The sequence below is a fragment of the Balaenoptera acutorostrata genome, chromosome 2, assembly GCF_949987535.1.
Source record: "Balaenoptera acutorostrata chromosome 2, mBalAcu1.1, whole genome shotgun sequence".
NCBI lineage: Eukaryota > Metazoa > Chordata > Mammalia > Artiodactyla > Balaenopteridae > Balaenoptera > Balaenoptera acutorostrata.
This window is the reverse complement of record NC_080065.1, coordinates 146,396,819-146,540,544: the sequence shown is the minus strand read 5'-3', so window position 1 is coordinate 146,540,544 and position 143,726 is coordinate 146,396,819. Positions and strand designations below refer to the sequence as shown.

The window sequence follows — 143,726 nt, the reverse complement described above, 5'->3', positions numbered from 1 at the left end:
CAGAGACCTGCAGAGGATCTCAAACTACTCCCTGGAACATCTCAGCACATGCATCGAAATCCTGCTGGTGTAAGTTCCTCTCCTGATCCTTTGTGTTTCGGAAATACTGAAGTTCCACTGGCTCATAATCGCCATTTCAGGCGATTTCCTGGAGGCTTATGGTGGGCTGGTGGCTCACGGAAAGTGGGCCGTGGTGACTCCTGACAGAATTGGGATTTGGGGAGTTGGTCCTTCCTATTTTGAGTAGCTTTGGGTTTGCAATTTTTAGGTCAAGAGTGCAGCAGAAGAAGGGCTCTGTGCACATCTTTCTGAGTGTCTGAGCTCTTTGACCCAGTGTATCAGTCAGTCTTCTGGGTGATTATATTGAGACACTCTCATTATGAGCTGCTTTTCTCAGACATGGCCACAAAGCTGACTCTTAGCCAGCTACGCCCAGAGTGGCTTCACGTAAGAGGCCACAGCCTCCTTGCAAGGGTCCTGGGAATCTTGGGGAGGAAGTGTTTCAGAGAGGATGCTTTTAAAGGCGTCATAGAACACCCTGAAACTGATATCGGAAGCAAAAGAGCTCAGTAGTGACTGCAGGGAGGAGGACAGAGAGGACAGAAAGCCCTCGCCTGGCTGCACCTGGTCTCTCTTCCACCCAACGGCTGATGGCATCCCCTGGATGCTGGCCCCACTGACCACGGGGCCAGGCCCCTGAAGAGCCGCCTCTCAGCCTCCTGGTGCAGCTGCCTTTGTCCCATTCCTCTGGAATCAGTCCTGCTCCCTAACCCTTATTTTAGAATCTGTGCCTTTTAGAAGGTGCCCAAAGCCGGAGAACACGGTCTAGCCTGAGTGAGGATGGGCGCCCCTGGATACTGAGCCACCAGCCCTGCCTCTTCCGCAAGGCTGTCCCTCTGGGGTAGCTCCCTGCTCAGACCTGCTGCAGCCTCCACCTGTTCCTTTCTTACCGAAGCCTCTAATTGATTTGTTTTCCCAAAAAGATTTACTACGGGAAGCTTTTTTTTTTTTTTTTTGAGATGGCAAAAAACCTGTTCCATCCCCCTTTTCAGATGGAGACACTTAGGTCCCCGGGGACAACCTGCTTGAAATCTGCTAGCTTAGCCGAGGATGGAGCTGGCTGGAAGTGCCTTGAAGGCAGAGGTTGTGCTCACCTAAGCTCCGGGAGCTCTGCCCTCTCAGGGCAGGCGCTGTGCCCAGCGCGGGGATGCAGTGATGAGCAAAAGCAGATGGGTGCTCCCTCTCGAAGCTCGAACTCTGCACGAGGGACCAGGTAGTGAGCGGAAGTTATCACCTGCGGTGTTGACCGCCAAGGTGGGGCAGTGCAGAGGGGCTGCGGGGACAGCTAGGCTAGTCTTGAGGGGTCAGAAGAGGGTTTTTGTAGGAAGCAGATGCAAGCTGAGATCTGAGGCCTGAGGTTAGTCAGAGGACAGCTGAGGCAGTGCTTCAGGCAGTGAGCCCAGGCTGGGAGAGGCCCAGCAGTCACAGCACATGGGTCTCCTGGCATCCCCCTCAGCAAGGCAGGTGTCTGGTGCTGGAGCCTCTGACCTCCCAAGTCTCACCCAAGTGCTTTCCTTTCAGAGCTTACGACAACATCCTCAAGGATGCCGTCGCGGTCAAGAGCCAGGCCTTGGCGATGGTGCCCGGCACGCCCCCAGCCCCCACCCAGGTGCTGTTCCAGCCACCCGCCTACCCCGGCCTCGGCCAGCCGACAGCGATGGCCCTGGCCCAGTTCCAGACCCCTGTGCAGGACCTGTGCGTGGCCTATCGGGACTCGCTGCAGGCCCACCACTCGGGGACCCTGCTCTCAGGGGGCAGCGGCTCATCCCTCCATGCCCTGTACCCCACCCTCCAGCCCCTGGACGTGTGTCCCGTGCCGCTGCCCGCGTCCCTCAGCATGCACATGGCCATTGCAGCTGAGCCCAGACACTGCCTCGCCGCCACCTACGGGAGCAGCTACTTCAGCGGGAGCCATGCATTCCCTGCGGGCTGTTTCGACAGATAGGGCACCTTTAGCCACGCAGGGAGGCCTTGGAGATCTGGGCAGAGGAAGAGGGCGCTGACGAAGGGAGCTCAGCCCAGTGAGGCGCCTGGGAGGCTGTCCCCGCAGAGCCTCAGGACCCTTGAACGGAGAGGGTGCATGCTCTTTTTAAATAAAACCGACCCAGGGCAAAACAGGCAGTGACATACCTCACCCAAGAGCATTGCTCTGGAAAACGTCTTCCACGTGTGGCTGGGATGCAAGGGGACGGCTCGGTGGCCACCCCCTGGAGAGGGGCCCAGCAGGTCGAGAAAGACCTGGGAAGAGGCCAGGAGACTGGGGACTGGATGCAGACCAGCAGTTCACGAGCATGTCCAGGTTTTAGCATCAAAGACTCCTTTATTCTTTGCCGACGGCAGCTACACCACTGAAAAGGGGGCAGCCTCATGTGTCTCCAGACCCCCGGTAGATGCTCTCTGGGGTGCTTTTCTTCCCCTGGCTCCATCCACAGGGGCCTGTGTGTGTGTTCATGCCCGAGCGTCTGCCTTCCGAGGCACAGTGGGCAGCTGTCTTGTTGCTTTGTCGTGGAACCTAAAACCCTCTTCAGCCTTCTAGATATTTCACATGCTGCTGCTTCCCGAAGTGACCTAGCTTTCTGTTCAGTAAGATGTCTTGTTTACATGCTGTATCAGGGATTTTGTGATACTTGAAAAGTCCTTAGGAGAAAAATGATGGTGATCGCCACACTGCCTGTCCCACGCGAGGGCTGTAGGTTTTTAACCCGGCTTGGGGCAGACCTGTGGTAAACCACAGAGCTCCCTTTGCGAAAGCGTATGGTTGGGGAGAACCACTTTCCAGACCTCTTGGTTCCGGAAGATTCCACATCTTGGATGCTCTGCTCACCTGTAGAACTTCGATAACCACCCAGAGGAGAAAGGTTGTTGAAAAGTAGACAAAGATTTAAACCCAGCACCGCTCACCTCCTTCCACCGCATGCATCTCCTGCTTGAGGTTAAACCCAGCCTCGGCCTCAAGTTTGGCTCAGAGCAGAGGCTCATGATGTGGGATGTATGCCTGATGCCAACTGGCTTTGGGGATTTGAGGGCGTGCAGGGTCTGTTTCACGACTGACAGCCAGTGACAGGATGGATCAAAAGCCAGTATTTGGGTCTCTGCAGTGAGAGGGCTCTCAGGAAGACTCTTGGAAGCATGTGCAATATGTTTTTATTCTGACTCACGGCTTGTGCTCAGCGTGTTTTATTTTTTGGTTGGTTTAGGGTTAGAGGTCACATTATTCACCCCCTAGGACTGGGAGGTGCAGAGAACCACGAAAGCGGTTTTGGGTTTGTTTTTTTTTAAGAAGAACCCATCTTAGTTTTCTTGACTTGGTTGCCAGTCTAGGAGACTGGCAGGGGGACTGCCAGGGGTCGAATCTGAAGGCGGTTTTCAGAGCAGATGGGAGCCTCAGCATGGAAGCTGAGTAAAGAAGCGCCTGGACGCGGGCGGCGCGGGGCCGCTTTGTCACACTAGCATAGATAGGAAAGTGCACATTCATTTGTTGTTTTCTCTTTTTCTTTTGCCAACCTCCTTCTATTTATGTGCAACTGGTTTGGATTCCAAGTTACTGTGTTTGTCTTGTCTGGGGCTGGGTGCTTGGGAGGGTCCGTCCGTCCGTGCCGTCACCCCCCCAGTAGAACCTCACAGCCAGCCCAGCCCCTAAAAAAAGTGGTCCCGCAATAAACACATCACCTGCTCGTGGCCTCTCTCTGGGTTCTCTTCCTGGCCTTCTCTCAGCCAGCCCTTCCTCCCTCTCCCACATCAGCCTCTGGGGATGGGCACCCACACTGGTGCCAAGAGGTTGTGGGCTTGGGTGACAGCAAGACGGGCTCCTGCCCTCGGAGCTGGAGCTGGGCCTCCCTGGGACATGGGCTGGGCAGCAGGAGTGAGTGAGGCTTGACATCCCAGCTCTGAATCGGGTGGGGTTCTCCAGAAAAACAGAACCCATTATGGAGGTAGTGAGAGCGATTTACTTTAAGGAAATAGGCTAAACATCGCAAATGCCTGGATTAGGGTCAGGGTTACGGTTCCACTTCCTCATACCCTCTGGGTTCAAAGTCCATCTCTCCAAAGCCATCTATTCTGTCATCTGAATGCTCCTCTCTCTTAATCCCTTATATCAGTGATTCTCAGCAGGGCTCATTTGTGCCCTCCAGGGGACTTTTGGCAATGTCTGGACATATTTTTGGTCGTCACAATTGGGACGTGGTTGGCATTCAGTGGGTAGAAGCCAGGAATGTTGCTCAACATCCTACAATGCACAGGACAGCCCTCACACTAAAGGATGGACTGGTCCCAAACGACCGCCGTGCCGTGGTTGAAAAACCTCAGCCCACAAGGTCACCTTCCAAAGAGGTCTCTGGCATCCCCCAGGTCTCTTTCCTTACCCCTTTTGTTTTCATCATAGCTGTTAAATCATCTGGAATGATCTTGTTAGTTTGTTTACTGGGTTTGATGGCTGTGCCCTAAACCACCTGCAGCCAATAGAATATATAGCTGCCTGGTGATCGTGGCACTAATCACCCAGCTGACGTTTATTAAGCGTTTGCTGTTTATAAAGCACTCTGCTAAGGAATTTGCTCATATTATTTCCTATAATCATCCTAGTAACCCTACAAGGCAGCTGTACCTTACAGATCAGAAAACAGGGCCACAGAGAAGTTCTTTGCCTAAAGACAGTGTGGTGAAGGAAGGAGGCACAGTTCAAACCCAGGCAGCCTGGAGCTGCCCCGCCGCCCTGAGATGCCTCAGTCGAGTTTTGAATAAGTGCAAGGCTCCAGCTGGCCATCCTGCTCACCTGGTGAAGAAGACATGACAGAATAATGGATATGGGTTCGCAGAAGAGTGGCCAGGCATTCGTGCTGCTGATTGACGGGGTCGAGGGGGTTCTCAGTGTGCTCAGCAGCAGACAAGAGTATAGAAACATAGCTTTTGCACAGCTGCCACAGGCTAACGTGATTTACGGCTCCGTCTGCCTGCCCCCAACAGGCTCTGATGTGGGAGGGGTTCCCCCAGCCCCATCTGTGAAGGTGAAGACCTGGGACCAGGCTTGGGGCTTCCCCAGAGCATCCCCTGGGAGGGACCCCACCTCTGGGCTGCCTCTGGTCATCCCTGGCACCAAGTTCCTGGGAAAGAATCTTACCAACCTCATTAACCTCATTCTCTGTTCCTCAGGGAAGCCATTTGTGACGAATTTCAGCAGAAAGGCCATAGCGTTTGGCAGGCGTCTCAAATCCAAAGGCCCACCAGGACCAGGCAGGTAACATAGTGAGTGAATCAGCTGGATGACTGAGACAGCATGAGGTGATGGGGACTGATGAAGCCAGTGTGTCCCCTGTAGGGGGTGTGGCTTCTGTTCAGCTCTGGCTAATTACAGCCTTTCAGGGATGTAAGCCTTATGTTGCCACAACTTCAGATTTTCAGAGAAACTGGAAATCTGCACTTGCTAGGAAACCTAATTTTTCGTGATTTAAAAAAAAATTTTTTTTAATTGCAATGCAATAGAAAACCAATAAAACACACTGCAGGTTAAGGTGGTTCTTAGGCTGGAAGCTTACAGCTTCTAGCGTACGGACAAGAATGTTAGTCCGAGAGGTGGAAGGTGCGAGTCTGTCTGCTCTTAGCTAGATGACCTTGAGAAAAGCTTCTTCTCCACTCTGAACTTGTCTTCTCATTTGTAAGGTGAGAAAGCTGTCAGCCTGGGCTGCACTTCAGGTTTATGATAAGAAAGCATGGAATATGGGGCATCATTATTCAGCAGTGAGTTCTGTGACAAATATCGTAGATGAGTGGCCCTCTCCCTTTTGAGGAGGGGCCCAGATGAGCCCCAGAGCTTCACCGCCCCCCATCCCAGCTCTAGCTTTAAAGGAGAAAGAACTCAAGTGGTCAGCCATCTGCTGGCCCAGCTCAGACCAATGTTTCAGGCCCTGCCCTTACCAGAGCCACAGCAGGCAGTATATACTGGAGTCAGACCTTCTGCTACTCCCTAGCTGTGTGGACGAGGGCCGGTCAGTCCCCTGTTCTAGATCTCAGTTTTTTCATCTGCAAAATGGGAGGGTTGGGACTGGAATGGTCTCCAAGGTCACAGCTGGCTGGGGAGCACTTCAGAACAGTGACATCTCCCTGGTCTTCGTACCCAAAGTGTCCTGTTCCGCAGGTCTGCAGTGGGGCCTGGGCTATCCTTTTAATAGGACCCCCCAGGAGATGCACATGCACAGCCAGGTTTGGCCACATCTCTCTGCTCTAGAAGCTCTGACCTAGTGTGTTCCCAGTCACGCCCGTAGAACCTCCAAGAAGGGCCCTGTTTAGTGAGCACTTACTGTGTTCCACGCCCTGTACTTGACACTTTCCTCATGGTCTCTTATTTCCCCTGCTCTTCTTTTGTCCTCATGACAACATCATTATCACCATTTTCCAGAAGACGATACTGAGGTTCAGAGAGGCCCAAGGTCTCACCATGGGCAAGCAGTGTGGACTCAGTTTTGCACTTAGATATGCCGGACTGAGGAGCCTGGTGGCCTCCTCATTGCCCCCCCCCAGAGGAAACACACACCCACACCATGGCCCAATCACTTGGGATTTCACTGCTCACCCCCCTGCCCCACCCCCAGCATACAGACACCTCTTGGTATCCTTGGGGGCCACAGGTGTGTGGTGCAACGCCACCTAGTGGTAGTCTTTAAAGATGCTTTGAGAAGCCCCCATTTCACCAGATGAGCTTGGCAGGAGGGAAATGGTTGCTAGAGATGATTTCCAAGGGTCAGGGTGAAGGGCACCTGAACTGAGCAGGGAGTCGCTACCGCACCTTGAACGGCACAGCAAAATGGTGAAGCACCTCTAACTTTATGGAGGCCACTAGCGTGGATTTTTACCTTTTACCCTTGCAACTCCTCTGTCACCCGGGAAGGGAAGGTCTTATTAGCCTATTTTACACATGGACAAGACAAGATGCCAAGAAATACTGCAGCGTGCCCATGTGCCTTACAGGTGAGTGGAGGGGGCACTCCTAACGCTTTCATCACACTGGCTTGAGAATGACAGTGCTGATAACGGAGATGATGGTGGTCGCGGTCGCAGTGGCTAGTATTTAATTTGTAACATGACGACTCTATTAGGTAAGTGCAGTTGTTTTCCCCACTGACAAGGTAGGAAACTGAGGCTCAGAGAAATGGATGAACTTACCCCAAGGTGACACAGCTTCTAGGTGGTAGAAGAGGGATTTGAGCCCTGGCAATGTGACTCCAGAGTCGAAGCTCTTAACCACTGTCCCTTCTACTGGCTGAGGAAGCCTCTTTTCCAAGATGCCAGCAACATGGACACTTCACCCCATCTCATCTTACTCCACTTACCCCCATAAGCTGGAATGAGAAACTGTAGCCTCCATCAGCCAGTGATGCCCAGCCCTTCATTAATCTGCTGTGTGACCTTAGACAAATTTCTTCCCCTCTCTGAGCCTTGGTTTCTATATCTGTGGAATACAGAGTTTAAACTAGTTGAGCTCTGAGGTCCTTCTATTCCATGAATCTGTGACTCTGTAACACTGGCTGCAGTGTTTGAATTTGTCCTTGAATCGGTTACCAAAGTATAAACAATCTCTCTTCCCCCTCAGCTCTTTCTTTTCTACTCTTCTCCCTTCCTTCTCTCTCTCTCAGTTTTCAGCCTAATTATGGTTACCTCTCTGTTATTTAGAGACTTATTATCCAAGCTCATTATGAGTAATTATTCAGTCTGGAGGGGAAACAGCAACACTGCTAGTTTAATTTAATGCTTACCTAGTTCACTTAATTAGCAATAAGTCTTGGCAAAATGATGGAATTCACAGGGTCCTGGCTTGGTGGGTGGGTGCGGGAGGCTGAGTGCTGTCCTTGGAAAGCAACAAGTTTCAGGGCACAACGTGGGGGGAGGCGAGGACTGAGCTGCCAGTGAGTTGGGCTGTGCTGTCTGTCCAAGCTGAGGCTGGCCCCTGAGAGTGAAAGGCCGTAGATTACACAGGTTACAAGGACCTGAGGTCAGGTAGCACTCATTAAGCACCTGCTGTGTGCCAGACCCTTCACAAGGTGTCGGGCAAACCTTATTTCTAATACCCCATAGGTGGGACTTGTGTATTCAAGATAATTTAGATCATTCAACTCTCTTCGTAGTATATGTTTCTGGTATACAGTATTATAATTCAACTTTGCAGTATATTTGTATACTTAGTATATTTGTATATACTTTGCAGTATATTTGTATGTGCTGAAAAGTGATCACCACCGCAAGTTTAGGTACCATCCATGACCACCATACAGTTGACCCCCTTAACCATTTCACCCACCCCCTGCTAACCTCCTTCCCTTCTGGTAATCACTAATCTGTTCTCTGCATCTATGAGTTTGTTTTGTTTTATTTTGAAATCATTCGATATTTGTCTTTCTCCATCTGACTTATTTCACGTAACATAATACCTTCAAGGTCCATCTGTGTTGTCACAAATGGCAGGATTTCATTCTTTTTTTATGGGTGAATAGTATTCCAGTTGTGTGTGTGTGTGTGTGTGTGTGTGTGAGAGAGAGAGAGAGACATCTTCTTTATCCATTCATCCACTGATGGACACTTAGATAATTCAACTCTTATAGTGAGTGCATTCTTCTCTTTTCAAGGAGTCCTGCAGGATTTTTGATTAGGGAAGGAGAGAGTTTCCCATTTGATACTACTGGCTCTTGTAAGGTTCTTACCCTTTTCACTAAGGGGGGCCTCAGAGTCATGGCTTTGGCAGCAGAATCCAGCTAGAAGTCAACATTGTCCAGCTTTGACTTTTTTTAATAGTCTTAGTCTATTTATGGGAAATGATGTTGGCTTTCCATGTATAGAAGTGATATAAAGTTTCCATTGTAGTAAAAATAAGTGAGTTGCCATAGAGAAAAATATGGGGTAAAAAGAAGTCAGGGTGGGGACTTCCCTGGCTGTCCAGTGGTTAAGACTCCATGCTTCCACTGCAGGGGACACAGGTTTGATCTCTGGTCAGGAACTAAAGATTCTGCATGCTGCATGGCGTGGCCAAAAAAAGTAATAAAATAGAAGTTAGGGTGGTACCCAGATGGAGAACACTTCCAAGGAGAGAGGAGAATGAAAAAAAGCCCATCAGGATTAGAGATTATCTAGCCACGGGACAGGCAGACCTCCCTCCTCCTCTTCCATGCCCCGGACAGACGCCGTAATCAGGCAGGGATGTCTGCTCAGTCCAAACGCTGCCTCAGAATCCTTCCTGATGCAGGGCTTCAGGCACCTACCAGGGGATCAGAGTGACCCTTCTGACCACCTTTCCCAGCCCACCGCAGCTTCTCCAAGTTTCTCCCAGGCCCCCCTGTCTAAGCCCTACTCTGACAGCTCGCTTCCTGCCTGGCACTCCCATAAGCCTTTGCCATCTCATAGACTCCCATTTCTCCTCAGTCCCTCATTGGTTCTCCTGGCCCCCTCTTGTACCAGCAGGTAAACTGAGACCCAAAGGAACGACTCCACAGCAGATTAGCGGAGAGCCACGGCCATGCTGAAATACCTTCCCTGGCTAAGCCCTGGTGGGTGCATCCCAATGTCCGTGCAGCCTCGGGGCCCAGCAGCGGGGGGCCCTTCCCCGGAAATGCCAGTCCTGCCCGCCCCCTTCTGATACACCTTCCTGTGGCCCATCTGAGAGTCAGTGTGCCACCCCTCCGAGGTGATGTTTGTCTCTTGAAAGGATGGTCTCCACGCCGAGTGTGGGTGGCAGGCTGGGGCGAGGGGTCCCCAGAAGTGTGCCCGCCGTGCACGCTGAGCACCGCCTTTGCCCTCTCCCCGGGGCCAGGGGTCTTCCGTCCATACCCGTTTCCCTCTGCCATGACACAGGTCCCACAGAGATCTCAGGGCCAAGGTGTGGCCTGTGTAGCCATCGTCAGGGGTTTCCCACCCCCGCCAGCCAGAACTGCCCCAAGACGCCAGAGAACAAAGACAGAGGTTCTGGAACGAGCAGAATGTCTGTTGTTACATCAGCTTTATCGGTGGCTTTGCGGCCCCCGCGGAGCCCTGCCTACTAGCTCAGGCCAGCCTCTTGCTCACGCGCTCGTAGGACACACCTTCAACGGTGGAGACCTGGAAGAAGCAGCAGGAAGAGGGGGTGTCAGTGCAGGGGCCCCAAGATGACCATGGGGCCCAGAGAAGGTAGACCAGCCTCCAGTCCCAGCCCTGAGTGGGAGTGAGCCTGCTGCACTGCTTCTCTGGGCCTCAGTTTCCCAATTTGTTACAGGACTCATGGTGTGGACTCTGTGTGGCCAAAGTGCTAACAGATGTTGGCGTGATGTGGCTTTTCGTGGGACAGCCTTCCACCCGTCTGTCCCTTTCAGTTCACCCATGCCAGGCACATGCCCACGACACCGAGCTTGTCCCCATTGTACAGATGAGAAAGCTGAAGGTTAGAGAAATCAGTCACCCCTCTAAGGCTGAGCGGCCATGCTCACCCTCTGCACCATTTAGCATTTATGGGGCCCCTGTGCTCGGTGATGGGAAGGTACAGTCCCTGTCCTCAGGAAGTGTAAGCGTTCATGGAAGAGGCTGCAAGAGGATACTGTTCAGCCAAGGCCCACTGTGTGTGGTGCCCTGGGCTCAAGGCCAAGACACGCTGTGTTGGGATGTGTGCATAGCATCAGTTGGTCCAGATCCCCAGCAGAGGAAAGCAGCTTTCTTGTGAGGAGGGGCAGGTGGCAAATGGAGTTTGGTGGAAGCAGTTTTGTCAAAGGGCAGCAGTGTGAAGTGATGTGTGATTTGCATATGGGATGGATGGAAGATGAAGTGGAGGGGGAGGCCGGGGAGGAGGCTGGGGCACGGTCTAGAGGAGAGGTGATGAGAGGAGAGGTGATGAGAGGAGGGGTGCTGGTGGTGGGTGGAGACAGGAGGAGGGGTGCTCGCAAAAAGCACCCATGTTGGTGGAGAAGAAGGGAGGTATCCAGAATGATGCTGGGCCTCCAGAGATGGGAGATCTGCAACCAAGACGGCTTGTCTCTGGTGCCTAGTCTGTGTGCGTGTGCATTTGTGTGTGTGCATGCCTGCGCCTGCCTACGTGTGTGCGTGCGCGTGCGCGTGCACGTGCGTGTGTGTGTATAATGGCCCTGAACTCTGGGCTCTGCTCACACCATATAGGCTCCATGGTCAGGCGCCTCTAGGAGTTAGGAAGCGGGTTTGTTCCATTTGGGAGGATCAGTTCAGTTGGGCACAGATGTGCTCCATTCTCCTGCCCTGTGTTCTCCCTGCACTCCTCACAGGCTGGGGAGCTTTGCCTCTAGCTTTCATCAGATTCTCCAAGAGGTCAATTTCCATCCAGAAAAAAATGTATAGTCACTTATGTCACATATATATATATATATATATATATATATATATATATATATATATACACACACACACACACACACACATACACACATATATATGTATGTATGTATATATAGTGTGTGTATATATATACACACACACATACACATAGATATATTTTTAAAACACTGTACATGTATTTATTTTTAGATTTTTTTTTTTTAAACTAAAATGAAGGGGAGAAAGAAGACCCATTGGCCTGGGAAGAGCAGAGAGAGAATCTAGAAGCCAGCTGATGCGATCTGCCTCCACCACAAAATAGCTGCGTGGCCTTGGGCAAGTTACTTGTGTCTCTGAGACTCTACGGCTTCTCTGTAAAATGGGAGTAATGGGAGGGCACTGAGCCTCTTGGGCCACGTGCTCCTTTTCTCTAGACTGGGCTTGAGATGAGGAAGACAAGGAAACAAGGGAGAGATTGAGAGACAGAGAGAGAGGACAGGGGGAGTCAAATCCTGCTTCCCGCATCACTTCCCTTCTGGAGAGGCTTGGGGAGGACAGACCAGACCTCCCCCAGGGGACTCTAGCCCAGGACACAGGCTCACGAAGGGGGAATGACATGCAGAAATGCCTTCCTTTTCCTCTTGACCTCACACCGTTTCTTTCACCTGGGGAAAACTCTGGAGCCCCAGGGAGAAGAGATGGATGTGAGATGCGGGCCTTCCAGGGCAGCACCTCCAACCTGTGTTTACAGAGAATGGCGTGTGGGAGGGGTCAGTCCACAGTTGTGCCTGTCAGTGTTTCGGAAAATGTTTAATTAGTTGGCAACGTTTGCTGGACTGGAAATTTCACTTGGAAGTGCCAATTTCCAGCTTCTCTTGAAACACCAAAAGATCTAGCAGCAAGGGCCTGAAGTCCCTTGTGGAAGTGGAATGGAGTGATGGCTACCCTTGCAGGGCCCACCCAGACTCCCCACTTCATTCACACTCTGGGAAGGGTCCAGACGTGTGTCCCTGAGGTGGCCGAGTGTGGGCACTGGAGTCAGACTGCCCAGAGCCAAATCCCTACTCTGTCAAAAAAGCTCTGTGCCCTTCGGCCAATCACTTAGCCATCCCGTGTCTCAGTTTCCTCACCTGCAAAATGGGGATAAAAATCCTTACCTAACAGGGTGATTGTGAAGGTCAAATGAGGTCACGTGCACCTAGTGCTCAGCACAGAGCCTGGCCCATGGTTGGGCGGGGGGGTTGCCCATAAAACCAGCTGCCCAGAGGACCACCTCTTGGGGCCCGTGGCTGGGGGCAGAAAAGCATTCTCATCAATTTTGCCGGGAACGAGCGGGACACTCACCTCCACCAGCTTGCCATCCATGATCTCCGCAGTGTACTTGTAGTGGGGGAAGTTCACCACCACCTTCCCATCCTCCATCTGCACAGTGGCCTGGAAGAGAAGCAAACACAGCCAGAGTTGCAGAGCACCCCCCAAACACAGGCCAGCCCCTCAGGGATGAAGGGCCTGCTTGCAGCCTCAGCAATCCCGCTTCAGGAATTAATTTGCCCTATAGACATCTGATTACATATATCCAAAGATATAGATAACCTGTGCAAGTCACTGAACCTTTCTGTGCCTCGTTTTTGTTTGTTTGTTTATCTATTTATTTATTTATTTATGGCTGCGTTGGGTCTTCGTTGCTGCGCATGGGCTTTCTCTAGTTGTGGCGAGCGGGGGCTACTCTTCGTTGCAATGCGCGGGCTTCTCATTGCAGTCGCTTCTCTTGTTGCGGAACATGGGCTTTAGGTGCGCGGGCTTCAGTAGTTGTTGCACACGCGCTTAGTTGCTCCGCGGCATGTGGGACCGTCCCGGACCAGGGCTCAAACCCGTGTCCCCTGCATTGGTAGGCAGATTCTTAACCACTGCGCCACCAGGGAAGTCCCTGTGCCTCGGTTTTCTCACCTTTAAAATAGGGGTAGTAACTGAACCTACTTCCTGGAGTTATGGCGAGGATTAAATGATTTACTATGATATATATAAAGTGCTTAGAGCAGTGCCTGGCTTGGTGTTGAGCACCCCTTGTTAACTATGGAGTCAGTTATGATCATCATTATTAGAATGATGCTAATGTCATCCAAGGGTGTTGATTGCAGCATTGTTTGTAATAGTGAACAACCTAAATATCCAACCTGTATTATCCACTGGTAAATAACCTAAAAATCTATTAATGAGGGAGTGGTAAGTAAATGATAGCATTTCCATACTATAGGATACTGTACCACCATAAAAAAAGAAGAGGCAAGCCAATATGTGCTGACACAGAAAGACATCTGTGAGAAGTTGTTAAATTTTTAAAATACCCAAGTGGCAGAATGTGAATATTATGACTACGTATCCTCCACCTTGGCAGCCTGGAAGCCTGAAGGAGCAAAGTACTCTTTTGGCCAGGGTTGGGGGCTACAGAGGAGAATGGGTGGAAGACCTGGGGGACCAGTCTGGGTAGGAAGGGACAAACAACCACCTTTCAATTCTTTGCTACCCAAGACTGCAGTTTCAAACCCAGATGAGTCTGGTTCTAGGGCCTGGGCGATTAATCTCTAGGCCACACTGGAGGCAGCATAAAAATGTGGTTATGGAGGCTTCCCTGGTGGTGCAGCTCTTAAGAATCCACCTGCCAACACAGGGGACACGGGTTCGAGCCCTGGTTCAGGAAGATCCCGCATGGCACGGAGCAACTAAGCCTGTGTGCAACAACTACTGAGCCTGCGCTCTAGAGCCCGCGAGCCACAAGTGCTGAAGCCCATGGGCCACAACTACCGAAGCCCGCACGCCTAGAGCCCATGCTCCGCAACAAGAGAAGCCACCGCAATGAGAAGCCCGTGCACTGTAACGAAGAGTGGCCCCTTCTTGCCGCAACTAGAGAGAGCTCGCGTGCAGCAATGAAGACCCAATGCAGCCAAAAATAAATAAATAAAATAAATTAATTTTTAAAAAAAATGTGGTTATGCTCTCTGGAACCAGACTGCCTGGTTATGCAGGCCCGCCCCTGCTGTGGGATCCAGGCAGCTATTTAATCCTATGACTCAGCCCAACTCCCCCATCTGTAAAATGGGGCAGTAATTGTAGCGACCTCATGGGCTTACCTGCATTAAGATGTGTGGCAGATCCAGCAAGTATCTGGGATATATGTGTGAAGGATTCAGCAAATGTTAACAATTTTTACTATCATTGTAGTGTCCATTATTGGCGGTAGCATTAAAAACTAGGAGAGGCTAAATTGCCAAGTAACTCAAGCTCTTAAAGCTGGAGGCTAGACTCGAGAAGAAGCCTCAGCTTGGGGAACAGCCCCTGGGGACATGGTGGGGACCAAGAAGTCAGCTAGAGTCCTGGGGAAGTAGGGAGGGGTGGCTAGCTGTCTCTCACCTTGAACTTCTTGCCCATCACGGTCTCCATGTCGCACTCTTTGCCGATGGTGAAATTGTTGGTAATGGAGGGGCCCCCAGAGTAGTTCTGGGACCAGGTGAAGTTCTGCCCGTCCTGCTGCACCTCTGAGATGATCTTGAGGTTGCGACCCTTTTCAATCCTGTCGCTGGGGAGCCCTGGGCCAGGGGACAAGCAGAGTGGCCATGTAAGAGCTGCCTACGACTTGTGGCTTTGGGCACGAGCTTGCCTCCCCTACGGCAGGCTAGCCTGACAGTCGAGCACAAGCCCCATGTCGTGAGCCATGTGGCTTGGGCAAGTCACTATCTCTCTCAGCCTCAGTGTTTTCATCCGAAAAATGGGGATAATAAGGCCCATTTCACAGGGCTGTTGCAAGGATTAAATTACAGTGATTGTGTCTGGTAAAACTCCTGGCATATAGTTAAGAATAAATAATAGCTGCTCTTCTGATAGTAGTAGAACAGAAATTTGCCAACCTCACAAATTTCTAAAATGAATGAGACCTTCAAGACTGTCTTGAAATGCTCTTGTTTTACAGATAAAGATTCCCACATCTAGACTGTTGTAGGTGAAGCCAAGTCACTGTTCCTTCAGGGCCAGTCCCAGTAACTGACTCAGAAGGGCTCTTGCCTTCCCAAAGCCCCAGGGCACACGGATCCCGCTCTTGGGGCCCGTTTCCTACCAGGAGGTAGTAGGCCCTGGTCCCCTGGGGCTGTCCTCAAGCTAGACAACTGCACTGCCTCACACTTAGGTAGCACACCAAGATTTCTGCAGGATTGTCAAGTCCACTGTCTCTTTGGTTCCTCACAACCAGTGCTGCAAATTGAACAGTCGGAAGAGTGGGGTCTTTGATCTCCACCCACAGTGCCTAGCGCTGTAAGAGGCCCCTGTTTGCTCAGTGACTGAGTGAACGAGTGGCTTGTCAAACCTGATCTCTGTGCTCCCACCCCTTGGTCACCTCTCCCCAGGCAGGATGTGGTGACACCACTCATCATCTCATCCTCGGGCCCAGGGGGTCTAATGACATCTGCCCCTGATGCACAGTGTGACCTTGGGCAAGTCTTGCTGAGGTGCCCCATCAGTAACAGTGGTTGGCCATGCGTGTGGCACGCATTCAGTAAAGGTTTGAATGAATAAGCCCATCAACTGTCCACCTCACCCATTACTAGCTGTGTGACCTTGCACGAGTCCCTCAACTTCTCTGAGCCTCGTAGATTTTGGGTTCCCTGTGCAGAGCTGGCCGTGACAGCCCAGCCCCAGGAAGGTGCTCTCAGGAGCTCACTCACCCAGGCGCTTCATGAACTCGTCATAGTTCTTCTCACTCTCGATCTCATACTTGCCGGTGAAGGCCATGCTGCCGGCGAGCTGGAGGCTCAGGAACAGAAGGATGAGGAGGAAGGGCTGCGGTGCTCAGGGGTCTGGTGCCTCAGCTTATAAACCCTGCCAGATGCTGAGGCTCAGCCCCAAAGTCACCCCACTTCTCCTTCCCGCCCCTGAAGAGGAAGCACTTGCAATTTTATGGTGTAGGCAGGCAGCAGAAACCTGAGGTTATTCACCCTGGGGACTCGTTGGCTGGAATCCCATTGCCATGGGCAAGGCCAGGGCCAGCTCTGGCACAGGGTTTGAGGTGTCATCCACCTCTGCCCAGCCCTCCCTCCATCCATGCTCCCATCTTCCCTCATTTACTCAGTCACCCCTGCATTCATCGACCAAAGTGCCTGGGGCACCTCATTTTGGGGCCAGCACTGAGGAAACAGTGAGACATACCCCCTTCCCAAAAGAGCCTCCAGTCTGGTCCAGGGGCAAAACACACCTGCAGAGAACCCCTGTGCAAGCAGGATGGGATGTGTCCCGAGAGACATGCAGGTCTGGGGCCTGGGGCCTAGGGAAGGAGCGATGGTGTCCAGCTGGCTGGTGTAGCTTTGCATAGGAGATGGCATTTAATACAGGTCTTGAAGGAATTTGGATGTTTAGAGAAGTGGTAAGGTTGGAAGAGACTGAGTATGTAGGCAGATAACATTCTAAGTTGAGGGAACAGTGCGATGAAGGTGGGAAGGGCCACAGTGAAAGGAAACAATGAGTTGTCTGCAGCAAAGAGCACTTGAAGGAGAATAGGCACGAGATGGGTGCAGATGGTGCGAGCAAAGGGAAGCAGCTGCCCGAGGGCCCAGGGAGCCGATCAGAGGAGGCAGTGCCAGGTGCGCTGAAGACCTGCTATGTGCCAGGCGTGGGCTGGGAGCGTGGTGAATTTCACTCGATTCCAGCTTCACCACTGGGAGGGCTAGGAATTCAGCCCCCACTTCCTGTCCCTGTTCTGATTCTGGCACCACTTCACATTAAGGACTCCCATCTCCTCGGTGATAATTCCTGCCCTGCCTGTTTTGTGGGACTGCTCTCTGGATCAAACCGATTGGCCATGCAAGTATGAAGCACTTACAAAGGCCGTCACTCTTATTATTATTAATTAAGGAAAGTTTTGCATCTGTCTCCTTTTCCAGAGCGGGCTCTCCAAGAATCCCCATCATTGCTATCCAAAGTAGAATTCACCACAGTTGCTAACCCCCCAGACCTGGGACTGAGTGGTTTCTGAACTGATGAAACCAGCTTTGCCACATTTTGCCAGTCTGCAGTCTCCAGTCTTAGAATTCCTCACCCCAGCCAGGTGTCTCACTTTAAAAAAACAAAAAACCACACACCCACACTCCCCTCACCCACACCTCATCGTGGATTTTCTGATGCTGAATTATATATATTAAAATTTCATAATTCAGAGCAAGTGACAGTTCTGGCAGAGATGGCCCTTGATAACAGTCGGTAGCTATCCTTCTAGACTTTTAAATGCACACCTATACTTTCTTCCATAAATGAGATTATATTGTTCTGTCACTTCTTTTTTTATGTAATGATGTAAGTACACGTGTATATCATTACATAAAGGTATATTGTACATATTTTATGGTATGTATGTTTCATAATTTATGTAACTATTGCTGGGTCTTTAGGTTGTTCCCAGTCTTTTTCTATTATAAATAAATCTGAGATAAACATTCTCGTTCACACCTCTTGGTGTACATGTCAGATTATTTACTGAGATTATTTGCTAAGGATAAATTCCTAGACATGCAATTCCTGGAACCAAAAGGGCTTTGTATCTAAAGTTATATATAAACTTATATATAAGTTATATCTATGCCCTAATGCCTTTCTCGGAGGCTAGAACAGTTTACACTCCCACCTGGAGCATATGAGAATTTCCCCTCATTGATAATAATGATGAAATAACAATGACAATAATAGCTAACACTTATTGAATATTTATCATGCATTGGGCATGATGCTGAGTGCTCTATATGAATTATATCATTTAATCTTCCAAACAACTCTATGAAGTAGGTGCCATTATTGTCCCCATTTTGCCAAGGAGGAAACTTGAGGTTCAGAGAAGTTAAGTAACTTGCTCAAAGTCACAGAGCCCCTGTGTATAGTTCATATTTACTACCAAGGCAACTTTCATCATCATTTAAACAGATTTCCAAAAGTCCTCCATAATCCCATTACCCTAACACTATAACTATTTTTACTTTTTTAATTGTCTTCCTGCCTCTTTCATTCATCCCTCTCCTCTCTCATCCTTGCTTTCTTTCCCACAACTCTAATTATAGCAGGTATATAATAGCCATAGTCACTATATAATGCAATATTCCATTCTCTTTTTCTTTGCTCGGTATTAGTTTGTAAACACAGTCCCATGTTTCTATTAGGCTGCCATGTTTATTGTTAGATATGGCTGCGTAATGTTTGCTGTTGTACTTTTAGGGGGAGCCCAGGTTACCCCATTAAATGAGAGGCCACAGTGAGCTTCTTTATATGTAGAGAATTTTTTTAAAGTATTTCCTTGAGCTAAAGCCCCAGGATGGGATTACAAAGTTACGGGATCTGGCACATTCTTACAGCTCTTAATATGTTTTGCCATGTTGAGACTGAATTGGTTTAGCCCCAGATTGCCTGGGTGCTGAAGTTCTTGGAACTCAGAATTTAGAACATCTTTAGTTCTTTTCCCCCAAACATCCTGCTTCCCAACATCATGAATTGTGCCACCTTGAGATTCTCTTTCTTTCCTCTTTAAACAATCTTTATGGAGGAAAGGGTTTTTAATTTTCTGTTTATAAAAGCAACAGATGTTCATAGTAGATACTTTGGGAGGAACAAAGAACAAATAAACTAAAAGCTGCCTATAATCCCACCATGGGGTCTTGTTTTTCAGCTGTAAAATTAATACATACTCAATGTTTAAGAAGACAAAAGCTCAAAGCTGGGTAAAGTAAAGGTGAAAGCCCCACACCCCTACATCTCCTTTTCCAGAGCAGTTGCGCTTTAATTCAGTATATAACCTTCTGGACATTTCCCACATGCACACAAACTTATTTGTGCTTATCCTTTTTTTTTTTTTTTCTGTTCTTTTTAACAAAAATGAAATCCAAAGACACTGTTTTGTCTTGCTTTTTTCCCCACTTAGCAGTATATCATAGACATTAATGGATTTTATTTCTTCATGGAAACTGAAAACTATCCCATTAATTATTAAAAGGGACTTTCCAAATGGAGAAATCCACTAATAAAAAACATGTCATACCGGTCTGGGCATGGGGAAACAATAGAGCATTTGCCATCTCCCTGTAATTTCACAGAAGTATGGGATGTAGGTTCGATGTAAGATGGTTAAGGAGGCTAGGGAAGGCTAACCTCCCTTGGGAGGCTAGGGAGGCTTAGGGAAAGGGGTGTAGTCTCCCGAAATCCCCTGGGGTCTCTAGGCTCGGAGGAGGGGTGCCCTTTGCAGAATCTCACCTTTATGCCTTGGCCTGCCTAGAATGACTGCTCACTTTTCACCCGTCTTTCCAAATTTGAATTGTCTTTCCAACTCCACCTCCTCCCGGGAGTCTTCTCTGATTACTCCAGCCTGTAGATTGTCCTTTACAGGAATCCCCCAGGTGTATACCAGCTGCTTGTAATTGCTCAGGGGGAAACCTGGGCTTTTGAGTCACAGTATTAGCCCTGAGACTTCAGACACACAATCTTTATTCATTCAAAAAATACTGAGTACCTACTGTTCACTAGATTCTGGAACTACCAAGTTATCTGTCCTCAAATCTTGTGAGAGATCCAGCCTAGTAAACAGGCAATTGTAACACGGTGTGATAAGTGAGATAAAGTCTGTAACATTGGGGTATTGTGGGAAAACAGGGGCATCACCCTGATCACCTCTTAAGGGTCAGGGAAGGCGGATGTGAGAGAGACTGGCAAATAAGCCAAAGCCTTAATTTACTTATTATTAAATGGGGATAAAAATACCTGTCTTCCAGGATTTTAGTGAGGTTAAATCAGAGTATATAAATAAAGGGCTTAGCATAGGATCTAGTATTTTGTAGGTGCTCATTAAATGATACTGTTATTCCCACTCATTGGCAGTTTGTCCAGCCTATCTGCCTATTGTTTTGAATTATTCATGGTAGCATTAATTTAACTCTTCACAAAGTATGTCTTTTATCTCCCAATTAGATTTTTTTTTTTGGCCTCGCGACTTGTGCGTCTTAGTTCCCCAACCAGGGATTGAACCCATGCCCCCTGCAATGGAAATGCAGAGTCTTAACCACTGGGCCGCCAGGGAAGTCCCTCCCAATTAGATTATAATCCCTTTAAGGAAAGAGGCTGCATTTCATACTTCCTTATGGCTGTGCACCTAGTAGACACTGGGATACCTCTGATTTTGTTTTATTTGTTCAGATCAGTCTGGAATAGGCTGTGAGACTGTTTTTCAAATGTGTTCTTTATCATACACTGCAGAGGGTGCAGGAGGGGAGGGCTTGTGAAAAATGGAAACCTCTGGGCCCTGACCCACAGGAGTGCTGATTTGGTAGGCCTGGTGGGGCCCTGGAATCTGCATCTGACAAATTCCCTGCTGGTTGTGCTGCAGCTACCCTGAGAAGCTCCAGGCCAGGGGACGTGGGCAGGAGCTGGCAGATGGGCTCTCCAGACCCACAGTTAAGTCCCTTTCCCATCGACTTCCTTGTGCATGGTCAGAACCTTTTTCTCCTTAGTAGCTCATCCAAAGCCAGCGTCAAGGGCAGGATGGGAGTGGCAGGGGTGTGGGAAAGGACAGCCTTGGCACTGGGACACCTGACTCAGATGTGCTCCCTTTCACTGGAGTTTATGTGTGAATTTTACCCTCCAACCCTCCTCCCGTCCACACCCTCTCTCTCTCCCTCTTCAACTGGGGTTCACCTATGTGCTCAGATACTCATTGAGAACCTTCCAAGAGGGGTAAATGAACTCAAACTGCCTCCGTATCACAGTGAGGTTTTATGGGGCAGTTGAACCAATAGAGCAGCTATACCCCATGGAGATAAAGAATGGCCCCAAGGCTAATCCCCTTGGGCCACCCCAACTTCCCACCTGGACTCTGGCTCCTGCCTCAAATCAGCCACCATTATTCTGGGAGTAACTAGTGAAGAAAGTAGGAAATGCAGGTGCTTGAGTCCGTGGTTGGAAGAGGACCGCCCCACCTGACCGCCCCACCCCAGGACTTCCCAGAGCCGTGCGTGTAGTAAGTGATCCATCAGTGTTATACTGGGTTGGCCAAAAAGTTCATTGGGGTTTTTCCATAACACCTTATGGAAAAACCCCAACGAACTTTTTGGCCAACCCTACAGATTCCTTGATCAAACCCCCCTTCCTCTTCTTTCCTCAACCAAGAATCTGAAATGCTAATTGGGGCTGATCCTGGAGTATCAGTGGGACCTCTGATGGCAGTTTATTCCAGGATGATTTGCCTAGCTGTGCTCTCAAGGGTCAGAGACTAAGAAATTCAGCATTCCCTTGGAAAGTCCAGTTGGCACTTTGTTTATCCACAATTAGAAATTAGAATTAGAATTTTAAAATTGGAAGAGATAGAGACTCAGAGGTCAGGCTGCCTGGGTTTGAATCCTAGCTCTGCTACTTGCTGGCTGTGTATGCAAGGGCAAGTTAACTATCTTCCTGTGTCTCAGTTTTCCCATCTGCAAAGTGGAGATAATAATTGCTTCTAACTTAAAGGGTTGTTATGAGTATTAAACGAGTTAACTTTTGTAAAGCACTTTTTTCAGAGCCTGGCCGAGTATATAAGAGGATGTTAAGTAAATGTTGCTGGGGCAGGCTGGCTGTGCAGCTTCAGCCCCACTGTGTCTGGTCACCAGCTTTGCAGTGACAATTATCTCCATCATTGCAAAGCATCAGATGACCCCGAGTTCAGTCCTCAGTCTTGTCTTTTCTGTAAGCCCTCACTTCCGTGGTGATGTCATCCAGTCCGTGGCTTTAAATATCATCTGTATGCTGATGACTCCCAGATATTTTCCCCATCTCAGACCTCCCCTCTGGACTTACATGCAACTGCCCACCTAACAGCTGCACTTCATGTCTTATGCCATCTCAAAGTTTCACAGGTCCAAAACTCCTGTTCTTCCGCCCTCAACAAAGTCAGCTCCACCCATGGCCTTCTCCATCTCAGATAATGAGGAATCCTAGCAGCCAGCCTCTGCTGTGCACCTGCAGTATGCTAAATGCTTTACGTAAATTATCACCCAATTTTCCCAACCAGTCTATTGGTTAGGTCCTGATATTATTCCCACTGTGTAAATGAGTAAACCGGCTCAGAAATGTCACAGTTAGTTGACTGAGGAAGCAGTTTAGCTTCAGGTCTTGCACTCATGACCTCTAACTAAATGCAGCAAGTGGATTTGGATGCAGCCTCCAGAACCAGCCAGGCCCTTGGAGACCATTATTCCTCCTGCAGTACTTAGCAAGTGATCCCAAAGTGCCAGACACTGTGCTAAGTGCTCGACACATGGCATCTCATTCAATCCCTGCAACAAATTTCCAAGAAAGCTGTCATTATCCCTGTTTACCGAAAAGAAAGCCTAGGCTCAGAAAGGTTAGGTGACTTGTTCGAGGTCACACAGCTTGTTGATGCAGCTTGGATTTGAACTCAGTTTTCTCTGACCTGAAGTGGTACTTGCCACCACTATGGGTACCGCTGGTTCTCTGACGAAAAGCAGAATGCCAGTCTCTGGCTCTAATGTCAGAGTTATAACCCACATATTCATTCATTGAAAATACATTTACTGAGCAGCTGGCTGTGTTAGGGAAGGAAGATATGCAGCAGAATAGAAAACTGTCCCCATCCCCATTGAATGAATCTCCTAGCCTCACAGCTCATCCCCTTTCCCCCAGTTCATCCCCTACTCTTAGCCTCACTTCCTTTCCTATCCAGCCCATGGATGCTTCACTTCTTTTGCTAGGATCCTAAATGTCCTTTGGCCACCTTGACTTCCCAGCTCCCACCTTTGGACCAAAAAAAAAAAAAAAAAGTGTCTTTCCACCTCCCATCTCCAGGACTGCTGGCTACAACCAGAAGAAAAGGCATGGGGTCGGGGGGTGCACATCACCACAAATTCATGGTCCGCCCTCAGCCAGGTTTTGAACAGCTCAGTGGTACTCCCCTTCATCAGTGGGTAGTTCTCAACCCCATTCTCCATGCCAACTACCCTTATCAAGTCTTCTACATCACTCCCACTGCCCGCCTGCTCACCCCAGCCCCAGCCATCGCTTTAATGGCCATAGAGCAATCCACTGTATGGATATATCACAACTTCTTCAACCAGTCCCCTGTTATTGGATAGTTAGGTTAGGTAGGTAAAAGTGCACACATGACTAGGAAACAGCACCATGTGGAGAAAACAAAAACAAAAGCATTATTCAAGATCATATATTAACATGAACACAGTTGAACAATGCAAGGGATTAGGGGCACAGACCCTCTGTATAGTTGAAAATCCATGAAAAACTTTTAGTCCCCCCCTTGTATCTGTGGTTCCTCTGCATTTGCAGATCCAACCAACTGCAGATTGTGTAGTACCATAGTATTTACTGTTTTTAAAAATCTGCATATAAGTGGAGGCGGGCAGTTCAGTCCCCTGTTGTTCAAGGGTCAACTGTGGTATTATTTGAGGTGAGTAGGGTGGGGCTGAAGGTCTTCTGGAAGTTCATGGATTATAAACCAGCGGAGGACAGTGACCTCCGAGTCAGTGCCCAGAGAGGAGGTGGGAAGTCCTGTAGCCACTGGTGTGCAAGGCAGTCTTCTCACTGGGGACAGTCTTTGCCAGACATGGAAAACCCTTATTTCCTGCTTCTGCTCTGTGTCTCTGCCTGCTCCACTCCCTATGTCTGAGCTAACGGAATGTCTGACTGTTGTAGACAAAGCCCTTTGGGTTGCAAGTAAAGAATCCCACTTGATCCAGCGTAGGCCAAAAGGGGAGCTTACTAGGTTGCAGCATACATAATTGCTGCTATGTGACCTTCTTGACCTATAAAAACAACAATTTCATGTAATTCAACCTAATATTTTAAGGATGCAGGGGCAACTCGGAGAACCCAAGGGGAAATAGAAGTCTTCATGAGGAACTAGAGGAATCTCTCTCTCTCTCTCTCTCCCCCTCCCCCTCTCTTCATCTTCAGCTTCTCTCTTTTTCAACTTGATTCTCCACAGACGTCCTTTCTCTGCTGTCCATGTGCTCGCAGACCACAGGGCCTTCAGAACACGCAAGGGAAGCTGAGTCAGGAGAGAGATAATCTGATTGGTCTGTCATGAGTCAAGTGTCCGCCTCTGGTCCAATCAGCTGTGGGCAGGGAGGCAGAGCTCTTCATTGCAAGCAATGGAAACTGATTTGAGCAGAAAATAAATTTATTGTGAGGATATCAATTAGATCACAGAATTTTCAGGCTTGGAAAACAAGAAGGGACGAGAGTGGACAAACAGAACCATAGCCACAATCACATCACAGAAATGGTTTTGTGAGGATCCCGCTGCCAGTACCACCAAAAGCTGGCCTGGGCAGTTTGTAGCCCTTACCAACGGTGGCACTGCATACTGGCACTGCAGCCACCATTCCCCTGGGCACTGGACATGGCCCCCACCACCACCAGAACGGATGCCCTTTCCCCTGCTTCTTCGCATTGCAAGTTGCAGAGAAAATGTCTTTGTGAGAATGTCTGATCAGTGGAGCCCAAGTCACAGGCAGGCACTTCGTTGCCACGTGAAGGGGTGATGAGAAGATGAGTATTTGGCCTTCTCAGCCTCATACTGGAAGGTGGGGTCCATGCAGTGAGGAGTTCTCTAAACAGAGACAGGGTGCAGATGCTCTGCCCCACCAATGGGGTCCTGAGGTACCACCTCAGCAATCAGGAGCAACTGTTCTGAGTAGAGAGGGACAGTGTTTGAAGAGGGGATTGTGGGATGGCAGATGATGGAAAGGTGTCCACGACAGTGACTATCCCCAAAGATCATGTTCTGTGCCCTCCATGAAGCCTTTTTCTCCACGCATCTAGCCCACCCAAGTCTGGCTCTCTTTTGCTTAGAATCTGCATAGGAGGGTGTGGGATTCAATTGTTACCATTGCTTTTCTATCTGAGATGTAAGCAGCTGGAGGGCAGGAAACTGGCCTTATGTTTCTGTGTGACCTGTATGTCAGCTGAGCCAGGGCAGGCCTGTCTTTTTTTTTTTTTTTTAATATTTATTTATTTGGTCGCACCAGGTCTTAGTTGGGGCAGGTGGGCTCCTTAGTTGCGGCTCGTGGGCTCCTTAGTTGTGGCATGTGAACTCTTAGTTGCAGCATGCATGTGGGATCTAGTTCCCTGACCAGGGATCAAACCCGGGCCCCGTGCATTGGGACCGTGGAGTCTTATCCACTGCACCACCAGGTAAGTCCCGAGGCCTGTCTTAAGGGGCTTTACAGGTACTTGTTGGGTGACTTGGGGCTCTTTCAGATGTAAGTACAGACACTGATTCTTGGTGACAAGCAAAAAAGTGGGAGTGGATTTCTTGGAGGGTATAGGGTAGCTCATAGAGGGGATGGAAAAGCTAAACCACCAGACCTCCAGATAGCCCATAGCACTAGAGAGCAAGAAGGAAGGAAGAGACAGACCCCATGGGACACTGCCATCCAGTGAATCACCTTCAACCACCCTCCATCCTTATAGCCCTCCACCTGAGACTCCAGTTCCCAGCTCAACCAATTACTGGCTGTATCACTTGGACACGTGACTTAACCTGTTTGGAATTCCTGGTTGGCAGAATGGGGCTAACAATTAAACCTGCCTCCTAGAGACATGGGGGGACTGGATAACTCAGTACATGAAGGTACTTAGGAAGGGGCCTGGCACCTAGCAAATACTTAATAGATACTAGCTAATAAAAAAAAAAGTACCAGGAGGCAAAGTTCAATCGGCCTAGCTATGTTGCATGCAACTCCTGGGGGTGGGCGGAGCCTCTTGATTGACAGTCCCATGAAGACCCATGTGCAGCAGGGGGAGGGGTAGCTCTTCAAGGAACGTGGAAAGAACATGGAAGGGCTCATACAGAGGAAGGGGAAACGCATGCCGGGCGGGCGAGAACCCTAAGTCCTCTCTATAATTTCTCAACACCCCAGAACTGGGCATGCCACGAGATACCCCCGTATCTCCTGGTCTGATCCTTGCTGGGGCCATAGCCAGCAAGGGAGGTAGATCCAACAACACCCAAACAACCTCACCTCCAAACTTACAGCCAAAGCACCCCATGACTCTTAAAAATATTGCTTCAGGCCAAAGTCAAATGCCGAAAGGTCTTCATCCAGTTCCTGTGCAATTTTTCGTTGCCCCCTCTCCTGCCGCAGGCTAACTGTGATTAATTCCTGTGGCAGCCCTAGGAATCACTCCTAATGAATTTCTAATGAACTCATCTGGTGTTAATGCAGTGTGTAATTCCGCAGGACACTCATTATAATTTAGCCTTATTAAGTTATTGGGAACTACTATTGCTCTAAGCTCATAAGCAGGAGAAAAGTAATTATCCGGAGTAGGCAGTTAAATTATGAAAAGGATTGGACATTTCAGAGGAGGCCAGGAAGTGGCCACTCCTATTTTTTTCTCCTTGGGGTGTACTGCTCTACAGAGAGGAATGGGCTGTGTGGGTCCTTGAGCTAAGACACGAGTGCCCTTCCTGACTTGATATTCTGAAACGTCAGAGCTGTGCAGGCTGCAGCCTGCATGGTGGGATTTTAAGGACCATCCAAAGGTGGCCCTGCCCCGAAATGGTCTATTCCACTTGCCTCCTGCTTGGGTCTGACTTTCCATCATAGGGATGGATTCCTTTGTATCAGAGGCCCTGCTGCAGGTTGAAAGATGACCTGTGGCACACCTGAGAGTTCACAAGGCAGTCACAGGTAAGTTATCTCATCTGATCATCACAGCATTCCAATCATTGTCATTGTACCTGCTTGACAGATAAGAGACTGAGGTTCACAGAGGTGACACGACTTGCCCAAGGTCGCTGGGTGCCACAGGTGGGAACAGAACCCATGTCTCCCACCCCCAGGTGAGTCAGCTCTTCAGCTCTCCTCTCATTTACTGCCTGGCATGCTTTTGCTGCACGTGGCTCATACTGCCACCTAGATCAGACGTTCCTTGAGGTGGGCGCCGTTTCTATGATCCCCTTCGCCTATTTGACTGGCCTTGGTTCAGAGGATGGGCTGCAAGACTCCCTTGATAAGGGTAGGTCAGGGCTCCTGAAGACACCTGGAAGATTCCATCCTGCACAAGTTTTTTTTTCTTAAAGATAGTAGTCATCTTTTCTTTTTAAAATTTATTTATTTATTTTTGGCTGTGTTGGGTCTTCGTTTCTGTGCGAGGGCTTTCTCTAGTTGTGGCAAGCGGGGGCCCCTCTTCATCGCGGTGCGTGGGCCTCTCACTATCGCGGCCTCTCTTGTTGAGGAGCACAGGCTCCAGACGCGCAGGCTCAGTAGTTGTGGCTCACGGGCCTAGTTGCTCCGCGGCATGTGGGATCTTCCCAGACCAGGGCTCGAACCCGTGTCCCCTGCATTGGCAGGTGGATTCTCAACCACTGCACCACCAGGGAAGCCCAATCCTGCACAAGTTGATTTCATGTCTCCTTTCCCCACTTCTCCCTGAAATTTTCTCTTTTTTTTTTTTTTTTTTTAATTTATTTATTTTTGGCTGTGTTGGGTCTTCGTTGCTGTGCACAGGTCTTCCCTAGTTGGGGCGAGCGGGGGCTACTCTTCGTCGTGGTGCGCGGGCTTCTCACTGCAGTGGCCTCTCCCGCTGCAGAGCACCGGCTCCAGGCGCACAGGCTTCAGTAGTTGTGGCTCACAGGCTCCAGAGCGCAGGCTCAGCAGTTGTGGCACACGGGCCCAGCTGCTCCGTGGCATGGCATGTGGGATCCTCCCCAACCAGGGCTCGAACCCACATCCCCCGCGCCGGCAGGCAGATTCTCAACCACTGCACCACCAGGGAAGCCCCTGAAATTTTGTCTTTATTCTCACTTTCTTCCAACCAACTTCGTACTTTTGGCTAAAATTCAGATTAAAGACTTTTTGGGGCTTCCCTGGTGGCGCAGTGGTTGAGAATCTGCCTGCCGATGCAGGGGACACGGGTTCGAGCCCTGGTCTGGGAAGATCCCACATGCCACGGAGCAACTGGGCCCGTGAGCCACAATTACTGAGCCTGCGCGTCTGGAGCCTGTGCTCCGCAACAAGAGAGGCCACGATGGTGAGAGGCCCGCGTACTGCGATGAAGAGTGGTCCCCACTTGCCGCAACTAGAGAAAGCCCTCGCACAGAAACGAAGACTCAACACAGTCATAAATAAATAAATAAATATAAGCAGTCATTTACATTTAAAAAAAAAAAAAAGACTTTTTGGTTTGAAATCATTTTCTCCTGCTGATAAAAGTAACATATGCTTTTTGCATAAAATTCTAAAAAATGAAGAAAAGCCTAAAAAGCTATAAGGATCATCTGTAATCCCATCACTCAGATATAACTATTGTTTACAAGTTGGTGTATGTATCCTTCCAGACCTTATTATGATGCACACGTAAATATACATGCCAACCTTTTACCCAAAATGAGATTGTATCATATGTGCTATTTTAGAACTTGCATTTTATTAAACTTAGAAATAGGAAATTTCTGTAGAGACACAGATGTAGAGAACAAACGTAAGGGGGGAAAGCTGGGGTGGTGGTGGTGGTGGGATGAATTGGGAGATTGGGATTGACATATATACACTAATATGTATAAAATAGATAACTAATAAGAACCTGACGTATAAAAAATAAAATTCAAAAATTCAAAAACAAAGAAATAGGAAATTTCTGGAAGATGAATTTACATTATCAGATAATAAATAAAAACTAATTTAACAGAAATATCCTTGGTAGGACTTCCCTGGTGGTCCAGTGGTTAAGACACTGCGCTTCCACTGCAGGGGGCGAGGGTTCAATCCCTGGTCAGGGAAGTTCCACGTGCCGCATGGTGTGGCAAAAAAAAAAAAAAAAAATTCCTTGGTAACTCCTCTGGGTATGGGAAGATACAAGAAGGGGGATTGAGAGAATAAAGTCCAAATAACCTCGTATGCAAGACAGAAAGGAAATTTGCTTATTGCTACCTTATCTTCCAAAACATCATTTAGGGCCTTCCTGGTGGTCCAGTGGTTAGGACTCCACGCTTTCACTGCTGAGGGGCCCGGATTCGATCCCTGATCGGGGAACTAAGATCCCACAAGCCACATAGCGCAGCCCCAAAAAAAGAAACCAAACATCTTTTTTATCAGTCTGATGCAGGAGTTTGGCATGAGAAGACCAGTGGATGGAAGGTGAAGGCCTAAGTGCAGAGTCACTTGGCACTGGGGGTCAGGGTGAGTGGACAGGGCAGAGTGGACAGAGTGCAGAGATGAACCCAGGGGCCCGGCATGGCCCTTGCCCACCTCCCCAGCCTCATTTTCTGTCGCACGCTGACTCTCTGCTGCAGACTCATGGTCACTGGAATCTCCCACACTCACTATGCTGTTTTGCAGCCCCGTGCCTTTGCATACACTTGTCTCTCTACCTAGAGTGCCCACTGCCATAAACGGTGAAAATTCACTTTCATGCAATGTCCAGGTCAAGTGTTTGCCTATGAGGAAAGCCAGAAGAGGCCCTTGGAGGGCAAGCTAGCTTAGGCTTCCTCACAGCATAGGTTTTGTGTCAGTGTAGAAGGAGGTGCTGGGCAGGTGGGGGAGGTTTTCTTTCCCCTTTGAGGGTGGAAACAAGCTTCTCACAGCCTTCCTTGGTGCTGTGTTGAGTTCAGCCACCATGGCTACGGGGCTGTACATCCAGGTCACACTGGAATTGTCCTCCTGCCTCCTGGGCCGTGTTCTGGTCTGCAAGTCCCTCTTTCCTATCTCTATCCAGAACTTTCTGTCAGTCCCAGGTGAGGTGCTGTTGGCCTCTGCCAGTGGCTTCTCACTGCAGCCAAGGAGCCCCTCAGAGCTGTATGTTTGTTGCAGCTATTCAGACGTGGGCAGGAATAGGTAAATCCATGTTGATATTAACGTGACCAGTGTGTGTCTCTCTGCTTCTCTGTACAAAAATGCACATGGCCCAGGTGCGTTTATGTCTGCGGTACTGTACACAGGAATTGCATGCATGTGTAACAAAGTATGTGTAGGTCCCCCTGTATCTGTGTATGTAGAAGGATATATGCTTCCTTTGTGTTGGGGTGTGTATCACTGTGTATACATGTGGAGTATTATGTGCTTGTGTATACATGCAAAGCAGAGTGCACATGTGCTCAGCTGTGACTTTCTGAGTATGCCTCTGGATCTGTTTGTTCACAGGTATGTTGAGAGTGTTTATTTACTGAAGGGAGGGTAGATATTAGTTGGATGCCTTAGACTTAAGCAAAAACAAACAAACAACCTTCCCCAAACAATAAATAAGTTTTATCTCTCATGACTGGAATTCCAGAGGTGGGGAGGGAGGACTCTCAAGTTGACTGATTGCCTCGATCAATAATGTCTTTAAGGGCCTGTCCACATCTCCACTTTGCTTAATTCTGCATCCTCATGGTCACAAAACGACTGTAGCATTTCCATACCCCACACTCAGACATTAAGAATCCAGCGACTGATAAACGCATCTTTGCTTCTAGGGTGACTTTCCTTAGAATGAGGAAGTTTTCCCAGAAGCCCAGTCCTACCTCCCCCCGTGTCTCATTGGCTAGAACTAAACGTTGCCAAAGCTAAACCCATCTTGGGGGGATGAGACCACCAAGTTTGGTTTAGACTCATCAGGATCCCTCTCCTGGAACTGAGGATGGTCTCAGCCTTTCAAAGCACAAGGCTGCTTGGAGGAAGGGTAGTCAGCTGACAGAGTTCTGTCAGGAAGGAAGACAAGTGGGAATGGATGTTGGATAGACAGTCAATAGTGTCTAGTACAGGGGATCACCTGGTGTTCCTGTGGTTAGGACTCTGGGCTTTCACTGCTGAGGGTCTGGGTTCTATCCCTGGTCGGGGAATCCTGCAAGCTGCATGGCATGACCAAAAAAAAGAAAGTGCCTAGTACAAAGGTATGTGCATATATGCACACATGTCACACATGTTTCTGTACATGGGTTTGTATACATGAACATAAGTGAGTATGTAATATGTATGGGTGTTTCAATGACCTATTGTTGCATAACAAACTATTCCAAAACATAATGCCTTAAGACAACTATTTAAAGTTTTATTTATTATTTCCCATCATTCTGTGGGTCAGAAATGTGGGCAGGGTGTGGCTGGGTGGTCATTTGCACCAAATGGCATCATCGGCGGTCACTCACAAAGCTACATTCCACTAGTAGCTAGGCTGAGCTAGAAGGTCTAAGAAGGCTTCCCTCCCGTTTCTGACATGTTAGTGCACATCAGCATGGCTCCTCTCTCTCTTTATACGAATAGCTTGGGCTTCCTCACAGCATGGTAGTCTCAGAATGGTTGCACTTCTTTCGTGGCAGCTGACTTCCAACAAGGAGGAAGTAAAAGCTGCCAGTGCTCTTAAAGCCTGGATTCAGAAATCTCAGAATGTTGCTTCTTCCACAAGAAGCATTCAAGAGGAAGGGAGTAGAATTTACCTTCTGATAGGTAGGGCAGCATGCACATGCAGAGAAGAAAAGAATTAATGACAGCCATCTTTAGCAATAATCTACCACAGCAGGAGTATGTCTTGAACATGAGGGTGAGTGTATCTGAGTGTGTGCAGTTTTGTTTGTGAGTGTGTGTTTTAAGGATTGTGGGTTATGTGTAGGTGGCAGTGTGTATGTAAGTGTGCAGGTGTGTATGTGTCAGTTTACACATGCATGCCTGTTTATGTGCATATATGCACAGGCAGGTGGGTAAGTATGCGTGGAGAAAAGTGCACATACACACAAGGAACATGTGTACATGTGTGCAGGAATAAGCGTCCGCCTGAGCCAGGGGCCTGCGTATGTGTGCATACACAGAGGGAAAGTTGATGGGGTGGCTGCCGGAGCTGTGGCCTTCCTGAGGCTGCAAATCCTGGCCAAGGGTAACAAGCTAATCATTACTGGAATCTTGTCCTTGACTGGAAGGCCTTGGGTCCTGAGCCGGGCAGAAGACTCAGGTCTTATCATAAACTAAAACCACACTGCTGGCAGTGGAGGAGGAGACCTGCCACATTTTTTGATTCCGGAGAGCCTGCGGTTTTCTACTTGGGACACCACTGGTCTCCAACAGCCAATAGGAAAGCTTAGCTGCCATACTGCCTCCCTCCGTGATCCCCACCCCAGCCCCACCCATGGGGCTGTAAACCTCAGGACCGGACTTCAGAGAGACCAGGAAGCAGAGCTCAAGGCTGCTGGCGGGGTGAGGCCTCCTACCCCAGGTGGGCCCTGAGCCCTTGGCTTCTCTTTCACTCTCTACAGCGTATTTCCCAGTAAAGACAACATGGCGGGGGCAGGAAGCAGGGAGGGAAAGGCCTGACACTATGACTCCCCTGGGGAATTTCACTCCATCTCCACAGTGATCTCTGAAGCAAGGACTGTGTGGGTCTTTTTATAGATGAGGGAAAGGATGCTTGGAAAGGGAGAGAGACTTCCCCACAGTCACACCCCTTATAAAGAGCAGAGGTGGGATTTGAACTCCTATTGGCCTGATTCCAGAGTTCACACTCTGTCAAACAGGAACACAGATGCCCAAACATCTTAAAGGAGAGAAGTAACTCCTCAACCTGCACAACATGAAAGCACAGTTCAGGCTCAATGAGGAGCCAGGTATGCGGCTAGAATTATTTTTTTCACTGCCCACAGATCATCTCTCAACATTGATTAAAGCCATTCAGGGCTTACTCATTGCTATGAGGATAACGTTTAAAGCCAGTCTCCTTATTGCGGCTTACAAAGCCCCAGATGGTCTGGCCACTGGCCACTGCCCACCACCCTTGTCTTCTTTGCTTTGGCCACCCAGGCCTTCTTTTTATTCCTTAAATCTACTTACATATATGCCCCTCTCTTTTTAATTTTTTGGCTATGCCACGCAGCATGTGGGATCTTAGTTCCCCGACCAGGGATCGAACCTGTGCCCCCTGCTTTGGAAGCACGGAGTCTTAACCACCGGACCGCCAGGGAAGCCCCATATATATGCCCCTCTCTGCCTCAGGCCTTTGCACCTGCTTGGCCTGCTCTCAGCTTAAATGTCACTTCCTCTCCTAAGGAAAGGTTCACTTTGTTTAGGCGTGATGATGGTGTTGTGATTATATTTTTCTTTTTAAAGAGTCCTTTTAGAGATACATATTTACAGATGAAATAATAAGAGGCCTGGGATTTTCTTTCAAAATAATTGGGTGGGGGTGAAGTGAGGGAGTGGGTGTGGTGCAGAGGCAAAACAAGATTAGCCATGTTGTTCATTGTGGGAGCTGGGTGATGGGTGCATGGGGTTCATGATACTATATTCTCTATTTCTGTATGTGTTTGAATTCTTTCATAAGAGATTATAAGAGCTTGTTCAAGAATAAATGGGAAAAAAAAGTCACTTCCTCAGAAAAGCCTTTCCAGCCCAGAGGCTAGGTCAGGTCCCCTTTTCTGTGCTGCCATGTGACCTCTCCTTCACCACACTTATGCTAAGTGTAATGACATTGTTGGATAGTTGTGTGTTCACAGTACCTCTCTGCCCCACACACAGCAGAAAGTAGTTATGTCTGCTTAAATCCTGCTTCTGTCCCAGAGCTCATTTGGTGAATAAATCAATGACAAGTGAATGAATGAATGAGTTCAGAGACAGTTCACCATGTGAGCTGGTCTAGAAAAGGCAGCTTCCTAAAGAGAGGGAAGAGGAAGAGGAGAAAGGAGTGAAAAGGAGGGGGACAGAGAGGGAAGAAGCATGCCAGCTGGATTCTCTCCAACCCAAATATATTACATTATATCATATCCTATTATATTATGTTGTATTATATAATTTTTTCTTTGGTCACCATTTCCTTTCATTAAAGAGAGTTTTTTTTTTCTTATTTTTTATGGCTGCGTTGGGTCTTCGTTGCTGCGCGCGGGCTTTCTCTAGTTGCGGCGAGCGGGGGCTACTCTTCGTTGTGGTGCGCGGGCTTCTCATCGCGGTGGCTTCTCTTGTTGCGGAGCACGGGCTCTAGGTGCACGGGCTTCAGTAGTTGTGGCGCGCGGGCTCTAGAGCACAGGCTCAGTAGTTGTGGCGCACGCTTAGTTGCTATGCGGCATGTGGGATCTTCCCGGACCAGTGCTCAAACCCATGTCCCCTGTATTGGCAGGTGGACTCCCAACCACTGTGCCACCAGGGGAGTCCCTAAAGAGAGTTTTTAAATTAATTTTCAAAACAGGTAACATATTCACGTTTCAATATTCAAGAGTAACAAAGGGGGCTGCAAAGAAAATCTCCCTAGGGAATTCCCTGGTGGTCCAGTGGTTAGGACTCTGTGCTTTCACTGCCGAGGGCCCAGATTCAATCCCTGGTTGGGGAACTAAGATCCCACAAGCCACACAGCAAAGCCAAAAAAAAAAAAAAATCTCCCCTCACACCCAGGTCTCCTGCCACTCTGATCCCCCCTCACCCCAGGTAAGGTAAACAAAATGATCAGTTTTGTATGTGTCCTTCAGAGCAATCTGATGCATATATACACAAATATGTATACATTTTTATGTGTATATATATTCCCCCCTTTGTCATGCTGTGATTTTTTATTTAATACAGCTTAAAGAGTGTTCCATGTTGATACCAAAGACGTCCTCATTCTTTCTTACAGCTGCCTAGTGTTTCATTCTATGACTCCACCATATTTGACCAGTCACCTACTGAAGGGGCGTTTATGTTACTTCCAACAATTGTAATCACAAACAAAGCTGCAGTGGAAAATGTGCATTATTTTACTGTTGTCTGTAGGATTAAGTCTCCTGAAGTAGAACAGCTGGGACAGAGTATGTGCTAGATCCTGGCAGATCCGCCTCCCAACACGTTGGAGACCACCTCCCCCTCCTCCCACCCCTGGACTGGTTTGAAGGGGGCTCAGGTGTAGCCAGGCCAGGAGGAAGGGTGGAGCCATTCCCAAGAGAAGCCCATGGCAGGAAAACACAGATGAGGCACGTGGGGACAGTCCTGCGACATCAGCTGGTAACACAGACCTCTCCCCCAAGTAAGGGTGCAAGCAGAGGTGGCCTCTGCCCACCACAGCATGAAGAGCTGGGGCCTGAGAGTTGGAGGATTCTGGGCCCAGGTCTGCCACCTCAGCTTGACAGGTGGCCTTCAGCAGGCCACTTTCATAATGATAATGGCTCTCTCCAGGCACAGTGCTAAGCACGTTGCATGTGTCACCTCCCGCAGCCCTAAAAGGCTGGAACGTCTGCAGCCTGAGCTCAGAGAGGTTAGGGAACCCACTCAAGGTGGTCCAGCTCATAAGTGACAGAGTGCGGATATAAAGCCAGACTCAACGCTGTGTTTCACGGCCTTGGATTAACCCTCAGCGAGGTAAGGCAGCGAGACCCTGACTAAGCCTTTTCCAGCTCAGAAAGTCACGTGGCCTGTGACTACGCAGGGAGGGGCTCAATCAGAGAGGAGCTAACTGCAGGTGGGGGTGGAGATGTGGAGCCGCCTCCACAGAGAAGGCCGTGTCCAGCCCCACTTCTTGCAGGAAGACCGGAATGGGAGAGAGAGAGAGGGACAGGGAGAGAGGCCCCAGCAGGCGGACACGCAGCAGAGCCCAGCACCGCCCTGCCCGCCTCTGGCCGCCAGTGCACGGGGATGCGGTGACCTGGAACGCCCTCTGGTGGCGCGCTCCGCAGCCTGGCCTGGGAAGGCTGGGCCCAGGGGAGGAGGGGCCTCCTCTTTTCCACCACGATCGTCTCTGGGCCCAAGCGGGCCTGCGGCTTCTCCCGGAAGTGTCCTTCCGCGGAGGGAATCCAGCTTAATAATAGTAACAATGAGTCGCTCTCAAAAAGGGTCACAAAGAGACTGATAAAAGGAGGGAAAGGATTCTTGAAGCCATGGAGTCATCATTAGAGTCATGGAAAGATGTCCAAGTCCCCCAAGTGTCCTCCCCGCTGTGACCAGGGACATCCTTACATTTGCCTCTGTTGACGTCTTTGCACCTTTTCAGGGCTGTCCTGTTTGCGCCTGCTGCCCCACCGACGTGGGCTGAGCCATCCCTGACTGAGAGCCTCGCTGAGCGCAAGGCCACAAAGCCCGTGATGAGACGCGGAGCCATAGCAAGGACAGGGGCTCTTGAGGCTATCGAATTGTTCATGCGTTTGTCTATTCGATAAATATTTATGGAGCTCTACTATGTGCCGGCCACATGGGCCCTGGGGATGCAGAAATTAATGACAGGCAAGGAATCGAGATTCCAGGCGAGGCAGGCAAGAAAGAAGCAAGGTAAGACGTGTGATCAAAAGTGCCCTGAAGACTGCACAACAGGCGGAGGTGCCGGAGTTTGAACAGACTGTTTTCAGGCGGGGTGGGCAGGAAGGCCTGTCTGGGAAGGGACACCTTAATGCTGAGGACACAGGACTGGGGAGAGCAGGCAGGGGAAGCTTCAGGTAGAAGATGGGGGCTGGGGACCACATACACTTGAAGGTGTGCCAGGGGTTTGGATTTGATTCTGGGGGCCGAGGAAGTCACTGGAGCGCTTTGAGCCAGGGTGGCGTGATCTGAATTGCAATTTTAGTAGGTCATTCCATCTGCTTCTTGGAGCACAAACGATAGGAAGGGTGAGGGTGGAAGCAGGGAGGCAGGCGTGGGGAGACTCCAGGCCTCCGGATACAGAGGGATGGTTGCCGAACCAGGGCGGGGAGGGGTCAGTTTCTGCTGAACCTGAGAGGCCCGCTGGACAGGACCGGCCGGTGGGCTGTCTGGGCTGGGGAGGGGATGGCGGAGACCAGGCTGGTGCCTCCCCCTCCCCCTCCCCACCCCTTCCAGCCTGGGGATGGGGCCACTGAGTCATCTCCCTCAGGTCACTTAGAGGAGGGGCAAAGGACCCTAGACTCCATTGCCAGAGGCCCCCAGGGCTGTAGCTTGGTGTGTTCAGAGGCTTGGGACCTGGGGCCAGAGGGGCTTCCAGCCTCAAAGAGCTTTTTTCTCTTCCCTTCCATCTGCAGTCTCTCTCTTTCTCCTCCCAATCTCCCTCTCCCTCTCTCTTTCTCCCTCTCTCCTTTCCCTCTCCAGCTCTTGCATACACACACACACACACACACACACACGCGCGCGCGCGCAGTTTACTGCAGCCTTATGGGAAGGAAGCCTCCAGCAGAGACAAAGGGTCTCCAGGGACAGAGCCAGAGGAGCTGACTGGAGTTTTGCAAGGAGGGGAGGCAGCCTCTGCTGCCTTTCACATTCCACCTTCTGCTCCTGCTGCCTCCACGCCACCCTCTTGGCTCCTGCAGCATTTCCCCCAAGACCCAGGATTCTCAGCTGGAGGCAGTTTTGTCTCCTTGGGTCCTTTGGCAATATCTGGAAACATTTTTGGTTATCATAATTGAAGAGGGCCGGCCTCTAGTGGGTGGAGGCCAGGGATGCTGCTAAACATCCCTCGAGGCACAGGACGGCCCCCCACAACAAAAGAATGACCTGGCCCCAAATGTCAACAGTGCTGAGGTTGAGAGCCTGGAAGAGACTGTCCTCTTGATCGCAGTCACGCTCTCATCACACTGCCATTTACCAGGCGATCTCCCTGTGACTGCACGGCACCTGCGTTATCTCTTGCAGTCTCACTACACTGGAAGGTAGGAAGCCACTGAGGTTGGAGCTAAGGGAATGTGGCCATGAGTGGGGGACAGGGGAGAGACATGGGCTAGATGGCCCAGGGCCCTCTAGGTAAGGTTTGGGATTTTATTCCAAGTCAACTAGGAAGGCTTCCAAGGTTCCAATATGCGCTTTCAAAAGATCACAGTAGCCCCAAAGCAGCTCTTCTCCCTCCCCCAAATGATAGATTCAGGATATATTTTCGAGGATGAATCAAAACAACTTGCCAACATATTGGGCATGGGGGAAGGGACGGGAGGAGACCTAGAGGGCTCCTAGGTTTGGAGCCTATGCAACCAGTTACATGGAAACTGTTCTCAGTTGAAAGGGCCCAGTTTAGGGGTCAGGCCCAGATTTCAATCCTCAACCTCTTCAAGCCTCAGTTTTCTGTTCTGAAAAATGGGAGCAAATGACATGTGCACATAACGGGTATTAATTATAGCTTGTCCTTTGACCAAAGAGTTTACAGATATCTAGAAAAATAGTATTCTGTTTGAGGTCACATTGCTAGACTAAGCAACTCTAAGTTTTATCAGACAGAAAAACAAGGAAACAAAGAAAGGGGTTCTGGAGGCTGACCTAACACCCTGTTCAAATCTGGGCTCTGAGCCTCACCTTCTTACCGGTAAAGTAGGAATATGTCATCTTGTTACCCCCAAACTGGGTTCACCTCTCGGTAGGTGTTGAGCCAAAAGACACAACCAAGCCAAAGAAAGGAAGAAGGAAGGATTCATCACTTAAAACAAGTAAGGAGAACACTGGGGATTTTTCCCAAAGCAGTGTCTCCCCAACAGCAGAATTGGGGAAGTTTTAAGCTAAAGGCACATGCATATTTATGAAGGGGCCTGGGCAGTCCAAACTTTAGTTGATTGAAGTCTGGAGGGTCAACATCATCGTTCCCTCTTCCACCTGGGTGGGGGCCTTAGTTCCTGCAGAACGCAAAAACACAATCAGATTGTTATGTATACCCCTTGAGGAGGAAGTGGGACTGTTTTATCACGGAACTATTGTTTCTTGACTGCTTTTCCTTTGTTCTGCATTCCGTCACCTCCCTTAAGGTCACTGATTACTGAGACCTGTTCAAGGGCAAGCTTTGTGCCCCAGGCTTAGATCACAAAATGATTTAGGCCAAAAATGGCTTCTTTTATGTCAAGGAAGCCATGTCTGGTTCTCCTTATCCGGGACCCGTTACCCTATCTGCCTACAATTTCTATCTCCTGAGCCTGAGCTGATTGAATGAGATTTGCATGTTGAGCAGCTAACACAGTGCCTGTCACATAATTAGCACTCAGGAAATGAGGGGAGTGTGGGACCCAACAAGACACCATCCTGACCTCTAAGCCGCCATCTTCTGCTGGGGACACGTACCAGCTACAACATGGAGAATGACATCAATTATGTAGTAGCTTCATCTGTGGTCTGACATCATCCCCACAACCATGCTGAAGTTTGTCAGTGTTTTGCAGATGAGAAACAGCTCCAGAAAAGTGAAGGAATCAGCCCCAAAGCCCACATTACAAAGCTTGGGGTTACAAACTGATTTCGAGCAGCCTGCTAGGTTAGGAACACATTCTGTGTTTTTAAGTGAAAGAAAAAAATATTTAAAAAGAATAAAATTTTCTTGACACCTGAGAATTATAATAAATTCAAATCAGCTGCCATAAACAAAGACTTATGGGAACACAGCCCCGCTCATTAGTTTACCATCCTCCATGGCTGCTTTTGCTACAAGAGCAGAGTAGAATAGTTGTGACAGAGAACGCCTGGTCTAGAAAGCCTAAAATATTTATCATCTGGCCCTTCTTAGAAAAAGTATGCTGACCTCTGCTGGGAAGCACAGCTGCACTGCAACTGTTCTGCCCCCAAGGATGCAGAAAGGATAAATACCATCCGAGATAACCCAGGGTCCACCTGAAGGCTACGAGGAGGGAAAAGTTTCAAATCCGGAGAAGGTAGGTTATTGCAGGGACTGCCCCAACCTGGAGGGACCTTGGAGAAATTGAGTCCAGCGTCCTCTTTTATTTATTTTTTATAAATTTATTTTATTTATGTATTTTTGGCTGAGTTGGGTCTTCGTTGCTGCGCGCGGGCTTTCTCTAGTTGCAGTGAGCAGGGTCTACTCTTTCTTGCGGTGTGCGAGCTTCTCATTGCGGTGGCTTCTCTTGTTGTGGAGCACAGACTCTAGGTGCGCAAGCTTCAGTGGTTGTGGCATAGGGGCTCAGTAGTTGTGGCTCACGGGCTTAGTTGCTCCGCGGCACGTGGGATCTGGGACCAGGGCTCGACCCCGTGTGCCCCTGCATTGGCAGGCGGATTCTTAACCACTACGCCACCAGGGAAGTCCCAGCGTCCTCTTTTAACATGAGAAAAGCTTAGGCCCAGAGACTGGAGGCAGCCTGCCCAAGGCCACTCAGCACGTGGCCAACAGCCAGGTTGGGGGCTGCCTCCCTCGGGGAGGAGTGGGCCAGTGGGCCGGGGTGCGGGCGCCTCGGCCCCTGGGGCCTGTAAGGTTCAGTTGGGCCAGGACCGGGGCTGCAGCGGGGGTTGGCGGAGGCCCTTAGCTGGCGGGGAAGGGGAGGTGCCTGCGTCTAGGCCTCCGCGCTCCGCTCTCCGCTTGGTGCCGCACGCGGCTTCTGCCCCGACTCCGCCGCCGCCCAGTTCTAAGGCGAGTTCCACGCTCAGCCAGCTGGCTACCTGAGCCAGGAGATTCGTCCAGGCTTTTTTTCTTTCCTCCCCGATCTTGCAAAGCAGGGAAGACACACCCAGCTGCCTAGGGCTCTGAAAGCAGCAAATGATCTGCGCCTGGTTGGGGATCTCCTGGCTGATAAGGAATCGGGAGGAGCCGCCGCAGGGCAGCCGCGCGGCTGGAATCCGAGACCCGCCCCAGCCTGTTTTCCTCCGGGGTGAACTGGGAGGGCCGCCCCGGAGGAATTCAGAAGCTCCTTCCTCTGGCTTCCTGGAGAAATAATAGAAGTAATAGCGAACGTTTATTAAAGGTGTGGCTCAGAATAGGAGCTGTGAGAGTAACCGTTTGTGGAACTGTTAGATCCTTCCCCACCAGGAGCCCGAGCTTCCCTCGGCGTCTATCCTCCATCACCGAGACCCTGATTCCCACAAGCCCAGGCACAACTAATCTGACTCCCCTTCTGCGACCACCCTGCCATGGTGCTGTCAGGAGCCCACAGTCCTCATCAGAAAACTGCTGATTCTCAGCCTCTTCTCTGCACTTTCTCTTCCCCTTCCTGGCCTGAAACCTGCCCTCCCCCGCCCACCACCCCAGGACCCTGTTCCCTTACTGTCCCCTCAAGGGAAGCTGTTAATTTTCCTAGGTACTCCTGTAGATCAGGGTCTAGGGGGTAAGGTCACTCTCTTGCTTGCTCCTTGTGGAGCTTTGCAACCCATTTCTCCTCCCCTCTCCTTCCATATTGCTTCCTGTGGACTTATTACTGCCAGTCTAGACAGCCCACAACCCCTCTTGTTACTCTTTTCTACAAGCTTCTCACAGGCAGCTCTTACTGGTCAGACATCTCCTTTAATCCTGTTGTTACCCGAAAACTGGGTTCGCCTTTTGGTGGGTGTCAGAAAAAGATACAACCAAGCCAAAGATCGGGAAAAGGAAAGATTTATTACTCGCAGCAAGTAATAACACTGGGGATCTTTCCTAAAATAGTGTCTCCCCCAAACAGCAAACTTGGGGAAGTTTTAAGCTAAGGGTATATGCATATTCATGAAGGGGCCTGAGCAGAGGAGAATTCAGCATAGAATTGGGGCCACGACTGGTAAGAGTCCAAGCCTTAGTTGATTGAAGTCATGTGGGTCAACATCATCATTCCGTCCTTCACCTGGGTGCGGGCCTTAGTTCCTGCAGAACTCAAAGACTGTATTAAATTGTTACGTATATCCCTTGAGGAGGAACTAGGACACTTTTTTCACTGAACTACTGTTTCTTGTTTGCTTTTCCTTTGTTCCTGCATTCCCTCGCTTCCCTTAAGTTCACTGATTACTGAGACCTGTTCAAGGGCAAGCTTCACGTGGCCAGGCATAGATTACAAAATGGCTTAGGCCAAAAATGGCTTCTTTTATGTCAAGAAAGCCATGCCTGATTCTCTTTCTCCGGGTTCCCCCTACCCTATCTGCTTACATTGCTATGGTGACCTACAAGGCCCAATGATCTGGGCCCCATGACCTCTTGTCTTAGTCTGTTAGGGCTGCTGTAACCAAATACTACAGACTGACTACTGGCTTATAAACAACAGAAATTTATTTCTTATAGTTCTGGAGGCTGAAAGTCAGAGGTCAGGGTGCCACCATGGGGGACAAGGAACTCTCTGGAGCCTCCCTTATAAGGGCGCTAATCCCATGAGAGCCCTTCTGACCTAATCACCTCTCAAAGGCCCCACCTCCTAATGAAACCGTGGAACTCAGATTGGGACTTGAACCCATGGTCTTTTTTTTTTTTTTTTTAATATTTCTCCTGAATTTTTTTCTTTTTTTTTTTTTTTTAATTTTATTTATTTATTTATTTATTTATGGCTGTGTTGGGTCTTCGTTTCTGTGCGAGGGCCCTCTCCAGCCGCGGCAAGCGGGGGCCACTCTCTATCACGGCGCGCGGGCCTCTCACCATCCCAGTCTCTCCCGTTGCAGAGCACAGGCTCCAGACGCGCAGGCCCAGCAATTGTGGCTCACGGGCCCAGTTGCTCCGCGGCACGTGGGATCCTCCTAGACCAGGGCCCGAACCCGTGTCCCCTGCACTGGCAGGCAGACTCCCAACCACTGCGCCACCAGGGAGCCCGAACCCATGGTCTTTTAATCCCACAGTCTATTAATTGAGATCACACACCTGGCCTCAGGACTTAATGAAGCTCAGGTTCTTGATATCTCATCACAGAAAGAATTCAGTGAGGGACAGAGCGATAGATAAGAAGTGGATTTATTTAGGGAGAAATGCACTCCGCAGACAGAGTGTGGGCCATCTCAGAAGGCGAGAGAGGCCCCAGGGTATGGGGTTGTCAGTTTTTGTAGGGGTGAGTAATTTCATAGGCTAATGAGTGGGAGGATTATTCCAACTATCAATATTTTGGGGAAGGGATGGGGATTTCCAGGAATTGGGCCACCGCCCAATTTTTTACCATCTTTGGTCGGCCTTGGGACTGTCATGGTGCCTGTGGGTGTGTCATTTAGAGTGCTGATGTGTTACAGTGAGCCTGTAATGAAGCTCAGGGTCTACTGGAAGTTGACTCATCTGCCATCTTGGACTTAGTTGGTTCTAACCAGTTTTTGTCATGTCCTATGGCTATGTCATTCTTTTAAAGGTTGTGCCCTGCCCCCTTCCCTCCTGTTTCACTAATACCTTCACCTTGGGTGATTTTAACATATAAATTTGGGGAGAACACAAACGTTCAGACCATAGACCTTTTCTGACTCATCTCCTGCTACTCCAGTCAGCCACACTGGCCTTCCCTGTTCCCTCCACATGCTCACGCTCCCACCACAGGACCATTGCACTGGTGGTCCTTGCTTCCTGGGAAGCTCACTCCCTCACCTCCCATATTTGTTTCAGTCACCTCAGTGCCCACAGGAGGCACTTTTCCTCATTGTTTTAGTCTCCTTAGGAGCCTACGCTGTCAAAGAGGGAAGGAATTTGTATCTGTATTGCCTTGTGATCTATGCTCTGCACCTGGGACAGTGCCTAACACACAGGAAGCACTTCAGTAGTAGTTTCAGAATAAATGAAACCAGATTCTCCACAGCCTTTAGGGCCTTTGCCCTAGCAGTTCCATTCCTCCAGCTCTTTGCAGTTGAAAAGTCAAGGTGGGACTTCCCTGGTGGCGCAGTGGTTAAGAATCTGCCTGCCAGTACAGGGGACACGGGTTCGAGCCCTGGTCCGGGAAGATCCCACGTGCCGCGGAGCAACAAAGCCCGTGCGCCACAACTACTGAGCCTGTGCTCTAGAGCCTGTGAGCCACAACTACTGAGCGCACATGCTGCAACTGCTGAAGCCCGCGTGCCTAGAGCCCATGCTCCACAACAAGAGAAGCCACCGCAATGAGAAGCCTGTGCACCTCAATAAAGAGTAGCCCCTGCTCGCCTCAACTAGAGAAAGCCCACGTGCAGCAACGAAGATCCAATGCAGCCAAAAAATGAATAAATAAAAGAAAAGAAGAAGAAAAAGAAAAGTCAAGGTCCCTTCCCTGTGCTGCAGCCCCCAACGTCTCTCACATTTTCCTGATAACACTTATCATCACCTGATAAATTTAGTGTGTGTCTCCCCTACCTGGTAGTAAAGTTGACTGTCTCCTCTTCCTAGTAGGCATACAATAGGCTCTCAGTAAGTACTAACTAGATCAGAATTTCTCCAGTGCCACACTATTGACATTTTGGGTCGGAAAATTCTTTGTTGTGGGGATTATCTTGTGCATTTGGGGATATTTAGCAGCATCCCTGGCCTCCACCCACTCAATACCAATAGCACACCTCCCCCTCCCCACCAGTTATGACACCCAAAAATGTCTCCAGGTATTGACAACTGTTCACCAAGGGGCAAAATCACCCCTGTTTGAGAACCACTTAATTAGTTGAATGAATGGATGAATGAGTGAATGAATGAATGAATGCGCTCAATTTTGAGCTCTACCTTGAGCTCTTTTCTCTACTCCCTAGCTTAAAAAGTGCTTTCCTGCAGAAAGATCCCCAACTCCATTGAGAGAGAGCACAGAAAAGGCCTGGCTATTCCTTTCCTCCCAAAACAATGTCCCAAAGCCTTACACCCTGTTCTGGAGGCCGGAAGTCAGAGATCAGGGCGCCACCATGGCAGACAAGGATCTCTCTGGAACCTCCTTTATAAGGACTCTAATGTCCTCCAACCACCACCACCCCCCCACCATTCCCCCCAGTTTTATAGGTTTATAATTATTCAATACCTAGCGGTGTGTGTGTGTGTGTCTCTCCAGGGTAGGGGTGAGGATGGAAGATGGAACCATCCCCTCTCTTACCCAGTCATTTCCAGGTTAACATTGGCATTACTATACTTCTCCCCTACCCTCCAACCCAGCCCTGAATACTGAAGAAGGAGGAAAAATGTCCATGAATTTTAATTTTAATTTTTTCCCTTTCTTAAAAATTTAATTTCTATTTTATATTGAGTATAGTTGATTTACAATATTGTGTTAGTTTCAGGTGTACAGCAAAGTGATTCAGTTTTTTATATATATATATGTGTATATGTGTGTGTATATATATATATATATATATATATGTATACACACACACACACACACACACATCCATTCTTTTTCAGATTCTTTTCCCATACAGGTTATTACAGAATATTGAGTAGAGTTCCCTGTGCTATACAGTAGGTCCTTGTTGATTATCTATTTTATATATAATAGTGTGTATATGTTAATCCCAAACCCCTAATTTATCCTTCCCCTACCACCTTTTCCCTTTGGTAACCATAAGTTTGTTTTCAAAGTTGTGAGTCTGTTTTTGTTTTGTTAATAAGTTCATTTGTGTCATTTCTTCTTAGATTCCGCATATAAGTGATATCATACAATATTTCTCTTTCTCTGTTTGACTTATTTCACTCAGTATGACAATCTCTATGTCCATCCATGTTGTTACAAATGGCATTATTTCATTCTTTTTAATGGCTGAGTAATATTCCATTGTATGTATGTACCATGTCTTTTTTTTTTTCTTAATTAATTAATTAATTTTTGCCTGCATTGGGTCTTTGTTGCTGGGCGTGGGCTTTCTCTAGTTGCGGTGAGCGGGGGCTACTGTTCATTGTGGTGCGTGGGCTTCTCATTGTGGTGGCTCCTCTTGTGGAGCACAGGCTCTAGGTGTGTGGACTTCAGTAGTTGTGGCTTGTGGGCTCTGGAGTGCAGGCTCAGTAGTTGTGGCGTTTGGGCTTAGTTGCTCCGTGGCATGTGGGATCTTCCCAGACCAGGGCTCGAACCTGTGTCCCCTGCATTGGCAGGCAGATTCTCAACCACTGCGCCACCAGGGAAGCCCGATCATATGGGTTTTATTCTTCAATTTGTTAATGTGGTGTATCACACTAATTGATTTGCAGATATTGAAAAATCCTTGCATCCCTGGGATAAATCCCACCTGATCATGGTGTATGAATAAGGTCCATGAATTTTTAAATCAACTCTTTCTTCCCAAATAACTTCTAGCAGCCACAGCCCAAAGAATCATCCATTCATATATGTATTCAACTAACCTTTATGAAGCATCCCCATGTACCAGGGACTGTGTCAAATGCTTTATACATTAATTATATATTTTGTATCCTTTTAATCTTCACAACTCTATGAGATCATGTTTATTACCCATTGTACTGATGAGGAAAATTTTTTTTAATTTTTAAAAATTAATTAATTTATTTATTTTGGCTGTGCCGAGTCTTAGTTACGGCACATGGGATCTTTCATTGCGGCACGCAGACTTCTTAGTTGCAGCATGCGGACTTCTTAGTTGCGGCTTGTGGACTCTTAGTTGCGGCATGCATGTGGGATCTAGTTCCCTGACCAGAGATTGAACCCAGGCCCCCTGCATTGGGAGCAGGAGTCTTCCCCACTGGACCACCAGGGAAGTCCCCAGATGAGGAAATTGAGGCACAGGGTAAGAAGGTCTGGAGTCAGTTCTCTGCAAAATCTTAAGACCAGTAGGCGTGAAATCCAGGCCAGTAAGTCCAGGCACGCTCTAGACAGTCTTTTGGACGCCCTTAGGCATCTCATACTCAGCAGGTCTAAGGAACTTGTCTCTCATCCTCCCAACCCCCACCCTGATTCTCCTGTCATCCTAGTCAGTAACAGGCCACTTCCCTGCCTCTCACTCCTGGATCAAATCAATCACCCTAGTCCTCCTTATCTTTGGAAACTCCATCACCAAACCCACCTCCAGGCATCTACCCCCAGCCCATCACATCCTTCTTCCAGAGTCAGGCTTTCTAAATGCAAATCTTCATGATACATGTAATATCCTACAGTGGTTCCCCATTGTCTTGGGGGTAAAGTCCACACTCCAGCCACTTCTTGATTCTCCAGTTCCACCTGGCTCCTCCAGTAAAAGCTCGCACCCAGCTTTTACTGGAATTGGGGCTCTCTTATACCTCTGGGCCTCTGTGTGGGCTGCTTCTAGCTCCTCTCTGCATGGACAATGCTTAATTGGCCTACAAGACTCAGCTCGGCCTTCTCTGTCCCCTAGGACTAGGTGATGCCATGACACCCAATGCTCATCCCTACCCTGTTGGAATTGCTATCTGTCTTTCCTGCCCCCCAAGTAGAATGGTAGCTGCACAAGTGCTGGAATCCCACTGGTCTCGTAAGCAAGGGCCTGGCAGACACAGCAGGCACACAATGTTACATTTGTTGTCTGAGTGAATGAATAGATGAACAAGTATGTTGCAGGAAGGGGGACCCCTTCCAGGGCCTGAGAGTGGGCCTAACACTTGGAAATGAATTGTCCGAGGAGCTACACATGCTGACAAAGCAAGACGCTTTATTGGGAAGGGGGCCCGGGTGGAGAGCAACAGGGTAAGGAAACCCAGGAGAACTGCTCTGCCGTGTGGCTTGCAGTCTCAGGTTTTATGGTAATGGGGTTAGTTTCCGGCTTGTCTCTGGCCAGTCACTCTGACTCGGGGTTCTTCCTGGTGGTGCACGCATCACTCAGCCAAGATGGATTCCAGCGAGAAGGATTCTGGGAGGTTGGTAGGGCATATGGACTGGAGTCTCCTCTCTCCTTTTGACCTTTCCCAAATTTTTCTGGTTGGTGGTAGCTTGTTAGTTCCGCATTCCTTACCAGGACCGCCTGTTTAAGATAATTCATACAAGTGCTTACTATGGTGCCTGGCCAGGGCAGGCAGTTTCATTCAGTGGTTCCCCGAGTAAGTAGAAGGATCAGTCTGGATGCCAAGCAGAGAGGTAGGCACATTTACATGGTTGTTCTAGAGTAGGGGTCTTCACACTCGTGCAGTGGAGTGGCCCAGAGCCTTGGCGATGAAGTGAGATCGACGGGTTTGCACCCTGATTCTGACAGTATCTGTGTGTGTGACATTAGGTGGGCTCCTTGGCCTCACTGTGCCTTGGGTTTTCCACTTGTAAAATAGGACAATAGTATCATCTTCAAGTGCTTAAAATAAAAAGCATGATGGAGTGAAGGGCTCTGCAGACAATGTATCAAATGTTGGTTCTGTCTCTTTCTGCTGCTCGGCAAGATGGCATGATGATGAAGATGAGAATTTGGTGATCAGTCTGCCTGGGTCTGAATATTGGCTCTTCCACATATTAACTGTGTGATTTGGGGCAGTTACTCAACCACTCTGAGCCTCAGTTTTGAGGTAATAGTACCTGCCTCCCAGGATTGCTGTGAGAATAAGATAAATATGTAAAGCAGTTAGCTTGGTGCTCCAATAATGGTTGGCTGTATTTTTAGCCATAATTCCTGTAGCACGCTTGAGTCCTGTAATGTAGTGTGATGGCCAGGAATCCTGGGTTCTCCATGAGTGACTCAGAGACAAATTCTTCCTCTCTGTTGTTCAGTTTTCATATCTGTACAAAGGGTCAGCTCAGCTGGCTCCCTCCAGCTCTGAAATGCCATGCTTCTGAGTCTTGCCTGGTCTTCTTCAACCCTGACAGTACCTGGCACCCTCTCCAAGGAAAGTCTCCTTCTAAGGAAAGAGGAAAGACCCCTTCTCTGTCTCTCCAACTTTGCTCCCTTGGCCTTATCAAAGCTGGCTTACTCCATTACTCATCCCCTCTGGGGGTCTCTGTGCTTCCCGTTTCCAGTGGGTGCTAATGGGATAATTAGAAGCACTAATGGAACCTACAGGAACTCAGTGTTAGCCTGCTAATGGGTCGGCCCATCTGCCCTCCCTGTAACACAATGCCTTCACCCTGGTAAAAGGCACTCAGGGATTTTCTGTTGGCTCCAATCTGCTGGTTTCTAACATCTGGAAAGGCAGAAGGCTGGAGAGGGAAGGAGGGGGACAGGTAGAAGTGGGGACAGGGTGGGAGAGGCTCTGCACCAGCAGTCAGGACATCTGGGCTCCCATCTCGCTGACTTGCTGTGTGAGCTTGCACAAATCCATTCCCTTTTCTGGGCCTCAGTTTCCTCATTGGTAGCAAGGGGCAGGTTGGGCTCTAAAGACTTTGTTGGAGCTAACATTCTGGAATTGTCAACTCCCGTCACTTTTACAGCTGAGGTGTGAATGTCCTCTCAGCATCAGTCAACGTCCAAAACCTACGATGTGCTGGTCTGGGCCTGGCACAGAGTGAGGCATAGTCCCTACCCCGGGAGCTCCTGGGCTCTGGCCATCCTGCTGCAGTTTCTCTGTTCACCACGCGGGAGAGAGCAGGGAGGCCTCCGTGCTTACTGAGGACCCCCTGTGTGCTGGCCAGGCCGAGGGCATGGAGAAAATACAGGTAGCTGCAGATCTGTCAGTCCTTTTGGTTTTCTGATTATACTGTGTTGTCTTGCCTCCTGGCCTTTCCACAAGCCATCCCCTCTGCCTGGACTAGTCTTACCTCCCCTGCTCTTTGCCTGTCTAACTCAATTCATTTTTCAGGCCTTACCTCCATTCATCTGTTCACTCATTCATTCAACCCATACTTATAGAGTGCTTTTTTTTTTGGCCACGCCATGCGGCATGCAAGATCTTAGTTCCCTGACCAGGGATCAAACCCATGCCCCCTGCATTGGAGGTGTGGAGTCTTAACCATTGGACCAACAAGAAAGTCCCCCCATACTTATAGAGTACTTATCGTGTGCAGGGCTGTGCTGAGGATTTGGGATCCAGGAGTGAATAAGACACAAATCTGTTCCTATCCCCTTACAGATTCTTATAGGAGGAGATGGTCAATTCAACAGTTTCAGCAGGAAAAAAAAATTAAGTTGGGATGAACATAGAGGGGGATAGAAACAGGCCGAGATAGAAGTGGGCACTCCTAGAAGATGCAACCACATGTGCACAGCTCAGAGGCAGGAAAGAAAACGGCTTTTTTTTTTTTTTTTTTACTTTATATATTGTAATTTTTATTTTTGGCTGTGTTGGGTCTTTGTTGCTGCGTGCGGGCTTACTCTAGTTGCGGTGAGCGGGGGCTACTCTTCATTGTGGTGGCTTCTCTTGTTGTAGAGCACAGGCTCCAGGCCTGGGGGCTCAGTAGTTGTGGCTCGCAGGCTCTAGAGTGCAGGCTCAGTAGTTGTGGCGCACGGGCTTAGTTGCTCCACGGCATGTAGAATCTTCCCAGACCAGGACTCGAACCCGTGTCCCCTGCATTGGCAGGCGGATTCTTAACCACTGAGCCACCAGGGAAGTCCCAAAAGTGGCTTTTTAGAAGAGTAGAAAGATCAGTGTGGCTGGAGTATAGTGAGGGAGGAGGGCAGAGGGAGGCTGGAGGGCAGGGCTGGAGCACATCGGCCCAGAGGTCCTTCCTCGGGGAGCTGGGCCCCTCCCCCATGTCTGGGTGGGTGCTCCTCCTCTCCTTCCCTGTCATAGTACCTGTCACACTAAATCGTCATCGCCTGCTCATTTCTTTGATTCCCCGTCCAGACCACGAGTTCCTAAGGACAGAGACCACCTCTGGTTAAGTGCTGTGCCTGCTGTTCTTGACTGATGGCATAAAGCAAAATACGCTTTACGGAGCTGCCCCATCTCAGTAAACAGCACCACCATTCATCCAGCAGCTCAAATGAAAACCCCAAGAATCATCATGGACACCTTGTCCAGTTTCTCTCCTCCTGGGAATCTAGGAAAAGACCTGTCCCTGCTACCTCTCAGACCATCCTGCACCTGCCATGGCCACCTCCCTGGTCCAAGTCACCATGAGAACCTCTCAGCTGCTCCCTCTTCTATCCCCTCATCACACCACTCCCCTGCTTAAAATGTTGGCAACTAATTCTTTTTGTTTGTTTGTTTGTTTAATTTTTATTTTATTATTATTTTTTAATATTTATTTATTTGTTTATTTTTATTTACTTTGGCTGTGCCGGGTCTTAGTTGTGGCACGTGGGATCTTTGTTGCGGCATGTGGGCTACTTAGTTGTGGTATTTTCTTTTTTTTTTTTTTAAAGAAATTCACGTTCTTTTATTTATTTATTTATGACTGTGTTGAGTCTTCGTTTCTGTGCGAGGGCTTTCTCTAGTTGCGGCAAGTGGGGACCACTCTTCATCGCGGTGCGCGGGCCTCTCACCATCGTGGCCTCTCTTGTTGCGGAGCACAGGCTCCAGACGCGCAGGCTCAGTAATTGTGGCTCACGGGCCCAGTTGCTCCGTGGCATGTGGGATCTTCCCAGACCAGGGCTCGAACCCGTGTCCCCTGCATTGGCAGGCAGATTCTCAACCACTGCGCCACCAGGGAAGCCCGGTATTTTCTTTTTTTATATTGTGAAGACTGAAAAGCAAAACAGAAACAAAAGCATAGTCACTTCACTGTGCTTAAAAGAAAACCATCATCCTGACCGACATGTCCTTGCTGCTCTGGCGTTTTCTAGGTCTCCAAGCTCATCTCCTACATTCTCTTTTTTGCTCTTCTGGCCACGTGGGCCCCTCTCTCCTTTTTCTGATTCTTACATATTCCAAGCTTTGCTCCTGCCTCAGGAGCTTTACATGTGCTGTTCCCTCTGCCTAAAATGCTGTCTCCCCAGATTTTCACCTGTCCTCCTCGTCCCAACTCAACTCCAGTGTCACCTCCTTGGAGGGGCCTTCAGGCCATCCCCCCATCACCATCGTTACTTGCCATTCTCCATCCTATGCCCTGTTAGCTCTACCTGCTATTTCCTGTTTGTCTGTTCAGTTATTTGTTTATTGTTGGTCTTCCAGACTCTCTCCAAGGTGAACTGCATGGGAGCAGGGATCTTATATGCCTCGCTCAGAGCTGGAGCCCCAGAACCTGGCACGTGGTAGGCCCTCATTTATTTGCTGTTTATTGAAAACATTTCTTTTATTTATTTATTTATTTATTTATTTATTTATTTATTTATTTATTTATTTATGGCTGCATTGGATCTTCATTGCTGCAGGCGGGCTTTCTCTAGTTGCGGAGATCAGGGGCTACTCTTCGTTGTGGTGCGTGGGCTTCTCATTGTGGTGGCTTCTCTTGTTGTGGAGCACGGGCTCTAGGCGCACAGGCTTCAGTTGTTGTGGCACATAGGCTCAGTAGTTGTGGCTGGCGGGCTCTAGAGCGCAGGCTCAGTAGTTGTGGTGCATGGGCTTCGTTGCTCCGCGGCATGTGGGATCTTCCCCGACCAGGGCTCGGACCCATGTCCCCTGCATTGGCAGGCAGATTCTTAAGCATTGCGCCACGAGGGAAGCCCCAATTGAAAACATTTCTTGATCTCCTTTATATGCCAGGGTCTGTCCTAAGCACTTTTTCCGTATTATCTAACAATCTCACGGCGGCAACCCTGAGAGAGAAGCTGCAGCTTAGAGAGGTGAAGTGACGAGCCCAAGTTTGCGGAGCTAGGAGGCGATGGAGCCTGGATTCAAAGCACCCTGTGCCCCAAGACCACACTAGCAATTAGAATGAAGTGCTGATCCTCATAGCAAAGGCTCAGGCTGCATGAATGAATGAGTGTACAAATTATAAACACCTGGACTGAGAGGCATGGCTGAATGAGAACATTCCCAGCTTTAAGACGCTCACTGTCTTCATCGTCTTGGGTCTGTTTTTGGAGTGGAGAATAGAGCGCTCTCATTGCCTCAGGGACTGCAGTGTGCCAGGTACTGTACCCAGTGGCCCTTGTGGTGATCTGCTTTGTCCAGAGCTGCTGCCATGTCAACCTGGGTGGCGGCGGGGGGACCTCAGGGAGCACCCCGGTAGCCGGGGGCTCTCCCTGGGCGGCCGGGCTGTCTTGTGAGAGCCGCGTCTCTGGCTGGCTGCCCACCCGCCTGCCAGCCAGAGCTCCCTAGCTCATCAATCACTTCGCGGCGCTCTGCCAGGCTGGATCTCAGAGGAAGACAAGTCAGTTGAAAATGGAATGGGCTGCAAGCTCAGGAGGGAATCGAAGACACTGGGGAGTGGGGAGTGGGGAGGGAGAGGCCCAGGGAGACAGCTGAGGTCGGGATCGATCCCCCCTCCACTAAGAAGGGTCGATGGGGAAGAGGTGGGGGCAGAGTTCCTGTTGGAAAAACAGTGGGGTGAGCAGAAAAGGTGGAGAAAATGGCTGGTGTGGGCGGGCGGAGGTGCTTTCCCATTGCAATGGAAATTCAGTCTCCCCCGGTGCCCTGGCTGCCTTCCGCGGCCCTGGGGAGCAGACCGACAGCTCAGGGAAGGCGGGCAGCTTATGGCGGCTGCTTGGCCACAGGCTCAGCTGCCCTCCAGCACTGCTGTGGATCCCTGTGGCCTCGCTTCCCGGCACCCCCTGCCTCCCCTCCCCACGGCTAGAGAGGCTGGGGCGTCTCCGTCTGCACCACCCCTCTCCTTTCTCAGATCTGAGCCTCCTGGGATTGGAATTGCGCTGCCTCCCCGGAGAGGCTCTGCAGAAAGTCAGAATGTCTGTGCCAAAGACTCCTTGGAGATCTTCTAGTCGAGAGAGGCAAATCCGCAGGCTTTTGTTTTTGTTTTGCCTGTCAGTCTACACAATGAAAAAAACAAAAATAACGATACACACACACACGTATAACTAGGTGCCAACATTAAAGCAGAAATAAACTGCACGTAAAAATCTGATTTCTGGATTCTATTCAAAAAATCCAACAATTTGGCAACTCTGAGCTGGTTTTACCAGAGCTGAGCCCACCACGCCCACTTCACCCCTCTGTGTTACTGACCAGGCCCCTGTGGGCTGTGAGTTTCCACCCCTCACCTCTTCCCAACCCCTCACTGGAGAAGGTGAGGCCTGCAGTGGGTAAGAGTGAGAGCAGGGTCCTGGGAGGGACAGTTACCCTGGGACTGAGAGGCCTCCTGGTTTCTTATCCTAGGGCTGCTTTTTGTGAGGTGTGATCTTAGGCAGGTAACCAGAGAACCCCTCAGAGCTTCAGTTTTCTCATCTGTGAAATGGAGATAACTACAGTGAGCCTGTGAGGAATAAATGAGATACTGTACATTTAACATTTAGCACCACCCCTGTATGTTTACAAGGAAGATATTCTTAATTTTTTTTTAATTTATTTATTTAATTTATTTATTATTTTTGGCTGCGTTGGGTCTCCGTTGCTGCGCGCGGGCTTTCTCTAGTTGCGGCGAGTGGGGGCTACTCTTCATTGCGGTGTGCAGGCTTCTCACTGCAGTGGCTTCTCTTGTTGCGGAACATGGGCTCTAGGTGCGTGGGCTTCGGTAGTTGTGGCACGTGGGCTCAGTAGTTGTGGCACACGGGCTTAGTTGCTCCGTGGCACGTGGGATCTTCCAGGACCAAGGATCGAACCCGTGTCCCCTGCATTGGCAGGCGGATTCTTAACCACTGCACCACCAGGGAAGCCTGGTATTCTTAATTTTGAATAGGTAATGTGTGTGATGATATATATGGTCCAGTTAATATTCACATACAGAGAACTACGCCAAAACTCAGTGGCTTGAAACAACAATGTATTATTGTCTCTTGCAGTTCTGTTGCTGACTTGGTTCATCTGGGTGGGTCTCACCTGGGGTCTCTGGCATTGACGTGGTCACATGGCAGCTGAGTGTGCAGTCATTTGAGTGCTTGATGGGGGCTGAACTTCAAGACGGCTCGCTCACATGGCTGCATATGATGTTAGCCGGAGCTGGAGCCCAGGTGGCACTGTGGACCACAGTGCCTGTACAGGGCCTCTCCACGTGCCTTAGGCTTGTCCCAGCATGGTGGCCGGGGTCTGAGAGAAAGTGTCCCAGATCTAGCTGCCTGACCTTGTATGACCTAACCTTCAAAGTCATGTAGTATCACTTCCACCATTCTTCATCGGTCTAAGCAGATGCAGAGCCCCTCAGATGGAACAGGACAGGGCATAGATGCCACCTCTTAAAGAATTGCGGGGCCATGTATTAAAACCACCACAACATATGTGTGAACTGAAACATAAGTCTCACTTCTACCCCATTCTCCCAGGGCTGAATTACCCTCCCTAGCAGCAACCACTGCTAACCAATTCCCTGTGTGTCTTCCCAGAGAGAAAATACACACGTACACTGGGTGAGAGCTTTACATAGACAGATATCCCTACTGTCTACTCTGGTTATCCAAACACTATTCCAACTCAGGAACAAAACAGATTCAGATAGCCTCTTGGATGAACTGTTTACTAATGAACTCTTGCTATTTGCTATCGGAAATGAAAGACAGGAGTCAAATGTTCCAATGATGTAGCATCCCTTGCTTTGAACCCCTGCTATCTGAATTCAGAAACCAAATAGATTTGGATAGCAAGAGGTGCTTGCATAAGTACACATAAGAACATTTCTTCCCCGACCCCTGACTCCGCCCCAGCATATTAGACACACTGTTCTGACCCTTGCCTTTTTTACTTAACAGGCTGCCTGGAAGCTCAGCCTGTTTCAGCATATGTGGATGTTTCATTCCTTGTAGGTGCACAGAGCGTTCCATTGTTGAAGTACAACATTATTTGCTTAATCATATCACCTCCGATTGGCGATTTTTTCCTAGTCTTCTGTGAATCATAACCCACACTGCAGTGAATAGCCTTGTCCAGAAGTCTTTATGTGCTTGTGTAAGATTAGCTCTGTGATAAATCCCTAGAGGCAGAATTCTGGTCAAAGAGAAGGGTTCCCATGACCATCTCTACTCCATCCTGGCAGGACCTGCTCAACTCCACATCTCTTGTGCTCTGGCTTGGACCTTCTGCCCTTGCTCATGCTGTCACCTGTGGGATCCTGCCGGCTTCCAGGGCAGCAGGTGGCAGCTGCTTCCCAGCTACTCACCGAGGTTATATGGGGCCTGCAGGGGTGAGGGGAATGAGGGAACTCCGCAGGGACAGAGATGACGACCTTTGCAAAAGGACGGCTTGGGGAGCTGAGAGGCACCTCACCCCACGTATTTGCCTCCTGTTTTTCAGCAGCAGCTGCATCTGTTTCTCTCAGATCCCAAAGCAGTTGCTGGGGATATTCAGGTTGCTCTCATACCCTTTAAAGAGAAAAACAGTGCTTGCTTCTTGTTGCGGATCTGCACTCTGCTGCGTAGGGCCGTCTGTGGAAGCTTCCAGATGCGCAAAGGCCAAGAACAGGAGGCACCATCAGGAGCCCCAGTTGCCCCTTCCTCTGCTTTTCAGTGTCACAGGATGCCGGTAACTGTTGGGTTCTGCTCCTGTACCAGACACAACATTGAACCAGGAGTCAGAGACCTAAATTCTTGTCCTCACAATTCCCATTTATGGGTGCACTTGCCCTTATGTGCCCTGCATTCTGGTGAAAAGGCTGTATGGCACGGTGGGTATGCAGGTCATTTACTGTTTGCTCTCAGACCCATACCCTGCCCTTCCTCCGCTGGGCTCCCATCTAGGGGGCTGGACTATGTTTCCCAGGCTCTCCTGCCCACTGGCTTCCTTTTCAGTTTGGCCAATGGGAGGTGCCAACAGATTAGAGAGCAGGGGGTGGGGAGAAGTTGGGATGTATCCACCCCATCCCCTACCCCTGGCACCGCCACTCCTGCAGCCTCTGGCAGTGACTCCAGAGGATGGCCCCTTCCTCCAATGTCCTAGCTCCTACCAGGCAGCCAAGGCTCTCCTTGGGCTGCAGTGACACTGACTCCTCCCTTTGTCGCATCAGCCCTGAGGAAACAGTGATTTCCTACAGTTGTTAACCTCTAGGTTGCCCCATCTTTCCTTGGTTTTCATCTCTTTTAGCCCCTCTCTAACTAGTTGCCCCTATTAAATTCCTTCTCTTCAACCCTCTGGCATGGGTTTTGATCCTGCCTGGACCCCTACTGATGTGGACTCAGGTCAGAATGCCTGGATTCAAATCCCAGCTCTACCCCTTCCTAGTTTTGAGACTCTGGGCATGTTATTAACCTCTCTGAGCCTCAGTTTCTTCATCTATAAAGTGGGAATAATAATAGTACCTATCCCCTTGGCTTACTGTGGAGGTCAATTGGACTAATAGTTTGTAAAGTGGTTAGAAGAATGCCTGGAATATATCGAGCATACTGTCAATACTAGGCTTGTTATTAATTTTTTCTCATTTAGTCCTCACAACTTCTCTGAGCGACAGGGGCTTTTATTGTGCCAGTTTTATAGAAAAGAAAACAGAAGCCCAGAAAGATAAAGTGACTGAGACACACTTCTGTAGTGATGGGATGCAGACCAGGCCAGTGGGACTCCAGCTGATGGCCACTCTACCAGGCAGTCGATCCAAATCACATTCAGTGGGCAGCTGGGGACCTCAGCGGGGCTGCTGCAGCTCCCATGCTAACTGGTGGGCACTGGGTGTTTGGCCTGCCTGTCACCATATCCCTCACCCCCAGGCCATTCTTGCAAATGGGAAGCCAACGCAGCTAGTAGCCTGTTCCCCAGGCCAGAAGGTAAGGGCTGAGACTGTGTTCTGGGAGGGAAAGGGGTGATGGTGAAGGAGCTTAAGATATTTTCACCCACTTCATTGTAATGACAGTTCACTGAGCTCTTCCTATGGGAACAGATATTGTGGTCAGGGTTTCACATGCCAAATGGCTTTAAGAGTCTTGGAGCTGCATATAAAGGAAACCAAACTAGATTGGCTTAAGGAAAATGTGAATGAATATGTTCTTCAGACTGGGAAGTTCAGGAACAGATTTGGCTTCAAGCAAAGCATGGTGATGTCATCATCATCGTCATCATCATTATCGTCGTCATTGTTATCTTGGCTCTATTTCCTTGTAAGAAGTGACGTCACCCACAGGTAGATGCGCTCTCTCTCCAAACTCATATTCTTCCAGCTCAGTAACACCGGGGAAGAGAACTCCAGACTCTGGTTGGCCTGCTTGAATCTCAGGTCCACCCTAGGGACCAATCACTGTTGCCAAGAAGGGGATAGCATGACTGGCTGGACATAGTCCGCGCCCCATCCCTGTGGCCTGGAAGAGGCCAAGGCTCTGTGACCAACAGTCTTTTTTTTTTTTAATGTTTATTTATTTACTTATTTATCGTTGCGGCATGTGGAATCTTTAGTTGCGGCATGCGAACTCTTAGTTGCGGCATGTGGGATCTAGTTGCCCGACCAGGGATCGAACCCGTGCCCCCTGCAATGGAAGTGCGGAGTCTTAGTCACTGGACCGCCAGGGAAGTCCCCTGAAAGTCTTAACAAAACACATAGAGTGGTGTGGATCCCCGAAGAAAGGGATGCTAAGAGACAACAGAAAAAGAAAGAGTAAATGAATGAATGCATGACTGTGTCACCAGATAGGCATTACTTTATTGAATCTGTACTATTACTAGCTTTATTTTGCAGACAAGGAGACAGACACAGAGAGGTTGAGGAAGAAGGCCACGCTTCATGACACAGCTAGGACTGGGGCCCAGGATTGCCTGACTTCAAGAGTACCTACTTTTACCCATGATCTCTCCCATCCTTACAGACCCTGCAGAGCTCAAGGACACGCGTGGGAAAGGGAGGAATCGGGAGTGGGAGAGGAGATGGAAGGTGAGGCTCTGGGCCCTGCCTTCAGTCATTTCCAATAGGGAGGTCCAGGCTGTCTCTGTGGGCAGGGCTCTGTTGCACACCCTTGACCTGGGGCCCTGGCTGGGGCTCCTCCAGTTTGTTTTTTCCTCTGTGGCATGAGTCAGGCTTTGCCCTGGCCTCAGGTTCGGGTCTGAGCCATCTGTGCGATCGTATGCGCGCAGGAAGCACAGGCCCTGCTCCCTGATGGGAATCCTCTGCACCTCCCCCCACTCCGTCTCTACCCCAGTCACTCCCACTGACAGGCCGCAGCCTCTCCCATCCCCTGGAGTTTGTATCTCATGCTGCTCCTTCTGCCTGCCTGGAAAGCATTTCCTCTACCCCCTATCCGGCTGACTCCTTCTCATCCCGTGGAACTCATCTCAAGGGTCACTTCCTTCAGGAAGTTTCTATGACATGCCTGCCACTCTCCGCAGTCTAGCGGTCCCTTCTCTGTGTTTATTTCTAGCATAGCAGTCATCACATTCTGATGAAATTCTTCTTACTGGTTTGTTTTCCTCACCAAATTCTAAGATCTCTGAGGATAAGAACATCATTTCTGAACACAGTTGGTGCTCCATAAATATGTGTTCAATTAGCAAATGAGTGAATAAAGGGCACCACTGGGACCTGTGACATTCTCTTTTGCAGGTCTCGGCACTGACCAGGGCTGTCTAGGGTGTATGCTGGGCGTGGAGGCAGGGCAGGAATGCAGCCAGGATCCTTGAGGCTTCTTGGGCAAATTCCTCTAGTTTCAGTCAACCAGGGCAGGATTTCAGAGGCCTGGGTTATTGCTGGCTTCTCTATATCCTAAAAAAAAAGTGGGTAAAGTAGAATTTACTCCTTAAGCAAATTATAGAGTAAATCACAGATTTACTGTGTAATTACATAATATAATTATATAATCTCGTGTGGAATGTTGGAGTCCTGGAAGCTGATGTCAGAGGTAGATTTTTTTTTTTTTTTTTGCTTATATAACTGATGTAAGAGAGGAAAAACTTTTCTTCTGCCCTCTTAGGTTATGTAAATGGGGGCCTGTGGATTAAACCCACAACAGACAGATTAGTAAGAAAAAAAGATAGGTTTAATCACATAATATACAGAAGTTTACAGAAAAATGTGACGCAAGGAGGTGGTTAGAATTTGGGGTTTAGGGGCTTGCCTGGTGGCACAGTGGTTGAGAATCCACCTGCCAGTGCAGGGACACTGGTTTGAGCCCTGGTCTGGGAAGATCCCACATGCTACGGAGCAACTAAATCCATGCATCACAACTACTGAGCCCGCACGCCGCATCTACTGAAGCCCACGCACCTAGAGCCTGTGCTCCGCAACAAGAGAAGCCACCACAATGAGAAGCCCACGCACCGCAACGAAGAGTAGCCCCCGCTTGCCATAACTAGAGAAAGCCCGTGAGCAGCAACAAAGACCCAGTGCGACCAAAAAAAAAAAGAATTTGGGGTTTATATACCATCTTTTTTTTTTTAATTTATTTTGGCTGCACTGGGTCTTAGTTGCAGCATGCAGACTCTTAGTTGTGGCATGCGGACTCTTAGTGCAGCATGTGGACTCTAGTTGAGACATGCATGTGGGATCTAGTTCCCCAACCAGGGATCGAACCCAGAGCCCCTGCATTGGGAGTGTGGAGTCCTACCCACTGGACCACCAGGGAAGTCCCTATATACCATCTTAATAGGGGAAGAGGAGGAGGGAGAAGGGCAGTTACAGGAAAACAAATTACTATGAGGAAAGAGAAATGGGCCCTTAGGAGACTAGATGGGAGATATGATCACTTTATGACAGTGTCTGTTTAGGTGGGTAATTCTAGTCTCTAGTCAATCTTCCCTTGTTGCTCCCCAGGGAGGGATTTAGCACAATTGAGTTCTTTTGAGAAGCTATGCTTTTAAGCAGATAAAAAATATCAGGAACTCAAATGCCTTCTGCTCAAAGTAATTTTTATGCCACAGTGGCATATTCTTGACTGTTTCACTGAAAAGTCCAGGGATCCAGTACTTCATCAGTTAAAGCTGGATCCAGGGGCTTAAACCGTTTCATCAAGTCACAGGTCTCTATCTCTCTCTTATACACATCAATGCATCCATCTATCTGGTCCCCTCTCTCTCCATCTCTTTCTCTCCCTCTCTTTCCATGGGGTCTCCTTCTGTGATGGCGTCGTCCTCAAGGAAGCTCCTCCGGTGTCATGGCCAGATGGTCTCCAGCACCTCCAGATGTGCAGGAAGCTGATTGCTGACAATGTCTCTTTTCCCAAGAGTTCCAGCCAGATTCCTTAGGGTGGTCTCATGGGACCCAGCAGAGGTAGAAGTCGGCTGATCAGCCAGGCCAGGCCAGGCCTGGCACATATGCCCACCCTGGAGCCAGGCAGGTAGAGAGGCCAGGTTAGCCTCACCTGATCCACATGGACTGAGAGTGGAGGAGAGATTGTTTCTGGAAGGATACCTAGGGTGCCTCTGACAGAAGGAGCAAAGTGGATTCCAGGCGAGGGGAAAGCACAGATGTCCTCTATACAGAGAGACACCTAGAGTGTGAGAAAAGCTGAAGCGTAGTCATGGACTCACAGCCTCAGAAGGTTGAAAGGCCCCTAAAAAGTGAACTCCTGCAGCCCTTTCGTGACAGCTGCTTGCCGGGTGCCTCAGGGAGCAGCATCCCGTCCCTGGCTGATGCCGGAGCCCAGGGAGCCTGAGAGGTCAGGGGAAGGGTCCCCCTGGTGTTCCTCCTCCCTGCTTACTTCTGTTCTGCTGGAAGATTCTGGGTCACAGCTGCCCACCAGGGGCCTTGTTTATGCTTCTTCCCAGTGTGCTCTGGGCTCTGGCCATCTGCCAGGCTGGCGGTCAGCCATGCTAACCATGGGCTGTAAACTCCCTTCTTGACACAGAGGCCCAGTTGGAAAGATATCTGGGGCTCCTTGGGAGCTAGAAGCAAGCCAGGGAGCAGGCAGCAGTCCAGCCTGAGGCTGAGGCCCAGGCCCCGCCTCTGGCCTAGGATGCTGAGTGCCCCCTCCCCTCCCCCTCTCCATCAGCCCTGGGAGCCAGGGCACCGCCTCTCCAGCCACAGACCTGAGCCTCCTGTTCAGACCTGCTCAGACACTCCTGAGGCCTGGGGCCATTATGCTTCTCCCAAGTGAGAGCTGAAAACAATAGGAAAGGGTGGTTTACTAAACACAGTCTCCCAGCCTAGAAAGGCCAGGCCTTCCTCTCCTTCTCCTCCTCCCCCTCCCGCTCCCCTCTGCTGAACTAGCAGAGGTTCAGAGGCTCAGCAGAGGCCAAACCAGGTCTCAGAGAGATTCCTCTGCGGCTCCTGCCATCTTTCCTTCTTTCCTGTCCTCCTGATCTCTTCACTTCTCCCTGCACAGAATGTTCCAGCAGAAAGGGAGCTTTAAAAACACCGGCTCCAGAGATTGCAAACCGGTGGATCACAGTTCAGAACATGTATCTGGCCCTCCCACTGTTTAAGAAAAATTTGAGCCAACGTTCTAAAAATTGGGAGTTTCACATAAAAATTCATGTGTCTGGCTTCTTTAGAAAGTGGGTAAGGGACTTCCCTGGGGGCGCAGTGGTTAAGAATCTGCCTGCCAATGCAGGGGACACGGGTTCGAGCCCTGGTCCAGGAAGATCCCACATGCCATGGAGCAACTAAGCCCGTGAGCCACAACTACTGAGCCTGAGCTCTAGAGCCCGTGAGCCACAACTACTGAGCCCATGAGCCACAACTACTGAAGCCTGCGCACCTAGAGCCCTGCTCCGCAACAAGAGAAGCCACCACAATGAGAAGCGCGTGCACCACAACGAAGAGTAGCCCCCGCTCGCCGCAACTAGAGAAAGCCCGTGCGCAGCAACGAAGACCCAACACAGCCCAAAAAATAAATAAATAATGAAATTTATAAAAAAAAAAAGTAGGTAAGATTTGCTATCAGCAGGTCTGTGTGTCCACATTGGTGATGCTGAGTGTCAGACGCTCCTATAGACAAAGAGTCGGCATCCCACAGCTGCCCCTGCAGACGGGAAGTGGGCGACAGTCCCCTTTGGTCCCCTCCACTGAGACCAAGTGATCGTTGCCATTTTCTTCACCGCTGGCAGTTTTGTCTTTATTACTTTAGATAGTTTGCCTCCAGGGCTCCATCAGAAATAGAAAAAGAGAGTGGCCTTCTTCTTTGAAGAAGGTTCAGAAGAGAACCTTCTTCTTTGTAGAGGAAATGAATATTCCTAGATATTTCTATCATTAGCTTGACCTCAATGAGCTTTTGGGTTTGCAACCTCAATCTAATCAACCCCCCCTAGTTTTGCAGAAAGACTAACCTGGGCCCAGAAACATGCAGTCCAGCCTCTGACCAAGGGTGCACAGCAAGCCAGCAGAAGGGTATCCGCACCTGCACTTCTTGGATCAGGAGGGCTCTTTAGGCTCCTTCCATCCATACCTGCTCTCAGCAGGGACAAGGACATCCTTTGTGAAGCAGCATTACCCTCATCTCTACTTCTCTTGCTTCAAGAGGGGGACAAGCAACTAGATGAGAGGCCTGGGCTCCCTGCCTATCAGAAGCTTTCCAGGAAGCAGGGGTGGGATGGGATGGACCCAGAGCTGTCATCTGAAGAGCTGTCTGGGAGCTGGAAGCTCACTTGCTCTCCAAGGCTCCAGGCTCTGTGCAGCAGGCTCTGGGAGGCAACATCTTCTCACCAGAGGGGAGAAGTTTCTATTGAATCTTGCTGATTGAAGAATGAGCTGCCTGGGAGGTAGGACGTTCCCATTCTTGGAGATGGTAGAGCCAGGCTAAAGGACAATGATGGAGGGTGTTATGGGGAGATTAGAGGTAGAGGGTCTGGATTGAAATGAGGTTACTTTTTGGCGGTTTTCTGATACATATCAGACAGAGGCTTTGGGAAGCCCCTAAACTCACAGAGAGTTATGTGTCTGAAGAGAGTATTTATGGCTTTTTTTTTTTCAGATTCACAAAGGGTCACCTGAGCCTACAAACAGCCTACCAACAGGTTAGCAAGCAACTAGACAGGTCATTTACCAAGAGGCAGAACAGGGCAAAGTGCAGACACAAGATTGCCTGTGGCTTGCTTGGGTTCAGCTCCCTGCTCCACTTATTGACCATCAGGCACGCTGTTCCAGTGGCCACGTTCTTAACCTCTCTGTGCCTCTGTTAGACAAGAATAATAATGGTTCCTACTTTGTAGTCTTGCTTTTAAAGTTTACATGAACTTACAACAATAGCTGACATAGTATTAGCTGTTATTATTGCTAATACTCCTGTCACCTCTGAGATTCTACTGTGAACAGATTGATACATTTTGAATATGTACATAACTGCTAGGGCTTAGTATAGTCTGATATACTATACCAAGTATAGCGTATAAGATGCTATGATCCCTGGCGGTAAAAAAAATAGATGCTGTGATCCTTAGGCAGGACTCTTTAATGCTGGAATGTCAACCTGTGGTGGGGCGAGGAGGGAATGCCACATAGTTCCACTTAGAACTTTCTTATTTTTAATTTTTAAAAATTTTTATTTATCTTTATTTTTTTTGGTCATACCGTGCGGCTTGTGGAATCTTAGTTCCCTGACCAGGGATTGAACCAGGGCCCTCGGCAGTGAAAGCACGGAATCCTAACTACTGGACCGCCAGGGAATTCCCTAGAACTTTCTTAATATGGCCTTGAACCAGTTAAACTTCTTATGGTCTTAATTTCCACATCTATAAAATGGGAGTCATGACAGCTCCTACTTCCTAGTGTTGCTCTGGAGAATAAATAACATAATCGTTTTAGGCACTCAAACTATGTCTTGTACATATGAGAAAGCACTCAATAAACTGTATTCGTTACCATCATTCTGGATAGGGGATTCTTTCTGAAGATCCTAATATCACAAGGCATGGGTCTACTTGACTACACATACTAAGCCTCATTTGTCATCCTTGTAGTTTCCTGAGATTTATTTTTTACATATTCAGGCTCCCCTCTTAGACCCAAGGCCCTGGGGACAAGAGATGGCAGCCCCCACAGATAGAGGACAGAGCATGAACCGAGAGCAGTGAGTTCTAAGCTCTGCCACCAACTGGAGTCATGTCTCTACACGAGATCTCAACATTTCATCTGAATGAAAATATAGCTAAGAATGATTCTGCTGCTCCTCTGTGCTGAGTGCTGTTAAAAATGAGTAAAGAAGACAATTCAGGGACTTCCCTGGTGGTTCAGTGGCTAAGACTCTGCGCTCCCAATGCAGGGGGGCCCAGGTTCGATCCCTGGTCAAGGAACTAGACCTCGCATGCCGCGACTAAGAGTTTGAACGCCGCAACTAAAGATCCCACACGTGGCAATGAAGATCCCGCATGCTGCACCAAAGACTCAGTGCAGCCAAATAAATAAATAAATATTAAAAAAAAAAAAAAAGAGGACAGTTCAGGTGATGCAAACACTTTATTTAACAGTTCATGAAGCAGGCAGTCTCGGTTCCCAAGGTTCCAAAGAATTGCGAAATGGGACAGAAGGCAGGAAGCTTTTATAGGATAAAGAATAAGGAACAAGGAAGAGGAAATTAGCAAATGAATAAGGAACAAGGAAATAAGTGTAGAGCCCAGAGTTAGCTTGGCTTTTGGGGATTGGCTGCCTTGGTATACTGTGTTTCTGGTCAGGTGGAGCGTTTGCTGGGACATGAACGTTATCTAAGTTTTGGTTTGCTGACTTGGCACCCCAGGTGGCAGTGACTCCATCTTGGGACTAGAAATGTATTTCAGTAGCACAGTATGCTAACTGTTGGGTGACTGATCTCATTTAACCAGGGGATAACTTTTTAAAGTACCTTGTATTATTATCATCCCATTTCACAGATGAGGAAGCTGAAACCCAGAGAGGAAACAAACCTGACTCCAGATTGTTACTGAGCAAAGGGCTCACTGCCCTACATGCATAGAAGCCAATACTATAGCACCGGCATTTGAGAAAAGAAAGCTTTATTGCGAGGTTGGCCGGCAAGGAGACAGGAGGCACAGCTCAAATCTGTCTCCCCATCTGGGGTTCTGTCAAACTTTTATGAATTAGGGGAGGAGGGTTGGTATGTTGAAGCTCTGGCCAGGCAGGTTCTGATTGGAGGGCTCTGGAACTTGGCCATTTAGGGTAAAAGGTGTGGGAAAGGGGCTTCAGCACCAGATCTTCCTGGACAATGGATCCTTCCCTTCTGGGTTCTGTCATTCAAGTTCCGGTCATGTCCCAGGTCCTTTGGCTTCTTGAGGGGGTGGGGGGATGGGGGAAGGGGGCGAATTTGTTTGAGGTCAAAATTTTCTCCTCTGCACAGGCTTTGGCTGCATGACTTGCGGTTTTGTTCTGTCGTCTCTGAAAAACAGCTCAGTGTCTTGTTAGAACCAGAATAGGACCAGTGTGGGACGGGTTCTGCGGTGACAAGATCACACAGGAGGTAAGGGATGAACCTAGGTTTGGACCCAGAGCCTATGTATTTCACTACTATGATGTCCTGGTTCAATACAGTGATTTCTAAGAACCCAACTCTGCAACGTACTGCACAGCCAAGAGTCAGAATCCTAGAAAAGCCAGTCCCCACTCTGGGTTATCTAATTCCCCCCACTCAGCCTTACCCTCCTCACATCCATCTTCTTCCCACCTCTACCCTCAGAACCCCAGTGCTTCTCCCACGTTACCTGGACACTGGGTTCCAGCAAAGGAGGGACTGGTACCAGAGGCCTTCATTTTATTTACTCTCCTTGTCTAGGCCTTGGAGATATGAACTACTTCTGGTCCACACAGCTAAATGTATCTCTCTTAGGCTGATGACTTCTCAACAGTTACTGAAATAATTTACCTAAAGTGCCCATGTGTTGTATGGCAATTTGAAGAAACGAGGCTTGATCTAACCCCAGAGTAACTCTTGAGGGTCATTTATTCCACAAACGTTTACTAAATGCCATTAATTTGCTAGATCCAGCCCTAGCTGCTGAGCCAGAGTGGGTCAGAGTTACTTTTTGGTGGAGGAAAGGGAAAGAATAAAACCGATGAGTATACACATAAACAATTTCAGGTGAGGATAAATGTCAGGGAGACAATGACACCAGGCAAGGGATGGAGCGTGAAAAGATGTGGCTGGTACAGAGAGCGTTCTTGGGGGAGGTGCAGCCAAGCGTCCCTCCAGCCAGCTGCCGCGAGTTTAAACTTCTCCTTGACCTTCATTCCTCAGAAGATCTCCAAGAGACAGGTATTGTTATCTTTATTTTACTGAGGAGGAATGAGGCTTCCAGAAGTTAAAGAACTTGCCCGAAGTTGCAGAAGTTGCAGAGTTTGGAAGTGGCCAGCTGGGATTTGAACCATAGCCCTTGCTCTCCAAGTCTGTCGACTCCCTTGGCGTTGTGCTGGCTTCGCTGTGAAATGAGTGGGTTAGACTAAGGCTCCTGAAAGTCTTTCCCCTAAAATGGTATACATATAAAGAATGCTCCGGGGAGGTCTGGCGGCAGCTGACGCCTCTCAGGGCAGGTGCTCTGGCTATTTTCTCTCTACACAAGGAATAGAATACCAATTATGACACAAAAGCCGGGAAGGCCAGGCTAACTTGTTTTCTGTCTGCCCATTGGGTTTCAGAGAAAGCATATCATGGTTTAGCAGCTGCTGGGACAGGTCAGCAATCAAGATACCAAATGCAGATGTCCCCAGGCCCAGAAATTCCTGCCTGGGGAAGACAAAGTATGGGCCCTCAGGCCATTATGGGGAAGGGCTCACCCAGGCAGACCACCGCCCCCCTCCCCCCCCCCCCCGCCCCCAGCTCCTCCGTGCGGAGCCCCCTTCTAGAGCCTGATAGTCGTGGTGGTTTCAGGCTCATAGGAGCTGCAGCTTTGGCCTTTCAGAGCCTCCCCCTCCAACTCTGTAGCAAAGTCTCACGCCAGTATCATCTCAGCTGTGAACGGTCCCTGAGGCAGACCACACACAGGTAGCCAGCTTGCTTGCTTCCGCTCCCCTAGCTCTTGGTTCCTCTCTTTATTAGAACACTTCTAGGAAAAAAGTGATAATAATGAATATTTGTCCCTATGCTAAGAGGCCTTATAAAATGATCTCATTTAATCTTTTTGTCGTGGTGGTGGTAAAATGTATGTAGCATAAAATTGACCATCTTAACCATTTTTAAGCATGCAATTCAGTGGCATTAAGTACTCTCACATTGTTGTGCATGGTAACCACTGTTCTACTTTCTGTCTCTATGAATTTGCCTATTCTAAGCATCTCATAAAAGTAGAATCACAAAATATTTGTCCTTTTATGTCTGGCTTATTTCACTTAGCATGACATCTTCAAGGTTCATATTGTAGCATGTATGAAAATTTCATTTAGGCATGTATGAATAATATTCTATTGTGTGTATGGACCACATTTTGTTTATCCATTCATCCATTGATGGACATTTGGGTTGCTTCTACCTTTTTGCTATTGTGAATAGTGCTACTATGAACATGGGTGTACAAATACCTGTTTAGGTTCCTGCTTTCGGTTCTTTTGGGTATATACCCTATCGACTGAAAGAAAAATGCATAATGTAAAAGTTGTGAGTTAAGTTTTAAAAAATTTTTTTTTTAATTTAAAAATTAATTAATTTATTTATTTTTGGCGGCATTGGGTCTTCGTTGCTGCGTGCGGGCTTTCTCTAGTTGCAGTGAGCAGGGGCTACTCTTCATTTCGGTGCGCAGCCTTCTCATTTCAGTGGCTTTTCTTGTTGCGGGGCACGGGCTCTAGTCGCGCGAGCTTCAGTAGTTGTGACACGTGGGCTCAGTAGTTGTGGCTCGCAGACTCTAGAGCGCAGGCTCAGTAGTTGTGGTGTACAGGCTTAGTTGCTCCGCAGCATGTGGGATCTTCCCGGACCAGGGCTTGAACCCATGTCCCCTGCATTGGCAGGCGGATTCTTAACCACTGCACCAGTAGGGAAGCCCGTGAGTTAAGTTTTATTTGGGGACCTTACTGAGGACTCTAGCCTGGAATACAGCCTCTCAGATAGCTATGAGGAACTGCTCTGAAAAGGTAAGAGAGGAGCCAGAATATATGTGAACTTTTGCCAGGAAAATATGTAGTCAAGCATGAAAAAATTACTGCTAATCACAAAGAACAAAGAACAGACATCTCAAGTTAATGGTTTTAGTGCTTTTCTATGTATGGGGTAATTTGAACTTTTTCCTTAGATGTGCACTTTAACTATCTAGGAGCCAGTATATCCAAAGCACAGAATGTTTCCTGTTTTTTTCTCCATCCTGAATTCCCCTCAGGTGGGTGCCTGCAGTGGCCAATGGCTTGACTCTTGTAAAACTGGAATGGCAGGCAACATTTCTTCTTTACAACCCAGAAGTGGAATTGCTGGATTGTTCATTTAATCCTAATACTTAGTTAAGAAGGAGGGTTACCAGTATCATCTGCATTTTACAGATGAGAAAACCAAAGCTCAAAAGGATTAATTTGCCCAAGTCTGGGAAGTGAATTAAAAGATATGCCATCCCTGCCTTCTTGGAGCTTCAGTCTAGGGGGGAGAAGAAAGACATTAAGCAGTTAATTATGTTACTGAACTGAATTTGGGTCCACTCGCCTGCTATGCAGCAAAGCCAATGTACTGACACCAGGTTGTGGTATAGGAAAGTACTGCATATATTTGCAGTGTGCCAAGCAAGGAGTATGGTGGCTTGTGCTCAAAAGGCCTGAATTCTTCGATGGCTTTCAGAGAAGAGTTTTTACAGGTAACATTTGGGGTGAGGGTGGCAGAGGGCATGATTTTCTCCTGCTTGGTTGGTGGTGAGGTAACAGGGTGGTGTTTTGGAAGTCTTAATCACCTACCTCCTGGTTCCATCCAGTCTGGGGTCTGTGTGCTTATGCTCAGCATGAAGTCACCTTCCTCCACTTGAGTGGGCCGATCTTAAGTTCCATCAGAACAACTCAAAGATATGTGTCAGATTGTTATGTATATCCCTTGAGGGTGAACTAGGACTCTTATGCTGAACTATTGTTTCTTGACTGCTTTTCCTTTGTTTCTGCATTCCCTCCCTTCCGCTTCCCTAATTAGTAAAAGCTTGAATCTGCTCTTTGGAACTCAGGGAAGATCTAGGAGACTAAAGCCTTTTTTCTACAAACAAGAACAGGGCACAGAGGGCCTTTTGTACCCAGGAAGGCCCTGCAGGGTCCTGCTCAGTTTCAATTACACAAAATGTTATTCAATCACAGTTGTAACAAGTGCTAGGTCTTCTCCTGTTCTACCACAGCCCATCACCAAGCTCCACGGTCCACCTTCTTTTTATTTATTTATTTATTTATTTTTGGCTGTGTTGGGTCTTCCTTTCTGTGCGAGGGCTTTCTCTAGTTGCGGCGAGTGGGGGCCACTCTTCATCGCGGTGCGCGGGCCTCTCACTATCGCGGCCTCTCTTGTTGTGGGGCACAGGCTCCAGACGTGCAGGCTCAGTAGTTGTGGCTCACGGGCCCAGCTGCTCCGTGGCATGTGGGATCCTCCCAGACCAGGGCTCGAACCCGTGTCCCCTGCATTGGCAGGCAGATTCTCAACCACTGCGCCACCAGGGAAGCCCCTCCACCTTCTTTTCTGTGTCTCCATGGCCACCACCATCAACAGGCTCCCCAGAGGTGTCCCAGCTTCCATGCCCTCCAGTCCGTTTCTCACCAAGTAATTAGGTGAGAAACCTTGTTGAGTTCTATGGCTGGACTAATAATAAAATTGGAACAATACAGATTAACAGGAGAAAAAGAAACACATTTTATTCGTGTATGGGGAGGTTCCGTAGAAATGAAGTGGCCAAAGCAGGCAGCTTTTATACTTTTTAGACAAAGAAACAATACATTTGTGAGGAATTGACAGGACAAAGAAACTTAGGCTTTGGGTGCTCCATTAATGAGGAATCTAAACAGAGTTTGGGCTTGAAGTAGTAAATTAAAGACGTTAACAAGGTTTGTTTATATAGGATTCTCGGCCCAAATTCCTTATCTTTGGCGATACGTGTGTCCTTCTATCTCCAGATGCAAGGAGAGCACCTTTCACAGGAGAGAGAGATTTCCTGCTTTCAGGAAGACAAAAAGGAGGGCCAGAGTGTCCCTCTTGCATTGGCCATTTCTTAAGAAACTTTAATTCAAAATAATCAATATGCCATTGAGGCACCTTTTTCGGGTGGGCTACCCTGGGCCCCAGCAGGGGCCTTTCTAAAGTACAAATCTAATCCCGCCACTGAATCTGTTAAGATTCTTCAGTGGCTTCCTGCCGCCTTCTAAAGCAGCTTCTCAGTTCCCGCGTGCTGCTGCTCACCTTCCCTTCTCCGTGACAATGGGACTGAAGACTGGCACCTGCAGATGTCTAGTGCAGACCCTGACCAGGGTTTCTCCACCCTGATGCTAGTGACATTTGCGGGGGGATCGTTCTTTGTCGTGGGGGCTGTCCTGTGCTTTGTAGGATGCCGAGCAGCATCCCTGGTCTCTACCCACTGGGATGCCAGCAGCATCCCTTTCCCCAGTTGTGACAACCAAAAATATCTCCAGACATTGCCAAAGGTCCCCTGGGGGACAGTCGCTCTATAGCTGCTTCTCCGTCCTTTGTGGCTGCAGAAGCGTTTACCCACCTGGCAAACTCATACACATTCCACAGGTGTCCCTCCAGGATACTTCCATGAAGATGTACCTTGTGTTTCCCCCACTAGACCGTGAACATCTCCAGGACAAGATCCGAGTCTAATTCATCTTGGTACCCCCAGCACCCAGCTTAGTGCCTGGCTCTAGACCGAACCTGATAAACATTTGTTGGGTGAATGAATAAGTAAATGAAGTATGAACTGTACATCACTCCTGACAAATAATGACTTCCTTTTGCAGAAAACAATCCATCTCTGGGTCCCTAATAGCCCCAGGAGGGCTTGCACTTAGGTAGATATTTCTGTTAACATCCACATTTACATATCCCTTATCATAACTCACCATCACCAACCACTGACAGAAGGGTTGCTAATGGAAACAAAGGTGTTTGGGGGATGTCCTCTAACTTTTGAAGTTGAGGACAAAGGGGCAGCTTGGGTACTGGGTCCAGAGCAGTGCTGCCCAGTAGAACTTTTCTCCACGATGGAAATGTTCTAATAACGTGCGGTCATCAAATACAGTAGCCACCAGCCACATGTGGCTATTGAGTACTTGAAATGTGGCGAGTGCAAATGAGGAACTAAACTCTTACTTAACTTCGATTTATTTAAACCTAAATCTGAACAGGTCTAGAGCATCAATTTCAGAGTCAAGGGGCTTGGACTCTAGTCCTGCCTCTGATTTTAACTCATCTGTGTGGCCTTGAGCAAGTGGCTTTCTTTCTCTGAGCCTCAGTTTCTGACTCTATAAAATGAAGGGTTAAGATTAGGGGACTTCCCTGGCGGTCCAGTGGCTGAGACTTGGCGCTTCCACTGCAGGGTGCATGGTTTCCATCCCTGGTCAGAGAACTAAGATCCTGCATGCCTCACGGTGCAGCAAAAAAAAAAAAAAAAAAAAAAAAAAATTATGGTAGGGATGACACATATGTTTCCTCTAGCATGCCAGCCCTCATGGATTGCTGACGGCTACCTGGAGCACAGTCTGGAGGAGAATTCTGAAGCCCCATATTGCCTTGGAGAAGAAATGCAATGTCTGGGATTTCCCTGGTGGTCCAGTGGTTAAGAATCTGCCTTCCAGTGCAGGGGATGCAGGTTCCATCCCTGGTCGGGGAAACTGGGATCCCACATGCCGCAGGGCAACTAAGCCCATGCGCAGCATCTACTGAGCCCGAGCACGCTGGAGCCTGCGCCACAGCTAGAGAGAAGGCTGCGTGCCGCAACGAAAGATCACGCATGCTGCAACGAAGATCCCACGTGCCGCAACTAAGACCCGACGCAGCCAAGTAAATAAATAAGTGAAATGAAATGCGATGTCTGCATGAGCACACGTGATGGATCCTGAGACAAGTGTGTGCCTCCAGGACTGAGTCATTTATTCGCCCGTCTGCGAGGAGTGTTGTTGGGACCCGTCTCCAGGACTTGCCCTTGGCTGAAGAGCGCCGCCCCACCAATCAATGTGGGTCAACAATAGGAGGCAACGCTGCCCAGGTTGCCTGAGCTCCCGGTAGAATGCACTGGGGCCTTTGTTGCATGTACATCATAATTCAACTTCTCCAGTGCTCCATCCTGCTTCCTCCCCTCCCCACAGCTGTTGATTCTGAAAGCATCTTTAGTAAATTCTTCACGTGTAAATTTCTGTCTCACAGTCTACTTCCCAGAGAACCCAGCTCTTAGCACAGTGATGGGAGGTGGGCTAAGGTAAAGAGATTGGTGGTACTTGGGCCATGAACTTGCCACCTAGGGCCTAGAGAAATTATAAACCAAGTTTTCCCACAATGGCCCCAGGTACCTATACTAAATGACAATAAAACAATAGCCCAGCTACAGCCCTGCTTCTAGGAAACTATATTCCCACCTGCATCCAGCATCTGGTGCTGCTATTGTTAAGCAGAAGCCAAGTGTGAAAACCAGAGGGAAAGCCCATAGTTCACTAATCTCTGACGGTTCTTTCCAGCTTCTGCCTTGGACAGAAGACTGTGAGGCTGCTTTGAGCTCCCTGACGTGCTGGCAGGCCCCAGGGAGTGTTGGAAGGACAGAGAACTATCTGACATTGACAGAAGAGACAGCCAAGGGAGGAGGGGACTTCAGGCAGCACAGGTCAGGAGCGCCTTGTCAGGGCTTCTCTGCTGTGTGGGATGGAGAGGGGAGCATAGCAGGGCAGAAGACAAATCTCTTGGTGTACACATTTGCTGGATGTGTCTGTGTTCCGTGTGCAAGCAAAAGGTATATTACAAGCATTATCTAATTTAATTTGTACAACCCTGTGTGTGTTAGGGACACTGATCCTGTTTTACAGAGAAGGCTAAACTGAGGTTCAAAGAGAACTAACTCACCCAAGATTGCAAAACTAGTAGATGGCACCATTGAGATTCAGACCCAGGACTTTCTGATCCTAATGCCCATGTTCCTTTCCTACCACTCCCAGGCCCAACCTCTGTTGTGATTGCAAACTCAGAGGCTCAGATTCATCAGGATATTAGAAACAACCCAGTTCGGGCACATGGCTAGTGGGTGCTAAGCTATGTACTAACTCTGATCCACTGGTGGTATGGTAGCTGATTAGAACACTGTGTTGAGAAGGATTCTGAAGCTGAATCTCAAGAGTGGTGTGATCCATTAGTGACATCTGCATGGCAGGGGTATGTGTAGCATAATCCAGATCTGGTCTTATTCATCCCAGAGCTGGTCCAACCCTCTCAGTTTACAAAAGGAGAAACAAGGGCCCGAAAAAGTGATAAGACTTAAGTAAGGTACAGGTTTAGTCGGCGGCAGAGCCAGGACCAGAATTTGGGCCACCAGTTCTTCCCACTGTCTCCACGGGTCAGTCTGCTTTTTGTGCCTTCTGCCGCAGATCCTGGTGAAGGGGCAGCTCACTGTACTTAGGGTCAGAAATAACACTTCCGGTGGCATTCAAATGGGTGGTGAGCCCTCGGGGGTCAGGGGTCTCAGAGCCACCCAGCGCTGCCTGTATCACTGGACTGGGATTAGGGTCCTGACAGGGAAAGCCATGAGCTCACATAGAAACTCAAAGAACTGTTCTGCGCCAGAGTCTGGACCTCAGGGCTTGGAATTGTTGAGCAGAGGCCGCAGCCTGACCAACTGGCAGTTTCACCCTCTAGGACTCTCTCATTTGTCAACCAGGTTTATGTAAGAGCTGGGGAAATTCCCAGGGACTTCAACAAAACCAATGTGTTTAGTCCATGGCACTGATTTTGAGAAAATGTTTGCTTTATTTTCTGGTTTTCTCTGCGATTGCTGAATGATTTCTATTTCACTGTCCCAAGGGGAAGCAATTTTTGCTATCTCCCTCTCTCCCACCAGACACAGAAAGGGAAAGATGCTATGTAAACATTTCACAAATCAGATGGGCACCAAGTTGAACAAGGAAACAGATTAGTCAATCAGAAAAGGCATTGGTGGAAGCTGAGATTTGGCCATGGAATGAGTTCCTATCACAGGGCCTGCAGGAGCTCAGGGGATGTTTGCGGAAGGGAGGAAGGAAAGAAGGAAGGGAGGGACGGAGGGAGGGAGGAAGGAAGGAAGGGAGGAAGGAATAATTCAGTTAAAGGCCACCTCCTCAAAGAAGCCTTTCTTAGCAACCCTATTTAAAGTAGCTCACTTCCCTTTCAACCAGTCACTTCCTATCTTAAAACCCCCATTTAGTTTCTTTCTAATTAATCAGTTAACTAGCTAGTTAATTTATTTATTGAAATATAATTGACCTACAATACCATGTTAGTTCCAGGTACACAACCTAGTGATTCAGTATTTCTATACATTACAAAATGATCACCACCCATTTCATTTCTGTACAGCATGCATTGATATCTGAAATGATCTCTCTAAAATTTCTTTTTTTTTACTTTTTTTTTTTTTTGGCAGCACCATGCACCATGCGCGATCTTAGTTCCCGGATCAGGGATCAAACCCGTGCCCCCAGCACTGGGAGTGCAGAGTCTTAACCACTGGACCACCAGTGAAGTCCTGATCTCTCTAAAATTTCTTTGTCTATATTCTGTTTCCCTACATTAGAATATAAGCCTCGTAAATGCAGGGCCCTTGTCTGGTTTGTAAACCACTGTATCCTCAGTGCCCAGAATGGTGCCTGACACACGGTAGGTATTTAACAAATGTTTGTTGAATGACTGACTGAATGAGAAACTGAGTCCCTGACAAGCCATGTGATAACCCAGGCCTTATTTCTTTAACAGCTTTATTGAGGTATAAATCAAGTACGGCTCATTCATTTAAAGTGTACGGTTTAGTGCTTTTTAGTATATTCACAGAGCTGTGCAACCATCACCAAAATCAATCTTAGAATATTTTCATCATCTCAAAAAGAAGCCTCTTTTAGTAGTCACTACCCATTTCCCTTTGACTCCCCTCAGCCCTAGGCAACCACTAATCTACTTTCTGTCTCTATGGATTTGCCTATTCTGGATATTTCATATAAATGAAATCAAATGATATGTGGTCCTTCTGGGTCTGGCTTCTTACAGTTAGCATAATGTTCTCAAGGTTCATCCAGGTTATAGCATGTATCAGTACTTTCTTTCTATTGCCAAATAGTTTTCTGTTGTATGGATATTCCACACTTTATTCATTCATCAGTTCCTGGGCATTTGAGTTGTTTTTGCTTTTTGGCTATTATTAATAATGCTGCTATGAACTTTCACATACAAGTATTTGTGTGAGCATATGCTTCCATTTCACTTGACTACCTAGGATTGTAATTGCTGGGTCACGTGGTAACTCTGTGTTAGCCTTTTGAGGAACATCCGGATGCATCGCTTCAAAGCAGCTGCACGTTTTTTACGTTCCCATCAAGAGTATATTAGGGTCCCAATCTCTCCACATCCTGACCAAACCCTGCTGTTCTTCATCTTTTTAAAATTATAGCCATCCTAATGGGTGTGATTGGTAGCTCTTAATTTTAATTTACCTCACCTGATGGCTAATGAGATTACGCAGCTTTTCATGTGCTTACTGCTCGTTTGTATATCTTTGGAGTAATGTCTACTCAGTGTCTTTGCCCATTTTTAAATTGGGCTGTCTTTCTATTATTGAGATATAAGAATTCTTTATATGTTCTAGATAAAGCTCCCTTATCAGATATATGATTTGCAAAAATTTTCTACCATTCTGCGGGTTATGTTTTCACTTTCAACACAGGTTTTGAAATCAGAAAGATTGGGTTTAAATTCGAGTTCTCCTATCAGTGAGTTACTCAACTTCTCCCATCCTCAATTTCTTATCCATAAAATAGGCATGAAAATACGTACCTTGCAAGCATATTGTGAAGATAAAAAGAGATAAATAGTGCAAAGCAATTGGCATATGGCTGGACATCACACATGGTAACTACTAGCATGATTGTCATGTGAAATCAATGAATAAATCAGAAAAGCAACAATACATCAAACCCCCAAAAGCTTCTGGTGCAATGGTGCCCAAACTTGTTTTGGGGACACCTAGAAGGGTTTCTAGTACCCTAGGGAGATCCTGTGAATATCTGTAAAAGAGGTAATGTCAACTTATTTTACACCAAAACAAAACCTAACCCCGCATGTCCTAAAGGAGTCAGGGGTGGGGGCTATCTCTGTGTGTTGGAAATGAGTAACAAGGAGAGAGGTGATGATTAAAAATCAAGAAGGGACTTCCCTGGTGGCGCAGTGGTTAAGAATCCTCCTGCCAATGCAGGGAACACGGGTTCGAGCCCTAGTCCGGGAAGATCCCACATGCCACGGAGCAACTAAGCCCGAGCCTGCGCTCTAGAGCCCACGAGCCACAACTACTGAAGTCGGCACGCCTAGAGCCCGTGCTCCACAACAAGAGAAGCCACCGCAATGAGAAGCCCACACACAGCAACAAAGACCCAAGGCAGCCAAAAATAAATACATAAATTCATTAAAAAAAAAAAAAATCAAGCAAACGCACTTTCTCCTGGTGGTCACTGCTGAGTAAGCATCACTACAGTCTCCTCCCACTGCCATCCTATTTAGTCAGAGGCTCCCAAAGAGGGCCAACAGCTGTTAGGCTCTTCATTAGAGGCGTGAGCTTTGCAACAACAGAAGCTAAGGAGCCATCTTGAGCTGTGGGGAACGCTCGCTTGCGGACTGCAGGTGGGAGAGGTCCAAACACCAAGCGCTCCAGGGCTTTAGGTTTGTCCCCTACACCACTGTGGAGGAGGAAGATGCGGCCGTGGATGGAGGCACAGGGCATAGTCATGGAACCAAAGAGGACTGTGTCCAGAGAACATTCTCAATGAACAGATGCCCGCTTAGCAGTGAAAAAGGTTTTGTTGGCAGCATTAAAGAAGACACTGAAGAACATCACCCAAGAGGTTATTTTTTTAAATTTATTTATTTGTATTTTTGGCTAATAATTAAAATAAATTATTTTAATTGATTTATTTATTTTGGCATGTGAGATCTTTCCGGACCAGGGCCGGAACCCGTATCCCCTGCATTGGCAGGTGGATTCTTAACCTCTGCGCCATCAGGGAAGCCCTCTTTTTTTTAAAATTGAAGTATAGTTGATTTACAATTTTGTGTTAACTTCTGCTGTACAGCAGTGATTTTGGTATATGTTTATATACATTCTTTTTTTATATTCTTTTCCATTATGGTTTATCATAGGATATTGAATATTGTTCCCTGTGCTATATAGTAGGACCTTGTTGTCCATCCATTCTATATGTAATAGTTTGCATCTACTAACCCCAAACTCCCACTCCATCCCTCCTCCAGCCCCCTCCCCCTTGGCAACCATAAGTCTGTTCTCTATGTCTGTGAGACTGTTTATGTTTCATAAATAGATTCATTTGTGTCATAGTTTAGATTCCGCATATAAGTGATATCATATGGTATTTGTCTTTCTCTTTCTGACTTACTTCACTTAGTATGATACTCTCTATTTGCATCCATGTTGCTGCAAATAGCATTATTTTGTTCTTTTTTATGTATTCCATTGTATATATATACCACATCTTCTTTATCCATTCTTCTGTCAATGACATTTATGTTGTTTCCATGTCTTGGCTATTGTGAATAGTGCTGCTATGAACACAGGGGTGCATGTATCTTTCTGAATTAGAGTTTTGTCTGGCTATAGGCCCAGGAGTGGGATTGCTGGATCCCAATTATTTTTAGTTTTCTGAGGAACCTCCATACTGTTTTCCATAATGGCTGCACCAACTTCCGTTCCCACCAGCAGTGTAGGAGGGTTCCATTTTCTCCACACCCTCTCCAGCATTTGTTATTTATAGACTTTTAAAAAACAATATTTATTTATTTATTTAGCTGCGTAGGGTCTTAGTTGCGGCACGCGGGATCTTCATTGCGGCGAGCGGGCTTCTCTCTAGTTGTGGCCCCCCAGGCTCCAGAGCACGCTGGCTCAGTAGTTGCTCCGGGTGGGCTTAGTTGCCCCGCAGCATGTGGGATCTTTGTTCCCCGACCAGAGATTGAACCCACATCCCCTGCGTTGGAAGGCAAATTCTTACCCACTCAACTAACAGCGAAGTCCCAACATTGGTAGGATTTATGTCAGAGAATGTTTTGCCTATGATCTCTTCTAGGAGTTTTAACAAAGGGTTTTAATGTAGGTTTGGGTCTGTTTGTTTTGTTTGTTTGTTTTTGCATCTGTGCTGTTGATGGCTAAATCTAATAGTATGATCTTGATGCTGGATAAGTTTGTCTTTTAAAAAATCAAGCAAATCCAATTAGATGTCCATAGGCAAAAAAAAAAAAAAAAAAAAAAGAACCTCAGTATAAACCTCGCACTTTATGCAAAAGTTAAATCAAAATGGATCATAGACTTTAAAACTACAAAACTTTGAGGAAAAAAAAAAGAGTGAAAAATCAGTATCAAGAACTAGGTGAAGAGTTATTAGACAACACAAAAAGTATGATTCATAAAAGGAAAAACTGATTAATTGGACCTTGTCAAAATATAAAATTTTCGATCTGTGAAAGCCCACATGAAGACAATGAACAGATAAGCTACCCAATGGAAAAAAATATTTGCAAACCACATATTTGACAAAGGACTAGTGTCTAGAATATATCAAGAACCCTCAAACTCAGTAATAAAACAAAAAAGCAATCTAATGAGAATATGGGTAAAAAACATGAAGAAAAAGCTCATCAAAAAGAATAGATGACAAACAAGCACATTTTCACGTTCAACATCATTAGCTATTAGGAAATACAAATTAAAACTACAACAAATATCACTACACATCTATCAGAGTGGCTAAAATAAAAACTAGTGACAGGCTTCCCTGGTGGAGCAGTGGTTGGGAATCCGCCTGCCAATGCAGGGAACATGGGTTGAAGCCCTGGTCCCGGAAGATCCCACATGCCACGGAGCAACTAAGCTTACACGCCACGACTACTGAGCCTACACTCTGGAGCCCGCGAGCCACACCACAACTACTGAGCCCACATGCCACAGCTACTGAAGCCCGCATGACTGGAGCCCGTGCTCCACAACGAGAGAAGCCACCGCAATGAGAGGCCCGCTCTCCTCAACGAAGTGGCCCCCACTCGCTGCGACTAGAGAAAGCCCGTGCACAGCAACGAAGACCCAATGCAGCCAAAATAAATAAATAAAATAATAAATAAATTTATCAAAACAAAAACAAAAAAAAACTAGTGACAACACCAGATGCTGGTGAGGATGCAGAGAATATGAACCAGTCACGAGGTCCGCGCACCGCGATGAAGAGTGGCCCCCGCTTGCCGCAACTGGAGAAAGCCCTCGCACAGAAACGAAGACCCAACACAGCCAATACATAAATAAATAAATATGAACCAGTCACATATTACTGGTGAGAGTGTCAGCGTACAGCTGTGGAAAACTGTTTAGCAGTTTCTTTAAAAACTAATTATGCGGGCCTCCTTGGTGGCGCACTGGTTGAGAGTCTGCCTGCCAATGCAGGGGACACGGGTTCGAGCCCTGGTCTGGGAAGATCCCACATGCCGTGGAGCAACTGGGCCCGTGAGCCACAACTACTGAGCCTGCGCGTCTGGAACCTGTGCTCCGCAACAAGAGAGGCTGCGATAGTGAGAGGCCCGTGCACCGCGATGAGGAGTGGCCCCCGCTTGCCGCAACTAAGGAAAGCCCTTGCACAGAAACGAAGACTCAACACAGCCATAAATAAATAAATAAATAATTAATTTAAAAAAAAAAAACTAATTATGCAACTAGCATACAGCCCAGCAATAGCACTCCTAGGCATTTTCCCCAGAGAAATAAAAACTTACGTTTACGCAAAAAGTCAGTATACAAATGCTCATAGCAACATTATTTGTAATAGTCAAACACTGGAACCAACCCAGATATATTTCAACGGTGACTGGTCACACAAACTGAAGTGAGTACATATCATGGAATACTTACACTTAATAACATAAAGGAATAAACTACTCACCCATACTACAATCTGGATGAGTCTCCATGTAATTTAGGGGAAAAAAGTCAATTCCAAAGGACTGCATACAGTATGATTCTATTTACATAACTTTTTTTTGGCTGCTCCACACGGCATATGGGTTCTTAGTTCCCCGACCAGGGATTGAACCCGTGTCTCCTGCATTGGAAGTGCGGAGTCTTAACCACTGGAATGCCAGGGAAGTCCCATACATAACTTTTTTGAAATAACAAAATTTTAGAAATGGAGGATGGATGAGTTGCACGGGTTGGGGATGAAGCGGGGAGGTGGGTGTGGTTACAAAAGGGCAACACAAGGGATCCTTGTGGTGATGGAGCTATTCTGTATCTTGCCCGCAGTGTGGACATAGGAAACCATATAGATGATAAAATGACAAGTCCCCAGCCCCTTGCAACCACTGTAGTACTTTCTATCTTTCTGAATTTGACTACTCTAGGTATCTCATAAGTGGAATCATACAGTATTTGTCTTTTTGTGACTGGCTTATTTCACTTAGCATAGTGTCCTTAAGGTTTATCCATATTTTAGCATGTGTCGGAATGTCCCACCTTCTTAAGGCTAAATAATATTCCATTGTCTATATGGACCACATTTTGTTTATCCATCCATCCATCGATGGACATTTGGGTTGCTTCCACCTTTTGGCTATTGTGAATAATGCTGCTGTGAACATGGGTGTACAAATATCTCCTCAAAATCCTACTTTCAATTCTTTTGGGTGTTTCCTCCATTCCCAGCCTGGTGAAGGCTTCTTTCCTGCCTCCAAACCCACACAAGGACTGTTCTGCCCCCCAGGCTCGAATTCCATGCTGTTAGCCTTTGCTTCATTTGTCCATATTTTTTCCAGTAATTTCTGAAAGGTCTTTGATTTCTCCAAAGTGCTTGGCACACGGCCTTGTTACAGTCACAACTCTAAAAAGCTTCGGGCTGGTTGCCAGAGTTGCCAGATGGCTGTGTGAGCCGGCCCTGCCTGCCCTTGAACCTCACCTCGCACCTCCCTCTCACTCTGTAGAGCCACACTGCCTTCTCCCAGTCCCTCCTGCAGATGCCTTCCCTTTGCAGGGCCTTTGCACATGCTGTTCCCTCTGGCAGAAAGACCTTTTCCCTCTTGTTTTTAACTCCTAAAATTCTTCAGACACCAGCTTAAATGTCATTTCTTAGCCAGGCATGTTCTATGCCTGTACTTCTCCTTTATGGCACTTTTCTCAATTATGCATGTACGGTTACTGGTTTATTTTATTTTATTTTATTTTTTGGCCACGCCATATGGCTTGCAGGATCTTAGTTCGCCAACCAGGGGTCAAACCCGGTTCTCCTGCAGTGGAAGCTTGGAGTCCTAACCACTGGACTGCCAGGGAGTTCCCACAGTTACTTAATTAGTGCTCTTCCTCACTAAGCTGTAGGCTTCCTGAGGCCAGAGACTGGAACTCTGTGCTTATCGTGGTATCCTCAGTGCCTGCCATATAGAATGGGCTCCATACATATTGGGTGATTGAAATAATTTACAGGAAGCAAAATGCTTGGACTAGGAGATCTGATGTTATGTAATACCTTGGGGGGCGGGGGAAGATAATAGTTGTACCCAAGAACCTGAGAACTGAGGTAGAAAGAAGGCTAACTTTTCACTTTATTCTTCTGAGTGGTCTGAACTGTTCACTATGTGCATGTATTTATTGGAAAAATGTTTTAATTTGGAAAAAAAAAAAAAGGAAATCAGGAGGTCTACCTTAAAAAGGGGACATATGGACCTGGATCTTTGTGTGGACTCCCTCCTGTACCCCTTCCCCTATTCTCACTGGTGCTCGGGAGAGTGATTTCAAGAACAAGTGGTCCATCGCCCTCGCAGAAGAGGTTCTGCCAGTTGTTTGCACTGCCAGGCCGGAAGTTTACTCAAGCAACAAAAGACCCATGGGGAGGTGCCTTTTTTTTTTTTTTTTTAATCAATTATTTATTTATTTATTTATTTATGGCTGTGTTGGGTCTTCGTTTCTGTGCGAGGGCTTTCTCCAGTTGCAGCAAGCGGAGGCCACTCTTCATCATGGTGCGCTGACCTCTCACTATCGCGGCCTCTCTTGTTGCGGACCACAGGCTCCAGACGCGCAGGCTCAGTAGTTGTGACTCACGGGCCCAGTCGCTCCGCGGCATGTGGGATCTTCCCAGACCAGGGCTCGAACCCGTGTCCCCTGCGTTAGCAGGCATATTCTCAACCACTGCGCCACCAGGGAAGCCCGGGAGGTGCTTCTGAGTCTAATTTTTCCTTACGCTTAAACATGCCACAGTAGCCTGTCCCTACAAAGACACTGTCCTTGGGCTTCCCTGGTGGTGCAGTGGTTAAGAATTCTCCTGCCAATGCGGGGGACATGGGTTCGAGCCCTGGTCCGGGACGATCCCACATGCCGCGGAGCAACTAAGCCCATGCACCACAACTACTGAGCCTGTGCTCTAGAGCCTGCAAGCCATAACTACTGAGCCCACGTGCCACAACTACTGAAGCCCACACATCTAGAGCCCGTGCTCCACAACAAGAGAAGCCATCGCAATGAGAAGCCTATGCACCACAACGAAGAGTAGCCCCCGCTCGAGGGAACTAGAGAAAGTCCACGCGCAGCAACGAAGACCCAACACAGCCAAAAATAAATAAATAAATAAAACTTCTTAAAAAAATGTTTTTAAAAAAAGGCACTGTCCTTCCTAGCTTGTCATGGGTCCTAGTCAATACTCAGGTCATTTGGAGTCCCAAATCATTCAGTCCTTTAAAAAAAAAATGACCTTTGTCTAGAAAGAAAGAAAGGAAGGAAGGGAGGGAGGGAAGAAGGAAAGGAGGGAGGGATGGGGGGAGGGAGATGAAGGGAGGAAGGAAAGAATGAGTAAAGACTCTCCCCTTTTCCCCCCGTTTTTGCTTCTGAGCTGCTGTCAGAAGAGAGGGCTTGGCTGGCCTTGCCTCCATTCTCAGGGCAAAATTTTTTCCGTTGATTCTGCCCTTTTCAGCTTCCGCATGTGGCTACTTGTCCAAGGCCCTGCTTTGGCCACCTCTGGGAATTCAGAGCCAGGTCTAGCAAGTCTGTATCCTAGCTACCTTGGAAAAAGAAAAAGACCGTGATGAGAGATGAGCTAGAAATAGCAGAAGTGTTCAGTGAGGGAGCAGGCAGACGCAAGCAAAGGCCACAGCTGCTTTTGTATCTCCTCTGGAGAATGTTCATTGGAAAAAGCTAGAGCCTTATTAGAACAGTCTTTAGACTGAATTGCAGAAAGGGAAAGATTAATTAAAGAAAGGAAACACTGTTGTATACCTCCTGCCCAATATGATGCATCATGGGAGATTGTTTCATGTATATCAGGTCATCTAATCTTCATAATATTCTTGAGGGTGATAATTACTAGCCTACACAGCAGATGGGAGAACTGGAGTCCAAAGAGGATAAGTGATGGAGCCAGGATGTAATCTCAGGGGTACCTTGCATCTCTCTGATGGCTGGTGCTTGGCCACGTTGCCTGGATATTCTGTTCAGGCCTGCCCAGGCAGGCATTAGCTCTAGTCTCCAGCAGGTGAACTGTGGGTGTGTCTGCTCCACAGGCCATTAATTAAACCATCAGTCAATCAACCACCATAATATGAATTAGTCAAGAGTTTCAACTATGGAGCTCGACTGTTTGGGTTTGAATCTGAGCTTTACAATTGACTAGCGTGGTGGGTTTGAGCCTTTTCGACCCTTAAGTGACCACTTGGTCTTTCTATGCCTCAGTTTGTTCATCTGTGAAGTGGGGATTAGGTCGTTGTAAGGATTAAGTGAGTTAATATATATGAAGTGCTCAGCACAGAACCTGGCACATAGTAGGAGGTCTATAAAGATTAGCTATAATTTACTGAGCACCTACTACATGCTAGGCCTGGGGCTAGAGTTTGGAGATAAGCAACACAAGGCCTAGTCCTTGCTCTCTTTGGTCCAGTGCAGGGGGAAACAACAAATAATAATCACAAGTAAGGGGCTTCCCTGGTGGTACAGTGGTTAAGAGTCTGCCCGCCAATGCAGGGGACACAGGTTCGAGCCCTGGTCCGGGAAGGTCCCACATGCCGTGGAGCAACTAAGCCCGTGTGCCACAACTACTGAGCCTGCGCTCTAGAGCTCATGTGCCACAACTACTGAGCCCGTGTGCCACAACTACTGAAGCCTGCGCCCCTAGAGCCTGTGCTCCACAACAAGAGAAGCCACTGCAATGAGAAGCCCGTTCACCGCAACGAAGAGTAGCCCCCGCTCGCCGCAACCAGAGAAAGCCCGCACACAGCAACAAAGACCCAATGCAACCAAAAATAAATAAATAAATAAATTAAAAAAAACAATCACAAGTAAATAGGAAAAGCTTTGTGGGAAGTTGTGATCTGAGAGATGGAGGGGTATATGCTAAAGAGGCAAGGAGGAGGGTACAGGGCTCCAGGCTGAGTGAAAGTATGTTCCTGGGCTTGAAAGGTATTATTAGATCATCTGGGTTTTTGAGACCCTTTCTGTTAAGAATCCTCTGAGCTTGTGCGCTGGTTTCCATTACTCCAAAGACAAAGTCACATCCTGAAAGCTGATCTTTGGACCAAAGCCTTCACAAAGATCAGCAGTGGTTCTACCAAAGATTCTTCTGGGGAAGTAACAAAATATGATTAGTACTGGGTCCAAGCCAAGTGAGTGGTTAAAAAGGTGAGTTTGGGTTAAGACCAAACTGGGCCTAAGTGTTCAACTTTTGGTGGGTTTCAGGTCACCTGTGGAGACTTTTCAGTACATCCCAGGGCCAGACTCTGGGAAATCCTGAGTTGGTGACTTTAGGTGGAGTCTGGTAATCTCCATTTTCTCATGCTTAGCAAGGGATGAAAACCATAATGCTCTCACTTTGGATGCCGCCTCCTTCACCTGCCATCTGGGTGACCTTGGGCAAGTTTTGTAACCTCTTTGAGACTCAGTTTCTTCCATGAGAATAATAATGTCTACCCATAGGGCTATCATAAAGATGAAATAATATTAATACACAGAAACATTTCTATTAACACAGTCCTTGGCATGTGGTAAACATTCCAAATATGGGAGTTATTTTTTTTTAACATTTTTGGCCAACAATGAATTATTCTTTTTAAGGTTGGCAATGGGCATGGGAATCCTGATCCATTGCAGGCTGTCAGTGGTTCGTATACCAGCCGCCAGGTGGATCAGAGATATCTTTATATTACGTTCTTGTCCTTCCCTTCTCAGTTTCTCTTCTTTGAACTCCTGACCTGAGTGAACATAACAGCACTCTGGCCTTAGGGGAACGTCAGGGCAAGAGTGAATTCATTCCTTCTACAAATCTTTGTTGAGGCCTACTGACAGCTAGAGACTTATCTAGGTGCAGGGGTGGGGACAGTGGGGGAGGGGTACAGAAGGGACAGTAATCATTTCCTATAGTGATCAGTGATGAAAAGAAAACAAAACAGGGCTTCCCTGGTGGCGCAGTGCTTAAGAATCCGCCTGCCAATGCAGGGGACGCAAATTCGAGCCCTGGTCCGGGAAGATCCCACATGCCACGGAGCAACTAAGCCCATGTGCCACAACTACTGAGCCCACGTGCCACAACTACTGAAGCCCACATGCCTAGAGCCCGTGCTCCACAACAGGAGAAGCCACCGCAATGAGAAACCCGTGCACCACAACGAAGAATAGCCCCTGCTTGCCGCAACTAGAGAAAGCCCGCGTGCAGCAGTGAAGACCCAACGCAGCCAAAGATAAAATAAATTAATTTTTAAAAAAAGAAAAGAAAACAAGTAAAGGGGTAGAAAGGAAAGGGGGAGGTGCAGAGTCTGAATAACTTATCATGCTTCCTTCAAATTAGTCACTTTGAGCTGCTTTACACTTAGTCCAAAGACGTTGATATTATTCATTATGATTTTCCTTCTCTTGGAATAGCTTTCAAAGACCAGAGCACATACTTTTGGATACTCTTTATAGTGGCCAATGTTTATGCATTAAGGGAAAAATATCCTTATGGAAAAAAATTTTTTTAATTGAAGTTTAGTTGATTCACAATGTTGTGTTAATTTCTGCTGTAGAACAAAGTGACTCAGTTTATATACATATATATATTCTTTTTTTATATTCTTTTCCATTATGGTTTATCCCAGGACATTGAATATAGTTCCCTGTGCTATACAGTAGGACCTTGTTGTCCATCCATTCTGTATGTAATAGTTCGCATCTACTAACCCCAAACTCCCAGTCCATCCCTCCCCCACTCTCCCTCCGCCTTGGCAACCACAAGTCTGTTCTCTATGTCTGTGAGGCTGTTTCTGCTTTGTATATAGGTTCATTTGTGTCATATTTTAGATTCCACATATAAGTGATATCATATGGTATTTGTCTTTCTCTTTCTGACTTACTTCATTTAGTATGATTATCTCTAGTTGCAGCCATGTTGCTGCAAATGGTGTTATTTTGTTCTTTTTTATGGCTGAGTAGTATTCTATTGTATATATGTACCACATCTTCTTTACCCATTCATCTGTCGATGGACATTTATGTTGTTTCCATGTCTTGGCTATTGTGAATACTGCTGCTATAAAGATAGGGGTGCATGTATCTTTCTGAATTAGAGTTTTGTCTGGATATATGCCCAGGAGTGGGATTGCTGGATCCCAATTATTTTTAGTTTTCTGAGGAACCTCCATACTGTTTTCCACAGTGGCTGCACCAATTTCCATTCCCACCAACAGTGTAGGAGGGTTCCATTTTCTCCAAACCCTCTCCAGCATTTGTTATTTGTAGACTTTTTAATGATGGCCTTTCTGACTGGTGTGAGATGGTACCTCTTTGTAGTTTTGATTTGCATTTCTCTAAAAATTAGCAATGATGAGCATCTTTTCATATGCCTATTGGCCATCTGTATTTCTTCTTTGGAGAAATGTCTGTTTAGGTCTTCTGCCCATTTTCAATTGGATTGTTTGTTTGTTGTTGTTGTTGAGTTGTATGAGCTGTTTGTATATTTTGGAAATTAAGCCCTTGTCGGTGACGTAATTTGCAAATATTTTCTCCCATTCTGTAGGTTGTCTTTTAGTTTTTTTTTATGGTTGCCTTTGCTGTGCAAAATCTTGTAAGGTTGATTAGGTACCATTTGTTTATTTTTTGTTTTTATTTCTATTGCCTTGGGAGACTGACCTAAGAAAACACTGGTACAATTTATGTCAGAGAATGTTTTGCCTATGTTCTCTTCTAGGATTTTTATGGTGTCTTGTCTTATATTTAAGTCATTAAGCCATTTTGAGTTTTTTTGTGTGTGTGCATGGAGTGAGGGTGTGTTCTTCATTGATTTACATGCAGCTGTCCAAATTTCCCAGCAACACTTGCTGAAGAGACTGTCTTTTTCCCATTTTATATTCTTGCCTCCTTTATCAAAGATTAATTGACCGTAGGTGTGTGGGTTTATTTCTGGGCTCTCTATTCTGTTCCATTGGTCCATATGTCTGTTTTTGTGCCAATACAACACTGTTTTGATTACTATAGCTTTGTAGTATTGTCTGAAGTCTGGGAGAGTTATATCTCCTGCTTTGTTCTTCTTCCTCAGGATTACTTTGGCAATCCTGGGTCTTTTATGGTTCCATATAAATTTTAGGATTATTTGTTCTAGTTCTGTGAAAAGTATCATGGGTAATTTGATAGGGATTGTGTTAAACCTGTATATTGCTTTGGGTAATGTGGCCATTTAAAAAATATTAATTCTTCCAATCCAAGTGCATGGGATATCTTTCCATTTCTTTGATTCATCTTTAATTTCCTTTATTCATGTTTTATAGCTCTCAGCATATAAGTCGTTCACCTCCTTGGTCAGGTTTATTCCTTATGGAAAATTTTAATCATGCAGAAAAATAGAAGAAAAATTGCAATGGCTTCTATTTCTAACATTCAAATATTAAATATTCAAATGTAAAATATTAATATTTTAGAGTATTTATTCCCAGGAATTTTTATGCATTTAAACATTATTGTAATACTTTCTATCCTTTTAGACTTATGTCATAAGCACTTTTCATGTTAATGCAAATCTTTATGAATACAACTTTTGAAGTTGCATAATATACCATTGAGTGGCCATATTATAATTAAATTACCAAACCTGGTTGGTGAAATTTAGGTTGTTCCTTTTCCCTCCCCTTTAATAAACTACATAGTGAGGGACTTCCCTGGTGGTCCAGTGGCTAAGACTCCACACTCCCAATGCAGGGGGGCCAGGGTTCGATCCCTGGTCAGGGAACTAGACCCCGCATGCCGCAACTAAAAGACCCCACATGCTGCAACTAAAAGACCTCTGCATACTGCAACTAAAAGACCCTGCAAGCTGCAACTAAGACCCAGTGCAGCCAAATAAATAAATAAAGAATTTTTTTTTTTAAAGCTGCATTGGACTTCCCTGGTGGCGCAGTGGTTAAGAATCCACCTGCCAATGCAGGGGACACGGGTTCAATCCCTAGTCTGGGAAGATCCCACATGCCATGGAGCAACTAAGCCTGTGTGCCACAACTACTGAGCCTGCGCTCTAGAGCCTGTGCTCCACAACAAGAGAATCCACCGCAATGAGAAGCCTGCGCACCGCAACAAAGAGTAGTCCCCACTCGCCACAACTAGAGAAAGCTCGCGTGCAGCAACGAAGACCCAATGCAGCCAAAAATAAATAAACTAATTTTTTAAAAAAAGAAAAGAAAATTAAGGACTTCATATATATTATCAAATTGCTATTCAAAAGGGAAACATCAAATTGTAGAGGCTTGAGTGCCTGAAGGAAAGCTCATCTCACTCACCTTCACTCACATTTGACATCATCATTTCTTTCATCTCTACAAGTTTGCTGGGGAAGGCATGGTCTCTCATTTTTGTTTTAATTGGAATTTTGGCTCCATCACTTACTAGCCATGACATGACCTTGGGCAAGCAAACTAGTTCAGAGTTCTAAGCTTTGGAGTCTGATAGACCAGGTTTGGGGTCTTGGCTCAGCCATCACCAGCTGTGTGACATGGGCAAATCAATTCACTTCCCTTAGCCTCAGTTTCCTCATTTGTATGATGAATAAGAGTTGCTATGATTCCATGATGATTCCATGTTTGCAAAGCATCTACCAAGTAATAGTCATTATAATCACAAGCCCAATATGACTAAAAGACATAAGTGCCTACCCTTGTATTTGTGGCTTTAAAATGCCAGCCTCCCTAATCACCCACCCTGCAAATCTGCAACTTCAGGATTTGAATTTGGAGGTTAATGCCGAGCAGGTTTCCCCTCAGCTTTCAAAGTCAAGTGTGATCTCCCTGAGGGCTGAGCTCTGAGAGCTGAAAGCCAGGAGGTGGACAAGTTAGAAATCAACTGTTGATCAGGCATGGGAAGCTCGGTTCTAAATCCCCTGTCAGGTGGAAAGAGGGCTGAAGTGGAGTGGTCTCCAGGGCCTCAGGCACTGCCTGGAAGGATGCAGATGAAGCCGTGTGTGAGAAAGAGGCAGGCAGCCCAACTACAGCCCGGACTTCTCCAGAGCTTCCTCATCAGAAGGGAAAATGAGAAGGGCTAGTTAGATAGAAATCCCTCTTTCATATTCATGCAGGATGAAGGCAGAGGTGTTGATTTCCTTTTAAGTACATGTGTCACTTCAACTGTAATTACCTTTCCCCAAATTCAAGTACAGACTGGGGTGGGGAGGGAAAGGTTATATAAATCTATAATGGAATTCTAAAAAAAAAAAAAAAAAAAACAACAACAAAAACTCATCAAATTTACAACCTAATGCAAACTGCAATCACTTCCTAGGACAATTATGGGGAGGTAAAACTGATAGAGAACAGGCTTTGGTTGACCAGATGTGGGTTCTCATAAAGGAAATTCATATATCAGGACCCACAAAACGGAGGCTGCCCCAGTGGCCCAGCCCAAGTCACAAATCTAAACCTAAGTCAGCCCCCATCTTTTAAAAACAACCTATCCCTGGCTTCCCTGGTGCGCAGTGGTTAAGAATCCGCCTGCCAATGCAGGGGACACAGGTTCGAGCCCTGGTCCGGGAAGATCCCACATGCCACGGAGCAGCTAAGCCCGTGCGCCACAACTACTGAGCCTGCGCTCTAGAGCCCACGAGCCACAACTACTGAAGCCCATGTGCCTAGAGCCCGTGCTCCGCACCAAGAGAAGCCGCCACAATGAGAAGCCCGAGCACCGCAACGAAGCATAGCCCCCACTCGCCGCAACTAGAGAAAGCCCGCGCACAGCAACGAAGACCCAACGCAGCCAAAAATTAATTTAAAAAAATAAAAACAACCTATCCCTCAGAGTGAAAAACAATATAAAATAGTGGGGTATTCAAATAAGATACAATGAGAAAACCTATCAAAACTTGTCCAGATGACCCTAGGACCAATCTCCAGCAATCATACCTTTCTACTTTGTGACTCAACCTCTTTTGAGTTTAATGGGCTAAGATCTTTGATCTAAATTACAAGGACAAGGAGAGTTCCTTGGTGGTCCAGTGGTTAGGACTTGGAGCTTTCACTGCTGTAGCCCCAGGTTCAGTCCCTGATTGGGGAACTAAGATTCCGCAAGCTGAGCGGCCAAAAAAAAAAGAAAAAAAATTAGAAGGGCACATAAATGTCATGCCCGATGGAGAAATAAACCTTGAATTCCCTGACCAACCGGAATCGCAATTATTATGTGCTCTACAATTTGCTATAGATAGTATTGAAGATGTTTCACCCTATGAGTTATCTGAAGTTCCCCAGAATCTGTGGGCAAGTTTATCATCAGACACTGGAAAAATCAAGAGTGCTGAACCCATAAAAATACACTCTACCAAACCTTTGCCTAAATTGATTCAATATCCACTAATATCAGAGCTACACAAGGACTCATCCCCATTGTTGAATCTTTAATTTTACAACGGTTACTTGTCCCTCGCACCAGCCCTTATAACACTCCCATCCTCCCAATTAAAAAGCTAAGTGGGCAAGGATGGCGATTTTTCCAAGACCTAAGGGCGATAAATAAAATTGTGATTCCTCATCTTCCAGTGGTACCCAATACAAAGACGTTATTATCACAGGTCCCACCAACTGCTAAGAGTTTCACAGTGGTAGACTTCAGCTCATCTTTCTTTAGCATCCCTTTGGACCCAAATCACCAACATTTTTTTGCCTTTCCTGGAACAATCGGCAATATACTTGGACCATAATGCCTCAGGGACTTACTGGAACTTCCACATATTTTCCCAAGCTCTCTAGCAAGATCTGAGCACCCTACATTCCCTCACTTTTACAATATGTGGATGATCTGTTGCTGTGTTCTTCCACACAGGAAGCCTCTAAATTAGACTCAATGCATTTACTCCAACAGTTTGCAAGGAAAGGTCACAAGTCCTCAAAGGAAAGACTTGAGTTTTGTGATCAGGTTATTTGCTATTTAGGACATGATTTACAGCACTAGGGGAGGTTCTTCCCTGGTGGCAGAGTGGTTAAGAATCTGCCTGCCAATGCGGGGGACACAGGTTCTAAGCCCTAGTCCGGGAAGATCCCACATGCTGTGGAGCAACTAAGCCCGTGCGCCACAACTACTGAGCCTGTGCTGTAGAGCCCACGAGCCACAACTACTGAGCCCATGTGCCACAATTACTGAAGCCCGCACTCTAGCACCCAAGAGAAGCCACCACAATGAGAAGCCTGTGCACCACGACGAAGAGTAGCCCCCGCTCGCTGCAACTACAGAAAGCCCATGCACAGCAACGAAGGCCCAAGGCAGCCAAAAATAAATAAATAAATGAATAAATTACAAAAAAAAAAAAAAAAAGCGCTAGGGGATTTCACTTTTCTCTAAAGTACATACAATGAATACAAAACTGTCCAAAACCTACCACAAAAAAACAACTTAGAGAGGTTTTAGGCCTGGCAGGATATTGCAGGCTTTGGGTTCCTAATTTTTCCTCAGGAGCTTCCCTGCTTTATGAACTCACCAAAACCACCACACCAGAACCCCCATCGTGGGAAGACAAACACAAACAAGCACCTACTGACCTTAAGACAGCCCTCCAAAATCCTCCGGCACTGGGTCTACCCAACTATGACAAATCTTTGACCGTAGTTGTCCAAGAAAGGAATAATCAGGCTTTAGGAATGTTAACTCAAGACTGCAGTGGAAGAATGAGACCTGCCGAATATTACCGCAGGCCGCCAAACTCAGTAACCAGAGTTGACCCAAATCAGCTTAAGGGAGTCGCAGCTGCAACTCAGTTAATAGAAGCCTCAGCAGATCTGACCTTAGGAAATGTATTTATCTTCCAACATCTTCTGCTGTTGTTCTAAGATCAGCATCTTTCCTCAAGTAGACCCACTACTTATGGACTCCTTTTTTTTTTTTTGAGGTCTTTATTGAATTTGTTACAATATTGCTTCTGTTTTATGTTTTGGTTTTTTTGGCTGCCAGGCATGTGGGATCTCAGTGTTAAGCCAAGTTCTCGAGTTTGTGTGCCTGACTCACAGTGAGGCCAAATAAACTGAAACGTTGGAGTTTGGAGCAGAGAAAGGTTTATTGCAAGGCCATGCAAGGAGACCAGGTGGCTCATGCCCTGAAGAGCCTCGAGCTCCCCGAACGGTTTTGGCAAAGCATTTTTAAAGGCCAGGAGAGGGGGGGGTCGCAGGGTATGTGAGCAGCTTGTACTCAGTTCTCTGATTGGCTGATGGTGAGGCAGCAGGGTGGTGTCACAGGGGTTAACATTATCAGTCCTTAGGCTCCAGGAGGCCTGGACCTACGTGCTCATGGTCATCAAGTAGTTCTTCCATTTGGTGGGGGGGGGTTGGGGTGGGGAGTGGTTCACATCTGCAAAGCAACTCAGGAAATGTGCATCAAATACTATTACCTAGGTACTTCAGAACAGGGCTGAAGCAGAGGATGTGGGGAAGCACTGTCCTGGGAAGGCCCCATAGGGTCCTGCTCACTTACATTAGCTCCCCGACCAGGGATCAAACCCGCACCCCCTCCACTGGAAGGTGAAGTCTTAACCACTGGACCGCCAGGGAAGTCCCTGGACTCCTACTTTTTTTTTTTTTTTTAATATTTTAAACTGCTTAGTTCGTAATATTTATGTATGTATGTATTTATTTTTGGCTATGTTGGGTCTTCGTTGCTATGTGCGGGCTTTCTCTAGTTGCAGCGAGCGGGGGCTACTCTTCATTGTGGTGCGCGGGCTTCTCATTGTGGTGGCTTCTCTTGTTGCGGAGCACGGGCTCTAGGTGCGCAGGCTCAGTAGTTGTGGCTCGCGGGCTCTAGAGCGCAGGCTCAGTAGTTGTGGCGCACGGGCTTAGTTGCTCCGCGGCATGTGGGATCTTCCCAGACCAGGGCTCGACCCCGTGTCCCCTGCATTGGCAGGCGGATTCTTAACCACTGCACCACCAGGGAAGTCCTGGACTCCTGCTTTTATGTCCATCTAATATACATCTTAAACTCTGCGACGTTCTTTTTTTTTTTTTTTAATTAATTTAAAAATTTTTTTTTAAAATTTTTTGGCCTTACCGTGAGGCATGAGGGATCTTAGTTCCCCGACCAGGGATCAAACCTGTTCCCCCCTGCAGTGGAAGCACGGAGTCCTAACCACTGGACCACTAGGGAATTCCCTTTTTTTTCTTTTTTGAATTTTATTTTATTTATTTTTTTATACAGCAGGTTCTTATTAGTTATCTATTCTATACATATTAGTGTATATATGTCAATCCCAGTCTCCCAAAGAGAATTCCCTTTTTAAATTTTTATTTTTGTTTATTTTTTATTTTTGGTGCAACGTTCTTAATCCTCCTGCCTTACTTCCCTTATCAGATGTGGAAGAAGAATATGTCTGTGAGACCGTCACTTTCCAATTAGTTACCCCACGTCCAGATCTAAAGGACATAGGCCTACATAACCTAGATTTAATTCTCTGTGTGGATGGGTCTTATACCGAAAATAAACAGGGAAAATATCAAGCTGGTGATGCAGTCCCTACTCAATATGAGTTCATTGAACACAGACCTTTCCCGCAAGGTAATTCAGCACAACAGGCAGAATTATTTGCCTTGACCAGAAGAGCATGCGTAATCGCTCAAGAAAAATCAGTTAACATTTACACTGATAGCTGCTGTGCCTTTGGCGTGGAACATGGCTATGGAATGTTATGGAAACAAAGAGGTTTTCCAACTTCAAGCGGCACTCCTATTCAAAAGAGGGTATTAGTAGAAGTACTTCTCTCTGCCATTCTCCTCCCTTCTAAACTCGCTCATCATTAAGATTAAGGCTCACACTAAAAGAACTGGGCCCGAATACCAGAGAAAGGCATGGGCAGATTTTCATGCCAAAGCCACTTCGTCCACAGAGAGGGATGAAATTTACTGCATGGTTCAAAGGTCCATTAATATTCTAACTCAACCTCTAACATCATAGGTCATCATTTTACAACACACTTCTTCGCCTCCTGGGGAACACCGATACTGGAAATCAAAGGGTCTTATATAAGTAAGACCTCCAAACTCTGGGAGAGTCAGGATGGCCACTTGGTTCTCCCATAATCTCTCAGGGTACCACTTCTCCATACCTTATGTTCCATGACACACCATGGGAACAGGAAAAAAGCTTTTACCAGGTATCAGCACGTTTCTTTCATTTGGGGGAAGGAGTGAGGAAAGTACCAAACAGCAGCAGACTTTTAAACTTTAAATAGTTCTGAGTGCCTGAACTTGCTTTTTTTTTTTTTTAATTAATTAATTTATTTATTTATTTTTGGCTGTGTTGGGTCTTTCGTTTCTGTGCGAGGTCTTTCTCTAGTTGCGGCAAGTGGGGGCCACTCTTCAGCGCGGTGCGTAGGCCTCTCACTGTCGTGGCCTCTCTCGTTGCGGAGCACAGGCTCCAGACGCGTAGGCTCAGTAGCTGTGGCTCACGGGCCCAGTCGCTCCGCTGCATGTGGGATCCTCCCAGACCAGGGCTCGAACTCGCGTCCCCTGCATTAGCAGGCGGACTCTCAACCACTGCGCCACCAGGGAATCCCCCTGAACTTGCTTTTTTATTTTACTTCATCCCTTAAGGACTTTAATCACTTGGCATGTCTACTTCACTTCTTTTAAGAGAAAGAATACTTTTTTTAAAAAGAATTTACCTATTTCTTTTTCTACAAGGAAAACTTATCTAAATTTTTTTTTTAATATTTATTTATTTATTTATTTGGCTGCACTTGGTCTTAGTTGCAGCGTGCAGGATCTTTTAGTTGCAGCAGGTAGGATCTAGTTCCCAGACCAGGGATCGAACCCAGACCCCCTGCATTAGGAGTGCAGAGTCTTAACCACTGGATCACCAGGGAAGTCCCTCTAAAGTTTTAAAATGTAGCTTTGATATAATACTGTAAATGGAATGATGAACTTGAAAGTGCCTGTAAAGTTAAAATTAAACTTATGATATTTATTTTTTGACTGTTAAAAAGTTTTCTTTTAATAACGCAACAGGTAAATAAAATTCAGACCTTTCTGATTAGAATAAAGAACTAATTTACGGGGGAAAAAAAAAGGTCCAAATTATACCATAAGGCTGCAACTATAGTTTTTAAGCGGTGCTTAACCTGTCAAATTTATAATCCTGGTAAAACCATCCAAGTTTCGGGGGAATAACTCCACCCACAAACGTACCATTTGAATATTTGTAACTCCCCTCAATTTGCATTATCGTACCAAACAGGAATTACCAGGAGGCATTCATGATTCAGAATTACCTTCCTTTAGCAGATCCCTCCTCCTCTGGCTTGAAGTAAGTGCAAAGGAGGCTATGATCAGGAATCTTTCCTTAACTCCCGAAGCCATCACAGAATCTGCTGCTAAAGCAATAGCTGTCCAACAAAAATCCCTGGAGGGCTTCCCTGGTGGCGCAATGGTTGAGAGTCTGCCTGCCGGTGCAGGGGACACGGGTTCGGGCCCTGGTCTGGGAGGATCCCGCGTGCCGCGGAGCAACTAGGCCCGTGAGCCACAATTGCTGAGCCTGCGCGTCTGGAGCCTGTGCTCCGCAGAGAGGGAGGCCGCGATAGTGAGAGGCCCGCGCACCGCGGTGAAGAGTGGCCTCCGCTTGCCGCGGCTGGAGAAAGCCCTCGCACGGAAACGAAGACCCAACACAGCCATAAAAAAAAAAAAAAAAAAAAAATCCCTGGACTCTCTGGCCAAAATTGTTGTTAATAGGATAGCCCTTGATTATCTTTTAGATGAGCAAGGAGGTATCTGTGCTGTGCCCAGCACCACTTTCTGCACTTGGATTAATAGTCTGAGGAAGTTGACTCAGACTCAGCTACATATCACTGAGCAAGCCATTTGGTTTAAAAAGGTGACTCCTTCAACAGGGTCTTTCTTTGATCTTTCTGATCTGAGTTGGTTTGGGTCATGGCACCTTGGCCTCAGAGTCAGAGTGCCCTCCAAATGTTGGGTACCATCCTGCTTATAATCATTCTAATAGTCTCCCTTGTGTGCTATGTCCTCTCAAAGGCTATAAATGCATGCATGCAGCCGCTGGGGACCAGACAAATGATCTCCCTTTGCCTAGAACGCCAAAAATGGCATGAATTCCAGTCAGAGATCCAACCTGACCCCAGCATTCACAAAAAGCAGTAGCTCAGAGCTGAGTTAACACCTTAAATTTTGATCAATACTCTAGTACAACTGAGAGTATTGATCAAAAGTGGGGAATTGATAAAGGACATTCCTATATCGGTACCCACAAAATGGAGGCTGCCCAGTGGCCTGGCCCAAGTTACAAATCTAAACCTAAGTCAGCCCACATGGACTGAAAACACCTCACTGTCTAGGAAACCTAACTACACCTATTAATAACAGTCCTCCAACTCAGCTAAAGCTAGTTCACCTTATCCTAGAAAACAGGACCTGCTGGCCTTGTAAGGAATCCCTGACCTCCTAGCCAATCATGCCCTGTTTCTGCATTGCCTCATCTAATGCTCTGTAAAACTCGCTTTTGCCCAGAATCCCTCAGAAGGAGTGCTCCACTGCTTGTGAGGCACTGTACTCCCCCAATCCGTGGGTTGTTTTCCCTTAAGTAAAGGACATGATACTCACTACGAAATTGTTTTATTTTTGTCATTTGACAGTTCAAATCCTATTACCTGAAAAATGGGTTTGCCTCTTGGTGGGTGCTGAACCAAAGACACACCAAGCCAAAGATGGGGAGAAGGAAGGATTTATTATTACTTGCAGGAAGTAAGGAGATCACTGGGGATCTTTCCCAAAGCAGTGTCTCCCCAACAGCAAAACTGGGGAATTTTTAAGCTAAGTGTACGTGCATATTCATGAAGGGGCTTGAGCAAAGGAGGATTCACCGTAGAATTGGGGCCAAGGTCACAGAGTCTAAGCTTTAGTTGATTGAAGTCAGGAGGGTCAACAGCATCATTCCATTCCCCACCTGGGTGGAGGCCTTAGTTCATGAAGAACTCAAAGATATATTGTTATGTATATCCCTTGAGGAGGAACTAGGACTTTGCTTTATCACTGCACTGTTGTTTGACTGCCTTTTCTCTGCTCCTGCATTCCTTTGTTCTTGAAGATCGTTGATTACTGAGACCTGTTCAAGGGCAAGCATTGTGGCCAGGCTTAGATTACAAAATGGCTTAGGCCAAAATGGCTTCTCTTACGTCAAGAAAGCCATTCCCGGTTCTCTTTCTCCAGGGACCCTGTAACCTATCTTCTTACACTCCTACAGCCCCAGTTTATAAGCCAGATGGCTCTCAGTGCCTCAGTCTCCTCATCTGTTAAAGGTGATAATAGTACTGACCTCATAGATTTTACAGAACTGAATAAGATAAAGCATATATCATCCCAGTGCCTGCAAAATAATAAGCTCTTAAAGAATGCCGCTGCTTTTTTTTTTTTTTTATGGGAGACAGTTTTGGGTGTCAATGTACTGTTTTACATAGTTGAAATTTTCAATTTTATTCTTACTAAAGAAGTCTTTTCTTTATGAAACGCTGATAGTACATAATAATAATGATTTGGTGACCTTACCTGGCAAAATGAAGGGTTGGCATCCCTAAACTTGTCCTCCACCAGTAAAATGTAGATAACGATACTTTCTAGATAATGTTGTTGTGATAATTAAAAGAGAGAAATGTGAGGCGGTGTCCTACATAGGTCGGCTGAGCTGGAATTAGAGTTTTCTATACTAGCTCAGCCTTAGAGAAATACAATGTGAGCCACATATATAACTGAAAATTTTACGGTAGCTATATTAAAAACGTCGAAAGAAATGGGTAGGGGACTTTCCTGGCGGTCCAGTGGTTAAGACTTCACCTTCCAGTGCAGGGGGTGCGGGTTCAATCCCTGGTTTTGGAGCTAAGATCCCACATGCCTCGAGGCCAAAAAAACCAAAACATAAAACAGAAGCAATATTGTAACTAATTCAATAAAGACTTTAAAAATGGTCCACATCAAAAAATCTTTAAAAAAAAAAAGAAATGGGTAAGATTAACTCTAATAATGTATTTTACTTTATTTTTATTTATTTATTTATTTTAAAGCCTTTAGGTTTTTTTTTTTTTAATTTTTATTTATTTATTTATGACTGTGTTGGGTCTTCGTTTCTGTGCGAGGGCTTTCTCTAGCTGTGGCAAGTGGGGGCCACTCTTCATCACGGTGCGCGGGCCTTTCACTATTGGCCTCTCTTGTTGCGGAGCACAGGCTCCAGACGCGCAGGCTCAGCAATTGTGGCTCACGGGCCTAGTCGCTCCGTGGCATGTGGGATCTTCCCAGAGCAGGGCTCGAACCCGTGTCCCCTGCATTGGCAGGCAGACTCTCAACCACTGCGCCACCAGGGAAGCCCCTATTTTACTTTATTTTTAAAATTTATTTATTTATTTTTGACTGCATTGGGTTTTCATTGCTGCTCTGTGCCCCACAGTGGAAGCACTGGGTCTTAACCACTGGACCATCAGGGAAGTCCTAATTCTGCATTTCTAGATCTAGGTGCTAACAATCACTGAGCTATATGCTCACTGTGATTTTGGTTCTATGTTAAGCACTTCATATATGTTACATAATTTAAAAAACAAGCCCTAGAGGAAGGTAGTTATTATTATTATTTTAAAATTTATTTATTTATTTTTGGCTGCGTTGGGTCTTTGTTGCTGCGCGCGGGCTTTCTCTAGTTGTGGCGAGCCGGGGCTACTCTTCGTTGCAGTGCGCGGGCTTCTCACTGCGGTGGCTTCTCTTGTCCCGGAGCACGGGCTCTAGGCGCGCAGGCTTCCGTAGTCATGGCACGCGGGCTCAGCAGTTGTGGCTCGCGGGCTCTAGAGCACAAGCTCAGTAGTTGTGGCATAGGGGCTTACTTGCTCTGTGGCATGTGGGATCTTCCCGGACCAGGGCTCGAACCCGTGTCTCCTGAATTAGCAGGCAGATTCTTAACCACTGCGCCACCAGGGAAGTCCCAATGTATTTTATTTAAAATATCATTCCAGGGACTTCCCTGGTAGTCCAGTGGTTAAGACTCTGTGCTTCCACTTCAGGTGGCATGGGTTCGATCCCTGGTCGGGGAACTAAGATCCCATATGCCGCATGGTGCAGCCAAAAAAAAATCATTCCAATGGGAAATCAGTATAAAAATTATCAATGGGATATTTATTTTTTTAATTTAATTGTTTATTTTTATTGAAGTATAGTTGATTTACAGTGTTGTGTTAATTACTGCTGTACAGCAAAGTGATTCAGTTATACATATATATATATATATACATTCTTTTTTTATATATTCTTTTCCATTATGGTTTATCATAGGATGTTGAGTATAGTTCTCTGTGCTATACAATAGGACCTTGTTGTTTCCAATGGGATATTTTATAATATTTTTCTCCTACCAAGTCTTTAAGATGCAGTGTGTGTTTTATATTTACATCACATCTCAATTTGGACCTGGTACATTTCATGTTTCCAGTAACCACACGAGGCTGGCGGCCACCGTGTTGGGCAGCATAACTCTGGAGGTATTAGCAGCAAGGCTATAGAGAGATACAGATTTCCACTCTTCCCTTGTCTGAATCTTTTAAAAATGTGAAATCAAGCTATGAAAAGCATCTTTCTAATTCACCTTCCTCTCTTTGGAATGTCATTTTTTCAAGTGCTCTGTTCCTTGGCTGACACAAAGGAAAGGCTTTGGGCTCTGGGTGAACCTGGAAGAGGGGTGTAGATTTTCTCTTTTTGTGTGTGACCAGAAGTTCTAGCAGGAAAGAGTACTTTCTAATTTTGGAATAACAGAAACCACTTATTAACCCTCAGGCACAGTGCTAAGTGATTTACATGCATTACTTTATTTAATCCTCACAATGACTTATGAAGTAGGTTCTATTATCATGTTTTTACAGATGGAGAAATAGAGGCTCAGAGAAGTTAAGTAACCTGCCCAAAGTCACACAGCAGGGAAATGGCAGGACTTGATCTCAGTGAATCTGAAGTCATTGCCTGTACTAATGAGCTATTGTGCCATCCTTTATCATTAGTAAATTGGAGAGTTAGCATTCAAATTCACCTCTGACTCCAAGTTTACCCATTCAAGCACTCTCTGAAGCCGCAGGTTTCTCAATTTAAAAGGGAATAATAACAGTCACTTTGCAGGGTAATTTTAGGGATTAAATGAGCTAATTTACTTGCAAATCTGTACTGGAAATGGAAGTGTTTTGTCTCACTACAGGAACTCTAGTTCTAGCCTTTCACTAGGGGCTCATCACGATCTGATTACCATAAATTCGATAACATTCAGTAACAGTCCCAGAAAGTATGCCCAGTGCTTGGCACAAAAGGCCAAGAAGTTAGAAAATCTGGGGTGAGAACATGGGCCCTACGCGCACCCCTGATGATGGAGTGCAGTGAGCAGTTGGCCAGGAGTCAGGGCTGTCATATTCCAGTCGGAGCTGTCTCTCGAAGGGCTGAGAAACCTTGGGCAAGTCCTTTCTCCTCTGTAAACCGAGGGGACAGAACCACAAGGGGTCTGAACCCCTCCCCAGTTCTGAACCTTCCCTCTGCATGGCAGAGGACCGCCTCCCCGCCATGCGCCACCCCCCTACTCTTCTCCCCCCACCCCGCCACGCCCTGCTTCCCCCCCCCCACCCCCCCGTAGAATAAAGGCCCAGTGCGTCAGCCACGTTACTGCGAATGCACTTGGTGCCTGTTCCGCAGTGGGAGGAAAACGCAGAGGTGGCCTTATTATGAATGAATATCCAGCAGAAACCATAGGGTTGAGGCTTCAGAGAGAAGTCACTATGGTGACCAAAGCAGAGAGAAGGAGCGCGGGCTCCAAGAGCCCTCCAAGGTCTCTAGTCTTTCGTTCCCGGACTCTGCCGGGCTCTCCCCACTGCTAGCTAGCTCTGCTGAGTTAAGTGCCTCAAGGTCAAGGGAACAAAGAGAGGAGGACAACTAAATTGGCTTGTCTGTTCCCTTCTTCGTCAGCATCCACAGACCTGGGTGGAGTGGGCTGAGTCTGGAAGGAATTCGGATTTGGATACGGGGGCCAACACTTACAGAAGAGGGTCGCCTCTGAGGGTTCAGGGACTGTTTGGGGCGGGGGGGGGGGGAGGACGTGGGAGCGGCACCACCTCCAACGCAGCAACGAGAAGACAGCCAAGGTCTATGAGCTCCCTATGAATCATTTACAATCCTTGAAAAACACTTTTGGGACTTGCTTCTCGCTTTCACCCAGTAAACACACGAGAGCAAAAAAACGATGTCTTGTGGGCCAAAGGAAAACGGAAAGGGCAGGCTGCTGGAGCCCCTGGGTTCTAGCATGGGGACTCCTGTTCCTTCTCCCCGTCAGATCCCAGGCAACGGAGTCATGCACACCCTGTCCAGGCAGCCCGTGTTTGGAATCTTCCTATTACAAGGCCACCCAGGCTCCATTTTATTCACTTATGTATGTATTTATTTGCTGAAGTAAGATTTTAAACATTTTCCGTAAGACATACATGTTCATTGTAGAAAAATGAGAAAATCAGGATAACTGGGACATGTAGATGGGCAAAAAGAAAAAAACCCACAGTGAGCCTACTCCCTAGAAATAACCATTCATTTAGTCATTTGTTTATGAATTCTACAAATATTTTTGAAGGCCTACTGTACTCCAGGCACTGTGCTCTGTAGGAGAGGTGCAAATGATGCACAAGACAGACATCACAAGGGTTTTTTTCTATGTATAGCTGTACATACATTCCTTCCTAAAAAATCTCTGCTGTTTTAAAAACAAACAAATACAAATAAAACAGAGAGTAGGAATTTGGTATAAAAATGAACCGAAGCTACTTAGAACTGAATATGCAGTTCATTTTTTATTTGCATATGTAGCAACTGTGTAGTGAGAGAAATTACTGGGGGTAAACACTGAATTAGCTGCATGGAAGTGAATAGCCATGAACTAAATGCTAAGACCAGGGCCTGGCCTGCAGCTTCTGGCTCAGAATTTACACTGGACGAACCAAATGACCTCCATGCTCCCGCCCAGGCCTCCAGACCTTTGGGAGGGATAATAAGAATAGTTGCTGCTTCTTAGACCTGGTCCAGTTTTTTTGAGGTAGAGATGATTATTATCATTTGACGTAGAGATGAGGAAACCAGTACAGAGAGAAACTGTGATGACACAGAAGCAATTCTATCAAAATGATCATGGGTTCATGGGTTTTCAAGAATGGATGGCATATCACATGTACCTCTTTAGCTGAGGTTTCCACCCATTTTTCAGAAAGCTTCACTTAAGTCTGTCAGAACAAATGATAGTCTTTCCAGAAAAAAACACAGGGAACTCTTTATAATCAATGAGCAAATTGATATTACTCTTTGGTACCTATACTTGCTAGCTGTGTGACCTTGGGCAACTTACTTAACCTCTCTGTGCCTCAGTTTCCTATATCTGTAATGGTGATAATTATGCAATGTACCTCATAGGGATATAAAAGGCTTAATTGATTTAAGGCCTGGTGTGAAGTAAGCACTTGATAAATATTAGATATTACTTGGCCCAGCACTGTGCTAAGGAAACTATAAAATAAAGTCCTTACTTTACAAGGGTCTAAAAATCTAATAATAGCTATCACATTTGAAATGATGGCAGAACCCAACCTAGAGGAATGTCAAGTAAATACAAGTTCTTAGAATTTTTTTATGGGGTGGGTACAATCAGGGGTGTTTAGAATCTAAGGTCAGGTTTTGTTTTTTCATATTTTCTACTTTTATTTTTAAGGTTAGATTTAACCTGTGGGCTTGGAACTAGAAGGCTAGACACAAAAATGCACACTGATATGCTATTTACCCAAGGATCCTGTCCCAGGGAATGGCTAAGGAAACACAAGAAACAGCCAAAAGATCAAAGTTGCCGAGAGCATATTCTTTGGAGACTGAGGGGCCCAGTCTTTAGCTTTGGAAGCCTTCTTTAACCTCTCTGAGGCTCCCTTTCTTGCTGGGTTGTTGCAAAGATCAGTGTTCATTTCTGCAGGACACGAAGCATGAACCCTGACCAACCATTAGGGTTTGCCTAGGACTGTCCCACTTTTAACACTGAACATCCTGTGTCCCAGGAAACCCTTCAGTCCCAGACAAACTGAGATGATCAGCCTAGAACTACTCCCTCCCTTGGGGTCCATTTTTAAGGAACTATGTTGACATGGCAGCTGTTGAAAATATACGGAGAGGGGAGGGGAGCATGTGAAAGGACACCCAAGACCATGGAGGAAGATGTCTCAGGACAGTGCCCACCTTTGATGTACTTGATCCCCACCAGGCTCATCTGGCTGCTGTCTCAGCCTGACACATAGTAGGTGCTCAATAATGGTTGGGTCAATGATGGCTCTCCTTATAGGGATTGTCCTCAATACTGGGATTTACTTTTTTAATATGATGGCCTCTTCCACCTGCCAGTTTGAAGTGAGGATCTGTTACGAGGGAGCAGGTAGTGTGGGGTGGAAAGCATCCACATCGAACAAGAGGCTTTAGCAGCGTCTGTGGATGAGTATGTGGGGGTGCAGGGAGGTTTGGGGAAACATCTGGATTACTTTTCCTTTTCATGTTTTAAAATCTTTAAATGATGTGACCCTCAGCTCCCAATGATCCCTGCCTCTTGGTATTCATGCCCCTGTATGATCTTCTCCCCTTGTGTTTGGGCTGGATCTAGTGACTTGCTTCTGAACGGAATACAGCACAAGTGACAGGATGTCTCTTCTGAGATTAGGCTATAAAAGACTGTGACTTCTCTCTTCCTTGCATCATTTCTCTCCGGCTCTTCTCATATGCTTGCTCTGATGAAGCGAGCTCTAAATCATAGACTGTTCTATGGAGAGGGCCACTTGGCAAGCTGAGCACAGCCACTGAGGAACTGAATCCTGCCAAGATCATATGAATGAGCTTAGAAGTGGGCCCTTCCCTAGTCAAACTTTCAGAAGAGACTGCAGCCCCTGCTGGCATCTTGATTATAGCCTGGAGAGAGACCCTAAATAGAGGACCCAGCTAAGCCATGCCTGGATTTCTGCCCCCAGACACTATAAAATAAATATATGTTGTTTAAGACACTTAGCAGTAAAAGATAACTAATACAAATCTGTACACAGAAAAGCACATATGTGCACAGCTTGATGAATTTTTATAAGCTGAACCTTCCTGTATAACTAGTGAGTAGATGAAAAACAGAAAATTATCAGAATCCCAGAAAACTCCACTCATATTCTCTTTTAGTCACTACCTGTACTGCCCCCCTCCCCCTGCCAAGAATAACCTCTATCTTGACTTCTAACAGCATAAATTTGTTTTGCTTGTTTTTGTATTTTATATAAATGTGATCACACAGTTTGTAAAACATAGCTTTTTAGCAGATTCTCAGAGAGATTCCTCAATACATTGAGAACTGCTGAGACACATGGAGAGAGAGCCAGTGATTGACATGTCTGTCAGTAGTTACCCATCACAGTCTTGGTCTGGAAGTGGGCGATCTGATTTTAGAAGAGAAATATTGGTTACTTGGACAAAAATAGGCCTAGAACAGGAGGAGCAATTTATTCGGCACTGTGGCTTCTCAGCCACGTGCTGTCAGTTAGTTCCTTTTGTCCTGAGTCTCCACTACCCATGCTTTGTCTGTCAGTAATTTGATTTCCTGAGAGGCCAGGCCCAGAAAACAAAAACAAAAACTAGTAAGCCATAAGTAGCCATTTATCCCTCTTCATGTCACCCCAGTGTCTGGGTTTTTACTTAGTCTCTCACAAGTTTGGTTATTGGGAGTCAGAGCCCCTGGAGTATGATCAGCCCCAGATGCAATGATAATTCTGCATTTCTTTTTTTTTTTTGGCCATGCTGTGCAGCATGTGGGATCTTAGTTTCCAGACCAGGGATTGAACCCGTGCCCCACAGTGGAAGCACCGAGTCTTAACCACTGGACCACCAGGGAAGTCCTAATTCTGCATTTCTAGATCTAGGTGCTAACAATTATTGAGCTATGCTCACTATGATTTTGGTTCTATGTTAAACACTTCATATATGTTACATAATTTAAAAAACAAGCCCTATAGGAAGGTAATTATTATTATTATTTTAAAATGTATTTATTTATTTTTATCTGCATTGGGTCCTTGTTGCTGCGCACGGGCTTTCTCTAGTTGCAGTGAGCGGGGGCTACTCTTCGTTGCGGTGTGCGGGCTTCTCATTGCGGTAGCTTCTCTTGTTGCGGAGCACAGGCTCTAGGCGTGCGGGCTTCAGTAGTTGTGGCACACGGGATCAGTAGTTGTGGCTCACGGGCTCTAGAGTGCAGGCTCAGTAATTGTTGCACACAGGCTTAGTTGCTCCGTGGCATGTGGGATCTTCCCGGACCAGGGCTCGAACTTGTGTTCCTTGCATTGGCAGGCGGACTCTTAACCACTGTGCCACCAGGGAAGTCCCGGAAGGTAGTTATTATTAAGACATTTTATAAATGAAGTTAAGCAACTTGCCTAAGATTATGCCCAGATCATACGCTAGTCAGAGGCCAACTGAGGAGTCACGTACAGGTTCATTTGTTCCACTCTCTGAGTTTTTAGCCACCAAACTGTAGTACCCACATAGCTCAGAGATCAAAGTCGGCTTGTGACAGTGAGGATGCACTTGGGTAGTCAGCTGGATTCCTTATCCCTGCCATTCATCTATCCACCCCTCCATCCACCCATCCATCCATCTATTCAACGATTTGTCCAATCAACCAACTATTCATCTGTTACGGTCTGAATGTTTGTGTCCCTCCAAAATTCATTTGCTGAAATCTTAACCATCCAGGTGGTTATTAGGAGGTGGGGCTTTTGGGAGGTGATTAGGTCATGAGGACAGGGCCTTTATGAAAGAGACTAATGCACTTATAAAAGAGGTCCAAGAGAGCACCCTTGCCTCCTTCTGCCAGTGAGCATACAACAAGAATTCTGCAGCCAGGAAGAGGGCCCTCACCTGACTGGGCTGGCACCCTGATCTTGTACTTCCAGGCTCCAGAGCTGTAAGAAATTAATTTCTGTTGTTTATAAGCCACTCAGTCTGTGGCATTTTGTTCTAGCAGTATGAATGGACTAAGACATCATCCAACCTTCCAACCATTCATGAAAACCTCTATCCATTCAGCACCAAATACCATGTGGCTATCCATTCCACAAATACCAAAGGCCTCTTCTATGCTGATCCTATGCCAGGAGGAGACAGAAGGCAGGGGAGACTAGGATACAACAGCAGATGTAAAAGCTGGGGTCCCAGTATATTTGGAACCCCCCGAGGGCAGAATCTCGATTTTGTATTTGCAGTACATAAAATATGATTTGACTCCTGTCTTCCTTTCCAACCTTATCTCAGCTACTTATCTTCTTGCTTATTACTCTTCAACCACATTGGTCTCTTCCTGTTTCTGGAGTAAGCCAAGCCCTCTTTTGCCACAGGACTTTAGCAATTGCTGCTCCTTTTGACCAAAGTGTTCATTCAGCAATGTCAATAGCTGGCTCCTTCTTATCCTTTGCATTTTAATTAAAATGTCTTGTCTTCAGAGAGGTCTTTTCTGACCACCTTATCTAAACGAGACACTCTCTGCCCCTCCCCCAGCTATTCCCTATCACCTCACCCTGTTTATTTCTTTTATGGCATTGCTCATAATCTGTGAATCATGTTATTTATTCACTGCTTATTTTCTAGCTCCCTAACTAGAAAAATAACTCCGAGGAGGCTTTCATGTTCTTTTTGCATGCCTTCTGACTGCCTAGCCCAGTAACTGACATATAGTAGGCCTTGAATATTTATCTGTGGAATAAATCGATGAAAGATCTTCCCAGTATTAGAAAGCTTGAAGAGTAGTAGAGAACAGACCTTGAAAGATAAAGTAGGAACAGAGAGGGCCTTGAATGACAAGCAGAAGAGGATACACTTGATGTGAACATAGGGAGCCAGTAGAGGATCTTGAGTTGCAGGCTGAAAATGGTGATTTAGAAGGGTGACTTGATATGCCACCATCTGCTATAAATCCTTAATTTAAATGATTTACTGCAGCGTCTTGCAATGAATTACTGCAAGAGGTAATCAGGTCGTAGGACCTGAACTGTATTTTTTTCCATGTGGGGTATTATACAATGTGGGAACTCAATGTGGGTCTACAAGTTTCATAGGACTATATGTTTTGTTTAATTAATTGATTATGTTGAAATATAGAAAATTGATCATGGCGAAAACTCTGTAAGATAGGATCCATGCCTGTTTTCTGGAGGCATCTAGCCTGCAGGTGATAAATTATTTGCTCAGTGAATGAGTTAAACAATCATGCACTTGGAAAGACCTGGGTTCTATAGGATCTGCTGCTAGCTATCTGTGTGACTGCTAAGAAGACCTTTAACCTGGCTAAGGATCAGTATCCTCACCTGTAAAAGAGGGAGAAGACTTAACTCACAGGATTTTAAATGAGAGCTTATGGGAAAATCTCTGGTACAGAGTGGACACTCAGTAAATTTATTTCCTTCTGTTACTTTGGAGATGCTGATCCTGCCCTGACTGGGATTTCCTACTTGCCTTTCCCAAGAGCCCCAGGGCTTGAAATAGAGCATATGGTGATATTTACTTTTTTTCCATTTTCAGTCCTTTCAATGTAAAACTGGAATTTTTTTCTTTTTGCTATTTTATTTTTTTAATTGAAGTATAGTTGATTTATAATGTGTTAGTTATAGGTGTATAGCAAAGTGATTCAGATATATATAGAGAGATATATTCTTTTTCAGATTCTTTTCCATTATAGGTTATTACAAGATATTGAGTATAGTTCCCTGTGCTATACAGTAGGTCCTTGCTGTTTATCTATTTTATATATACTAGTGTGTATCTGTTAATCCCAATCTCCTAATTTATCTCCACCCCCCCCCCCAAAAAAAAACTGGAATTCTGACTATGCAATTTACTAGCTGAGTGACCTTGAGCACCCTTTTTGTGCCTCAGTTTCTTTATTTATAAGACGGGTATAATAAAAGTACCTGCCTTATAGGAGTATTGTAAGGATTAAATGAGGTGTTATACTAAATGTCTGTACTAGTGCCTGGCACATAGGGGGTGCCCAATAAATGTTGGCTGTAATTAGTCTTTAGAATTTCATTTTTTACTCCCCCTCATGTTGGCAACTTTTCTCTCCTCGCTCCTGCAGGCATTTTCAGTGCTTACAATCTCTTCTGGAGAAAAGGCTCACTCTGAGCCTTTTGAAAGAAATAGGTTCAGTAGATTCTTCCAGACAAAACAAATCAAGAAACTTAAAGTGGGAATAGAGAAGTAGGGGCATTAGAACGCTGGAGAGGCTTTTTTGCACCTGTGGCATACGAGCGGCAAGGAAAGATAAAGGCTGAAGCAAGTAACCAGGTGCGACCACTTTCCAGTGAATTTGGGTTGAAAATTGGTGTTCACGTGGAAGTTCAGCAATGCCTCTGTACTGCTCTCTGGAACATTCATCAGCTTAATCCAGTGTGCATGGTATCCTTCCTGTTTTCATTAGCATTTTACTACTTTGAAATAAGTAGGTGCATTGTTCCTAGAAAGTGGAGAGAACTCAAGGAAACACCCCTTGTGTGGGAGCTGAAGTGGCTGCCATGAGGTTATGGAGAACGTCTTGCACATCATTCTATCCCCAGCACCTAGCACAGTGCCTAGCATAGTAGGAGCTCAAATACTGTTTGTAGAATTAGCTTCAAACTTTAGTTGTTCTTCCCAAAGAAGCCTGTCGTGCCCACACGCGGCTGCAAGCAGGTCCGCGCCTAGAAATAACATTTATTCTAAGGACCTCTGCGCAGAGATTCTTGGGAAGCGGTTCCCCTCCCTCATTACCTCGTTACTCCTCCCCTCCGTAGCCTTTGAAAGAACAGGCACGGCACGTGATTCCGTCCTTTATCCCACCTCTGAAACCCTGGCTGATAATGGGCAGGAGCATAGGCCAACCATAAGACTATATTTTCTCTTCCATCCAATAGAAAGAGGCAATAAGTATAAGGCTCAGCTTTTGACTTCCCCCCGCCCCCTTTGAGCACGCCTCCCACTCCTCCTCTAAGATTCGACATTTGACAACTAGTCTGGCCAATGAGAAGTTCCTACTCTGTATGGGAGGGATGGACTGACTGGATGATAGACGTCCCCACCTGGCCAATGGAGTATTGCAAGGGCGGGAGGGCTGTAGGACAGAACCAATGGCGCGGTGCCAATAACAAGTATCGGGGTAAGGGCGGGACAAAACTGTTCGGTGAAGGGAGGGGAAGGCCCAGGGAACCAAGCAGCGCTGCCGCCGCCGCCGCTGTAGCCTGAGTTGGAGGAGGGAGAAGCCAGGAAGAAAATGGCGGCCGTGGCTGCAGAGGCGGCAGCGACTGCAGCGTCCCCCGGGGAGGGGGGCGCCGGCGAGGCCGAGCCGGAGATGGAGCCCATTCCCGGCAGCGAGGCCGGCACTGACCCCCTCCCGGTCACGGCCACTGAAGCATCTGTGCCGGACGGCGAAGCCGACGGGCAGCAGTCCTCTTCTCAGGCCGACGAGCCGCCGTTCCCGCCGCCGCCGCCGCCGCCGCCGCCGCCGCCGCCGCCGGGGGAGCTAGCCCGCAGCCCGGAGGCGGCGGGGCCGGAGCTGCAGCCTGAGGAGAAGCTGCCCGCCCGGGTGGTGGAGCCGGCGGCAGCCGCGCCACAGGAAGGGCCTGGCCTTTCACCTTCCCCTGCATCGCCGCCCGAGGAGCCCGCGGCTCCCGAGGAGCGCCAGGAACCGCCGCTGCCCCAGCCCTCAGCCCCGGCGCTCGTGCCGCCGGCGGGCGGGGACTCCGCGGTGTCGCAACTGATCCCCGGCTCGGAGGTGCGGGTCACGCTGGACCACATCATTGAGGACGCGCTCGTCGTGTCGTTCCGCCTCGGGGAGAAGCTTTTCTCCGGGGTCCTCATGGATCTGTCCAAAAGGTACCGCGCCCGCCCCCAGCACGCCCCGGCCCGCTCGGTCCCCGGGAGGGAGCGAGCCTGGGCGGCCCCTTCACGCCGGGCTCCCGCCTCTCCCGCGCCCCGCCGCCTGCGCCGCCCTCGGGTCCCGCGCGGCGTGTGGCGCGCGCTCCGAGTGGGGCAGGCGCGCGGGGCTGTCAGAGGGCGGTCCCTGGCCCAGGTGGGCGCCTGCGAGGCAGGTGTGCCGCCGGGTGGGGGGACGCGGCTGCTTGACGGGTTCGTGGGTCTCACCCCACCCAGCCCCGGCCTCCTTCCGTGACCCGGCCCTGGCTCACCCACACTGCGGCGGGTGGGTCAGTGCAAAACGCAGAAGGATTTTCGCAGAGAACGCGGTGCTGGGTAGGGGAGATTGCTCTGTTCTCAAATTAACCTTTAACTTTAATGAGGTCGGAGAGAGGGGTGTGTGCATTGGGGTTCCCAAAAGGTTAACTGCCACTCCTTATAAAGGGAAGAACATTTATTAAAAATGAGCTCTTCGACTATTATTCTTACGGTTAGAACTAATTCCCCCTAGCACATTTGGCTAATTGGCTAATGATAACTTTTAAGAAAAGTCTAAAGAAGAGATGGGATTTTTTTTTAAACCTTTAATATCAAGATGGTGTGGTATAAAAGTGTTAAGATACTAACTTCTAAAACCGTAGATACAGTTTAAATGGTTGAGTTCACCTACAAACCTCGTTTTAGCATATTTTCATTTTTTAATTTAAATTGTTTATGGGCATTGCTTTAAACAGATGAAGATACTCTGTTCAAAGTCTAGAGTTAACCTTTTTATTCTCTTCTTTTGCAGATATGAAGTGCAGAGACTCCCATTCACGGCTTTCCATTCTGTTTCCTGCAACAGCACACACTGATGGTATCTCACCTGTTTAGAAATGGCTTATTTTAGTATGTTTTACTTGTAACTGCTTGCCCTCCCATCAAGACACAAGAATCTTCTCATTTGGGGAAGAAAGCCATTTAAAATACATAATTGAAGTATGGGAAAAGATGGGAGCCTTTACAGTTACTTCAAACATGGTTAAATCTCAAAAAATTTTTTTAATTAGTTTTTTTATTTTTAAAGAATTTTGGGTTAGGACGTTTGCACTTTTGTTTTCAGTATTAGAAAGCAGAATAAGACCAGTGTGCTTTCTACTGATGTATTTAATAATAGCAAGAGAGAGAATGTGTATGTTCGTTCAGTAGTGTGTATGCTATTGAATCAAACAGAAGCGAAGGCCAGTGATTGTGTGAGAATCTGGATTTCAAATCTGCAAAAGGAAGGTGCAAAAAGGTAAGTTGTTTCTGGGAATGGAATGGACAGTGCTTTCCTGTTTTGAGGTGCTCGTTGTCTTGGTGTTTTGTTTTTTAACATTTTCTTTCATGGGGAAAGCCACTTGTTTTTTGAGTTTTGGTCTGTTTTACCTACAGTGCTTATAAACAGCAGCTTCTTTTGTTGGGGGTGCTATTCTTATTATGAACCTTTTACAATTTAATGTTTTGAAGTGAAAGGATCCTGTCATTAAAGTATTTTTTAAAACACCATTAAGGGAACCATATCAACTTTTCATTCAACAAATATTTATTGAGCACATCTGTATAAGGCACCCTCCTAGCTCTTCTGAATATTATATGTATGAGACACAGTCTGTGCCTTCTAGAAGCTTATATGCGAGTCACACACATTGTGGAAGTGGTGAGGAAATACAGCAGTGTTTTTAAAATTTAGCACTTCAGGGAATTATTGTTGGACCAGTGATTGACTAGTTGAGTATCTTTTTTCATAATTTCATATAATTTGGAAAAATAGATCTGCCAATATATTTTGTAATCTGTGCCACGTTGATTGCATACTTTATGCACAGTTTTGGGGTTAACCGATGATCCAGGAGATAACTCTTTACAGACTTTACCAAGACCGTGACTGTAGTCATCAGTTGCTTTAAAAATAGTTTGTATCAGGAATTCCCTGGCCGTCCAGTGGTTAGCACTCAGTACTCTCACTGCCCGGACCCAGGTTCCATCCCTGGTTGGGGAACTAAGACCCCGCAAGGCAGCACAGCCAAAAAATAAATAAATAAATAAAAAATAAAAATAGTTTGTATCCTATTTGAATTGGCCATTGAATGAAACCATTAGGTAGAAATAACAAGAGCTTCCTCTTATATGGGAAAAGAATATGAAAAAGAATAGACATATGTATATGTATAACTAAATCACTTTGCTGTACACCTGAAACTAACACAATATTGTAAATCAACTATACTCCAATATAAAATAAAAATTAAAGCAAGAGATTCCTATTGAGTGCCTGTGAAGTACCAGGCTTTGTACCACATGCTTTAATCTTCATAACTCTGGTGGTATTTTTCATTTATATAGGAGGAAATTGAAGTTCCTTCAATTTGGCTAGCTTGTAAATGGCAAAGTAAGGGCTCAAATGTAGGTTGATCTGATTCTAAAGCCTATGCTTTTTCTAATTTCATATTAGGAAGGTAGTTGGGCTGGCAGGTTTCCTGTTAAGCAGTAAGTAAAGAATTGCATATTTCTGAAATATAGTGCTTATCTTGATGTTAATAGCTATATGGGATAATACAGAGGTTGTGTATGGGTGTTGGAGCCAAACAGATTCTTCAGTCAGCTCATAGCCATAGACGCTGCTCTGGAGTCTCCCCATTTCCTTAGCTTTCTACTGCGAATGTAGTAGGCTCTGAGGTCTTGGTTCTTGCCTCTTCAGTGAGATAATCAGGAAAGAATTAACATTTGGGAGGCTACTAGGTGCATCAATGTATGTGTGCTTTTCTCCGGTCTTCCAAGGGTCCAGTTATTGCTTTTATTAATTTTTTTATTCTGACATCATGCACGGTACAGAAATGTCTTAGGGTTGTCCAGCATGTAGAAAAAGTGTTTGATCTTAGAGTACAGGATTTCATATACATGTGGATTGATCAAGAGTCTGCTTTTGTAAGCATTTGTTGGACATTCTTCACCTTCCTGTTATATTATTTTTTTGCCTTATTTTTAGAATTATTTGATTGAAGAACACATTTTTGAAGAAACTCTTTTTGTGGAAAAAAAGGAGCAGGACACATGTAATTTAAAAAAAACCAAAACGTAAAGAGAAGAAAATGGTACTAAATAGTAGATTGATCTGGACAGTGTCAGGGTACTTGGGTGCTGACTTCTAGCACCTGCCTCTTCAATTAACACCATGACTTTGAGCATATCTCTGTGCCTCGCTGGGCTTCAGTCTCTAGTGTGTATGAGGCTAATTCATTTTGAGTTTAGGCAGTTCACTTTAAACACAAATAAGCAAACAAACTTAATGCCTCAGTTTATATAGATAAAGTGAATAGGGTGACCAGGTGGTCTGGTTTTCCTGTACCATCCTGGTTTGATTGTTACCTCCTCCTTTCTTTATTCAAAGTAGCTTGCTTTGGCAAATAAATGACTTGGTCACCCTAAAAATGAGGATATTTGAATATCTCGTTAAAATGGATTTTATGTAGTGGAATATTTATTTGAATGCCTTTAAGTTGAGGCATGCATTCTCTATTTTATTCTAGGCCTCTCCACTGTTGTTTTATACGCAGCCCTCTTAGGTAGTTTAAATTACCTGCCTACTCCTGAATTCATTAGCAATGTCTAATGACAGTAGTCTAATACTAGCAGATAAAGTAGACATCAACTAACTCACAAATTCAGCCTTGGTCTTCCTATTCTCTTTTCTTCCTTAACCTTACGCTTTTGAAATTTTGACATAGGTACATTTGTTTCTTCATTTAGCATTATATAATAAGCATTCCTTCAGGTTGCTAAACTGTCTTATTTTAGACAGAATAATCAGTGGTTGTACCATAATATTTGTTTAATTTTCTTATTATGGTAAATGAACATCCATGTATTATGTATTATGGTAAATGAATGTCCCTTGCTTCGACATTTATCAGCTGTTAGCCAAATGTGTTTCATCCTATGCCCACCTCCAATGGATTATTTTAAAGCAAATCCTAAACATATAATTTTACCATAAGTATTTCAGTAGAGATCTGTAAAAAGATAAGAACTTTAAAAATTTAATTGTACTACTGTTGTCACACCGAACTTAATAGCAACAATTCCTTTACATCATCATGTGCAGTGTCTCAAATTCAACATCTAAGTTTTGTTCAAATTAGAATTCAAGTAAAGTTTATACATTGCAATTGGTTGAGAAGTTTCCTAAGTTTTTCATCTGTAGTTCTCCTGCCATTACTTTTATTTCCTTGCAGTTGATTTGTTAATCCATAGACTTTTTTTGGTAGAATTTTCCACGTTCTGGATTTTTTTTCCGATTGCATCCCCTTGGATGCATTTCCATAACGTTTTAAAAATAGGCCTTTTTCCTCAAGAGCAAACAGAAGGGACAACTGTAGGTCCCCTAAGGGCCTTGTTTTGGGTCCGTAGGAATGATACGATATCTCTTGCCTGCCTGCAAACTTCTAGGCCTATCCCTTAAACACACCTCCAACTTTAGTAATTCCAAACCTAGAAAAATTTAACCAGCCTTCAGCCCAGTCCTCTAAGATGGTAGTTTCTCAGTCTTCTCAATCTGTTCTTGAAGGGACATATTTAATGGGACCTGTGGTTTCTTCCTACAAGAGGGATCATTTAAACTGTTTGTTACTGTTCTCTACATCTTTAAAGTTATAAAGCTGCTTTGAAATCCTGAAAAACCTTTCTGATTCCATTTTTTTTGGTACCTGATACGAATTAAGGGATCATGAAGTAAATGCTTATGCTTAAAAACCCTTGTGCATTTTAATTTTGTGGTACGTGCTTATTAAAGGTTGTAGCTGGTTGTATTTCAGAATTGATCTTTTACAAATAACTGCCTTTTCTGTGTGTGTATGCGGGTTTCATTAAAAAGAATTGAGGTGATTTCTTTAGAAATCTTCAGATTTCACTAAGTTCTTAAGACAAGTTGTAGATTTACTTGTTTTTTAAGGAAATATAAACCAAGACAATGATTTTTTTCTTTACAGAGATCATGAAACGTATGGTGCAATAGCCCTACTTTTGGTGGGAAAAATATACAGCCATTCTGGTGAAGCAGTGAGTAGTGGTATGAGTAGCTTCTACTAAGCGTCCAGGTTGAGAATTTAGGCCCTCAAGTAGTATGCTTGAATGATTGTGTTGAGTTGTACCTATTTAAAACACTTTTAATATTTTTTGATGATTATTCTGCTTATACCGGAAGGTGTTGATAAAAGGTTTCCACAGTGAAATCGCGTTGAGACAAGTGCTAATCACTTGCTGACCCAGGCAGCTTTAGGACACCTACTGCTGTACTAGTATATACAGTACTGAGAGTGAGCTGTTCATCACTTGTTGGACTGCAGTGATTTATTTTTTTTGGAAATGATTAGTTGTTGGACATTAAAAGTCTAGTTTGGGGGCTTCCCTGGTGGCGCAGTGGTTGAGAATCTGCCTGCTAATGCAGGGGACACGGGTTCGAGCCCTGGTCTGGGAAGATCCCACATGCCGCAGAGCGGCTGGGCCCGTGAGCCACAATTACTGAGCCTGCGCGTCTGGAGCCTGTGCTCCACAACAAGAGAGGCCGTGACAGTGAGAGGCCCGCGCACCGTGATGAAGAGTGGCCCCCGCTTGCCACAACTAGAGAAAGCCCTAGCACAGAAACGAAGACCCAACATAGCAATCAATCAATCAATCAATTAATCAATAAAAAAATAAATCTTTAAAAAAAAAAAAAAAAAGTCTAGTTTGAATGTAAAGAATCTGTGTAACATCACAGTATTAAATAAATTTCATGAACTAGGTAACTAGATGTGTTACACACAAATTATGCCAGGTATGTTTTATTGGAGTTGGGTCTCTAATGAGGTTAATTTTCAGCCTTTTATGTGTAAATAAGACCATACTTCACAGTGTACTGTTTTAAAGCAAAGCTCCTGATGAAACTAGGTTTAATCTTCCTAAGATCAGTTTTTCTGTGGGGGGCCATTAAAGAATTTGTGTATTATGTGTTCATCTTCTCTGTTATGGCTGAGTTAATTTCACATGGATTAAAAATGAAAGATATTCTTAGCAGTTATTTGTGCCTCTGAAGTGCATCCTTATTTCTTGATATTTATTCGTCCTGTTCTACCTTAATTCCCTAATTAATTCAGGCACACCAGCAGAACAGAGGTTGCTTTAGTGGCGGATCTTGCAGGAAAGTGGAGGTTAAGTTATACTCTGGGTGGATTTAATATAGAATGTTTTGGCTAAACATCTTTTGGGCAGTTGTTCTCAAAACAAACGTGCTTAAGATTTCTGAGCTCCACTCCACCAGTTTGTTTTTAACAAGGTGATTCCCATGCAGATGATTCTTAGAACATATTTGGAGATAATTGACTTCTAGGGGATAGTTTCGCCAAAATGGTATGAAGGTAAATGTGTTAAACCTGTTTTTAAAGTTATTGGGTAATTCGATTGGAATGTAATTATAAAGTAAGCAATACATATGGGTATGGGCCACTTGGGTGGCAGATCCAGATACTTTTTGTAGAACTGGTAATTAGACTTGCAAATTTTTTCTTAAATCTGGCTGCCCACTAGAAATTTAAGTAGTCCATAATTTTTGTCTCTCTCCCTTTGTACCAAGTGGCCTTAAAACAGAATAATGGTTTTTTAGCTTTTTAAAACACATACCTTCTATAGTATTTGACTTCACTTTTCTGCCTAGTCCCACCATCTAGGAAGGTTGCCAAGTTTTACTTTGTAATTAATAATAGCTACTATGTATTTCCCACTCCTGTTTTAGGCACTGTGCACTTTGTGTACATTGTTTCATTTTCTCTAGAAAATCGAATGAAGTAAATTCTGTTAATACCCATTTCACAGATAAAGACAGGAAGGCTCAGAGAGATTAAATTGCCTAAAACTATAAGTGGTAGATATTAGCAGGTGTATCGAAGATGCCTTTTTGCTTATGGAATAAGATGAACAGCTGGGAGTCACAGCAGTTTGTGAGAGTTACATTTTGTGTTTGAATAGGAAAGCACTGAGAAATTGAAGATGCTTTTCTGAATGATATGCAATTCTCTAAGGTTTGAAAACAACCCTGTTCTAATTCTAATACATTTCTATACTTTGCCATTACCATGTAGCTTATGACTTGGGTGGGGAGTTACCCTGGTAGGTAGAAAGGGCAGAGCTCTCTGTTCCTCACTCAACCAGGAATAGCCGCTTGGTTTTAAGATAAGAATTGCTCTTCAGTTCAATTTAGTGAATTCTTCAGGCATTTTTGAAAATGGGGTTTCTTCTTCATATATGGTCCTAGGTCTTAAATGTTTTGCCTTGGTGGGCCTGGCCCTGGCAACAGTGGAGTCCACTTCGTCATGGGAGGAATCACAAAATGTCAGATTTGAATCTTGTTGAGCACGAGATCAGCATTAAGTGCTGGATGACTGAATTGGAAAAGAATTTAAAGACTAACATATAGTAAGTTGTTGGACAACCTGTTTTTGGTAAAATAGAAATAGTGAAATAAATTGAATAATTTGCCTTTTAGAAAAAGTCCATCTGTTGAGAAATAACTTAGACCTCTGTGTGGTAGACTCTGTTGGACATAATACAAAAGAAATATCGAAAGTACATAGTAATCATAATGGAAACATAGAGAACTTAAAACTGCTTATTGGTGTCTTAGGGCCAGGACCAAGGGAATTCTTTTCAAGTGTTTGAAAGCGGTGATGAGTATTTATGTTAATAATTAAAAAGATTCTTTTATATCAGTGTTCATTTTCTTGGGAAAATGTCAAGTATCATTCTCTAAGTGATGCTGTACAAAAGTGAAGTCAAGATCTGTCTGCTCTTAAAAGTATTTTGCCACTTTGTGGTCATTATCATTTTCTTGGATGGTTTTTTAAAAGAAGAATTTACTGTTAGGGAGTTAAATAATTTGAGTACCACACAGATGTTGTGACTATTTTTGCTTTTAAAAAGGCTGAAGCGTCAGTGTTTTCTCTATAGTTGTTTCCATCTTTATTTCCAAAATATCCAGGTAAGTTGTTTTTAGAGGATTGTTTGAAGGTACGTGAGTGGGAGCTTAAAATCTGAATTATTCGGGTTTAACTTTTTTCCCTCCCTCCAAAAGCAAAGCTATATTTATAAAAGGGGATTGTATAGACTTTTTAAAAGATTGAGTAAATTCTTACGGTTACAGAGATGTTCTTTTAAGACTTTTATGCAGCCCGCCCTCAGTTAATTTTAGAAGATACTTCCTGGCATTCTTGTTCATAATTGGTGGATGTTTTGTTTGTACGTTGATAAAGTCATCCTCCCTCCCTCCTCACCCATTTGGGTACCCACAGTCCCTGCAGATTGCCCTTGTAATACTTGGGGCTTTTAATTAAAAACACTATCCATTCACTTAGTTAACAGAATTGAGTATGTTTTAATTTTACTCTAATAATAGTTACATGTATCAAGTCTGCTTACTGTGTACTAGGCTGTATGGTAAGCAATTATGTACACTCTTAATTAATCTTGAAGTTAATCTTGACAATTCTGTCAAGTTACTTAACTGCAATTCCAATATCCAAAAAGCTCTGAAAACTGAACCTTCTGTTAATTTTTTGGTGGCAGACCCTAACCTGACTGAAATTATGTGAGCATATTGTATGTATTTATCCCATTTAGCGTGAATGTTCTTTCATTTCATTTTACTGCTGAAATAGTAATACGCTTGATGATAGGTGCTTATTATCTTTTGAAAACTGGGAAAATTCTGAATTCTGAAGCCTGTTCACCTCCATGGGGTTCAGAAAAGAGTATGTGTACCTGTTAGCTCCTCCACTTCCTTAGTGGGGGCATGGAGCTGGAGGGAGAGGGGTTAAGTAACTTGAAGTGAGGGGAAGCAGTAATAGCAGTAGTAGTGGTTAAGAACGTGACTTTGGGCCGACTGCCTGGCTTCATGTCTTGTCTCTACTGCTCACTAGCTGTGTGATCTTGGGAAGGCCATTACACTCTGTGCTTTAGTTTCATTAGCTATAAATTGTGATGATTACATCAACTGATGCAAATAAGTACAGATTTAGAATAGTGCCTGGCACATTGTAAATGCTATATAGTTGTTAACTAATAATACTTTTATGAAGTAGCTACTAAGTGGCAGCACTAAGATGACAGCAGCTATTATAGTCACTTAAATGGGTTTGCTTGAATAGCCACTCAACCTAAATGTATTGTGGCCTACAGTATAATCTGCATCTTCAAAATACCTTGAAAAAGTCTGTGGAAGCTTCAGGTAATACTGGTGAAGTATAACTTTCCCCTTTTAATAAGGAAGGATGACATTTATGTTTTACGAGGGAATGAGATAACTAGGAGTTTTGTGATGGATGGTAGGGGTTGTGTCTCAATCTTTTCTTCCCAATACCCCTTGGGGCAGATGGCTTATGAGGAAATTATGGGCTTTGTCATGAAGAGAAAGTTATAGTCTCATCAGGGAAATTTAGTCCTTACAGTCTCTCTGCTTCTTACATGCTTCTAAAACATAATTGAGGGACTTCCCTGGTGGTCCAGGGGCTAAGAATCCAACTTCCAATGCAGGGGACTAGGGTTCGATCCCTGGTCGGGGAACTAAGATCCCACAAGCCGCAGGGCAACTAAGCCCGCACAAACTAAGCCTGCACGCTCTAGAGCCCGCCGGTCACCAGCTACTGAGCCCGTGTGCTCTGGAGCCTGCACGCCACAATTAGAAGCCCTCGCGCCGCAACGAAAGAGCCCACGAGCCACAACTAAGACCCGATGCATCCAAATAAATATTTTTTTAAAAAACCATAATTGAGAAGGGCTCACATTTGAGAATGACATACTTCAAAGTTAGGGAAAGGAAGATGTTTTTGTGTTGTTTGTACTTATTAAATGGTGGGAACAGACTAGTACAGCTAAACTTTTTAACGAAGTGATGTACACTTTTGGTCCCATCACTATATATTTAATCAGAAGCCTTCACTGGTCTTGTCTTTTTAACAGACTAGTATTCTTTTTTTTTTTTAACATCTTTATTGGAGTATAATTGCTTTACCATGGTGTGTTAAGTTTCTGCTTTATAACAAAGTGAATCAGCTATACATATACATATATCCCCATATCTCTTCCCTCTTGCGTCTCCCTCCCACCCTCCCTATCCCACCCCTCTAGGTGGTCACACAGTACCCAGCTGATCTCCCTGTGCTATGCGGCTGCTTCCCACTAGCTAGCTGTTTTACGTTTGGTAGTGTATATATGTCCATGCCACTCTCTCACTTCATCCCAGCTTACCCTTCCCCCTCCCCGTGTCCTCAAGTCCATTCTCTACGTCTGCATCTCTATTCCTGTCCTGCCCCTAGGTTCTTCGGAACCATTATTTAGTTATTTATTTATTTTTGAGACGAGTATTCTTCATCCATCACACTCTTACCTAACCCTCCCTTATACACTCACCAACATGCCCTCTTTTTCCACCAGATGGTTATCTGTATTTTGTTGCTTGTTTAAGCCTCTGAATCCTTACCTGTCTCCTATGGAGGGGGCTGTTTGCTGACTGGTAATTCCTACGCTGCATCTTTTCACCTGTTGGCTTTTCTGCACCTGCTCAGTGTTTCACTTTTTTAAACTAACTTAAGTTGGCTACCAACATTCAAAAATGGGCAACCAGTCTCTGCCTCTGCTGTTTTGCTCTTCACTTAACCTGTTTGGACGCTTCCAGGTGTAGTCAGTTTCCTGCAAAGCTCATTGCCTAATCACTAATCCTCGGTGCTTTCTTTCCCTCTAGTCTATAGCCTCTTTTGGCAGTGACTGTGGTCTCACCTACTACAGTTAGGTCCTAGGGTTGGGACCTAGTTTTATACTGTGTGACTAATTAGCATACTTGTATTTGAATAGATTTTGTGCTTAATGGTACTTCAGGTGAGTTTGCTGGCATTTATGCTTAAGTAGAACAAATCTTTTTTATATACTTTCTTTGCTTGAAAATTTTTTTTTTTTCTTGGCCATGCCACAGCATGTGGGATCTTAGTTCCCCAACCAGGGATCAAACCCGTGCTCCCTGCAATAGACGCCCGGAGTCTTAACCACTGGACTGCCAGAGAAGTCCCTCCTTGAAAGTTTTGATGGAACTGAGATGTAAACTGAATCTAAGATTATACTTTTAAAAATAATTTTTAAACTTTATTTTGAAATAATTTCAAAGCAGAGAACTCAAACTCTTTATCTAGATGCACTGATTTTTACCATTTTGTCACATTTGCTTTATCATTCTTTATATAAACATGTTTTTCCCTTGAACTATTTGAGAGTAGGTTGCATACATCATTCTCCTTCACCCCTTAATACTTGAATATTTATTTCCCAGGATCAAAGATATTCTCGTACATAACCACAATATAGTTTTCAAATTCAGGAAACATTGATAAGAGAACTTTTATCTGTTTTGTAGCCCATATTTCATTACTCTGTCAACTTTTCTCAAAAATGTCCTTTAAAACTTTTTTCGTCCAGTAAAAGATCATGTATTGCATTTAGTTGCAATATAATATAGAATATATGTAATGGGGACTCTTTCTCAATTTAGGGTTGTCTGGTACTTGCTTAGGAGAGGCTCAGGTTATACATGCAGTGTTGTGTGCTCGGGCACCACATCTGAGGGCATGTGATCTTCGTGTGCCCTCATGGGTGAATGGTCACTTGAGTCCTTCCTCAGGTCAGGGTGTTGTCCTGTTATTCTCCAGTGTAATTACTATTTCCCCTGGACTAATAATTCCTTTACTACCATGGAAGTATACTGCTTCTCGTCAAACTTGCCCCTCTTCATTAGGTAATTGACAATTAAAAACATTTTTAATTGTGGTAAAAAACACATAAAATATACCATTTTAATCATTTTTAAGTGTATATAGTTCAGCAGTGTTAAGTACGTTCGCATTGTTGTGAAGCAGATCTCCAGAACTTTTTATCTTGCAAAACTAAAATTCTATACCCCTTAAACAACTCCTGATTTTTCCCTCCCCCAAGTCCGTGGCAACCATTCTACTTTTTCGTTCTATAAATTTGACTACTTCAGATATCTTATGTAAGTGGAATCATACACTATCTTTTTGTGATGGACTTGTTTCACTTAGCATAATGTTTTCAAGGTTCATACATGTTGTAGCATGTGACAGGATTTCTTTTTGAAGGCTGAATAATGTTGCATTGTATGTATGTACCACACTTTGTTTATCCATTTGTCTGTTAAGAGGCATTTGGGCTGTTTCTACCTTTTGGCTACGGTGAATGCTACTATGTACATGGGTGTGCAGATATCTCTTTGAGATCCTTTTTTCTCAATTATTTTGGCTATATACCCAGAAGTGGATATGCTGGCTTGTATTTTTAATTTTTTGAGGCATAGATATACATTTAATTTTGTAAAATTTTCTATTGCATGTAGCTATTGAACTAATTTCATTCGTCCTGAGATTAAACTCTGCCATAATAACCAATCTTGCAGAGATGCAATGTGAACCAGGATAAACTTGCTTCACAGTTTTCCCTCCTTTATGATTGAACCTGTTGCTAATTTAAGGAGTGAGGTAGTTTCTGAAAACATCTGCTTGAAATGAAACACATCTAGATATTTTTTTAAATGAGTTAGTTGCATGTAATTTTTTCCTACTGTAGCATCTTTAAGAGAAAAGAATTAAGAGAGGGAAAGCTTTCTTTTTGTCTTTCCTTGATATATTTATTGGAGGGAGGTTTGGTCCAGAAAGAACACTGGGGCCTGTCTCAACTAACCCGCCTGAACTTTTTTTCTGAGCATTTGTTTCGCATTTACGTTAGCTGAAGATTCTTTTTCACAGTGATTTTCTCTTGCTTTGACACAAAATAACTAGTAAGCCCCAGTATTCTCCCTCCTCAGAATTTTGACACTCATTACTCCTAAATTATTAAGATGATAGCTACTTTTAAAACTTTTTATAGATTCACAGGAATTTGCAAAGATAGTGCAGAGAGGTCTCTTGTATACTTTACCTAGTTTTCCCCAAAAGCTATTTTAAATTAAGCCATAATACCTGAGTAATTTTCCTTTAGAATTTTTGGGTACAAAAAATTGTAAATGGGTAAGGGTTAGAATGAGTCACTAATACATTAATAAATACCCTCATGCTGCACAAATAAGGGGAGGGGAAGGAGCAGAGATAGTTTGAGTCTTATTACTCAACTCATGGAGTATTTGTAAAAAGTTCTTTTAGGAAAAGCTCAAGCAAGGGACACTAGTCAGCTTTCCACATCTCCACTGATCATTAAAATCTTCCTCTGCTGAGGTCACTCTTTGGTGAGCATTCATATGGGGCATAAATATCTTCACCTTAGAAAAAGCTAAAGCAGACATGCTTGCTAAAAATTTAGATCCTGGGTTCCACCCTAGGAGAGTCTTACCATCCAGTCTTGGGGCAGGGCTTAAGAATCTCCACTTTCAAACACCACCGAGTGTTGTTGTGTTGCAGATTTCCCTGACTGTATTTGAGAAATTAGATTTTAGGGGTTTTAGGAGACATAATTTTGCTGCTACTTTATATTCTTTTTTTTCTTAATTTATTGTATTTATTTATTTTTGTCTGCGTTGGGTCTTCATTGCTGTGGGCAGGCTTTCTCTAGTTGCAGCGAGTGGGGGCTACTCTGAGTGGGGGCTACTCTTCGTTGTGGTGCGCGGGCTTCTCATTGCGGTGGCTTCTCCTGTTGCGGAGCAGGGGCTCTAGGTGTGTGGGCTTCAGTAGTTGTGGCTCACGGGCTTAGTTGCTCCGCAGCATGTGGGATCTTCCCAGACCAGGGCTGGAACCCGTGTCCCCTGCATTGGCAGGCGGATTCTTAACCACTGCACCACCAGGGAAGCCCTACTTTATATTCTTATTAAGGTAATAGTTTCATAAGTCAGTGGCTTTCAAACTTTTGAGCATAGTTACAAATATATTTTATCTGTAGACCCCTGTATATACATATATACATGAAACAGATTCATTGCAGTTACATATATTTACACTGTTTTTTAATTTAAATCATAGCTGTGACCCATGAAATTTGATTCCACAACCAACCTCTCCACACTCAGTTTGAAAACATGGCCATGGTATTAAATGTTGTCCATGGAAGGGTAACAGAATGATTACTAAGATGGAGTAGGACACTGATTCCCCTTTTCCTCTTACAATAATTTATCCTTCTGGTCTTTGAGGAAGTTTTATTATTAGTTAAAAATATTTTTCTACCTAGAGTCTGTCATACAGAGTGAAGTAAGTCAGAAAGAGAAAAACAAATACCGTATGCTAACACATATATATGGAATCTTAAAAAAAAAATGGTACTGATGAACCTAGTGGCAGGGCAGGAATAAAGACGTAGACATAGAGAATGGACTTGAGGACACGGCAGGGAGGGGGAAGCTGGGGCGAAGTGATAGTAGCATCGACATATACACACTACCAAATGTAAAATAGTTAGCTAGTGGGAAGCAGCCACGTAGCACGAGGAGATCAACTCATCCACCTAGAGCGGTGGGATAGGGAGGGTGGGAGGGAGACACAAGAGGGAGGAGATATGGGGATATATATATACATATAGCTGATTCACTTTGTTATACAGCAGAAACTAACACAACATTGTAAAGCAATTATACTCCAATAAAGATGTTAAAAAAAATTTAAAAAGTTTTTTTCTGCTTTTGCCAATCCACTACCCACAATTACCAGTCTTTATTTCCCCCTTTTTCTTTTGGTGCCTGCAGTTTCCATTCATCATTACACAATTAAGTGCCTCCCTATGTTATTAAAAACATTTAATGCTTGTATTTTATATGCTTAAGAAGGAAAGGCAAGGAAGAAGAAAAACCCAGAAGTGAAATTAATGTTCTTATTAAACTCCATGAAGGTAGACATATCAGATTTCACAGCTTATGTGATATAAACAGCTTTAAAGTAATTGGCTGGATCATCCTCACATTGAAATAATGAATTAGAGATATAGAAAGGGTCCCAAACTCTGGTAAATTATTAGTTGAAAGTAAGATCATATTACTTAAATGAAGTAAATTAAATGAAGTTCAGCCAAGAAAAATGGCTAACATTTGTTGACCTATTAATCCTCCCCTGAATTCTCTAAGGTAGGAAATAGTGTTACTCCCTTTTACATATGCAAAAACTGAATTTAGAGAGGTTTAGTACTGCTTGAGGATACAAAGTTGGTAAAAAACTTTTAAGATGCTCGAGGTTTAGTTATTCCTAATAAAAGGAAGGAAATTTGTTCTCTCAGTTATGGAAACAAGTGAAAGTATAAATGGGGCAAAATGATGGCTTCTTATACAAGTTAGAAAATTTTATTGTTAATACAAATAGTGGTCTCACCTCCTAAGTTATATTGTTTTATGCAGCTCTAGATTAAAACACAAAAATAACCTCTGTCTTCCTGTCACCTTGAAAAAGTGGTTGTTGAGCACCTCCATATAAGCTAAGGCCAGATGCTCAAAGTGCCTTGCAGTTAAGTAGTCAGGAAGCAACACTTGGGTACGAAATACTATGCTAGAATAGAAAGCTACTTATTTATTTATTTATAATTGAAGTATAGTTGAGTTGAAAGCTACTTTTTGCAGAGTTTGATATAGTGGGGAATGTGTCCGTCCTTTGTGGATTAGCCCAGACCCAAATTTGTCCCACTCTAGGTAAAAAAGGCTTTCCTCTTCCTTTGTGGTTTGTATTTGCTAAAAGTTGTTGGTTTGTGGTAGCCAAGCTAACAAGACTTCAGGAAGAAAACCATTTAGGCGTTGGAACCAGATGTCCTGGTGTTGGCTCTTCCTATATCCCTGCCCAAGTTTAGGTGTATCTGCAGCCCTAAAAACTTAATCTCAAGATTTCTTTCCAACAAAGAATTCTGTACCTTTTTGGGGACATAAAGACATTTTAGAGAATCTGAGAACCAAGACTCATTCTCCAGAAAAACAGAACTATACAAAACATTTGTATCGAATAATGTCAGGGGTTCTACCTGACTACTTGAAGCCAGTCCTTAGGTTCTAAGCACCTCTGCTTTAGAGGATTGGTGTTAGAATTGTATTGTGTTCAGTACTGTTTGACTCAATGAGTGCCTAAAATTAGCATGTACATGATGAAATCATTTGGTAGTGTGATTTTATTTTTATATGCAGGAGCCTGAGTATAGCAAGTTTAGATTTAAGGGTTCTTGATGTTTAGCCCAGGCAGATTAAACCACAGTTATTTCTAAGTCTAAATGAGAAACAAGGTTATTTGACCCCTGTTTTATTAGAAACTGATAATTGTAGAGATTTGTGTTCTATACCAGTGCTTTGCAAACTGGGTCTGGACCTGTAAGGGAGTTTTGAAATCCATTTAATGCATCTGACTAGCATCAAAACAAATGAAAATAGACCAGAGCAGAAAAAAATATAATTATGTATCACATAATATAAGGTCAAGTATTTAATGAAACTTTTGCTTAAGTGTATTTATGTGCATGCATGTATACATGCATAAACATTTTATTGGATTGCAATGTGAAAATATTTCTTAATGTATGATGTGATTTTAAAAAGCTAGAAAGCTATAGCTCTATACCTGTCTGCTTTTGAGGTTATTTGAGTATCTGAATTTCTAGTATTTTTGTGGTTTTTTTCTTGGGAGGGTGGCTGGGTTGGATGAAGGCCATAAGAGTTAGGGTAGAACAGTAGAGAAGCAAATGCCTTTGAATCTTTATAGTGTTTAAACAATAAAGTTGAGATGGGATTTTACTGATTCAATATTTTGGGGTAGTTAGGGCTGAATTTGTTTTGTGAAGCTTTTGAAAGCCATTATAACCAGAGGAAGATATGTATGTTACAAATTTATAGTTGCATTTACTAGACATGTTGTCTATAGTTGAGTGAACGTAATATCAAATGATATTAATTATTAAGCTATCTGATAGAACATCCTTACTGATTCAAGACTGGAAAGATCTATTTTAAATAACATCAGCTATTATGGCATTGCTTAGAGGAACTATTGAGTATTTCTTTTTGAGTGTAGACCTAAAATGTAAGCCCCCCAAAAATGGAGGGCTTTGGGACCCGGGGAGGTTGTCTGTAGGTTTTTGGTTTTGTTCTTTAAAGCGAAATAGTTTTCAGGAAAGGTCATATAAATAAACATTAGGTGGTGTTTCAAGAAACTGAATTATAGACACTAACTTAATGGCTTCTTTTTTCCTTTCATTTCTTTCAAAGGTTTGGGCCCCATGGGATCCCTGTGACAGTATTTCCCAAAAGGGAATATAAGGATAAACCTGAAGCCATGCAGCTCCAAAATAATACATTCCAAGAAGGGACAGATGTCAAGCGTGAAGTGAATGGTGCTGTTCCCGAAGACCCTTCTCCTGTCCCGCCTCCTGAGCTGAGCTTGGCCGAAAGCCTGTGGACTTCCAAACCACCACCTCTCTTCCATGAAGGAGCACCTTATCCTCCCCCTTTGTTTATCAGGGACACATATAACCAATCAATACCTCAGCCACCTCCTCGGAAAATTAAGCGACCCAAACGAAAAATGTACAGGGAAGAACCTACTTCAATAATGAATGCTATTAAACTACGACCCAGGCAAGTCTTGTGTGACAAGTGTAAAAACAGTGTCGTTGCTGAAAAAAAAGAAATTAGAAAAGGTAGTAGTGCAAGTGACTCTTCTAAATATGAAGATAAAAAACGGAGAAATGAAAGTGTAACTACTGTGAACAAAAAACTGAAAACTGACCATAAGGTGGATGGGAAAAACCAAAATGAAAGCCAGAAAAGAAATGCTGTGGTTAAGGTTTCAAATATTGCTCACAGCAGAGGCAGAGTAGTCAAAGTTTCTGCTCAGGCAAATACATCAAAAGCTCAGTTAAGTACTAAAAAAGTGCTCCAGAATAAGAACATGGATCATGCAAAAGCTCGGGAAGTGCTGAAAATTGCCAAAGAAAAGGCACAGAAGAAGCAAAGTGAAACCTCTACGTCCAAAAATGCACATTCAAAAGTCCATTTCACACGTCGATACCAGAATCCTAGCTCAGGTTCCCTTCCACCCCGGGTTCGTTTAAAACCACAGAGGTACAGGAATGAAGAAAATGACTCTTCTCTGAAGACAGGACTGGAGAAAGTGCGGAGCGGCAAGATGGCACCGAAGCCCCAGTCCCGCTGCACCTCTACCCGCTCAGCAGGTGAGGCCCCTTCAGAAAATCAGAGTCCCTCCAAAGGCCCTGAAGAGGCCAGCAGTGAGGTTCAGGATACAACTGAAGTGCTTGTGCCTGGTGAGCAGGATGAACCACAGACGCTGGGCAAAAAGGGCAGCAAAAGCAATGTCTCTGTTTACACGACCTTAAATCAAAAGAAATCTGACTCTTCCAGTGCTTCAGTGTGTAGCATTGATAGCACAGATGATTTGAAATCCTCCAACTCTGAGTGTAGTTCTTCTGAAAGCTTTGATTTTCCTCCAGGCTGTATGCATGCACCTTCCACATCCTCTACTTCCTCCTCTTCAAAGGAAGAGAAAAAGCTCAGTAATTCCTTGAAAATGAAAGTCTTTTCCAAAAACGTCTCTAAGTGCATCACACCAGATGGCAGGACCATATGTGTAGGGGACATTGTTTGGGCCAAGATATATGGCTTCCCCTGGTGGCCAGCCCGTATTCTTACTATAACTGTGAGCCGGAAAGATAACGGCCTTTTAGTCCGACAGGAGGCCCGTATTTCATGGTTCGGGTCTCCAACAACATCTTTCCTGGCTCTTTCGCAACTCTCCCCCTTTTTAGAAAACTTCCAGTCACGCTTTAATAAGAAGAGAAAGGGCCTGTATCGCAAGGCTATCACAGAGGCAGCTAAGGCTGCCAAACAGCTGACCCCTGAAGTGCGGGCTCTGTTGACACAGTTTGAAACGTGAACATGGACAGTAAGGTAGGCAAGAACCTTTGGAAGGCGCCACAGATTTTCTAGTCTAGTTAGGGATAACTTCTACGAGGTAGCTTGGCCAAATTGGAGAGAGAACTTGCATTCAGTTGGCTGCTTTTTTATACTTAACCTTACAGCCATTTTTAGACTGAGAAGCTTAAACTGAACAAGCAATCAAATTTTGTCTTAAGGAAGTGAGATTTTAGTATTTTTCAGTTTTGAAGTCTAAAACCACCCCAAGGCATAGGAGCCATAGCCTCAACTGAAAATGAATTTTTGCAGGGACTGTTAATTGCCATTTGTACCTAGTACTGTGTGTATGTGTATATGTATATACACACATGTAAATATATGTGTGTGTGTATGCATAGATACATACATGTATCAAATATAGCCTGTCACTGTGTGACACAGGTTGCATATCTGGGATCATAGTAAGGGCTGGTGAGCTAGGGGGAATAGTGAGGATATGTAATGACTACTTGTTTTTTAATTAACGAACACTTAGCCTTTCTATGTGCGTAATGGCACAGGAGTTTGATACTTAGATGTTTGACAAACTGAGATGCTTGCTGTTGAATTGCACACCGGGGAAATAGCCCAGTATTTGGGATTAAGACTGTCAAGGCTGGCTAGGTCTGAATCATCGCTCACTCTCTTGTCCAGTGGGGACTTAACAAAAACTTTCAGACTTCTGGTTTGGGAGGTTAGATAGGTTTGTCTTTGGATATGTAAACAGTTGATTGCTAAATTTGGTCAGATTTCTCCTGACTGGCTCTTCCTAAATTCTTAGGATACGTCCTGGTAAATTACACTTTGTGAATTAATTGTCATATATGTAATTGTTGCATTTTGGATGTACCTAGTTTGATAATTTTTAAAAAATATTTCCATTTAAGGTATCTGTTTGCAGGTCAGAAAATGAGAAAATGTAATTGTGTAATGCTCTGAAATGTAAAAAAAACAAGCTGTAAATAAAATCGACTAAATCCAAATTATTTGTGTGTGTTTCTCAAAAAGCTTTGAAAAATTTCAAGATGGTAGAAAATTATTCTTTGTAATAGTGTATAGAGGAGATGAAAAAAATCACTTATTTTCCTATTTGCCCTATCAGGGAATATATAATCTGAGCATGATAAAATTCAAATAAGTGACTAATCAATATATTCTTAAAATGAGGTTTTGTAGTATAGAGGTCTGATATGCTTCTAGACTTGAGACCCTCCTCCAGCCAATTTCTCATAAGTGTATGGATTTTACTTATTTCATTTTTAGCTTTAGTATTTCATCACATGCTTCTTTTTCTTTTTTTTTCTTTTTTTACATTTGTGTAATTAAAGTCAATCTCTTTTCTGCTTGATCTTCTGCCTCAGGTATCATTGTTTTTGGGGCTTGTAACTTAGCTCACTATTTTTCTACATGGTCCATCTGTCCCTAAGATTTGATTTCTTATTTTCCATTTTTAGCTTTGTATTGTTAGTGAAAAATCTGATTGATTGCCTGTGGAGGCAAGTCTGTCCCAAGATTTTTAAAGTTGCTTTCATATTTTAGGCGTCCAACTTAGCTTTTAAATGTGATACAATGTCAGTTTGACACTTTTGGAAACTTGGAACTTTTAAAGAGAGCAACTTTTTGTGGATTTCTAAGTAATGCAGTTTGAAATATCTTAGTTACTATGGACTTAATTATGAAAAGATTAATGGAGATTGAAAATCAGTAGTCTTCGGTCAGCTTCCTTAAGGTAATGTACCGATTTCTGCAAAAGCAAGTGGAATTTCTTCTGGGGAACTCCGTCAATGCTTTTTGATTATAATAAACACACAATTAAATGTTTCACTTGAATAGAACATATTCTTTCCTGCAAACAGAAATAATTATAGTATTTTAAAAATTCTTTGATTATAACAGGTTGAAAGAAGTTTATAGTGTGATTGAGGGGTTTTAAGGAAGTATCTTAAAAGATTTTCAGGGTATTTGTTTCAGATTAGTGAATTTGTTCATTCAGATATTTTTGAAAGTTTGAAATCTAAGGTTCAGGAAGATTTAAACCAGGCAAAGCAAAGAGCCACCTAAGTTATGTAATTCTATGGCTTTGGGTAATGATCCAGGTGAGTTTTATCCTAACATAGAAATGGTTTTGACAGTGGATACTGCTGATGTAGTTAAGTGCTTGGGCGAATGTGCTCTTACGCGATAAACTAAATTTGATTTGTTTCAGAAGCCATGGAGAAAAAGAAGAAAGAAAAAGATAAAATCATGATTGTTGAGTATAAAAGTAACAATTTGATATATTCCATACCTTTGAAGAAAAGGTTGAAGCATAATCACAAATGTGCATGATCTCTTATTATTATGCCAAATAATCCCTCTGTTTTAAACCAGCAGTCTGGCATATTTCATCAGAAGTTTCAATAGGGAAACAAGTTTGAAAGAATTTCTGTAATCTTTAAGATGTACTGTGTGTTCTAAACACTGAACCAATAGCTGCATACTAAACAGTGTTTTCAAACAAATTTCTTAAGCAGCTAAGATATATTTGTCCAGTATCCACTGTAGATGGAGATAGAGTTGAATTGGGTAATTGTAGCCATTTTTCTCTTACATTTCTCTTTAACAACAACAAAAAAGGAGACACTGAACTCTTTATATGGAGACAACCAAATGGGTATTTGTTTTCCCCCTTGCAGAGAGAAAACTAGGTTTAGGCCAGATCTCTAGTGGTCTAAGAAAAGTGGTTAGAATAGGATTAGCAAGGGGGAGAAACTACGGGACGTAAGAGCTGTGAAAGCTAAAGATGTCTATTTCTAGAAATCTTTGGAAATGTAAAGCATCAGAGTGTTTTTCTCGTTCAGTTTTCTAGAATTCATAGACCAGAAAAGGTCTGGTCTGTAAGTTTGGAAGGGACTCTTTATAGATGTGGAACCAGAGACCTGAGATATCAGTGAGACCAAGAAAGTAGAATTCACTAGTCTGAAGCCTATTTACAGGACTAGATGGTGTGTCCCTACTTGGTTTTCATGGGGAAAGTCTATAAATAATAATTTTAGATTGCTACTAAGTAGAAAAGACAACAGACAGGAATATAGATATGAAGATGGACTGTAGGGAAAGGACATGGAACTTACTAAGATCAGCTAAATGATTATCTTCATTAGCGGGTCTGAATTTCTAATTTAAAAATAGTGTTGCACCCCTATTTGAGCAGGTTGTACTTACTATTGGTTATGTTGAAGATACACATTTACATTCTTTTATATACATACACATTCTTTAATATAAAATAACTGAATTGAGAATTGGAAATACCTTAAGAAACCTATAATTTGGATCTAAAATTAGATTTTTCCTTTTACGTTGTGAATTTTTCTATAGCTTGTGCTGCACTGGTTCACATTTGGTAGTAGTCATAGCAGAGAAGAGATTGGCAAATGTCTAGAAAAGTTGATAATGTTTAAATTCAGGACAATGTTTTGATCTGTATCCGGTGATGGCCTCCAATAGGGAATTTGCCAGAGAATTCTGAAGACCCTGTTTCTAAGTTGGGACAAATTTAGTGTTTGCTTTGGAATTGTATTAACATGGTTGCTATTAAAACAATTAAAATGCCTGATAGAGGGAATTCAGAAATAGAACAGGAGGCTGGTGCTGTGCTGGTAGCCAGGAGCAATAAAACAGCTCAGCTGCCTTAATCACCTGTACCTGGTTCTGACTTAGTTACTAGGCTCTTAATAGTCTGTATTTACGGTTTGTGTACATTTACTGTACTCCATTTAACAAAGAGTGAATAGAAATAAAAAAATGAACGCTTCAGTAATTAAAGTCATATAGGTGATCTATATATTTTTAGTTTTCCAGGATATCTTGGTGTTTTTACCGTGGACAGTTGATTCTGAGGTCAGAGGAGAAAAGCTCAACTCTTTTTTGTTTATTCTTTACTCAAGTAAGAGACTTAACCTTTATAGACTCAGACAGCGTTTTTTTCTGGTTTACTTTTCTTTGGGACTTTAGGTGGAAATCATTTTTTCCTTCATATTAATAGAGCATTGTAATTTGCTGGGTTTTGTTTTTTTTTTTGGTATTTAAAATATTATTAAATATACCTAACATACAGTTTACCATTTTTACCATTTTTTAAAGTACAGTTCTGTGGCACTAAGTACATCCATGTTGTGTAGTCACCACTACCATCCATCTGTAACTTGTTGTTTGATACAAATCTATTACGTTTGGATGGTATTGTTCTGGCAGCCTGGCTTCCAGTGTTCCTTCCTAATCAACCTGCAGTGCTGCACGGGGCTAACGGTGCCCCCATTTTTAAGAACTGTAACTACCTCTTGGTAAAATTTTTAGGTCAATTAGTATGACTGCATTTACCTATTAAATACTCTTTTTAAGAGCAGGTTTTAGGTTAAAACCATCACCTCCTAATGACAAAACCAATTTTGCGTATATGGAAACCATTTAAATGATTTTAGTAATGGAGTTAATTAAATTAGTTTCCAAAACTTTAACTATTTACATACCATCACACTCTTTACCATATTTTCATATGTGTACCGTTTTTCCACTTTTTATGTCAGTACTACCAATGGAAAACAAATATGCCTTGACATGTAGATAATTCTATTAAAATTCTAAGATCATCTTGTATACTACACATTGGTAGGAAATACTGAATTTTTATATCATGCCTTAAAGTCCATCTTGGATAGAGTCAAATTTACTGTATCTAATTAATCTCTGAAAAAACTAATTGCCAAGCTTGAATTTTTTCTTATAGATTCCTATGTTATGCTAGCATAAATTAAAGATTGGTTGTGGGGATATGTAAAGGAAATGAAGAAAATAGACTCAAAAGTTACCAGGATTTATCATAATAGTGAATTTCTGGTCAAATTCTCATTTTTAACTGAATAAATTACATGGCTGTAGTATATGGTCTAACCTGTGGGCCTTCTTCTGTTAGACACTTTGGTTTGTAAAACAATTTCATAAAACTTTGATGTTGAAAACTGGCCAGTTCTAAAATTACTTGTCTTAAAAGTTGGTTTAAAAGTGCATGAAATATTTCTTCTTTAAATTCCTGATATTTGTAAGATCTCGTTAAAAATAGGTTGAAAACACAGCCATTATTTAAATATGGAATTTTCCTTGTATTATAAGAATGTGACAGTTAACCTCTTGTTGCCTTAGAAGTCTTAGTGCCAGAAACCTCCTTATAATTTTTTCTATCCAGTGTGGGTATCTAGAAGGAATACCAGATACCCCATAGCCAAAGTGTTAAGGCTATGTTATAATCACACTTTTTCCTTTTCATGTAAACTAAAAAACTTGTAATTATAGCACATATCAAGTTGTAGCAAGAGCTTGTTTTTTGTTTTTTAAATATTTAAGATAATTTTGTAACCCTCAGTATCCCTCACTTAGTTCTCTGCAGCACAAAGATTCACTTAAAAGCTACTGAAAAGTCCTGGAAGGAATACATTTTTCCCCCCAGGTAAAGTATAATAGGTTTTTTTTTGGCTTGCCTGGGGAGACTTTTTTAAATACAACTATGAGAGGATCATCCTGTTCAGTGTACATGATAGAAATAGATGCTTATGAGAATGTAACTTGCCAGTGATGCAGGTGAGTTGGAGCGTCCGTTAACATTTTTGCACTAATAGTGCTCGGTATCAGTCTTTTTATTGAGCGAAGGATCATTTTTTTTTTTCACTTTTCAGGCACATGGTTGAAAGTACAGGCTCTTGAGCCAGATTTCCTAGGCAAAGCCTGACTTGGATCTGCCACTTACAAGCTGTGTGAGCCTAGGCAGGTTACCTCAGTGTCATGATCTGTGAGATGGGGGAGAGAAATAGTACCTCTTCAAAAGGTAATTGTGAGAATTTAAATGTTTAAAGCAATAAAGTGCCTGGCACAAGACTTAACGTAAATACTTGCTGTCATTACCACAACTAGCACTTTCTGTATGTGGCATAGAAATTTCATTCTGGTAGCTTTTGATAGTATCTTTCTTCAACATACACGCAGTATAAATTTAAAAAGTGTTACAGCAACGTTATTCTTATCTGAAAATTCCAATAATCAGAGTATGATCATCCACAGATATCTAGAAGTAGGCGTGGTCTGACTAGTCCCAACAGGCATTTGTGGAGGGCAACTGGGTTGGAGGTCATGGGGAATATGGTGAGGGGAGAAGTCCACTAACATTTCAACTCTTGAATGAGGAAAAGTAATTATGATTCCAACACTTACGTACTTACTAATGATCAGTAACAATCTCAGAAGCCCAGCACACCCCAGATCCTTTCAAAGGCATGAGAAGTTATCTGAGCTGGTGGGGCTCAGTGGGGTAGAGGTCCTCTTAGGAGGACTTTCCAAAGGCATTAGAACCACAAAGCTGTACTTGTCAGCTTTTAAGTAGTGTAAATTAGCTTTTTTGTACAGATACTGTGTTTTCCTGGAACCCTGATGTTTTATTATTTTAATATCTCGCCAAATGGTGAAAAAGTGGACATTAATTTGAACATCCCCTTTTATTGCCACTGGTATGATTAAGTAGATGGTTTCCCATTTCTAAGAGGGAAATACCTCACATTCCAAGGCCTTGACCTGTGTGCGGCATGGCCATGTTTTCCAGAGGGTAGTCGTTACTACCCACGGCTCATGTTTGAGATGCTGTTGATTACAAACCTGTGATTTCCCCTCACCGTTTAGTTTTTAGTAGGGAATCTGGCTGGGAGTGGTACATCTTGGTGTTTGTCCTGGTGTGCTGGGAAGGGCTATGTGCAGTTTGTCTAAAACCCTAACGAAGTAACTGGTTAGAAAAGTAGCATTAGCGCTGGAAAACCAGAATGTCTGTTGTAAAATGAGGCACTATGTATTCTTTTCCTGGTTGTTCATGTTGCATCATGCTACATTGTATTAAGAGAAAATTTATATTGAGTGTTCAGGAAGACAGTAATCTTAATTCTTCAGTTTTTAATTCTGGGCTTTGCTCTAAGAGTGTGACCTCTACTTTCTTCTTTCATGCACTCTACAAAGGAGACTGAAAGTTCTTACCGTGTTCTGATTTGCCCCTTTATATCTCTGCTGCCTCCCAGGAGTAGTTGCCATTGTTGAATGTAAGCTTTCTCTTAAAGGACAAAACAAGTAATTTCCAATGAAATCACTGCCTTTCATGAGGGTCTCCTTCCATTTACTGCCTCACTGCTGGGGCTTCCTGGCACTTCCTCATGGATCCTGCAAGTGTGGTCAGTTTCTAAAGAAAAACCTTGAGACCCTAAAAAGCATTGAGGGGATACTCATCTTAAACATTAGCACAAAAGACTCACTGGGCCAGGCTCTGTGGACTGGGGTCTTGCATGTTACTATTTTACACGGCATTTCTGGGCACTGGAGGGGTAAATGCACAGGAATAAGATCATTCTTTGATTTGACTCTCCTCTTGCCTAGAATTGAAAAGGAGATTCTTCAGAATGATTGTTGAAACCTGAGTTTTACCCATGGAGGGAGAGGTTCAAAAGATAAATTCTTTGTGCGTTCATATTTCTGTTTTTCTTGTGTGACTGCTGTTGGGTTGTAGCTAATAGTATAAGTTTTCCCATCAACAAAAGGGTAAATAACCTCATTATTAAACCACATTTAAGAAAATTGTTCTCCTCTGAGTTAAAATTCAGAAGTAATCATGTTTCTTTATAGATCAGGTGTATAGTTTCTCCTTTTCAGTGTCAGAAAAGCCGGTTTTTTTTAAGGTTTTGATTATATGCTACTGCTTCTGATTCAGCATTAAAAAAATATTACAGGGACTGGACATTGTCTGAATCAGTGATCCCAGAATTGCCTACACTGATATGATAGATGAGTTTTTTCTTATTTATACTGTACTTAAAGTAGGGAAAGCAAGGAAACAAGCAAATAGGTTAATAAAAAATAAGGCTTAAAATAGTAATCCTTCATTTGCTTAGTATTTGAAGTCTCTGTTCTGAAAGCCTAAGAGAAAGCTTACCTTGTCAAACTTACTTCAAGCAGGTGTTACCTCACTAAGTTCAGGTGCTGAATAGTATGCACAGGTGCCACTGGCATTAAGGAGAAAGGGATTCAGGCAGTTTTGGTGATTCTTCAAAACGGTGTCTCTGAGCTCATTAATGATATGATACAGATAGGGATGACAACTTTGGCCCTTATTGAATACTGAGAAGGTCAGGACTACTCCATCACTAGGCTAGTGTTAGGCTAGTAAAAATTTTTTGTCAGGAGCATTAAATTGTGAGTTAGCATTGGAGGGCAACATCTTCATGAGCCTTAAGGCATTTTGCAGCTCAACTGTCTTGGGCTGGAGAGTGCCCTCTCCTGGACAAGACTGGTGTGTACACACCTCAAGTCTTTTCCTTTAGTACCAGAGCTTCACACTGTGTGAAGCCAGCAAGTTATCTAGAATAAATTCATTATAAAAATTCACCTGAATTTTGGTCTTATTTTTAAATTTTTTTTTGGTAAAATGGATGAAAAAGAACTCAAATGCTCTATTTTTGTTAACTTGGTTTTTTCTACCATAGGTCTCAACAAATGGCAGCTATTACATCAGACAGTGACGAGTCCTGCTGCTCCCTTACAGTGTCTGACAGACCACTGTGGATTCAGACTGGGAGCATTGAAGTTAACAGTGAAACGGGCAGGTCTGTCTGTGTTAAGCCCTGCCACAAAGTGAAGAGGGCATCATGTCATCTCTTACCATTCCCAAAGTAGATTAGGCTAGATGTAAAAGAATGCACTAGTTCTTTTTCCTTTGTTTTCACTGACCTTGGTAGCTGGGTGTACCTCATGTTGGTGATAGTTTTCATGAGTGAAAACAGCTTTCAGTCAATATTACCTGCTGTATTTAAAAAAAAAAGTAGAGCTGGCCTCCTGAGAGCTTCCATAAATGCAGAGGAATTTCTCGTAGGGTGGTAGAAGTTGGGTGTCAGATTGCAGAATTATGTTAAGTAGCAACTGAGTCTCCATGGAAAGTCAGCTAGTGGATTTATCTTTTACTGTCTCAGTCTTTCTTTGTCACTTTTATATTCATTACTTTAACTTCTCAGATAGTCATTACTTAATATATAAGAATATATATATATATATATATCCGTATATGAACGTATATATATTCTTAATTAAATCAACCTCAAAACCATTGTCATTTACATAAGGCAAGTCAAAACTTAGAGGGTGGCAAAAGATAATGCTGAGGTGTAGTCGTAATCTATTTCTTTAAGTACATTTATTAAAACCTCCTTAGATGATGCTCAAAATCCTTATTTGGGGCTCTTATATGGCAGGAAGGGTTTAGGGATTTTTGTTGTGCTGCTTTTGAACTTAGGATCTTTTTTTTGCTTTCTTGAATTAAGGCTATTTAACTCTGGTGTTTGAAGCTAGTGAAGAGCTGTAATTGGGCTGTATCATTGTCTATGAGCTATAATTTGCAAACTGGGTCAGAATGGCACATTTTGGATCAGAGATTAAAGCTGGGGTATTTTGGACTCTTAGCTGTATAGGAGTTGTAGCTACCTGGTGACCCCTTGAGGGAACAGCATTTTCAATTATCTGCACCTCCCATAGGAGTAGCAGTAAGATCTGCTTCAATCCTTGGCTTTCCTGCCAACTGGAATAGGCCTCACTAAGGTTGAAGCCAAATATTGAGTCATAAGCAGAAGGAAATGGAGTTGTACATGGAACTGGCTGTTTACCTTTTCTTCTCTTTCAGTTTATAAAATGGGGATATTTACTTGCAAATTTCCATATGAGTCTAAATTTATTAGTATTATGATCATATTAGTTTAATCTTATTTTTAGAAAATAAAAACTTTTCTTAGCTCAATGTCAAATTTTAAAACCATGTTAATGATTCTGTTGCTTTAGTAAGCAGGGACTGCTGTTTTGATGTGTGCAGTATTTATGGCTAGAAGCAATTTTTCATTGCTTGAGAAGAAATGTGATAGAAAGAATGCCCTGTGAAATTTATTTTATAGGCCTTGATCCAATAAGTGAATGAAATATGGCAGCACTGGGAAGTTAACATAAGATCAAGAGCTCTATCAAAGAATGAGAAATACATCTACTTTGAAGTGTTTCATAGTCAAATATTGGGAAGGATGGGGGTGGTTTTTCTTTTTTCCTTTTTGCAATTTTGCTTTGTCTGTTATTATTCCACTGAAGATACCATATCTTTTTGGTTTAAAAATACATTTGACCAAAAGTAATCATTATTCTTTCCACGGATCACTTCTTTTGGAATTCAAACTCTTATTGGTACTTAGGCTCCCAGGTTTGAGAGGCATAACCAGGGATTGTAGAGCGTTTCAATGGGATTCTACTACTTCTTGATATCAAAGGGAGGTCGGTAATGTTGGGCATTCTGGTCATGCTACTTAGCAGTAATTTCTGTAAGCCTTGCCCTTTATAAATGTTCTGCTCAGAGTCCGGCCTTTTGTTGGAGGTATGGTGCAGAGTGCCTCTGCTGATAACTTGGTTTGCTGTTGTAACAAGGGACACTGGTCAATGGAACCAGTGTACCTAAGTTCTCTTCTAGTAGCAAAATGGTGCTCTTGATGCCTTCTGACGTGCTGTGTGTGTCTGCCTCTGGGGAGGCACCCTCCACCCCCCTCTGTTGTGCTCTTGCACATATGGAGACAGTGTCATCTGCAGCTGATTTTTCCATAGTCTGGTTTTGTATATACATTTGCTTCTTAAGCCTGTGCTAGAGGAAGGCTGCTGGTGTTTCATAGTCCACAGCAGCGAAGCTGACTTGCAAACTTTCATATTGTTACTTGTGAAAAGGCAGCATAAAGAACAAAGCTAAAATTCCCTTTATTATGCAAATATTCATAAATAAGTATTTAAAAAAACACACTCAAGTGCAGATTGACTATGTGAAGGTGAAAACCATTTTATTTATGTTGGAATTTGGCCAGATATACTTCAGAAAGAACATGAATGCTTCTGCTGGTTTACAGTGGCAGTTAAGTTGTTTTCTCAAAAAATCTACACTGGTCAGGTTTAACTGATTTAAAGTAAAAAATCAGGTGTGATCCCACAGTCTATATAGGGCTTAATTTAAACAAGGACATCATTTTTCTCATATAATTACTTGTGCTTAACTACATTTTCTTCCTTTTCTTTACTATATTTCAGCACAAAGACATTAGCAGGCTGCTGGTTTCATGGACCTGTACCACAATGACAGAGAACACCAGAGCATCAGGACTGAATGAAATTGGAGACTCAGATTTTTAAAGCTGCACTAAGAAGTAAATATGCAGGCAGTGGTTAAAACCAACAGTCTATAAAGGGGCACTTGCAAATTGTGCTATATTAAACCGAAGAAAAGGTATTAGGGGAATATTTTATTAAAAAACTATTGCAATAAATTATGCATGAGATGAGAAAAGTGATGTGAAATACGCAAAGAACTCTCTTGAATTTTATGTGTGAAGAATCACTGACAGTACCTTCTTTTGAACATGAAGTTCTTCTCAGTACAGTTTGGACACGCCTGAAAGGCATGAGATGATGACAGAAATGCTGAATTATTTTTCATATTAAAACTTTGTGCTTTCTCCAAGGTTTATGTTAATCAGCTCAGATATGAACAAAGGTATTTCTAAAATGGCTCTTCTAATGAAACAAACAGCAATAGTCACAAATGCCGAGGCCAGTGTTTCCTTCAGGATGCCAGTGGAAACAACAGAAAAGATTATCTAATAAACAAACACATCCTACTAAAAGGATGGCAAAGTGTCCCCAACCCACTAAGAAAATTTGGATCTTTAGTAAAGCAGGGCTATATTATCTTAAATATACATTTGCTTGTTAGAACATATTAAGATGTATTTATTTGCCACCAGTATTTAATATTTTGTGCACATTTTCATAACTACATTCTTATCTTTCAAATTCTGACTCAAAGTGGATTAGGCTAGTGTTGATCTTGGAGTGAAAATGTACTACTCTAAGAGCCAGTTCTTAATTCTGCTGAGCTGGAAAGGCTTTTACTATTCTCCCTATCCTTACAGATTTCTGAACTAGTTCAGAAAAGGTGATAATACCTGAATTTTGATGTTGACCTCTCTCCACAGAGAGCCTCTCTTTCTAAGTGCAAGAGATCCTCACAGGTGTCAGATGGGACTTGACCCTGGGGAACAAGCAGCAGGAACAGACGCATAAAGATGGTGAACTTTTCATGCATAAAGTATGAATTCTTATTAATGGAGACTGTAATGTTTTTCTCGTCTATGAAAAATACATATTATGAAAAACCTTAATTTTTAATGAATGGAGAAAACATTAATGAGAAAACCAGATGGACCTGTTTGTTAGTACTACATTTTTAAGGCATTTTATATTTGATGGTGCCGTACTTTTAATAATAAACCTGAAGTTTTTTAGTGGCAATACTGATTTATTTTTTAAGCCAGGAAGATAATCCATATTGATTACTTAATACAAAAAAAGGAAAAAAATAGAAAATTCATTTGAAGCAACATAACTTGAGCATTTGGCTTAATTAAGCTTTGCATAATCTTACAGTATAGGTTTGGAATTACTTATTAACCCCACACTCAAGATTAACAAAAAGTTCTGGGTGAGTTTTAGAATATTTACTATACCTGACTAGGATTTGTTTTACAACTCAAAAGGTAGGCAGTCTTGCTTCTAGCGAGTTAATGCAAATCCTAATTACACTGTAAGTAACTAAAAGTCTAGATTGCATTCTAAAATTGTCTTTATGGAAAATTGATCGTGAAGTCATTATACATTTGATCAAGTCTGAAAAAGTCAGCTCAGGAACTGTAGCAGCAGGGAGTTCTAAAGATGATGCACGCTTCAGTGGCACCCTGCTCTCTGGCCCCAGAGCTTAGGCTCGGGTCCCTCTTGTTCTTTCAGATATGTAACCCAGCAGTACCTTTCAGGCTCACTTCAAGAACCAGGTAACTCCCAGGTCATAGCAGATTTTGTGTAATCAAAAATTCTAATTGCAGAGTGATGGAAATGACCAAGAAGTAATATAAAGGCAAAAGAACTGGGAGAGATCAGGTTTTAAGTAAGTATCTAAATATTTTTTAAGACAATTCTCAGTGGTGTTATAAACCAGATTTTCACTTTTTTAAAAATGAAACTTGGTGGTATTTAAAATCTAGACATACCATGTTGCTATTTCACTTTCACTGCTTTAGTTGCTTAATATTTAAGCTTTGCTTCATGCTTCCTTTGTCTGTATTTCAAATCTTCACAAGCCTATTTCATTTTGTGGACTTGAATGACAAAAATTGTTTCTCATCTAAACTATGCTGAGACCTAAATGTTAAAGAATGTTGTGTAACATTTATCCAATAAAGTCTTGAATAGTTTTTAAGTAACTAAATTTTTTAAAAAATCATTTACTTTTTAGGAGTTAGGTTTTAAAGGTTATTCTTTAAACTGTTGAAATTCAGCCACTTGTCCTTTAGGGAGCTGTTTTAACTAGCACTGCTTCCTTAGGAGAACAACCTGTAGTTTTAATCACTGGGAGATTCAATGGGATGTCTTTATGACCAAGGATAGAGGAAAGGAGAATAGTTTAATTAGGAACCTGTGCACCAACATTACTGTTTTCTTTTCTGATGGAAACGAATAACCTATCATTCAGAGTTGGATGTAATTAAACAAACATCTACTGCTGGGCTTGTCCTAATTTTAATTAGTCTTGCCCTTATGGATAAATG

The 143,726-nt window shown here is 45.0% G+C and overlaps 3 protein-coding genes across 13 annotated transcripts in view; 2 read left to right on the top strand and 1 right to left on the bottom strand.

Annotated features, from left to right (window-relative positions):
- Window positions 1-5,236, top strand: part of CCNJL (cyclin J like) — a 58,746-nt gene extending 53,510 nt beyond the window's left edge. For 2 of the 3 annotated variants that reach the window (XM_007171440.2, XM_007171439.2), the window contains exons 5-6: window positions 1-69; window positions 1,582-3,579. The exon at window positions 1-69 is cut by the window's left edge and continues 91 nt beyond it. In XM_007171440.2, coding sequence (XP_007171502.1) covers window positions 1-69; window positions 1,582-2,005 — 493 coding nt within the window. In that variant the 3' untranslated portion in view covers window positions 2,006-3,579. Of the gene's footprint in view, window positions 70-1,581; window positions 3,580-5,211 lie in introns of those variants that run through there. The other variant, XM_057540874.1, reaches the window with a different exon arrangement.
- A 4,847-nt stretch (window positions 5,237-10,083) lies between these two features.
- FABP6 (fatty acid binding protein 6) lies at window positions 10,084-16,140 on the bottom strand. Its single transcript, XM_007171438.2, has 4 exons — window positions 16,065-16,140; window positions 14,761-14,936; window positions 12,697-12,786; window positions 10,084-10,137 (listed from the first exon to the last, which is right to left on the bottom strand). Exons 1-4 carry the CDS (start codon window positions 16,129-16,131, stop codon window positions 10,084-10,086), a joined length of 387 nt encoding a protein of 128 aa, XP_007171500.2. The 5' UTR covers window positions 16,132-16,140.
- A 35,675-nt stretch (window positions 16,141-51,815) lies between these two features.
- Window positions 51,816-143,380, top strand: PWWP2A (PWWP domain containing 2A). 9 transcript variants are annotated; one of them, XM_057540868.1, is made up of 4 exons: window positions 110,316-110,996; window positions 128,293-129,257; window positions 138,543-138,662; window positions 141,157-143,377. In XM_057540868.1, the coding sequence occupies exons 1-4, from the start codon at window positions 110,395-110,397 to the stop codon at window positions 141,168-141,170; spliced, it is 1,701 nt and encodes a 566-aa protein (XP_057396851.1). In that variant the 5' UTR covers window positions 110,316-110,394; the 3' UTR covers window positions 141,171-143,377. The 9 variants fall into 9 exon arrangements, with proteins under 9 accessions (XP_028019599.1, XP_057396851.1, XP_057396854.1 ...); XM_057540871.1 differs by lacking the exon at window positions 128,293-129,257 and having other exon boundaries at window positions 141,157-143,380; XM_057540870.1 differs by lacking the exon at window positions 138,543-138,662.
- Window positions 143,381-143,726: the final 346 nt, after the last annotated feature.

Coding starts and splice junctions, on each gene's coding strand:
- FABP6 (XM_007171438.2), bottom strand. CDS start 16,131: ATGGCCTTCACCGGCAAGTATGAGATCGAGAGTGAGAAGAACTATGAC. Junction 14,937..16,064: donor CGAGTTCATGAAGCGCCTGG/GTGAGTGAGCTC, acceptor CCCCTGGCCCAG/GGCTCCCCAGCGACAGGATT. Junction 10,138..12,696: donor TGGATGGCAAGCTGGTGGAG/GTGAGTGTCCCG, acceptor TGCTTCTTCCAG/GTCTCCACCGTTGAAGGTGT.
- PWWP2A (XM_057540866.1), top strand. CDS start 110,395: ATGGCGGCCGTGGCTGCAGAGGCGGCAGCGACTGCAGCGTCCCCCGGG. Junction 110,997..128,292: donor CTCATGGATCTGTCCAAAAG/GTACCGCGCCCG, acceptor TTTCTTTCAAAG/GTTTGGGCCCCATGGGATCC.